General features: G+C 41.2%; 2 protein-coding genes across 4 annotated transcripts; one reads left to right on the top strand and one right to left on the bottom strand.

The window, feature by feature from the left end:
* The first annotated feature begins 31829 nt into the window (after positions 1-31829).
* On the top strand, positions 31830-109422 carry FBXO11 (F-box protein 11). Of its 2 annotated transcripts, none has more exons than XM_065630367.1 (23): positions 31830-32279; positions 68533-68660; positions 68780-68861; positions 75689-75830; positions 77718-77847; positions 78862-78945; positions 79026-79158; positions 84042-84148; positions 84244-84355; positions 89437-89543; positions 89626-89763; positions 101018-101235; positions 101553-101638; positions 101721-101815; positions 102871-102993; positions 103084-103169; positions 103528-103604; positions 103718-103861; positions 104766-104876; positions 106025-106132; positions 107413-107521; positions 107919-108017; positions 108097-109422. In XM_065630367.1, the coding sequence occupies exons 1-23, from the start codon at positions 32174-32176 to the stop codon at positions 108224-108226; spliced, it is 2655 nt and encodes an 884-aa protein (XP_065486439.1). In that variant the 5' UTR covers positions 31830-32173; the 3' UTR covers positions 108227-109422. The 2 variants fall into 2 exon arrangements, with proteins under 2 accessions (XP_065486439.1, XP_065486438.1); XM_065630366.1 differs by having other exon boundaries at positions 75686-75830.
* Positions 109401-124639, bottom strand: MSH6 (mutS homolog 6). 2 transcript variants are annotated; one of them, XM_065630364.1, is made up of 10 exons: positions 124263-124639; positions 122118-122320; positions 119225-119397; positions 115653-118197; positions 114059-114324; positions 113341-113458; positions 111082-111171; positions 110436-110590; positions 110029-110228; positions 109401-109555 (listed from the first exon to the last, which is right to left on the bottom strand). In XM_065630364.1, the coding sequence occupies exons 1-10, from the start codon at positions 124532-124534 to the stop codon at positions 109474-109476; spliced, it is 4104 nt and encodes a 1367-aa protein (XP_065486436.1). In that variant the 5' UTR covers positions 124535-124639; the 3' UTR covers positions 109401-109473. The 2 variants fall into 2 exon arrangements, with proteins under 2 accessions (XP_065486436.1, XP_065486437.1); XM_065630365.1 differs by having other exon boundaries at positions 115653-118194.
* Positions 124640-144179: the final 19540 nt, after the last annotated feature.

The following is a 144179-nucleotide window of genomic DNA, read 5'->3' as shown; positions in this document are numbered from 1 at the left end:
TTCTTTTGGACAAGAGCTTGTAACTCTGCCTTTTGCTATTTCCAGTAGTCCCAAGTCTGCCCAACATTAGATACTAAAATAATTGTTGTCAAACATAGACCTCTGTCTTTTTGGCCCAGTGTCTTCTCTCTAAGGAAAGAAGCTGCTTTTAGTCTCAACATATTGCTATAAGTATCAGTACCGTGATGTCTATTTACCCCACAACCACAAAAGATTTCCTATTTTCAGTGCCTTTTCAAGGTGAGGACCTGCTACTCTTCCTCTTTTATTAATAGGCAAATACGGTGCAGAGAGTGCGTTGAGAACCCGGCTTTGCCAGGGCTTTTAATTGCACTGTTTCAGGCACTTCTGCTTGTGAACATATGGGTGTGTTTCACCAATGCCAAGATTTTCACTCAGTGAGTGTCACTTCCTTTGTGAGCTCCAAGTGTGCAGAGGTTGAAAGGGCATCTTCACTAGTGAAAAATCTCTCCAAAACTTTTATAAATCATTCAAACTTCTGGTTGAAAATGTTTTCTTTCACACACTTCTTGGTGCCAAATACAGGCCCATCTGGAATCATTATTAATTCTGTTGAACTGTTTAATTCCAAGTGGGTTGTTGGTTTTTTTTTTTAAAGAAAGACTTGATTCAGTATTTTATAACCATAATGGGAATGGTGCATTAAGACTCAACAGCTCATTTTTTTATTCCAGGAAATGGCAAGCAACACATCTTGTACTCAATCAGTTACATTAGCAGAGCAATACTGAAAAATCTTGTACAGTGCAGCTAGCCCCAGTTTTAATTCTTCTTATACATTTATTTTCCATACATGCAGAAATTAAAATGCTCTCTGGATGCTTAAGAAAGCTTCTTATACAGTTTGGAGGACTCTTCTGTGCGTGCTTCACTGAGCACATCAAACAGAGAGTTAGAAGAATAGATGCCCAGCCACTGAAATGCCCAAGCAAAGTGCAAAGCAAACTCAGATCAAAATGGTTGTTTCTGGTTCATCATCAGGAATGAACTACTAAATTCAGTTTGCAAGCAATGTCCCATTCACATCTCGAAACATAAAACCACAAAAACCAATTAGTGTTTTTGTGTAAATCCACTTACCTAGCTTATATTTTGCATTAAACGTTGCCTCTAGGATTGGTATGCACATGTTTAAAGGAGGGGAACTGTGAAATCCTGCTGTCATTGATATCAATGACACGATTCCCCTTGACTCAAACTCAGGTCAGCTTGGAACTTCTCTGCACACTTCTCTATCCACAAGTGACGTGGGAGACACTTAGGTTGTACGTTTGGCTCTTCAACAGTTGTGTTGAAGAGCAGTCACACATCTTCACACATATGTGGGCTTGCAAAGCCTATTCAGTGCAGTCAGGCAGGTTGGGGACACGGAATCAGCAGGTGTGGCTGGACAGTGAAGGGCAACTTGTTGATTAAAGCACCGGAAGGTTTTCATCCCTAGAAGCAGGTGATTCATGTTTGGCTACAGAGATCTGTAGGTATGGAACCAGCCAGTTTTTAGAGCGATACAATTATATATTCATAGCCAGACTGTCATGATACAATTTAGTCTCAGCACTCATTTCTTTGGCAAAACTCCCATTCTTTGGATGCCTTTCTGGTGGAATTTACTGTGACATGAAACATATCAAAAATACAGATAAAAGGATTACTTTTCCAAGTGCAAAATTCACTACAAGTCTTCACCATAAACTCACCATAAAATGAGCTGGAAGGGCGCTTTCATGTCTCTGGTCCATACTGCTCAAAATAGGGTCAGCTTTGAAGCAAGATGAGGTGACTCAGGGCCTCACCCAGGTAGCTTTTGAATATATTCAAGCATGGACAGTCTACAGCCTCTCTGAGCACCTGTTGTAGTGACTGATTACCTTCATGGCGAAGCTCTTCTCCTTATATCTAACTGGGATTTATCTTGCTGCAGCTGGTATTCACTGCCCCTTGCTCTTTTGCTGTGCAGCCCCAAGAAGCATCTGGCTCCATCTTCTCTATAACCACTTATTAGGTTGTTGCAGAGAACAATAAGATACACCCTTAGCCACCTCTTCTCCAGGATGAACAATCTTCTCAATCTGTCCTCAATCTCAATCTTCTCAGCCTGTCCTTGTACACCACATGCTCCAGCTTCCTGAGCATCCTGATGGCTACTGCTGCACCTGCTGCAGTATAGAATCATAGAATCACAGAATGGTTTGAGTTGGAAGGGACCTAAAAGATCATCTAGTTCCAACCCCCCTGCCATGGGCAGGGACACCTTCCACTAGACCAGGTTGCTCAAAGCCTCATCCAACCTGACCTTGAACCCTTCTAGGGAGGGGCCAACTTCTCTGGGCAACCTCTTCCAGTGTCTCACCACCTCCAGAGTAAAAATGTCCATGTCCTCCTTGTAGTGGGGAGCCCAAAACTAGCCACAGCCCTGCAGAGTCATGGTCTTACCATCTCTGTGCTGAGTAGGGGAGAGGAATCTCTTCCCCTGAGCTGCTGGTTGCATTCTTGCTAAGACAGCCAGTTATGCCGCTGGCTGCCTTGGCCAAGAGGCCACACTGCTGACTCCTGTTCAATTTGTTGTGTAGCAAGACCCCTGGGCCTTCCCTTCAAAGCTGCTTTCTAGCCAGCTGGACTTCAGGCTGTGCTGTTGCAGTATCACAGAATCACAGAATGTTAGGGGTTGGAAGGGACCTCAAAAGATCATCTAGTCCAATACCCTCCCCGGAGCAGGAACACCCAGATGAGGTTACACAGGAAGGCGTCCAGGCGGGTTTTGAATGTCTCCAGAGAAGGAGACTCCACAACCTCCCTGGGCAGCCTGTTCCAGTGCTCCAGCACCCTCACCGTGAAGAAGTTTCTTCTCATTTTTAAGTGGAACCTCCTGTGTTCCAGTTTGTACCCATTGCCCCTTGTCCTATCATTGGTTGTCACCAAGAAGAGCCTGGCTCCATCCTTGTGACACTCACCCTTTACATATTTATAAACATGAATGAGGTCACCCCTCAGTCTCCTCTTCTCCAAGCTAAAGAGACCCAGCTCCCTCAGCCTTTCCTCATAAGGGAGATGCTCCACTCCCTTAATCATCTTTGTGGCCCTGCGCTGGACTCTCTCCAGCAGTTCCCTGTCCTTCCTGAACTGAGGGGCCCAGCACTGGACACAATATTCCAGATGAGGTCTCACCAGGGCAGAGTAGAGGGAGAGGAGAACCTCTCTCGACCTGCTAACCACCCCCCTTCTAATACACCCCAGGATGCCATTGGCCTTCTTGGCCACAAGGGCCCAGTGCTGGCTCATGGTCATCCTGCTGTCCATCAGGACCCCCAGGTCCCTTTCCCCTACACTGGTCTCTAATAGGTCGTTCCCCAACTTATACTGGAACCTGGGGTTATTCCTGCCCAGATGCAAGACTCTACACTTGCCCTTGTTATATTTCATTAAATTTTCCCCGCCCAACTCTCAAGCCTGCTGAGGTCAAAGTAGGTGCAAGACTTTGCATCTGCCTTTGTTGAAACTCATGAAGCTTCTGCCAACCCATTTCTCCAGCCTGTTGAGATCCTTCTTCAATGCCTTCCCCTTCAGGGTATTGACCGTTCCCCCAATTTTGGGTCATCAGTGACCTTGGTGGAAGTCCATCCTATTCTATTGCCCAGGTTTAATGAAGACATTAAATAGTATCAAACTCAGCAGTGACTCCTGAGGAGAACCACTAGTGGCCACTCACTAGTTCGACTTTGACCTGCTTGCACACTATTCCTTGAGCCCTGTGGTCCAGCCAATTTTCCATTTATCTTGTCATTCTCCTGGTCAGTCCTCGTGTCTCCAGCTCAGCATCCAGGGTACTACTGGAGACTGCCAAAAGCCTTGTTAAAGTCCAGGTAAATGACACCCACTGCTCCCCATTGCCTGCTGAGGTAGCCATTGCCCGCTGGCACTGCCCATTGGCATCTTTGCCCACCACATTGTCCACAGTGGTTGTCACAGAGACCACGTGAAAGGATCCTAATGAAATTGGTTTCCTGGTACAGCTAATACAGCTATGAGGACTTGATGGAATACCAGTGCCAAGAGAAAATGGCAAAATAAATTTTATTTGAAAATATTGCTGCAAAGTCATCATATCCATAGAGAAGAGTTTGATGTATCAGAAATCAGCTTCCCTGGAATATTCCTGGAATTGTTATGGTTCTTTAGGCTTAAGGAAATAATTTTCTTGATTTGGATCACTATGTTAGTAAGTCTGACAAGCCCAAAATAAAGTAAATTTTCACACATCGATCATTAGCACATTTGCCTAAGAAACAGTGTGCAGAATTCATGCAAAATCAACAGCTTATTCAAGTAAATACATATTCATAATTATTCTATGTGAAATATGGCTTTCTGAGTTTATTCAGTGAATACTAACTACATTGCTAAAAAATATACCAAAATAACAGTTCCCCTGTTACTATGGAGAAAGAGAAGAGAAAGTACTCTGCTTGGGGACTAATTGTAAAAGCTTTGGAGTAACGACGAGGTAGTGTGATTCACTCATATACAGTAATAATAATTTAGCAGCCCAAGGTTTTACATTCAAGGTTTTGGAGAAAGAAATGGAAAAAATGGGAAGTAGCTGATGAGTTGGTCTAGAGACATACCGAAGGGTTGTTTTATGGGAGGGACATTTTCCGCCATTCTGAGATACAAGAAGGGAAAGTGTAAATTTCACCTGAAGTGAAACAAACATGAGAATATATCTGGCATTAGCAAATATCATAACCAAACCCTTTCACATCTCCTGCAGCCCAGCTAGCAAGGATACGTCTCCTTGAAGAAATCAGTATGCACACATGTGCACATACACACCTGCAGACACACGGTTGTTTGATTCCTCATCACCGTATTATGATTTTCTTGTAGCAAGGAGAATGCAGTTGCTCCACTTCTTTGACGCATTGCAAGGAACTAGCATTACATGTTTCATTGCCATGGGTGTAGAAAAACTAGACTGCAAGTCACATTGATCAGAGAGCCAATAAGGCGAAGAACACTCCCTGCAAAATGTATCCTGCAAGAGCATTGCCAAGTAGCGATGGCAGCACTGCCAAGCAGCACTGCAGCGAGGCACAGAGAGACTCGATACTGCCTTAAATAAAGGACGGGGCATGCTGCATTTCATAATGCAGCTAAAACCAGTATTTTACACTTTATCACCTTTTTGCCAAAGATTGCTAAGCTCTTTCACAAGTTAATGATGCTCAGGTTCCAAGCACCCGTATGTGGTAGTTTTCCATGTGGCAGAGAGGCTTTTTCATCCCTAATAATGCACTGCACTCATTATTATGCAGTAGAATTTTTGTTTCTGTACACCAGGCCTGGGTTCTTACAAGGAACTGATTATACTTGCCTAAATGGAAATTCTGGTGACAAGATAATTTACAACGCTCTGTTGCATAATCATTGAGGCAAGGTCAGGGAAACCATTGAGGTAGTATAGTCAGGGCAGTTGTAAATAAAACACATCACAAAAGGGTTCACTCTCAGACAGAACAGATGGACATGAAAGAATAGACAAGAAAGAATGTCCAGCATCTTGCCATGGTAAAATCTTATTCCCCTCCCTTGTCTCCGCAGATCCTGTGGCTGGCTAATTCAAGAAGGAGGTGTAACTATCAATCTAATCTCACTTAATCTCAAATTTATCATAATTTCTACACTTTAGAGCCTGGTGAAATGAAACAGCACTACTACAGTTTTCCATTCATCAGCAGGAAGCAAAACAACTCGGGAATTGGGCTAAAAATAATTAGGGAGCAGGATCGGGTGCTGCGCGCATGCATCTGTGTCTGCACATGGGCTTTCAGGCGCATGAGCATTTACTGGAGGTAGCAGCAGTGGCACAGGGGGAGATGAGCACCGCCAGTAATTTTATCTCAACATATGAATGCTTGCAGATGTACTTACAGCATACTTAAAGAGGCAAAAATGCCCAAGAAAACTGTGATCGCATTATGCTATAAACAAAAATCAGCTTTTTATACAAATACAGCCACCAGAATGATACTGTTGGCAGTGCTGCAGGAGCCACATGGGAGATGCTGGAGCAGCCACAGCACATGGGGTGCTCAGCACAGGGCCCTTACCCCAGCGTGCTGTGGGTGCAGAGAAGGGATGCCACCCTTGAGCAGGAAGCTTGACATTCTCTTGGAAGTATTGGCATTATTTCATGTGCATTGCCATTGCTTTGCATTTGTGCAGTAACACCAGAGTTTTTCAGAAAGTATTGGAGCAATTTCTGTACTTTTTCATAGAACCATAGAATCATTTTGGTTGAAAGAGACTCTCAAGATCATCAAGTCCAACCATTAACCTAACACTGCCACTAAAACATGGCCTTAAGAACCTCATCTATGTGTCTTTTAAATGCCTCCAGGGATGGTGACTCAACCACTTCCCTGGGCAACCTGTTTCAATGCCTAACAACTCTTTTCATTAAGAAATGTTTCCTAATTTTTCCAATCTAAACCTCCTATGGCACACCTTGAGGACATTTTTTCTCATCATATCACTTGCTATGTGGCAGAAGAGCCCAACACCCTCCATGCTACAACCTCCTTTCAGGCAGTTGCAGACAGCGATCAGGTCTCCCCTCAGCCTCCTTTTCTCCAGGCTGAACAGCCCCAGTTCCCTCACCGCTCCTCATCAGACTTGTGCTCCAGACCCCTCACCAGCTTCGTTGCCCTTCTCTGAACTCTCTCCAGCACCTCAATGTCTTTCCTGTAGTGAGGGGCCCAAAACTCAACACAGGGTTCAAGGTGGGGCCTCACCAGTGCTGAGTACACTGGGTCGATCACTTCTCTAGTCCTGCTGGCCACACTATTCCTGATACAAGCCAGGATGCCCTTGGCCTTTTTGGCCACCTGGGCACACTGCTGGCTCGTGTTCAGCCGGCTGTCGATCAGCACCCCCAGATCCTTTTCCACCAAGCGGCTTTCCAGCCACTCTTCCCCGTGCCCGTAGTGCTGCCTGGGGTTGTTGTGACCCAAGTGCAGGACCCAGCACGTGGCCTTGTTGAATCTCATACAATTGGCCTCAACCCATTGATCCAGCCGGTCCAGATCCCTCTGTGTGGCCTTCCTACCCTCCAGCAGATCAACACTGCCACCCAACTTGGTGTCATCTGCAAACTTACTGTGGGTGCAACTCGATTCCCTCGTCCAGATCATTGATAAAGAGATTAAACAGAACTGGCCTCAGTACTGCGTCCATGCGGGCACACTGGGAGCCAGGCGCAGGCCTGCTGCCAGGGGCTTTGCTTGGCATGGCATGGATGAAGCTGGTCCACAACCTCCTTCAATGACGGACTGGTCAGACACACAGATATCCTGGATCAGAGCTGTTTTTCAAAATCTGCTCAGAGGAGATCACTGAGAGAAGGAGAATGTACCTGAGGGAAGGCCTAGGATGGAGGATTGACCTCAATAAGGAGCTCTTACCTGAGGAATCAGCTATCCAGCAAAACAATTTCTGAGAAAGATTCCCCAACGTTACTACTAGTCAGCCCAAACATACAATTACTTGCCATGCTCCAGGAAAAGCTTTAACGACCTGGTTTGCAGCTCCTCTAAAAAGTGTATAAAGAATTGATAATGGGCCAAATCCTCGAGCCAGTGTAAATCAATGCTATTTACTTGCCTCTGCTGGAACACACACTCTCTATTTCAGTTAAAGAGCTAACACTCAGTATCTTAATATGCATTTATGTTAATATTTGCACTTTGCAGGGCTAGGTAGATTGGGTGGCTGGCACACATCAGACTAAATGTTACTTCCAAAAGCTTAGGGTCCTAACTGGAAGCTGCCATTCGGGGTGACTAACAAGTGGAACCTCTCTGGAAAAGCTTTCCCACCTCAGGCACCTCCTTGTGATTAATCTTTCACATAGACAACACACATTACTGTTTCAAAAAGCTGAATTTTTAAGGACGGAACACATTAATGAACAGGGGAAAATGTGAACAAATTGGCATCTTCAAGCACTGTGAGACACAGTGGAAGAATACATAGACAGAGTAGCCAGGTCCCTTCTGGGACCGCAGCTGTAGCCCCTCTCTGCAACGTTGCCTCCTAGCAGCGAGACGGGATCCACCCTCAAAATCTGGACTCTGTGCCAGTCACTCCAGGGTGTTATTAAGATGCAGAGCACCATGGCAGAATCCAAATCAACATTTCTTTCCTGCACATTAGGAGTGGGCTTAGGTAGCAGAGGATGACATGAAAAATGAGCAAGCTGCCCAGTAATGATGAGGTTTTGTATCATGCAAGCTTATAAAATAGTCTGGAATAAAGAATGTGTGCATTATTGCCTTTCACACTGTGTCTGATCTTGCACTGCTATACAACTTAAACTACGAGTATCTGGCAGAATCCAAGATCATTTTGCAAAGACTTGTCATACTTCTTCACCAGATCACTCTGTAAGACAAGATGCAGGCGGAGTTGAAATACTTCATATTAGAATGAATATAGATGGTAATCATCATGCTCTTCCACAACACTTTTACTCTAAGGAATCAGTTAATTAACCCTGAACTGAGCAGGCTTGCTGGTCAGGAGTACAGCAGTTGAACTGGCAACACCTTCCCGACCCCTTGCTTCTCAAGGACAAGATTCAGTAACCCTTATTTATGTTAAACATTAGCTTACCCTGTGAGGAGCCTCCAGAAATCAATAGGGATTGCGCTACACGAGTAAGACTGGCAGAGTCTGATACCAGTTATAAACTCAGATTGGCCCTCAGCTGGGTATTCCTCTCTGCTTTTTTCTTCTGTCTTTCCATATTCCTCCTCCCCATGTCTGCACCCAAGAAAATACAGAACCCTCTCCCTTATAGAAAGCATTTGAATGGCTGCTTTTCCTCTTTCTCGTTAATCCAAAAAAGTGTGAGTATTTCTTGTTACAGGAAGGTAATGTTTGACAATACTTGGCAGATTTGAGTGTATTTCTAAAGCTGGAAGCAGCCCAGCCTTTTTGACAAAATGGAAGCAACAATTGTGGCTCTTAAATGTGAAGTGGTTTATTTCTTCTAGAACAAAAAAGTGTGGTAGAAATCACCAGTGAAAGCATTAAGAGAAGCAATCTGGGCTTCAAGAAAAGGAGATTGAAGATCTGCACTTTTTTTCTTTTTTTTTTTTTTTCCACCAAAGAATGTGTGGGAAGAGGTGGATAGAAACAAGGGGATGTATTTTCCATTTGCAGTTCCTTTCCTCAATTTTTTCCAGAAGCAGAACAGACTGTAGTTGGGTAGAAGAACCAAAAGCCTAAAGACACTGGTAAAGAGAAGAATACCTGTGTGATGTAAAAGGGAGGTGCGAAAGAAAAATCCTTCAGCCATTTATTTTGAGACAACTCAAAGTTATTCTACATCTCGCTGCGCAGGGAAACTGTGTCCCCTGAGAGCTGCAGCTTGGGTTTCTATGTCTCCTCTCCGGTCTGGCCTCCCACCTTCTAAAATGTCACTGCCACACAACGCATACAGCAGGCTGCTTGCCCCAGCCCCACTAGAAAAGTACATTTTGCAAGAGGAGCAGGATTTGGGACAGGAAAGCTGGAGGGAGGTGGGGGCAGCTCCCTGCTGGCCTCACAGGGAAGCAACTCAGCTTTCCACCTTTTGGGTTTGCTCAATGCACCGAAGGACTTCTACAACTCCTAGTGAAAGAGTTGTTGGTGTGTTGGAGCCGTTTGTGTGGCAGAAACTGCATTTTTGATCAAAAACATGGTTTTAATGGGATATTTAGAAGCAGGTTACCAAAAAGGAGTAGTCCAAAAAAACCCCAGTGGGATCTCAGGAATGAAATCACGCATAAATCAGCCTTCCAATACTGATGTGCCAGCACAATACATACCAGTGTTTACTGCTACGGAATGACTATTGTTCACTCTGCCTTTTTCAAAGCCCAGTGAAAAATTGTGCTGGAATAAGATGGGAGGCATTGCTACCTTGAAGCTATGTAACTGTCTGTCACTTCGCAACAGCAACTCGTTTCAAGTCTCCATTTCCCCCCAGTCTAGTAGGTACTTTTCTGTACGAAATGGATGCTTTGAGACTTTCTGAGCTTGCTTTTCACATCAGACACTGTCTGACTGCCTGAAACTATTGGATACCTAGCAAGCTGTGGGGGGAAAAAAAAAAAAAGAGCTGTGTCTGGTTGTGGTGGTTTTTTCTGCTCATGTCCTAAAGCCATGTCAGGTTGAAATAAGGTACACTGCATCTCTCCCATCCTCCTTCTTCGACAGGGTCCTGGTTTCCATGGAAAAGAAAACCTGGAGTGTGCACTGAAATGGAATTGCAGCGTGGTCAAAGAGGTCGCTGATATAGCTGGTGAGGGAAGCAGGTCTGCAGGCACCTGCCTGGCTGTAGAGCCAGAGCTGGCAAGTCAGGAGTGTCTTATTCTTTCTGTAGATACAAACAAGAAGCTTTATTGCTTAGTGTAATGTTGCCTCTGGGGCTGGAATTGGATGGCTCCCCAAACTGTTACTTCATTTTGTGCTCCTTTCAAGCTGCTCTTCTGTGCAGAACTTTTTAGAAGGAAATGCCACTGGATTACACAGCTGCCGTCTGCCTGGGCTTTAAATGTGCCAATTTGCATCAGTATGTAGGCAGTGCTGAGAACAGACTGGCAGTGACTGCAGCCTTCCTATGTTACTAGTGGGATCCTACTTGCAAATCTGAAACAATTAAAGGGAAAAGGTGCAGGTAGAACTAGACAGCCAGCTCTGAGCTATTAATACTACCAAAAAATTCCTTATTTTCTTCTGAGAAAAGCATGTGTGAAACACAGTACTCTTAAGGGATGCCCTACAAGACATCAGCATGAAGTGATGGTAATTGATGGAAGAAAAATGAGGTTCACGAAGTAAAAATGTCCCTGTATGTGTAAGTGATCAGGCTGGGAATGCAAATTGTTGAGCACAAGCCTGTCACTAAACACACTGAAAACTTTTAAAAGATAAATGGAAACCGTACCAATGGAAACAGTATCAATGTACTATAAGAAAGCTGATTCCTATCTTTGTTTTGCAGACACAAATAATTTGGATAAGAAGCCAACTGCAGAAATGCTGGTTGAAAGTGAAGCTCCAAAGCTTTGACATTACTTTTTCTGTTAACAGCTAAGCAAGCGTATCGATATGGAAAGCATCACCATGTATAAGAGCATCACTACAAAATCTTCTGATGTTACCTTTACAGTGTGCAAGCAGGTTTTCATCTCTTAGAGAGACCTGCTGTCTTGCTGTTCAGTCTTCGGGTTATGCAAGGACTTTGTGCCTTGGCAGACTCAGAAGAGGAGGCAACGTGAACAGCCTGAAAATTGGCTGTCTGCCTTGACTCTTGTTAAATCAGTTCTGGTGTTAAGAGTCGTCCCTTGGGAACCAGGCAGAGATGTTGGGCAAGGATTCCTAGATGAAGGAACTGCCTTGCATGTTGGCTGCACATCCTCATTTTGCAACTGGTATATATGTGCGAATAAAGCAATTCAAATTTAGAATACCCTCAGACTTCTTTTATGCTCAAAAGGGAGGTATAAGCATCTGCTAGTGCTGGAAAGAGCACACAGATGTTAGAAGTCAAAGCAACAGAACTTCAATTTACTGTCATTTGCCCTTCTTTGTATGAGAGACTTTTAAAGGGTAGAGTTTAGGAAAAACACTGTTTGTACTCAGCGCTTCCTCAGGGAAGGTAATAAACCCTTAAGACGCGTACTTTGATGAACCAAGTTAGTAAAGCAGAAGATTATTTAGTAACCACCATTCTAGAGGTGCCAACCTTTCCCAAATGCTAACATTATTTCCCAGACTTTTCCAAATATTTATACCACCAACATAATGACTGCAATAGTATCTACTCAGGAGTGCCTCACTCCTCGGGGTTATGTGCTTCAATTCATTTGTCACATTTTGAGGAGCTCAGTGTTCAGTGTCACAATCTGAGCCTAAGGTGAAGCACTTAAAAGGCCTTAGCTAGTAAATTAACATCGCTGTTTTCAAATGAGTGTGTGAGAGGACGTAAAAGGCAGACTCTTGAGTTAGCACTTAAAAACTTAAAAGATCATATAGAATTATTTATAGAAACTAATTTGGACAGCTGCTGCTATGATTATCTTGTGGGATTTACTAAGGTCCTGTTTGACATTCAAATAAGTTCTTGTTTCTGGTGGCAAGAAAGAAAGAGAGTGTGTACTTTAAAAAAATTACAGGATTTAGAAATGAAGATGAAAGATTCAGAACTATCTTGTAGTTACTTTCTGCTCCCTCTGCCCTTTCATAAAATGGAAATATTATGACAAGAGGTACAGTGGCTTCTGATGTACTGCACAGAAAGAAATGAAAGTTAATGGGGGAAGCACCAAATTAGACACCTGAAGAGGATTAAAAGACAAATAATATATCGCTTGTCAGCATGCCATTATAGAGCCCAACCTCGTCTTTTTTCAGGTTTCATTAAGCAAATGACTGGATAGAGCTGCTTCTTTCACAGACCTGTGCAGACTACTAAAAAGGCAGGACACGTTCACTCCAGTATTTGCATGCAAATAACATGCAAGGCCTAGAAATTATTCCATGAACAACGGAATTTCCTGTGGATTTGTATTTTACATCTCTCCCTCTCGTCCTAACTGGACATAACTTTTCCATGTAGCCCATTCTGTGAGCGGGACTGAGCAGAGTCCTCCCCTGCTGCTGAGCATCGCCATAGCTGCTTCACAGGCATCTCTGCAGCCAAGGTACAAATGTTCCTTGTACTTACTTTATTAAACACCTAACTAAATTGAGTTTGTATCACATAACGTGCCTGTCTCCCTCCCTGACTCTTGCTGCAGTCATCCCATGATAACATGTAATATCAGCTCAAAGTTTCCACTATAGCTTTAGGGGCACTGAAAACCCACGTGCATTTTGCTCCTCATTTATCATTCAGCAGAACTCAAAGTTAAGGTGCGGACCTTCCTGATGCAAGATCAGATCTTGATGCATCTTGAGCAAATGCTTGCAAGTGTTAAAGATGCCATTAGCCATTCAGGCTTATTCCTCTTGGACTCCCATTTGTTCCCAAATATCCACCAACCATATACAAGAGTATTTCTTCCCATATGTGGGCTGTAGGAGGTAAATACTATGATGATGAAGATAATCTAAAAATATATAAAATCTGAGTCGATTAGGTTAAAATAAATACAGATAAGGATGTGTTGGAAGACAATCCTTTTACTTGAAACTTTTACCTTAGTGTGGCAAGGACTGAGATTTTTGCTCTCTTGGTACATTATAAATCCTGCATTTTTCCCTAGGCAAAAAGATATATTGAGAACAGCATAAGTGGGTGAAAAATATAAGAGCTGGCAGATTGAAGGGTCATGGAAGATGTTCTGCCATTTTTTTTATCAGCTTATTATGTGAATTTTATATTTGGTTTTGTGCTGGTTGTACGCCTGGAAAGATACATTTTATAAATTAAAAACATCAGAAAAACCCAGCATATTGCAAAATATCTTCACCTGTTTTATGTAGGCAAATTCTTCTTAGGAATGGGTTCTCACACTCTGAGCAGTTTTCAAGAAGTTGATTTTGACCTTTAAAACCAATTTTAGTTGTATGGAAGTTTTGAAGCTACACACATTAAAGACTGAGATGCTCAGATATTGTAGTAACTGGACTGACCATTACAATATGTAGTTGTTGGAAACCAGGAGGATTTTCCTCTTTCTTTTCAGTTCATACGGGTTTGTATTGCCTGGTATCTTGCTTTAAAATTTAGCTGGAAATAAAGCTCAGTCAAAAATCACTCTTATCAAAGTGAATTCCAAATGGTTTGGAAGATGGTTTTGTATCCAAGTGCCTCCATTCCCTCAAGCACTCCTTTCTAGAAACAAGATATTGAGTTCTAAGTTAATTAAAAACATTAGACAAGATTCCATTTGGTCTGATTTTCTTTCACAAGACTTTCACTGATCTGCACCTCACAATTTCTGGCACGTCCCCCTAGATAAGCAATATGTCACATCCCTGTTGCCATGCTGCATCTGTGGGACTGAATGTGTAAAACCTTTCAGTTATGCAGGCATGTTCAGCCTGTGCCACTAATTTCTAGTTCTACCTATACGCTCCTGCTTGATTTACCAAAGGCTGCTCCCTTAGGTATCTGCTCGACCTCTGTCTAAATTGGCTCATTGGAAACAGAGTTCTTGGCATACGTATTAGAAAAAGTGAAAGGAAGAGGCAGGAGAGTAGAAGGAAAATGATCAGAGAAATGGCAGAATAAATGTTCTGTACTAGTTAATCTCTGAGAGCTTTCTCCTATCTTGCATTTTGTCACTGTACGCCTCTCAAATGCTTAACTACTCCAAAATTATTTTTTTCCCTGGTTATTTTTACAGGGGCTGTGCAGATCGATCTGGAGGATCTCTATTTTGGATGCCATTAAGAAAGTATTATCTGCTTATTCTGACAGCTGATCTATGACAAGAAATCAGCTGGTATCATTCCTCTGTCTTTCTCTCAGGTTCAGAAGAAAACATTTCACCTGAAATATTCCCATTGCAAATTTCAGAATTTTTCTTTACATCTGACATTATCTCACAAATTATGGCCCTCTGAAAAAAAATCTCAGGGTTGTTTTGAACATCTTTCATTCATCCTACTCTTCAATAAAGATGAAATGCTTATGTCTTCAGCTTTTATGCCTGGAACACATCTGTACGACAGGAGAGTGCAGCTACAGAGGTGCTACAGCAAGGAGGTCAAATGCCCAGAGACGTGTCATGTCATGAAGATGGATTTAGTTTGGTTAAGGCATCCAACACTTCCCTTCTATGTGGGGGTGTTCCTAAAGGAGTATCTTGTACTCACCACTTAGTGGAATGGAAAGCAGCACCAGCAAAAGGGCTGGTGATACAGCCTGGACCTGAGAGAGCTGGAAAGAAAGGCTGGTCGGGGTAAGTTTCTCAATGATCCTTCTGATGCTATATGCTTACAAAAATAAGTAAAGGCAACCTGAATTCCTTGGACAAAATCCCTTGATTTAATGCCTGTTTTCTCTAATGATACTAAACCTTGTTTTGAAACTGATGAGGTTATATAGGGTAAGGGCAGAAACTGGATCCTTAATGAAGGAGATGCTTACAGTTCTCCAGAGGATGACAGGTAATAACACAAATGGAACTTTTGCTCTTTAAACGTGACATTAACAATGCCAAGCTATTCTCCTTTCCGCACTCTATTACAACTGGTTGTGTTTGTTATTAACAGTAACAATTACGGGTAGTACAGTAGTGCCTAGAGATCTTCCCCGAGATCAGTCCTATTGCGCTGGGTGCTTTGCAAACACCTCACAAGGTGGAGCTGGCAGCCTGGCCCTGCCGGGGAACTCAGCTCTAACGAGACAAAGCAATCAAAGGGTAGGAGGAGACCAGAGCGCGGAGAGATGTGAAGGGAATCAGCCAAAGTTCACATCTCAATGTCAGAAGGAAAAGCAGAACGAGGCGCTGGGCTGGATGGTGGCCAGTGCCAGTCTGTGCCAGCAGCCGCCTCTCCAGCTCCGGCTGATTGACGCTCATACTTTGGGGACACTTTTCCAGAGACCCAACACTGACAAGGATGGCTCTTTCAAAACAAAACTTGCACGAAATCCCCAAATTTCTTGCCCATACTTTCATTTTGTGATGCAAATGTTTACTGGCCTCTAATAGGTAGCATAGGTTACCAGGTACCTGGTAAAACATTACTGAGCCATTTGAGGCCATGCTATGCTTAACCAAAATAGCTTTGTCTTTTTTTTTTTTTAGTGGTGAACTTGGCAGTATTGGCTTAATGGTTGGACTCAATGATCTTAAAGGTCTTGTCTAATCAAAATGATTCTATGATTTTTTTGATCTATGCACCCTTGATTCTCTCCTGTTACAGCCAGTTATTTGCCACAAGCAGACAGCTCCAGCTGAAGGCAACAAATGTCCAGTGAGAAATACAAAACCACATTTGATACAAGGAACTACAGTCTGAAGATCAATCTCTCACCCGTAGGGATCGCAAAGACAAATTAAAAGCTCCGCTCAGGTGCAGGAGGCCAGGAGACGGCAGCCGGGCTGGCAACTGGCACATCCTCGCTGCGCAAGGATGGGGAGGTGGAAATTTCGATCAAGGATATGAACGCAAATCGTCGCTGCTACCAAGGGTCACAAAATCTGCAACAGTGAATCAGGGGAGAAAAAACACCGTTTGTGCCTTTTTTTAATCCCTTGAGAGAATTTCAGCTATTTCTTGCTTATAAAATACATGGAAATGAACTTGAACACCCTGGAACAATTTAAAATAGATATATTTCACAGAATCTAAATGCTACAATATTGTTAATCCCTCAAAATGAAAAAAATCGTGAAATTTTAAGAGGAGTCGGTTATTTTTCTGTGGGGTTATTTTTGGCACACTGCACTCATGTTTTCCAACTTCTCAACTACAGATACCAGAACTTTTTTTTTTTTCTTTCTGTAAAGCGGTATTTTAACATTACTAAATTATTGCTGAAGTGGGAAGCTTAGCAAAAACACCAAAATAACATTTAATAAAAATACCAACACTGAGACAAATGCCATTGCTGGTGATGCAGAAAACCTCTAAGCCATTTCATCTGACTAAACAGCACAAGAAACAAAGGCCTCTGAATTGCTAACGAGTTAAGTCGCAAATTGTAGGTTTCACTATTAAATATAATATACTACAAGAAACTTTACCACAAACGGTGAGAGCTGGCATTAATTTGTGCTCGGCTTCCATGGCATAAAGTCCAAGTGCACCCCTGAGAGGGGAAATCCTTGTGCCTGTGGAAAATAACTGTGAACTTTGCCCTGTGGTGAGGCTGACACAGGAAAAAAGAAGTGAGTTGAAAGGATCTGACTGGAAACACAATAGCAGACTTAAAAGGCTCTGATAAATGAAAAGTCATTCCAAGATTAGGGTCTCATTCAAAAAAATAACAAAGACATTTTCTGGTATGTGGCTGAAAATAGATTCCATATGAAAACGCTTAGTAGAGCTTATAAATATTTTTCATTCTCAGCCTTCTTTCAATAAATGCAGCATTTTTAAAAACTAAAATGGTATTTAAAAAACTTCCTGAAATTTAGACACAGAAGCTACCAATTAATGTTTCCATTTTTCAAACTAATAATGCAGTTTAAAGATTTTGATGATGCAAGTCCTTCGTGCTTTTTTTTCCCTTCCATCTGCCTGATCTTGCCCTCACTTCTTGTAAAAATACTACAAGTGAGGAAAAAGAAAACAACTTTCCTTGCCTCGAAACTGAACTGACTTAGAGTCAGTTTATTCAAATGTTCCAGAAGCTCTGTGGAAAGTTTTGAGAAAGCACGAGAAATGTTTACCATTTTCAGACCATCTCTAGTATTCAACGAATCTTTAAATCTTTCTTATCAGGACATACCTAAGAGTTTTGAACTCTGTAAAAGACTGTTGCAAACAGAATATGCTCTCCTATTATATCTATATATATATATAGATATATATATGTATATAAAGTCTGATGGAATGAATCTGAAATGCAATCTTAGAAAGACAAAGCTAATGAAAGAAAACTCTAAGTTTTCTCAGGTTGCCTAACGTCTGTTCATGGTACAGCATATACAAATAAATATAATAAATTCAGTTGTTTAACAACAAAGCCCACCTGGGGGAAAAAAAATCTGTTATTGTATTGATACATTAGATTTTAAAAGCCTTGCAGCACAGGTCTAAACTGCTTGTAAGTACAGGCTTAGCACTACCACGTTTCTTACAGAATACATTAACCTGGGAGCAGAGATGGTCAGAAATGGCACACAGACAATCTCTCATTTCAAGAATCTCAGCCAAAACACAATACCCAGACTCCGTAGAGCAATTTTACTCTAAAAATTCACTCCAGTCCAAATGGGTGAGAGATGTTGCTGTCTAGCTTTAAAACTCCCATATACTTTCCTTCCAGAATAAACTCCAGCTGAAAATTTCCCAGCCTGGGCCATGCTCACACCCTGGAGACAGGAGTGCAGAAGACCATGTAGGAGAGCACCACCTAGTGACTGACACCACAACCATAGGACTGGTGAAAACCACAAGAAGAAGAAAAACAAATGCAAAACTTTTAACAGCAGTGTGCCATGCCCACTTTTTTTTTTTTTTTTTTTTAAATTTTTGTCTCTTTGTCCTTGGAGACATCTCATTTTGACCAAACATTGTTGTAAGTCTAGAGGCAATTTAGTTTAAATTCAAAACATTGGGTTTTGGTAAAACATACCCTCTATGTTTTAAAACAGGCAGGTCTTCTATTACAATTTGCACTTTAAACACCGTAAATAGGCAGTGTAGGAATCTGGGAATGCAAACCACCAAAAACTGCAACCATGACTCAAGTGAATAATCATGAGACATCTGTGGGACTACTTCCAGGAGTAGGAAAAGCAGCATATGTCTCCGAAAGTGCTTAGAGCACTACAGTCCTGCCAATTTTATCATCAATCTTCTATCTGCTGGTTGAAGCCACAGCTTCCAGAGTCAGGTGCTTCCATGTGAATCTGAATTTTAACCTAAAAATGAATTTCTAACTCTGAAGTTCAGAGAAATGCTTGGGAAAGTGTGAGACACAGGAGCCCCCACAAGTAGAAATCACCATGAGTAATAAACTAGCACATTTAAAAAATCTGTTTGAACGCCACTGAGAGAGTGTGGGCATGGGCGTCTGGAGGCAATACTGAGCAAACTCTCTGAACCCCACTCTCGGGTGCAGCAGCTCAGGCCATCCAGACAGAGCAGGACACCCCAAACTCCACACGCTCGCCCTTCTGCTGCCTCCAAACAACCCTGTGAGAGACGTGGGTGAACAGCTCTGCATTGCTTTGGGGAAGAAGGGGGAGGAGAGGGGGGTACTGACAAATCCTATTTATTTGCACCAATCGAATGTGGCAAGTGCAGGTAATTACAGTTGTATTAACTTGTGCAACTTACACCTGCAACGCATCCTCTTTAGCAGCGGCCTAAGCGCATAGACAGCCACACAAGCACCACGTACTCTAGCGCTCCTCTTTGTGCTTCTGTTAAAATATAAACTGCCAAACAAATTTAATTACACGGCTTGTTTCTTCCCATTTCCACAATGATCCCAGGGTTTCTGGGATAGTAGAACAAAGCAACCTGAAGCAGCAAACGTTTCCTCTTCCTTGTCTGAAGTCCAGCAGGTCACAGGGTTGTGATACACTACAGAAAATTTATTTTACTGTGTTTCTGTTGGTGTTTTCACCATCATGTGAATTTTTTGCTGCTGTTCATGTCAGTTTGCATCCTTCAGCTGAAAGTCAGCATAATACCTGGACATCTTCAAGCAAAGGACTTCTGCAAGCTGATGCTCTGTTTAGAGGGTTGCTCTTGTGGAGGAGCAGGCAGGTCTTCCTCCTGGTTGCTTTTGAAAGTGTCTTTCTTCACTGCACTTCCCATCTGCACTCTCTTTTGTTTACCATTAAGGTCAAGTCTGTGTGTTTTTCCCACTCTGCCTGTTGCACTAGTGACACTCCGAAAGTGGGACTTTCTCTGGATGGCAAATGCTTGGTGAATTTTTAAATACCATTATTGATTTCACATTAATTTTCCTTATGAACCAGGAAAAGCTCTTATGCGAGGCTGTAACAGCCAAGAAATATATGACAAGTTGTTTAAAAACTACTGCCTGGAAGCAGTCTGATAGTTCAACTAGTTTATTTTCCTTATTTTGAAGTATATTCTTTAAACATACCATATGTTCACTGATTAGTATTGCACAAAAGCAATGGCATATTACCTTCAGCAGAGGTGACTACCTCTTGGACTTCTACTACTACAGATACGGATATTTTGCCCAAAGCCCTTTTCTTCATTGCCTTCAATAGCAAATGATTAGAACATAACGATTTTCCCTCTGCATCAGCCAACCGTGATTCTGTGTCTTCTGTTTTAGGGCATCGAACCTCCAAGAGGGCAGATTCTTGTAAATAAGCAAACTTCTTGCCTGTTACATCAGTTTATTTCACACCCTGTAAGCCTCCTTTTGGATACAGATTATTGACTGCTCTTTAGTGAATAACTTTTTAGTCATTCTTTGGCCTCAGAAAATTACCTTTGAAATGTTTTATGCAAGAGTATTCATTATGAACAATTAATGTACTGAAAACGTCAGCACCTCAAGAAGGCATTATGTAAAAGATGAGTAAATTTATGTTCATGCATCATTCAAACTTCCTGCCCTTTTCATTCTTCTAAAATGTATGTCTTACATTGTAGTACAGTAGCTTGTATGAATTTGATGACCTGAATGGAATAATGTCAAAACTCCCTTACCGTGTATTTTAGAAAAGTAAAGCAATCAATTAAAAGTTTTCTTTTCTCTACCACTATTTTTATGTAAGACATCTGGCAGCTTGATAGTAATTCAAATTACTTACCCTGGAACATCTTTCTGTGTTTTTTAGTCAGAAAAAATTGGCTCAGAGGGAGCCACAGTCTACACAGAGACATTCATGTAATGTGAGAAAGTCATTTGTATCAACTGGGGGATGAAAGGGTTACTTGTACACTCTTACCTTGATATTTATTGTTTTAAACTATAGAATGATCTGAATTTAAATCTCTTAGACTTTTCCCCTTGGCACGTGGAAGGATCTGATTGTTTCGCTTCATTCAGTAAGGTTTAAGCCTTAGAAAACGACGCATGTTTCACATCACAGTCCGAACACTCCCAGGAGTATTTTAAAGATACTGCCAGCTAATTAAACAAATCCAGGAGCATCAGATTCTAATCTTATTTCCGGTACCATGTGAAGTAACAGCATCGGTCACTTCAGTCGGGTTGCGCTGCTGGAAGGGATGAGGGCACAGGCCACTGGACGTGAGCGGCTGCGGCCACGGGCAGCACGGCCCGGTCCCATCAGGGCACAGCATCGCAAGCAGGACAAGACCAGCAGCGAAGTTCAGTGGCTCCTTGGCAAGAATGTGGTTCCCCCCCAAACCAGAAGCAGCTTCAACTCTGAGCTCTCAAAGTCATCAATCGGCTTCCTTCCCCGTTTTACAACAGCTGCTCTTCCGAGCCACAAGTGCCGTCTTTTTACCTTCGTGGGGAGCGAGGCACAAGAAAACTTGTGTTCATGGCGGAAAGGATTGGGCTTTATTGCTTTATCTTTTTTCTTTGGCTAGAGGCAATTGCTAAGTTTAATACTGAATTAGTAGTAGTACGAATTTTAGACAAAAAGCATTAGATGGCAGACAGATTAGGGATAAATATAATGCCAGTTGTATCTCTCTCATACACTACAATAAGGAAAATACACTTATTGTTCCAGTAATGTCTGTATTTCAATTCAATCATAGTTGGTAGGTCAATTAGAATTGCTCGCTAAGTGTAATACAAATATTTCTTTTTTGAGTGTGCTATAGTAATGGATATTTTTCCCCTTGTATCTCACATTATGAGTGATGAACAGGATGATTCCAATTAAAACCAACCTCAAACATTCCATTCCCCAATCTTCAATTTTTTTTATGTTCCTTCACCAGCTGCTCTCCCACACCTCCAAAAATTTTGACTCATAAATCAGATTGCTAGCTTCTTTCTCCCACACCTCACAGGTTGCATATTGAAACATTACATATACATAGTCCAACATAGTGCCTTGCAACAGAACGTAGTCAGCCGTCAAGATACTCATGCAGGCTGTGGAACCTCCACGATTGTGATAGCTGGACTTCTACTGTCCACCCAAACATGTTCAGAGCTATCCAAAATCGCTCTGCACATTCCACAGCTGAGCACTGCTGGACATTCACTACTGCAACTAATATCATTTTGGAACAGAGTTTATATAAAAGAAATCTGGTTTGATGCTTTTCCTTCTTCTCAGTTGTTTTCTGAATCACATATCACTTAAAAAAAGTGAAGTAAAATGTCCAACTCGAATTTTTGTTGTGAACAAATATTATGCTAGTCCATACTGAAAGTGGTTCACAGAAGTAATGCTATCTACGCAGATGTAAATAAAATAAAAACAAAACAAAACCACAACAACAAAAAAACCCCCACACAACTTGCATCAAAATGTTCCTGGTTTCACCAAGCAGCATTCCAAGACAAAGTCATCCATTTAATCACACACAATAATAAGATCACCAGTTCAATAAAAAAGGAAGACAAACATCAGCTGTTAGGAAATGGAGATTACAAAACAAACAATAAAGGTTGAACATTTATGAACTTCGAGAGCAACAGCTAGTCTACCTATCTCAAACACGCACTTGCAGTGACTGCCAATAACCTGTATACACAAAATTGCATAGTCACATCACTTCTCTTTATCCCATTCCTAACAGGAATTAGACTAGTCTTGTCTTACTCAAGTTTTCCCTCAGTCTTGGCTAACTGAAACTTGAAAATACATTATAATCTTGATTTTCCATTTTCCTCTTCTGCTTTGAAGAAAACCATCAAAACTGAAGCTGAGGAACGAGAAGATGTAAGACTTTCAGTGACTCAGTAAATCTGAGTTTGTAGCACTGGGCATAGACAAGTGAAGGAAAAACAGACTTTATTTAACATATTTAAACCAGTTGTTTTGTAAGCTGTCCTTACAGCAAATATGTATTTATCCACACTATATAAACTTCTTCAAGGCCTAGATCACACTGATGCTCATCACCAACAGTCACCATAGAGGACTTTACAGTGCTATTGATCTAATTTCCACATACATTCTTCTAAATGGATGATCTCTCCTCCATCTCTACTTGTCAGCATAAAACTGATGAGATCCTGAGACATTCGTTACAGGCAACTGAGAGAGAGGAGAGCATTTTCCATATACAGTGGTTATTCTTTATCAGTTAATTTGGCTGAATTCCTGTTTTTATGTCCTTTGCATAATAAAAAGGTCACGTATCTTTTGGTACTTATGTTCACATGCATATCATGTCACATATAGTCAAGACTGGAGAACACACACACCTATAGGGCATATATACCACACACTCTGCTAAGGAAGCAACGCAAGCACTCAGTTCCCTTCAACTGCAAAAATCTTTGAGTCTTCCAGGGATGCAACCTGCCACTCCACCATTCACCTTGGCAAGAATAAACACGCATCATCTCCAGATTAGCTAGTTAGTGGCAAATAAACATTCAAGACCCATTACAAAGATTGTCACCCTGAAAGCAAACCAAATCATTGTTACACACAAAACAACCTTTACTCAAAGTCCTAGAGTCCTGAGATGGACACAGACTAAAGGGCGATGCTTCCACCAGCAACACCATGGTGAAAGGTGTCAAGAATGATATATTCAGAGAAGGTGAGAACTGACCCACTGAGGACAAGAGGACTCAGTTCAGATCTCACCAGAGAAACAGGGTCATTGGGAAGACAAAAAGATCCTAACCAAGCCTTTGACTGATGTGGTAAAGACGGGATAGGAAAACCTTCTGGATCTAGAATAATTTAGGATGACAGCTGAGCAAGGATTCAAACACAGATACCTGCAGCACACTACTCTGAAACTCTGTTATGTTTTGTCAAAGTTATCCTTAACAAAATACTTTCTGCTGTTGATAAGCTGACCCTGCAGAGGTATAGAAATGTTCACAGGTAAAACAGAATACAAAGAGGAGCACAAATGTCCCCACCATGCAGATAACTGGAAAAATATGCAGCACTGGAAAAAATCAGAGGTATTGACCTGCAAGACATTCCTTGCCAACTTATCTGCCACTTTCAGCAGTGGAAGACCAAAGCCCCTTGAGGGCAACAACCAATGTCACCACCATGTGGCAATGAAGAGAAATATACTGCTTAAAATCATTACATAGCTTAATGTCTGTACTCACTGTGCAATCCTAAGTTGGTCATCTTTTAAGCACGTGCCGCCACCTGCTTAACCAGATAGCTTAAACAAGAAACATAACGTGGTGCTTCAGCAGCCGCCCAAAGACATCCTACAGGAGAGCAGCTATGTCTGAGAGCATTCCAGTAAAACGTGTCTCATTAAAAGCGACTTTCACCCGAAGGCCCAGGAATTGCTAAAGGCGTGCTGCCAGGACCACAGTAAGCCACTCTGTGCACACGCTTCCTTCACCACACAGGGGCCATCCTTTCCCAACACTTCTCCGCACTAATGCTTGCACATGTGCCTGAAAAATAGCTGCGCTTTCAGCTGGATTAGTTTTCAGTCGGATTACCTCCTTGACCTGCCTAACTGCGCTGCTGCATAAATGCTGCTTGACAGAACAGGGGACGGGGTAGGGGCAGCAAAGAGATGCCTGTGAAAAACAGGATTGCTTCTTAATGGCAATGATAGTTTAGACCTCAACTGCAAAACACTCTTTAGGACATTCAGAAACCCTTTCTGGAGAAATATCTTTCAGTCACAAGGATAACTAGAGCTTTTCCCCCCACCCATCAGATTAGCCATGATTGAGAGATCCAACTGAGATTGTGAGATGGAGAAAAAGGATGTAGACTCCTCTCTAGCTGCCCAGCCTCAAGAAGGAGCAAACTGGCAATACATACACATATAACATGCTATACCTTTTTTTTTTCTCCTGGGTGGATTCATGGGAATTAATTTCACAACCTTTCTATATTTAAAGAACTCTGTAGAAAAGGATAGAGTTTTGGAGCAAGATATTTAAAATTACATTGGTCTACCAGGCAGTAAAGTGAAAAATCTAGTATTGCTCACATCCTCCCGTTTTAGCATGAAGCACTTGTTCCCACCGCTGAAGAAAATCGGGTTTTTGTAAAGTAAACCAGTCAGATAATACCAATAGCACCCACGCCCACCTGCTCTCGAGATTTGAAGCAAAGGCAATGGTACCACATGTATTCACATGCTGGTGGCAAGACTACAGACACTTCCAGTTTCTTGTCTCCAGAACTGGAAGAGACATTTCTTCTTGCTGCTGACCCTCTGCTGAGGTGTTTGGAGATACCAAAATCCCATTTAACAATCACCCTTTGGATGCTCTACAATGCTGCCAACAGTTTGACACATTGAAAATGAAGACTGGGATTTCCAGTGCTCATTTCAGATTTAGCTGCTCATAATGAAGATGAAGCAGCATCCTTAACTGCTCTTGCCACTCTAGGCCTGTCTTGGATAAGCATCAGGGAGCTCAGAATCTTACTGATAGGATTTTTGGGGGGGAACTATCCTCCAAACCAGCAAAAAGGCATTTTTTTCTTTGGTAGGTCTAAATCTGGAGGCAGGCTCTCATACAACTCCAGCTTCCTGGAATAAAATGATTGATTTTTCCAGTTCATGGTATTGGAGATACTTCTTGTAAACCTTCCTTATTTGAGGCCTGACTCAATTCATCACATTGGAAGATTTGTTCAGGCTGTATCCTCCCCAAAGCAATGTAAACAACATGCGTGTCATATTTGGGGGCAGGAAACCCCAGCTCTGAAGACAGAACTTGTCATACGGACACACTGCTGATGCAACAAGCAAAATAAAAGTAGACTCCAAGAAACAAAAATTGAGTCCAAGACAAACTTGAAACTAGAAACAGCAAGATTTAAGGAAATTCTTAAATCTGAGTCACAACTTGACAGGAGCTGCAAGTATAAAGTGTAGTCTGTGATTTTTTTCTCTGTACACACATTGGAAAAGGAGTAGTGAGAAGCAAACCTTGAAAGAATAACAACCACTGAGTCAAAATATTTCTCAGGACTAGTGCCTAGACAGATCATTCAGGAGAACCATACTATTTGGACAGGTCATACATAAAATAATGTGACTTATACCCCAACATATTTTAATTACTTTTAGCACAGAACTTTTGTATCAGTTCAGACTATCTGAAACATCAAGTCAGTGTAATCCAGAGGACCAAGCTGAGGGACTTCAGTGGAGGGCAGTGGGTGTCACCAGAAAAAACAAGGCTGAAAATGTAGACTTGAATGCTTGAGACAGTTCTACCTTCACATGCGACACACCATGCTCCTCAATACAGATTCCTGTCATTGACTGTAGGCTGGTCCGCACAGTGACATCTCTGCCCCGATGCTACCTTAAAATTGTCATACAGGCTTCATCTCTAGTATAGGCTATTGCTCCTTTCACACTGAGATCCAGAATCCCGATTTGAAGCTGGGATTGAACATATTTTCTCAAAATTTCATTGAGACATGAGTACCTACTGAGCCCATTTCCCACATTCTCCCATATACAGCACATCAAGTTGTACAAGCAGCGTGGTACCTGCTTCTGACTCCCGTGGGCCAATGGTTTGGTCCCTGAGTGACAGACCTGCCAGAGACCAGCACCTGGAGCTCTGTGGGAGCAGCCCCCCTATCCCATGGCTCCCTCCTTGCTCGTGACTCCACCAATATAAAACTGGGTGCTTTTCCTATTAGTTGACATTCCTCGGATGGAAAGAGCTTCACAACCCCTTTCTCCCTCCCCTGAAAACACTTCCCAAAAAAACCCAGAAGGCAGGTAATACATATATTCTCTGCACAGGTATGGCCTCATCTGGAGTAGTGAGTGCTGTTATGGGTGCAACAGGACAAAAAAAGATATTAAGCTACTAGAGAATGTCCAGAAGAGGGCTATGAAGCATGTGAAGGGTTTGGAGAGGAAGCCATACAAGGATCAGCTAAAATCACTTGGTTTGTTCAGCCTGGAGGAGACCTCATGGCAGCTATAGCTTCCTCACAAGGGGAGGGAGGGACACATACCAAACTCTTCTCTTTAGTGACCAATGACAGAACCCAAGGGAATGGCAGGAAGATGTGCCAGGGGAGGTTTAGGTTGGACATGAGGAAAAGGTTCTTCACCCAGAGGGTGCTGGAGCACTGGAACAGGCTCCCCAGGGAGGTGTCACAGCCCCAAGCCCGACAGTGTACAAGAAGAGACTGGACAATGTCCTCAGACACATGGTGCAAACTGTGGGGTTGTCATATGCAGGGACAGGAGTTGGACTCGATGATCCTTGTGGGTCCCTTCCAGCTCAGGACATTCTATAGTTCTATGTACCTATGTGGTTATGAAATTTCTACCAGGACAACTGATAATGCCTTCAGGGTTTTTCTCAGCAGTTACTTTTATTAAAAATAATTAATGAGAACTGAAGTGCCATTCAGTCTTTCAGAGAGCTTTTGTTAGGGCAGAATCAAAATTAACACATTAGATAAAGATACTGCAACAGTCACATGAGTTTATTGGAAACACCACACATCTCCCCACTGCAAGGTCTCTGTTCTTCCTGCAGAAACCAAGTTGGTACAGCAAAAGAAAACATCTCAGCCACATTGACCCAGAAGGCAACTCCCTAAGATCAGCTAACATCAAGCTACATTTCAGTAGATGTGGATTCCAGGTAAATGGAGGGCAGATTTCAGAGCCTTTTTCTGTAAGAGTGGGAGGATTTAAGCTGCATTACACAGGACATAAAACACAACTAAGAAGAACTGACAGATAAAATGCAACAAAATGGCATTAATATTTTTGAGCTGCCAGAGCAAGCAGGTTCAACCAGTTCTAGGTATCGCCATTTCTGAAAGGCTTCCAAGCCTGTAAGAAACAACCTTCTAGGTTTAAAGAATTTCAAGTCAGTAGTCCACACCAGGTTAGTCCAAAATCTTCAATGCAGTATTTTTAGTCCAGGGATATATTAACAGCTTATGAGACAGTTAGAAATAATAGGAAAAAGTGTTATGCTTCTGAAAGCAGTAATATGACACTGTAGAGAAACCCTTAGATAAGGACTCCTGTACCGTAGGTTCTATTCCTGGCCCTGTTAATAACCTGTAAATGCTCTTGGACAAGTCACTTCAGCCCTTTTTGCTTCACTTTCATCTGTAAGGAGAGGGTTAGACATGTGGCTCCTTTGCAAAGCCATTTGAACCAATTAAAAAGCACAATAAAAGCCTGACTTCTTGTATTTCTCCCTGAAATCCACAAGCTGTAGCTAAAGGCCCTGCAGTACGCTTTGTGAAACAAACTGCAACAGTGCTCTCAAAGTATTTCTTGCTCTCTCACAAGTATTAGGAAGCAAAAGCTAGTGAGAATACTGCAATTAAATGGAAAAATGCACAAACCAGTGATTTAGTGGTGTGGTGTTGGTTTTTTTTTCCCTCCCCAATTTGCAGTTTCTGAGCAATTTTTCAATAGAGCTTTAGACCTTTCTATACAAGTTGAAGTCTGTTCTTACTTATCTTTTGGGAAACCCTTACAAGTAATCCACAGATCACCGTTCATTGAAATCTATTATCCTAGACTTCTTTTGATCAACTGTTAAAGCAATACACACATCCTCAGGGCAAGTAAGGATCATAGCTTACCTGAATCTGTCCCATGTTCAAAGCATTTCTAACAGTCTCTAAAGCAAGGCTTTTCAGGTGGCTAGTAGATGCGTACATTATAAGGGACTAGAACAGTGGTGACTCCTGCAGATCACCCTGGCCTGCATCAGCCTTGCTGACTTCAGTCTTACACTGCCCTACACCCATTTCCCAATCCTGCTTATTCTATGGCCTCACCATCCCTAGTTTCTCATCTATTCTCTACTGAGAGTCTAGAAACTGAATACTCAGCTGTTCCATTACCTTGATCAGATCTTCAAGTTGTTTTAACTGTCTTCACTTCAGCACAAGTCAGCTGAATCAAAGTCACTCTTCTGTCTCTCCATATCACCCTCAAGAACAGAATTACCTTCACTACAGCTTGCACTACTTCTCTCTTTGAAACTGTCTCATTAGCTACAAAGCTCTAACTATTCTATGCTAACACATAATTAACAAGTTACTGTTATTATCACTAAGCACTTCGTGGCATCCCTTCCTCCATGCAGAAAGGAAGGTGATATCTTCAAAGTAGCAGCCAACTCTTCATGTACATATGGAGAACCAAATATCATTGACCTTTAAATACATATACATTTGGAATTCAGTGCAGCTTAGAAGTGAAGTCTCAGGCAATGATCTAGCATTGACAACTGTACCCAAATGTCTTATGCTGTAAATGGCCCAGGTAAACTCTTCACCCAGGTCTTATGCCTTTCTGTTCATAATGTGAAGTTGTTCACGGGTCACCAAAAGGTGATTTGTGGCCAACATAACCAGTCTAGCAGGCATTTATATTGTGGACAATTATGCAAAAAAAGTCACAGTACAGTTAGGTTCCACTTTCCATTCCCTCTCTCCCCAATTTAAATAAAAATCTGTCTTGACAAAGGCAAAAATATCTTGCCAGTATAAATTGCACTTACATTCAGAAATGGTTTATTAGCACACCATACAGGACAGCTTAAAGCATCTCCATGGTGGTCAATATAGCAAAGCCTTAATTTTACTTTGGACTTCCAGTGTCACTTTCAACACAGAAAAGTGTTTTTCCTCTTAGAGGCTATACAGTGGCAATACAGTGGCACAGGATAGCTAAGTATAACATTTAAAAAACTGACTTACAAAACTGAAATTACAGTGACCGAGTCCCATTGTCACAAATCAGATAGGACAGATTTAATATCGTTATGATAAGAGATACAGAGTTCCAGTCAAACCTGTTTTGATGAGTTTTCAGGCTTTCTAATGTCTGGCCTTCCAAAGCACAGACAAGAGTATCAGACAAGAGCACTGTAACCTTTTCTCTATTTAGTAACTTCATAAAGTTCGTCCTACTCAGCCTATAGGGTCTCAACATATTTTGGCTAAGTCAGTGAGACTACATATTGGAACTGCTTATACATTTTTCCCCATTTACAGTAAGTTTTGCCAGGCTCCCACAATCACATCCCTAACACAAGTTACCACCTTAAGAAGTCAATTACAAAAAGCATATTTTGGCCAAGACATGATTTGGTTTCCAGCTAGTTCAAGACTTTAAGAAAGTGTAAAGCCTGCTCTGATTTAAGTTTTCAACAAAGTTTTGTTCTAATATCAGAAGCTTTAGATTCTTATGTTTTAGGTGAAAACTAGCCTGTCATCTGTCTTGACCCTTGAACAGGTTTTCAAAGATTTAGACAGGGCTAGAAGTTTGGAGTACACCAATATTGAGCAATTTAAGGTAACCATGTGATGCTAAGAATTCATTTGCTATATGTTGGTGAACAGGCCACAACTAGAACTGTTGAACAGAAATGCAGTTAGACTATTAAAGTACTATACTTCAAAGACTATAGCTTTGTAAAATGTGAAAATCCCTAACCATGAAACAGTAAGTTTGGCACAGTTCTTGCGTATGGTCATTCTTCCCATTCAAAAGTTAAAGCAGTTTCACAATGCTGCTATCAGTAGAAAAAAGTATTTTTAATATATGCACATATAAATAGTGTAGCTCTACTGAATATTTAATACACTAACCTGGTAATTGATATAAAAGAAACAGAGTATGGCCCCAAAAGCAGTGACATTTATTCTCTTTCCCTCTGAAGTTCTTTTCACAAGAGCTTAGCTTTGTTATTTCTTCCCCTACTATTAGGGACTGTAGCAAGAATTATTTTTCTGAGGCACAGAAAACAATACTCCACTGTTTCTCCAATCATTCCTCAAGGTAACAAAATGCCAAGTCTAAGAAATACTCCTTAACAGGTACTATAAGATTTCTCATACATTTTTTCTGTTCTGATATGAACTTTAAAGTACAATTTCACTGTCATTTACTTTAGAAGCAAAAGTACACACATTTTCAAAGCTTATTTAAAGCTGTTGTTTCCTACAGTTATACCTTCACTTGTCAGCTTTGAACAAGCTTCTGCCTAACATGTTTTTAATTACAACCATTTATTTACACTTTATACCAGATAATTCACTTCTGATTTTCAGGCACAGATGTGGGCCCTAGTCCTGCAGACTCCAAGTGCTTGATTTAAGTAGGACTGCACACAAACCCACCTTTGTAGCATTAAAAGCAGACTCCTGAGCAACCCTGCAAAGAGAAGATCTCTTCCTTACTTCTTGGATTTTACCATCCACTTTACTGAGTGACTTCTGAAAAGGAAAAAAGCACAACTAACTTTGATCATTTTTTTTTCTCTCGGCCCACCAGCAGAGCACCAACACAACAAATATAGTAAAGCAGGAGCCACATCCACTGTTTAAACCGCCAGCCCAAGATAAACAGCATATTGGTGCATCAGGAAAAGGTAACACAAGCCCAAGTGTGCACGCTGAGGAACATGTACATTCCCTCAGTGAAAAAGCTGTCACCAACCAGTCAGGAAATGAGACAGTACATGGAAACCGAAAGAAGACGCCACCTCCAGCCCGGGCCGCCCCGCGGCTGAGCCCACACCCGAGGCAGGGTGACCGGGGCCCTCGTTCACACCACCAGGCACTTCCAGCAGACGTTACCTCCTTCCCTCCCGTGGCACACCCGGCCTCAGCAAAGGGCTGCGGGCCCTCGGGCCCCTCACACTCACACCGCGCTCCCACCGGGCTGCCCTCACAGAGCCCGCTCCCGCCACCGCCTGGCCCGCCCGCCTCAGGCCCGGCTCCCGCGCCGTCTCCTCGCGCTACAGCGGCGCCCACCGAGCCTGGGCCTCAGCCCCGCTATGGCCGCTCGCACCGCCCCGCGCAGCCGCCACCACCCGCCTCCCCGGCCCTTATATCCCGCTCCGCCACCCCACCCCGCGCCGAGCCGCTCGCCCGCCCCTCCCCACCCCGCGCCCCATACAAGAGGCGCGGGGATTGGCCGCGCGGCCGCCAGCCGCCTGTGTGGGAGGCGGCGATTGGCGGAGCACGGCCTCCAGCAGCTGCCTCCCCGTGAGTGTGTGTCTCTGGCAGTGTCAATGGCTCCTCCTGCCACGGAGCAGCGACGGGCTTGAGACGAGCAGGACCGCGGGGCTCCTTTAAGAGAGGGATTTTCGGGGGGGTCGGGGAGGGGGCCCGCGGCGCGAACGTCCCCCACAGCCAGCGCTCGGGAGAGGCAGCGGCTGGCGGCTCCTCTGCCTCTCGAGCGAGCCGGCGGCAGCGGCGGCGGGACCCGCGCCTGGAGACCCCCCCTCCTTCCCTGCTGCCCGCTGCTGCGAGGCGGCCGCCCCGGGGCTCCCTCTTTCTCCCTCCTCCCCGACGAGGCATCGGTTGCCGGAGGATTCCCCCCCTCCCCTCCCGCCACCCACACGAGTCGGCAAATGAACTCGGTCCGAGCCGCCAACAGGAGACCCAGGCGAGTGTCCAGGCCGCGCCCGGTGCAGCAGCAGCAAGAGAGGAACAACGCCGCCGCCGCCGGGGATCGGGGTAAGCCGGGCGCCGCCGCGCCGATCGGGGGCCTGCGCGGGGTTCGGCGGCACTGGGCCTCGCCGCGCCCGGCTGGGCACCGGCAGGAAAAGCCCAGGCTGCTTCACCCTTGGCTCCCGCTCAGGCCGCGCTTTGTTTGGCTTGGGCTCTGCCCCGACTCGGGGCCGCTGCCCCGCCGCCGAGCGGGAGGGAGGTGGGGGCTCGGCCCCTTCCCCGGCCGCGCTCCCACGCCCTCTGGGGAGTGGGAAAGCCGATCGGCCCCTCGGAACGGAACGGGTCGAATGGCCCCCGAACCTTCCGCCCCGTCCCCGGGGGCTGCAGGGAGGCGAGCCGCCTGCGCCCGGGGGAGCCGGTGCCTCCCCGCAGGGAGCTGCGGGCTGGGCCCCCGGGCCGGTGGAGGGGAGAGGTGACGCGGGAGAGGTGACGCGGGAGAGCCGCGGGGTGCGGGGGGAGCGCCGCCCGGGCGGCTGCGGGGCGGGGGGGGCGGGGGGGCGCCGGTGCTGGGCAACTTGGCGCCGACACCTTCCCCGCTACCGTCGGCGAAATGGTGTCCGGGGGCGGCGGCCCGGGTCTCGCCGAGCCCCCGCCGCGCAATGTTTGCTGCGCAGTTCGGCGCCCGGGCTTCGGTTACAGCGCCCGGCGGGGGGGCGCGGGCCGTGGCTGATCGGCCATTTATTTACCTCAGCCACACCGCCCCCTTTTCGCCCCGCGGCCCCCCCCGCCGCGGCACCCGGCGGCCCCGAGCCGGCCGCCATGGAGCGGGGGCTGCGGCCCCCCGCGCCTCAGCCCTGCCCGGCGGGTCCGCCCGCGCCGCCGGGGCCGGGGCCTAGCGCAAAAATGTTGACAATTCGGAGCTAATGGGGGAAAGCACCATTGTCTGAGGGGCAGGCGAAGCGGCGAGGTGGGATTATTCCTCCCCTCATGGAGCCCGGAGTGGGGTCGCTGGTGCTGGGGTCCGGGGGGGCGAGGGGGTGGCGGTCCCCCAGCCCTGGCGCTGTCGCCCCGATGGTGGCTCTTGGGGTGCGAGTGTGCGTGTGCTCCGTATGTGCAGGGCTGGCTTTTTTTTTTTTTTTTTTTTTGAGGGCGAGATGGGGGTGGGATTGGAGGAGACATTTTGCATGTCTTATCTGGTGGATTGGATTTTAATTTTTTATGCTTTGGCTGTCACAACTCTGGCATGGTAGAGGAGACTGATCTGTGGTGCAGTTTTAGATGTACAAATGTCTTCTTAAAATAAAAAAAAAGCCTTCATTGTCATCTGAATGTCTTTTGTTTGAGTATCTAGGATATCACATCGAGAACGAGGTATTTTAACTACGGAGATGCATAATGATAAATATTTTAGTGCGTTTTATGCAATCAAAGCATTTTAAGCAAACCAAGTAAAGAAAATTTAATCTGAGGAAGTATTTTTAATTCTTCAATCCTTCCCCCTCCCTCCCCTTCCTTCCCCCGCCCCCCCCCCGCACACATTGGTCAGAGCAAAGAATGTTACCCAGACCAGATTGCTGTGTATATAACTAGAGGATGTGATGTCTTATGCCCAATTATGGGTCTTGTGTAAACCTTCCAAAATCTTCAGTAATTATATAATTAAAATGACTTCTCTGGTATACTGACATTTAAAAACAAAACAAAAAACAAACAAACAACGAAAACCAAGGAAAATAACTTCCTCATCTCAATTACATGCACTGAGGATTTTCATCATGTTCCATATGCAGAATATGGAATTTTTTCAACCCCACGATTTACTTTTTCTTTTAAACAGATGAAAATAGAACTACTAAAAGGCATTCGGAAAGGTGTGCTTATGGATTAAATGCTGTGATTATTCAGTTTTACATTGGACTGCCTGTCTCAAATTGTTCATATGTTATTAATTTGCTAAAGACACAGGCAGAAAGTTTTCCTGTTAAAATATGAGGCTGTGATTTATTTGTATGACTTTATGTGGACCCCTACATTCACCTAGATTTTTATTTTTTTAGATTGTTCATTGCTGTTTACCAGTGAGTGGTGATAGAATTGTAACAAAAACAAGTTCCACAGTTTGCTGAAATTACTGTTCCATGTGGATCACTGCTAGCTTTTTTCTTGCATTTTTGAAGGTCAGTTGTGCTTGGCCCAAAAATGTATCAACAGCATTAGGGCCTTTTGTTATTAGTGTTATATCTACATTTGGAGTGTCTCTGGTGCAGTTCCTGTTCCTGTCTCAGAACTTGCAAGGTCTGATGCACTATTTCGGGAAGCTAATGCCAGTTTTACCTGTGACATTGATCACTTTGTGCAGGGCTGTTACTGTAAAGGATGATGAATAATACTATGAAATTATAAGCTAATATGCTAGGGTTAGACTATGCCATACAAGTCAGTGGGGACTTTTTTCACCTTTATTCCCAAACAATGTAGGTCATCTTAAAAAAGGGTGTACAAGAGAAGCTGTGTAAGTTATTAGGAAAGAGTTTCTATTAAATTTAGATTAAATTTGTTTTTAAAAATTATTGTTGAATAACATGAGTGCAGCTGTGATTAAATTAAAATTATTCTTTGCTATTATTATTTCCATCTTCATATTACAGCACAGTACTTATAAGTACAAATATCATGGAGCAGTGTTGATAGTGTAGCACACTTAATCTTTGGAACTTATTGTTTCATATCATTGAAGTAGATTGCTTAGTAAAATGGGTCTTGAGCTTTATTTATTATTTAATGCTGCATAAGTAGACAGTGTTTTGCAACTGTGTAACAGCTGTTAAATTTTCACCACTGGGTAAAAATCAAGTTATGACTCCTGTTATTAAAATAGATCATGAGGAAAAACTGATTTTATAAAAATCCTCCATCAAAGTTCCCTTGTAAGGGTTTTAAACTCACAAAAAGCTGTGTTTTATACTGTGAAGCAATTCTTACTTCGATGTATTTTAGATATGTAGTATGAATAGATCTAATGAGTGCATGATTATGCTACCTATATTATACATTGATAAACAGTGCTTATATACCTATACTCTGATTAGTGGGGGAGATCATAAATGATTGCAGATAAAATTTTTCTTCCCCAAACTCACTGTGTTGTACAGCCAAAATAAGATGTCATCAGGATATACTTCCCAAGATGTTTTGCCTTATGTTCTGCTGTTCACACCTCCCTCCATCTAAATTAGCCACTCTGGCTACACTATGCTCCTTCTGTTTTACCTTCTCCCTCCTGATCTGTCCCCTGTCACCAGTGGGGTTGCCAGTGGTTTATTCTATGGTTTTGGAATTCTGCATGAAGGATACAGAATAGATGGGTCCTTTCATTTTCTTTAGGACAATGGTCTGCCCAAAAGGAAGTCTAGACTGGGTGATGTCTGTGTTTGAATATTCCCGTGTTTGCTTATAGTGCCTTTTTTTTTTTTTCTTGAGGGCATAGGTTTGGCTATGGTTTTAAGAAGACAAGGTTAAACACTTATTGAAAAAAAAATGTCCAAAATGCAGCTAAAATTGTTGACCTCAGAGCTGTCACACCTGATTTTTTTTTTTCTTTTTTCTGTTCTTTTCAAAATGATAGCTACATTAGTGCATACATGTTTCTTTATAACATCAGCACATTGCTGGGTATGGTACTAATGAAGTTCTGGGCTTTATGTCCAGTATTAAGTGCTGTTAGGGTAGGATCCTGTTTGCTGTTAAGTACCAAATGTGTAGCACCATGGCAGCTGCGTCTGTCACAAACCTGCGCGTTCCTTTTGCGTGGTAGCAGTGTCCATGTGACAAGGCAGTGAGCTGGCTCCGGAGCTGCCTGCACCAAATGCTAACAGCTTTTTTTTTTTCTCCTAGGTTGATTTTTGGCACAAGCACCAGTAGAAGGGAAGGGATAACACTGAGTGCTTGTGGGTGTGGTGGGACTCTGGCAGCTCTGGTGTAGACTGGGTTAAGCTGGGTCAATACTTCTGGAGTTGAGACATATTTAATAAATATAGCCTGTAAACCTACCTTGCAAATTTGCTCACCCCTCCCCCCCCACTGCCCTGGTCTATTTTCCAAAGAAAACAAGACATATGCACACATACAGTCTGTCTGTCACTTGGAAACTTCTGAACTTGTTAGCTCATTTCAAGGAGACTTGACAAAGGGATGTGAAGTTCTTAAGTTTTGTGGAAATCGTTGGCTGGGCAGAGGAAGAAGACAATGAGGGAAAGACATTTATAACTTACCCTCTCTACCCATGCCAAGAAGCAGCAACCAGCTGGCCTGTCAGCACACAAGGTAATTGAATTAAGTCATTTGTCTGTATAGGGGACATGAGGACTTGAAGTACTGGGATAAAGAGTAGGTTAGGCTGTGTAGGACACAGACATGTAGAAACTAAGCTCCAGTTGATTTCTTGCTCACAAAGCCTGAATTCTCTAATGTTGAGATAAGTATCTCAGGAAAGCTAAGGAGTCTTTATTTGGCTGTATTTCAAGTGCATGTGTGTGATTATTTTTTTTTTTAATATGTGCACCAAAGGCCTTATATTGGCGTGTGCTGGGTCATAGCAGTAACTGAATTAAATGACTCTTATTCTGAAGCAAATGCCCAGACTTGCATCAGAATACCTAAATTGGTTTCAGTTTTTGTAGGATCATCCCTTATGGCAAGAAGTCAAGAAGTCAGGCATCAGTTGCTCCAGGTGGAAGAAGTCTAATTCAGGCTTTTCCATATTCCTTAAAAGAGAGTCCTAGGCTGGGAAAAGATGTATTTACATCTGGATATGTAATCCTTGTTTCTGCAATGAAAAGTTTACAAAGCATACCTTACAGATAAAAGTTTAGAATCTATAAATTCGGTACTTCCAACTTCTGTTTCCCAAAGCCTGATTCTGTATCATGAGTACAAAGGAGTGTCTGGGTATGTCTTGATGTCCTCCATGTAGGACAAGTGCTTAAATTCATGCTAAAGCTTTCTATCTGATTTGGAGAGATCAAAAGCAAGTGTATTTGTTCTTGGTATACACAGTAACGTTCATTGCCCATAAGTTTGATCATTCATAACGCTATTAATATCTGTTGTAGTTTTCCAGAAATACCAGTTTTGGTGTTTTTTTTTTTTTTTTTTTTAATTTGGTTTCTGTGTTACAAGAACTTGTAACACAGCCCAATGGTTTAAGTAAAGAGGTAATGAAGTCTCCTACATTGGTCCGTTTGCTGTCTTTCTGCTTTGGGGACAGGTAATGCTCTGTGTCCCCCTCTGGCTCTGGTGCCTCCTGCGAGCATCAGAGTCATGGACTAGACCAAAGCTGTCCAATGTGTCAGGCTGCAGGTGTGCAGGACACTAAGTGTAATAAACATTTTGTGCACTGGATATGGAGGATTTAATAATATATGTATAGAATTAGAGCACTGTGAATGTTTTGTCAGCACAGCAGCTGCCTGGGAACGTCAGGCTCACAGCTTGCTTTCCATCGGCCATTTCTCACCAGCACAGTAAATCTGGTGTGCCTGGCAAGGGCTGGATTTGCAGTGCATGTGCAGGGTGCCTGCTGTGCCTCTGCGTTTGTTGGGCCCAGTAAGGACACTTAACTCTGGACATGCACAGCAGTGTCATCGGGGAGGCCACTGAATCGAGGACAACTCGTTTGGCCCATCCTCTACTCCAAGTTGCTTCTGCGAAGGGAGTGAGTATGCACCAGGTGTGTTGTAACGTGGGTCACCTGTGGCAGCCCTTGAACTTCCTCTTACAGCTCGTGGCTGTGAACTGTTTGGTCTGCTGGGAAGAGGAGGTGTTCTGCTCCTCTAAGAATTTCTAAATTGTGCTGGTTAAATGTATTTAGCCTAACATATTATAATAGAGGTGTAGAAAAAGTAAATCAGAACTGTGCAATGTGTGGACAATAAGGGAAGAAGAGAGGAAAACATGACTGAACTGAGAGAAACTGAGAAAATGAAAGGTTTGTTTAGTTGACTTTGTCCTTACCTAATCCTCTCATGTTTTCTGGTTATTAATTACTTCTGTTTGTTTCTTGCTTATGTGGTGTTTCTCTGTTCAGCACTTGAATAGGAAGAGAGGTGTGCTTGGTGATTTTTATTATTGTTTGTGGTACTAAACTGTAATATCTGAATATAGCCTAGGATTTTAGTCTGAGTCCTTCAGTTATTGATGAAAGAGGGAGAAAGCAAACTAAAAAATACAGTGAAATCACAGAACATCTATCAAAATTCTGCTTTTATTATATGTTGCTACATTCACAAGAGTTCAAGACTTTTTTTAAAAGAGGGGAACAAGATCTAGATGTAGATTCTAGAGTAAAGACACCTTAGAGGAATATCTTATCACTTAAATTGCACTTCTTAATAGAAAGTTTAGTGAACTTTTATTGAGGTGATTAAAATCTCTGAATCTGGAATACTTCTTTAAAGATAACTTGAATAGTGGTTATTGTGGTTCTTCTCAATAACTAAGTTTTGCTGGTTATACTGTACCCATTCTGAAAATGTTGTTCATCCATACCTAGAAGCTGGGAAGACACAGACAATAAATAAACACATGTAAAAAATACTGTCCTTTCAGTAGGCTTTTAGGGACTGTTATACTCTGCTCTGAGATATTTCCTTTAGTTGAATTTTGACACGATAACTAATTTTAAAGCCTGGTTGCTAGAGAAAGGGGTCATTCCATTATTCCTGCTTTTAGCCCTGGGTTCTTATCTGCTGCATTTCGTTGGCATTTGTAGCTCCCTGAACCAGATCACCACGGAAACTAAGCCTCCAAAACACCCTGAATAGTTATCTGCTGCTGTAGCTCTTTGAACTAACTGCAGAGTTTGGTGGGTGTGTAAGGGAAGTGGTTGTCAGGTCTGCAGTTGGGAGTGGGAGGAGGGAAGGGGAGCTGCTGCTCATCCTCGCTGCCAAGGTCAGGTCAATTGAGCTGTCATGTGAGACTGGAGCCTTGCAGCGGCTGGTGATGGTCCTGTCCATTTGAGAGGAGCTGTCGAAATGCTGCCGTGGTTCTGTTCTGCAATACGTGCTATGATACGTACAATGAAACCTACTGTTCGTTGTAACAGAAACCTGCAGTTTCCACTCCATTTCCAGGTTTGTCAGGTCCCTCCTGATCTCATAAATGTGAGAGTTGGGGCACTACTTTGTTCTAGGAGCTCAAACTTACTGCATAGTTGTTTTCTGCCTAGAAATGTTGCTGAGGCTCCTAGGTTTGTTTCTGATAAGTGGCTTTATTTTCTTGACTCTACTTAGTTTATTCAGCAGAAGTGTATAGAAATATTGTTCCAATACATACGGATATTACTAGTATTCTGATATCAAAATAATAGTAGTGTTTATCTTCTTGTGCAACTGGTTCTGTGTTCCAAAAAACTGATTCAGCTCTGTCATGTGAGTGCCAGTCTAGTGTTGATAAAGTATATAAAGTTTTTCCTCAGATTTTCTGTTCTGCTTGGCTTCATTGAGCTTGGTAGATGTTTGGTTTAGGGTTGTTTGTTTGATGGTTTTATTAGTGAAAACTGATTTTTAAAATGAACTAAACCTCTTCTCAAACATTGCTGTCGGGCTGAGAAAATACTGGGGGTGAACAGTAAGAGTACATGTGGGTTGTTCTAGCTGTAGGTCACTGGAGGGATAGTCTTATTATGTTCCAGGGAACTCTTCAGTCCCTAGCTCCTGAACACAGCATAGAGAAAAAACAAGTATTCCTGGGAATGAGGTTGGGAAGCAAAAGCTTGGGTTTTGTCCTGCTGTGAATTGCCATTGCAAGACAAAATTAACGACTACTTGAAATTATTACACTTGTTTTAAATAACTACCGTCCAGACCAGCAGAAGAGCTGAATTTGCAGTCTCATGATGGTCATGCTGTGTGCATACTTTTATACCAAAGGACTGGTTAGTGTGAATAGGTCATGTTACACTATTTCCTTTTGGTAATCCCAGTTTGTAGTGTTTGGAAACAGCCTGTTTGCCTTAAGGGCTCTGATTTGTGGGTTCTTTTCTGTTGCTTGTTTTCAGCTTAGACATCTAGAAGCGAAGGTTGGAGGGTTTAGCCTCTTGCTTTCTGAATAGGGGTGAGTTATATCTCTACAGGCCGTCTAAATTTCAAGCTATCTTTGTATTTGGACAGGTTACCGTAGGATGACAGGTTACCATATGTCAGCTGATCTGTGGTATCTGATTCACAGTAATTGTTCATGTGTATACTCTTAGTCTGTGGCAAATGGAAGGTAATTTGAGTTAGCTTGACCCTCTTTCATTATGCTCTTTCAAGGCACTCCCTTCTCCATGTGGATTGTTAGACCTGCTGGAGTGCCTTGGCTAGAACAATAAGGCAGTTTCTGTCTCCAAGCTAGTTTGGGTGTATCTATACAACAGTAACATGAGGACTTTGCCAGTGTTTCCTGTATTGTTGCTGTTTTGAGACCCTACCTTGTTGAAGGAATGAATACTACAAAGATGCTACCCTGAAAATCAGTCAGATGTTATAATTACCAGGTGTGTTTTTCTTCAGCAAAATTTACAAAAGCTTTACTCCTGCATTTTAAAATATCACAAATAAGTAGTTTGTTTCACAGTGTATTGGTATACTTCTTTCTTGTTTTTAAAGAAGTAGGTTTTACTTTGAGTTCTTTCAGAAGACGCTTGGTGATTGAAATCATCCTAACTGCAATAATGCTTTTGGATGTTCTGATTCAAAGCCCACTGAAATCCTGGGTAGCTGACAGATTCCCATTGACCACAAATGGCACTTGAATTTGATCTGAAATGACATGAAGGGTAAAACAATTGATTTTTCTTTTAAGTGTTTAGTTCTTGTTTGAAATTTGATTTTTGCAATAGTAAATACAAAGCTATGCAGTCTGGTTCATCAGTAATTATTAAAAGTCTAAAATACCACTTAAATACATCTGGAAAAATTCTTTTCAGTTGTCAGATATTGCCACCCTGTCTTGCTGCCTTACTGAATTTCTAAGACTCCTAAAGAGAAACTCAGAACTGTCCCTTGAATCTACCTCATTTCCCCTTCTCCCACAGATGGATCTGGTTACTTAATTACTGCACTAGTGATCCTCTGTGTATATGACAAATAAATAAAGCTTCCTCCGTATTTTTCATTCTTATTTGGCCAATGAGAGCTTTTTAGGAGGTATTGGGTAAGATTTACAGTTCCCAAGCTTCTTGTACTTGGTAAAGGGAGTGGAAAAGTGTGACTTTTTTTTCTTTACTTGGAATTCAGTCTTCTTAAGACATAGGCCTTGGTGCAGACTTGCTGTAGTCCTTTCAGAAACAACAGTTGTGAAGTTTGTCAACATACCTTCAGAAAAAAGCTTTATGCTGCAGAAGCTTAGGAAAATGTCCAATTTGAATCATTTTTCTAAGAGCTGAGGACAAAATGGATGTTTTTTGGCTAAGTAAGCCTTTCCTGGCTATTGGGAAAGTCGGAGACCAGAAAGATGACCCAAATGCTGTTGGGTCATCAGTTTAAATCGTGTATAGTAGCTGTTCAAATTAATGTTTGTTATTTCCGTAAGTTGTTGCTGTCTTTAAGGAGGAATGACAGCAACTTTGTTTAGATGGTTGTTATATTAGTCTTTGGCAAGATGTGACACTTCACCCTTCTCTGAAGTTGGTAAGATCTGTGACCATCTTCTTTTGGCAGAAAGGTTCTGCCCCTTCACCTTCTTCAATAAAAATTTGAAGACCAGTTATTCAAAATAAACCAGAGTTTACTTTAGAATTTCACTTGCTCCATTTTGATCTGTGTTGACTGCAACTGCCCAAGTCAGGATCATGGATCATAGGGTCATAGGAGATAGCAGAGCTCCATCCTTTGACCTTGGATGTCACAAGACTGAAGGTTGCAGTATATGAAAATGGCTAGTGGGTTTTTCATCACAGAAGAACCATTTTATTCAGATCCATTTGGAGTGTCCTCTCTGGCTCCATTTGTAACTCTGTATAAAGCCGTATAGTAATTGAGCCTCTAAGGCGTATGCTTCAGATTGATGTTGAGAGAACTCCTTCAACACAAGTGGTGCAGTCATTTGGCTGACTAAGCACATCAGTGGGGAAGCAGGAGATAAACGATTTGGGCTGCTGTTGCTGTCTGGATGATTAGGAGAAGAATAGGTGTGACAATGGATAATAGCGGAATGACTTCAGATGGCCTTTGATAACGAGTTTAGACCCTTTCATATCTTGCCAAATTTCTTAGGAGCAGCTGCACATCTATCAGCAGCTTGTGATCAATAATCTGCTAATATACTTGACAGTATCAGTACGGATGCTTGCCATTGTTAAATTTTACCTTTCAAAGGTTTAAGGAACTGAAAAAGGCATACCCGAGGTGGTTTAGGGGGTGTCTAATGAAGCTCTGTTTTGATGCAGATGTAGTCACTAAGATAAAGTTGTCATTGTACATATTGATGTGATGCTGGATTTCCCATTTTGTCTAAGTAACATTTGAACATCTGAGCTTGTTAACATTAAAAGTGTTAACAGGAAATAGTGTTTTCTGACAGCTCTGTCTTGTCTAAACCTATTTTTTTTAATGCCAGAGAAGAAGAGGTGAAATTATTCTGATTTTCTGTTATAGACAAAATAACCTTAATATATAATTTTAAAGGAAAATATATTGGTCATGCTGATGTTGGAATAAGCACTTTATATTTTAGGGGCTTCTTGTTCCAGTATAGCTATTAGCTATAGTTTCCATAATTGAGCTGAAAATAGAAAGTGAGTTTAGAGGAAGTGTTAGATTATTTGTACAAATGTGGATGATGTGGGAAAAAGAAGAATGAAAAAATGAAACTTCAACAAAATTTTATTTGAAATTTTCTATATGGCTATTTTGTGGTAGTCCAGTTTAAGATCAGTTGTCACATTCACTTTTTGAATTTTTCAGCCTGTGTTTTTCTGGATAACTCTTTTAAGAAACTAAAACCTTGGGTGTGCACTCTGCGGTGGGTTGCTCTTATACTGATTAATACAGTGCAAGTTATACGTAGTATATGGAAAAATATTAATTTTTAACTTCTCTGTTTGAAAGGCCTACCAAGCATTACCAGCCATCCAGTGATGCTGTCAGAATGGATTCATTACCATATTCTTGGGTAAATCCCAACAGACTGAAATTTTTTTTTTTTTACTTATTTCAGTCGTCTTAAAGAACAAGATCACAAACATGAATATGAACTGCCAACCTTGTGGAGTTTGTGTGTGTGGTTTTTTTGGTGTAAGATCTAGAAATGTTATACAGTTGTGTGAGCTCAAGAATAGTAGCTGAAATGCTGAGCATTCTGAAATCTCCTAGTGAGCAGGGCACTGTGGTGATTTTTTTTTTTTTTTTTTTTTTTTTTTCTTCTTTCCCCAGACTAAATATGCTTTGGGTGTGATGCTAATGTTTCTTCTTTGGCAGCAAGGCTGGACCTCCACCATTCCTCTGGACTACCACTATTAGCAAACAGAGTCTGTTGAAGTAGCACTGTAATGGCTGGGCAAGGCAGAAATTTTCAACTCCTCCTGTCACTTGAGTGGTGGAAATAATTACCACTTTCATAATGAGCAAGTTTAATGAACAGATTTTAAATAGACAAACTGAAGTGGTGTATTTTAGTGTCTTTGTGATGTTTTCATGCAGATGTAGTCACTAAAATTATGTGTATATACTGTGTGTTAAAACATTCACTATGGTTTTTGTTAACATTTGTGTGTACAGTTCTGTCGGCAGAAAGGTTATATTTTTCAGTAATATAAATAGTGAGTATGCATTATATTTGCTGGGAGAACCGCTTGAGGCTGGTTAAGTTTTCTTATGTAAGACACCTGGAATATATATTTTGTCTTTCCCTCGACTTCTTTATTACTGCAGAAGCGGCCAAACGTATTACAGAAAATGAATTTTAATTCCTCTAGTTTGTGAAACAAAAACATGGTTTGAGAAAGGAGCAAAGAGGGATAGATCAGAATAGCAAGATTTGAGAACTTGGTATCCACAAATCCTGCTTGTGTTGGTTTTGTAGGTCAGTTAAAAAACCCCCGAACTTCTCCTTTTGTATTAATGTAGATAAGTGATACATTTCCTCCCAAGGCATGCCTCTTCCTCTCCCCATCAGATACTTTTCACATATGTGGAGATAAAATTCCTAAGTAGCCCTTTCTCCTAACCTAGCTGGCAAAGTCTCCCCACCTAGATAAAATGTCTGTTAGCGAGAGTCTCTGTAAAAGACTTACTGATCTTAGGGTTTAAATTAAATAAGAAATAACTTTTTTCAGTGCCTTTTTTCTTTTAAGAATAGACTCAAATGTATGTGTGCATATTTAACTTTTTTTCTTTAAAATGAGAGGAGTAATTAAGTGTAAGTAATTAAGTTTCCTCTTTCAGTATTTCTAGTATTATAAACGTAATGCAGGGGGTGCAGTGAGGCTAAAGGACAATTTCTAGTCCAGAAGGTTCCCAGCTTACTGATCTCTTTACAGAAATTCTTATTTTTGTATATGCTGAGAACTTACTTGGGAAAGAGCTGCCAAAGCATTCAGTGATATAAAAAGATACTAATCGGTGCACTCAACTTTAATCCTTCTCCTCTGCCTGAAGGTCTTGTGTTGGGGTTGCAGTAAATGTGGGGAAATGTCTCTTATCACCCCCTTTCTGACAGTGATTCTGGTGATGACTTAGAGTAATTTCAGGTACTGGTAAAGGATCCCCGTTGTCTTACTGATTTGGATATATTTGAGGTACTCTTGTGTCTTGCAGGCTTTGTCATGTCTGTAGCTGTCCTTATTGCACACCTGGGATGTAGTGAAGTACCACTGTTGTGACTTTGCTAGTGGGAAATTAAAGTGTGAAGAAATGACATAACTTGCCCAAAGTCACCAGGGAAGTCTGTAGGCACGGTTTCACCATTGGTTTAAGCAGCGTAATTGCAGATGGCCACCAGAAGGGATTTTCTCTGTGGTGCTTTGGTTCTTCCTTCCATTGGTTTTGGTGACAGTGCATGTGCGCAATCACTGGCCACTGTGTGAGGGAGCTGGTGGAAAAAGGTCTGCGTTCTCCTTTCTGGCAGTATTATACTCTTAAATTGGTTTAACTTTATCGCGGAACTACATCTGTGGCAAAGCACAGATTTGAACATGATGCTCTTGGGTTCCGGGTTCCTGTGGTATAGTCTAGTTTAGAACTATACAGTCTCTCTTGGTACAATACCTGTCGTCTGTCTGGATTTACTCTAGCGCTCAGCTTCTCCCAGGATAAAATCTGGTTGAACTGGGAGTTGTTGCTCTCAATTGTCATTTGTCCTGTGCTCCCAGCTGATCTCTGTTCAAGGCAAGGATCAGTGAATGTCTCAAAATATGGTTGTGGTGGTGCTTTAATCTTTCAGGGCAGCATATTAAGGTAAATGGGAATTGCAGTTGGCTGGCTTAATTATGCTGGGCTGAAAACTGGAGCCGCTCTTGAATTGCCACATGAGCTGTGTGGCCATCTGTCATTGGGGCAACAACTTGTATTCTAAGGGGCAGCTGGCAAGGTTGAGGCTTGCTTCAGCTGGCAGGCTTTGTTGGGTGTTTGTGGGTTGGGTTTTTTTTTGGTTGTGTGTTTTTTTGTGTGGGGGTTTTTTTTTTTTTTAATTTTAATTTGCTACTGCGTGTCAGAGCCCTGATTTATGGATAAGGAAGAGAGTAGGGCTTGCCTTAATTGTTTGTGTAATTAACTTAAAAAATCCCAAGAGGAACAGTGGGCATTTCTGTGAGAATAAATTACGTTCGTATAACTTGCGTTCTGTGTCCTTATAGAGTATTTCTTGTGGTTTTGAGACATAACAAGAATGTGACAGTTGTGAAGCGATCGGTGTGCCTGTGGGTGCATTGAACCATACATATGGAACAAGAAAATAATACATTTTTACTAAAATGCACTGTTACATTGTGAAAGCACAAACACTGAAGGAAATGCATTGAGAGTCAACCTACAGAAAGGATCATGTAGAAGATTCAAACACTTGGACTTTGTACCAGTTCTTCAGAAACTTTTACAGCCTTCTGAGTAAGGACATGGGAACTCTCAATGGTATTGATCATATGGACACATTGCTGTGAGCAGACAGATTAAAAAACAGTAATAACATCATTTTATCTGAGGAAGACTATGTAGGTTTATGAAAGGTAATTGTTGGGAAAGCAAGTAGTTGGAGAAAACACTCCAGTTGGCAGTCAAACAATATATGGCTTTTAATTTTAAGTGCTCCGAATATTTTTATCAGAAGAAGGGGTGTTATTCCCTTTCTTTTTGTTTCATTGGTTGATAGTTTTGTGTGTGTGGTTTTTGTGGGGTGTGGTATGTGTGGTTGTGTATGTTGTCTTGTTTTGGTATTGGTTTTTGTTTTGTTTGTTTATTTTCTACCTGAGACCAGGAACGTTGACAGTTTACTGGTTTCAGGAAGTCTCAGGGAGCCCGGGATAGCATTTTACATTGGCTCTTGCAGGAGTCTAGCTGCTATTGTTCATCCTGTACAGCCATCTGATATGTTAGGGACAGAAAACAACATAACTTTAGTAATAGATTCTTAGTTCTCAATCCTAATCTGGTCTGGTGCAGATGATATTCTGCTCTACCTTAAACCCCCTGCTAGCTGCTCTAAAACGACCTTTATAGTGATGATTGATAGTGTCATACATGTACTCTGTCCACTTTTCCCTACTTTTCTAGCACATGCAGTAGACCAGAGGCCGTTAAAGGGAATATGTGCAACATGCACTTACTGACTTTGTGCTGCTGAGAGACACTGGTTTGCTGTCAGAACCTGTCTCACTGTTGTGCCCTTCCAATGTTTAGAAGTAATTGGTAGACCCCCCAGGCTGTTAAGTTTGGAGTCTTACGAACATGCGGTAGGACATGTCTGAAGCATCTCATTGCTTCATGTAGCTCAGAGAACAGGCTGGAATTAAAAATTTCTGTCGAGCTGTACTACTAAATTATGTCATTAGCTAGGTGAAAGCAAATTTTTCATGGGAAACTTTTTTTTTTTTTGCTTTCAGATGTAGTGGAAGCATTTGTCTTAAATAATTGCTTCAGATTTCCAGGAAATTATATTTAGTTCTCTGTACTTTCCAATCTGAAAAATATAGTTGCCTTAAAAAAATATAATGACTTGGAATAAAAAGTTAACAATTGTAAGTACCAGGAAGGGCACTGACAAGCTGTTGTACTCATTTATACTGGCCAGATGAAGTTCAGTGGCACTCTAAAATTACTTGCAGTGTAATTATTTTTGATAAAGGATTTGCCTGATATTGTCTGTATTTTGAGATGTTTAAGTCCATGCCTTAGTTGCCTTGATTTTTGATCTTAGGCACCATGCTTCCTAATAGATATATTAGAGACAGCTTTATGTTTGTAACCATTCTGTTCTGTCTGAGGCTGTCTCATTGCAGCGGGGAGAGGCTGTGGAGTCCTGGTGTGTATATATATATTTTTAAATGATTTTTAGCTTATGTTTTAATACACATCAGTGTCCTGTCTCCAGTGTAATTTGTGGTGATGAGTGGGGAGAATGTGATGTTGGTACTACTCTTTCCTCCACTTCTTTTTATCTCTCCTTTGGGAATCCAGAACTCTTCTGTATTTGCAGTGAGGAACTAGTTTGCAGTAACATTTGGCTTTATAGAAGATGAAAATTCATTTTGAATTGCTCTTTACTCAAGATGTCTGCAGCTCTGTGTTTGTCCACTAAGGGCACCAAACCAGATCTTTTTTTGGCGCTTGTGTCATTGGCAATTTTGTTGTTGTGTTGGTTCTAGAAGTTTTCCCTTTGTATGATTATCTTCCATTCACAATACTGTCACAGCTGAAGGTTTGCAGATCTTCAGCCACAATCCATTACTCTTTCATTAAAAGAAAGCTGCTTTCTCATTTGTTTTCTAAAGAACACAAAAGACATTTTAAAAATGCTTTTTTCTTTTGCCTAAAAATCTAAGCTGATGTAGCCAAACTGGATTTCGTTTTGAAATGCACGTGACTTCTTTTATTTTACTTTAAGTTCGAGGCTTTAGCTCTCAAGTGAGATGTGTGATTAACAATTTTTTTTCAAAACCTGTTACATTATCTCACAGCTCTTCACTTTGTAGGAATATTGACATTTTGGCTAATAGATGGCACCATCTATAGCATAAATGGTTCTTACCCTTGGAATGTAGAAGAGTTCGCTGCAATGAAAGATGGTTTTAGTCTTTCACCTAACTGCTGCTCTTAAAGTCTTGTTAGCATACTACTGTTTTGTGTATGCTTAATTATATGTATTCAACAGTTTACTGCCTGACAGTAAATCTAGTTTGAGCTCTAAATATGACTTTTACTCTCCCAGTCTAGGTTGTTATAAATGTTTAATGTTTAATTTTTCTCATTCTGGTAACTGCATTTGACTAGTGCACTTGATCCAGAAGGTATCTAATATTTTATTGCCATATGCTTTACTTAGTACCAGATGAGAACCCCAATATATATGAATTGCTTCTCTGTATGTTAATTAAAAGTAATAGGTATATATTGCCTAAAGAAGCTGTAGCTTCTTGCCTGTATGCAAGGCCTAGAATTGCTTGCGGGCTGTTTTTCATACATGGTGCCTATGTATGTACTTTTTTTTGTTGTTGTTGGACTGCTATATTGCCCATGTCATATGTTGCTATATATCATACATTAGTATACATATAGCTGTTACCTAGTACCAGCAGAGCTCTTTCTTTGGGGGTAAGAGGGTTGATGTTATGAAGAAGGTATGGATAGCAGTTTCTTCAGCTGAAACTACAGGAGAAGTTACTAGAAAACATAAATTTATAAGTTTGTATTGAGTGATTCCTCTCCTGTCCTGTATTCAGGAGAATTGGAGAGTGTATTGAACAAAGAAAAGTGGTATTTTTTTCTTTGTTATAGAACTTTATTTCTGTAAGGTGTAGAGGTCCAACTTTTTATATTGTTGTTATTATTATAACCTAAACTCAGAGTGGTTACTGTGTTGTAGTGTCCTTCCCCCCCCGCCCCCTCCCCATTTCCACATTCTGTCTGATATTAGCCGTGCACAAGAGTTTAGGTCTCACTTGCTCCTCAGTAGGAGAAGAAATGTCACAGCACTCATATTGGTGATGGATTCCCTTGGCTGCATTGGGTTGCTTACTTGGACGGTGTCTCTCTTATTTCATATTCCCCCACATGCTATTGTATTTGGTTTTGTAGTTGTTATTGTTGTAGCTGTCTTATTTTTCATGTGCTGTATGTGCATACTGAGATAATAAAAAGTAGGAAGATGAGGACATTTGGAAACTCAAAACTTTGACTGCTCTGTGCAAGTGGGACAGATGACTTTTCTGCTGAAAAAACACAGTATCTGTTACCACTCTGAGACTAGTTGGTGACTGCAAGGGAGGGAGAGGTTATAATTTTGCAGTTAAGGATGGTAGGAGTAGAGAATCAAGTGCAGTAAGTGTCCTGACTCAGGGCTGGTGTCTTGTCCTGCAGCCTCTTTTGTTCCTTAGAACTGAATATTTAAATGTAGGAATCTCGACCTCACTTGGAGAAGCTTGCTTCGTGGTCAAAAAGTGGAGGTTACTCAGTGGTTGGGTGAATCCTACTGGGGCACAGAGTTGCAAACACAATTTGATGAAGAGGAAAAGGCAGAGAAGATCTTAGCAGTGTTTTATATTGGTTGGTACTGATGGGTGGGTGAAGGCTAAGTATATCAAGCTTCCACAAGAAGAAATGGAAGGGAGACAAACTTCGAAATGCATGGATGTATTCTGGAGTGTGTTTAATTCTTTGCCTAAATGAAGATAGAAGCAAGTCGTGTTTGAGGGGGTACCATCTACTGGAGAATTGTGCTATGAAGGCTTCATCTTCTTATTTGTGCTTTATTCCTTAAACTTGCTGAAATATTTGGGAATCAGCCTCTGTGGCTGGTCACTTCGTGTACAGATGTATAGGTTTGGAATCTTCCTTTGCTGCCTTCTGTGGCGTTTTCTGCAAGTGAAATTTGTAATCCAAAACACTGAAACATCAGATTTTACAGAAGCTTTGCATTATCTAATCTTGTATGTATTAATAAATTTGTACTGGTACATTATTCAAAGATCAGATGGAAAAATATTTCAGATTTCTAAAACGAAGGACAGGTTTCTTCTCACAGCTTTCTGTTTGGGTATGGGAGGAGAAAGTAAGCAAAAGATGAAAATGTGGAAGAGGTGAGATGGTGGTGGAATTCTTCGATTTTCGTGTTGCAAAAAATGAAGAGTCTTCTGGAAAGGAATTTATGGTTCCTGGTAAATTAATACTAGCCATCCCCTCTTAATAGAGGTAGGAAGTTCTTATAAGAAATACTTGTTCCCAAATTCAAAAACTAGTATATAAGTAGGAACAAAAAAACCAGTAATCAACTAAACCCCAGAAAGCTAACCCAAATTGCATATTTATAGTATCTGGATATAGGATGGATATTGATACATGTAGAGGAAGAAGAGTAAAGATTGCTGTAGAAAATTTTGAGATTAATTTCAGAATGGTGAGATATGGTGCATGCTGAAGGTTAATATTTTAAAGAATTATTCTTAAAATCTCTATTCTGTGTAAAAGTCAGAAAAACTACATGCGAACAAATTACTTCAGTAAATATACCGGCATTTTTAATATATAATGTTTATTTTTTTCTGTCTATAGAATATGTACAGTTTGTTTTGTAAATTAGCCATAGTTTGAGAATAAACATTTCAAGAATTCAATCTGACAGTTGTTTAGAATACATCTTTAGGCAATTTTTGTGGCTATGTTGAGCATGAATGTAACAAAGATGGCTAATACTCCACATGCTCGACCAAAGTACAGGGGGAGATATGGCAAAGCATAATGCACTTGTAAAATATCCTTGATACATATTTGAACATTTAGAATATCCCAGTTTTGCTAGTGGAAAAACAAACAACAGAGATCTAAGGATGCTTTTCTGGATGGAATATAATTAATAGTTGACAAGTATTGTATATTTCAGTTCAGTGGAGGAAAACATCCACTTAATTAGTAGGCTAGATTTAACTGTGCTCGTGACCCATGTGGCATACTTTAAGTTGAGTGCACAAAATGTGTTTTACTTGCTGAAAATGTTTTGAATGCTCATGACTTTAAGAACAGCTCATGAAGGATTATTTTCTTTTGAGTATTTAGAGATACTGAATCTATTTGTGGCTGTGCTTGCACTTCAAATATAACAGACTGGATGAATATAGTTGCATAATGGGTGCTTTTTATGCTTCCAAATGGACAATGTCCCGTATGTTCTGCATATGTACAATTTGAAACTTAGTGCGATCTGTTGTACTGAGGTTGCACTGTACGCTCTCACTATCCTATGGCAGGCATGGGTCTGCCGAGAACGTGGATGTGGCATACTGAACAGCTGTGTAAAAGGTATTGTCATCAGTCTGTAGGTTCTTTGCATGCAAGGTTGCCCTCTAGGAAGACTTAGACACTCTAGAGGGGCTCTCTTTGAGGTAAAGATGCTAGACGGGCAATAAAAACCTCCCGTGTCTAGAAGTGGTGGTTAGTACTGGATTGGAGATGAAGCACTGAAGTTCTCCTGGATCAAAATATGCAGGAAAGGTGAAAGAACAGGAGCAGAATGAAGCAGGCTCTGACTCTTCTCAGTATTTAAGATCCTTTCTTTTTTAATATCTAGTATCTGTATGCACACATGCGTAGCTCTTATTTTGTGACAGAGGTCCTTCACTGAAGACAGAACCTCCTATAAGTCTTCTGAGATATAAAGTGGAATTTTTTTTTTAAAATTCTGGAAATATTTTTATACTTTGAAAACATGTAGAGGTGTCTGTTAGTGGAAAGAAATCTCTATGGTGGTGTCTCAGTTTTGTTTACTTGTTCATTTCTGGTTATAACTGGGCACTTCCAACTACCATAATATTTTCCCATGTAGAAATGTAGATAGTGCAGTGCATCTCTCTGCTACTGGTGTCCGTTGTGCCTATCAACTGGAAATAAAGATCCATTCCATCATACTTCAGGCTCTGGCCTGTTTCTCATCTTACGCTAGTATCAGAAATCCACACAGCACTGGCATGAAATAATTCAATGACTGTTAAGTATTATACTTCAAAGATATGAAGCCTGACATCAAATCAGGCTCCTAGTTTTTCAATCATGGCTTGACTGATGCATCAAAATTTCTTCATGCTCTGTACTCGTTAGTGATCAATGGGCATATGCTCTGACATCTAGAGGGAGAAATACTGTCAGCCAGCTTCTGTACAATGACAGGGCTCTTTGAGGTGTAATCTCTATTTCAAAGTAGCCTGCCTTGTAGCCTTGCTGGCTGGAAGCCTGAGATTTCACAGGGCTTGGGTAATGCCCACTTATCCAGCCCTTGCTTGGGAGCGTAGAGAAGCCATAGGCTGTGCATTTTCCTCACAAGGTTAACTGCTGCCCAAATACCTTTTGGGGGTGCCGTGTTTCAGAAACAAATGTATGCTTGTATGGCATCAAGATACTTTTGCTATCTTTAGAGTGGAGGGAAAAGTGGCCGTTCTATCAAAGTTTCAATTGCACAGTAATGAGCGTGACTCTGTAGTTTGCAAGTTCAGTCAAGAAAAGCACGGGATAAATGTGGTTAATGAAATGGAGGACTTTTGGTACTGAATCAATCTCCTGTGTTAGAACAAGCTAAAATAATTGACATCAAACATTGGAAACTATAGCTTGCTAGATACTCCTTTATTGTCACCATCAGTTTTCAGTGATATTTAAATTCAAAGGAGTTCATAGAAAACACTCATTGTCCCCCTTTTGTATAGCAGTGATGTCTGAAAGAAGCAGCAGTTGAAAGAGTATGAGCAGCAATGTCTTTTAAACCCTCCCTGCCTACTCTTGGAAGACATTAAGTATGTACTCATGAACTGAGTAGAGTATCTCGAGATGGCAGCAGCTGTTCTGAATTGGCTCCATCAGTTTCAAGCAAGTCTTTGAGGGCAGAGTTCTTAAACTATGTGGCCATCATCCCAGGTGGTCAGTGAGGAGAAGAGGTGGCCATAAGCGAGGCAGCAGGGAGAGGGTGATGTGAATGTTGTTCATGTAACTCCCAAACACTGCACAGTTAAGATGCAAGTATAAGCCTGTGTGAAAACAAACTCAACATGATTACTTTTTGTGTCTTGCTTCCCTCTGTTGTAGTCTTGCTTGCAACCATGTCCACAAGCTCTTCAGGGTAAGTCTGGGGTTTTCTGCCCCTGCTTCAAGTGTTTGAAGTGACTAACTTGGCTGTGTCTCCAGGTGCTACTGCAAATTAATAAGCGGAGCAATTGAGTAGTTTACAGGTGTGTCAGATTGGTAAGTTCAGAACAGGTGAAACTATGATAAGATGACTTGATGGAGGAAACTGAAACTAAGATGATGATTACGAAGACTGACAGAAAATAGGGCCAGGAAAATAAATTCAATTTGCTTATGTTATATAACTATCTTAGTGCAGTGTGTAGATTCATTAGTTTGAGAACACAGTTTGTAAGGGAAAGTGTGTGTGGCTGCACTTTTAGCAAATTGACTGTAATTTAGAGTGAAGGTGTAGGAGGTTGAATATATTATTACTCTGGCTTTCTAGCTGGTGTGGTCTTTTCTAGCAGGTGAGTTTTTCAGTGTGTTCAGCCAGCATGTGTTTTAGCAGACTTCAGCTTACAGTTACAAAAATCCCTGAAATCATGAATTGGTACAGTAGTGCTTCTTGGTGTGGGGTTTTTGGGGTGTGTGTGTTTCGGTTTTTTTGTGTGTGTTTTTTTTAAAAAAAAACACATTGAGAGCCTATAACCATAATATGGAAAAAGAATGAATTATCTCTTCTTGTACCAGGAGAATATTCATGGCTTTGTACAAAGATGATCTACAGTAGTAGTGTAGGTATTTCATTGTCGGGAGGAAAGACGATATTTTGAAGATCACCCTTAAGAAGGTGATACTTGTAAGCCAAGGACATCATCCATGCTGGCACAAACAGAAATGGCTGGAAGAGCACGAGATGGGATGGGAAGAGAGCGATGGGAGCAGAGCTGGCTAGGTTGCCTCAGCTGGATGTCTTAAGGAAGATCTGTTGGATGTCTTGGACTTTGTCTTGCTTTCTTTCTCAGCTCTAGTGGTAAGGGATAAATCTTTTCCTATACTTCTGTAATCAAAGCTTTTCTTATAGCCAGGTTTGAGCAGTGTAAACGAGATCACAGGGTCAAGCAGCAGTTTACTTCTGCGTGGCTGTCTTCATGCCTGCCTTCCAGGGTAAACGCAAATACCTCTTTACGTCTTGGAAAAGTCTTTAATATGGGAAGATAGGAGGGAAGCAGCTTGAGTGTCCTGCTTAAAACTTACGCGGGTCAACTTTGACCTCTTCTGTATTTTTTCTGTAGACATAATTAAAGAAATTCCAAGTGATGTTTTGGTCAGTTACTCATCAGCATTCAGTTTTGTAAAAAGAGTTGCTTCTGCTCTAAAATTGTTTTTTTGTTACAAATACCTCATCAGTTGCTATTTGTCATTAAATAAACGTAGTGTGTTTGTAAAGACTTGATGTTTTCCTTACCTGGTCAAGTGTGTAGAAGTACCTATGATATTTTACAACCTAACTCCAGGTCAAAATGCTTGATAATGGTGTTTTTTCCTCTTCAAACCTCTGGAACAGGAAGACGATGAAATGAAACTGAGTCTAACAGTTGGGAAGTAATGAGGTAATGTGTATGTGATGGAAATCTAAGAGAAGAAGGAGTTTCCGTAACTGCAGAACACTTTTTAACAAGTCATATTTTAGTACTTTTAATCAAGTCTTTAAGTTACTGTTTTGATTTAACCTAAAATATTATTCTTATTCCTTCGTAATATGTTTCTTGCTGACAAAATATATTTTGATACAGATTCTTCAATTGCTTAACATAGTAACACTTGTCAGTGTAGAAAATACGCATTTTTATGTAGCTGTGTAAGATATGTAAAGCCGTGTAGTTTTACATGTGTATGGTTAAAAATACTATGATCTGTCTTCCTATCCTAATGTCATAATGTCTGAGATCTTTGGATGCATGGAGTACTCAAGAGTGAAAATGGGCTGAGGGTTTTTGAGATGCTAATATACAACAAATGTGTGTTTTATAACAAAGCATTCCTTGGATAAAAACAGTTGGATTGGAGCATCATTGCACTAGTGAGGCTATGTGATGTGAAATCTAGAGAATAAATACTTAAAGTCTTGGTATGTTGAGCAGGGAGTGGAAGAGTTTTTACCTGACTGATCAGAATACTGGAGTGAAGCAACAGATGAATCATTCTCTGATGTGCCTTCTCCCTTTGCTGACTGTATGGGGAGTCTGGGATTCTAACTTGGGTCATTCTTCAAAAATGGATGGAACAGCCTTTTGAGCTCATCTTTTAACCTGTTAACTTGTTTTAACTCAAATTAGCTGTGTTAGCAAAGCCGTGGGTGCTTTGGAAAGGACTCAGAGTCTAGGGACTCCACAAACTCTCTGGGCAACATGTGGCAGTGCTCAGTCACTCTCACAGTAAAAATGAAGTCTCTTTATGTTCAGGTGGAAACTTTTGTTTTAAATAATATCCTTGCAGTGCTTAAATGCTTTCTCACTTTTTTGTAGAGCTGTAACCTAAGTTTTGCAGTGCTTTGGGCCAAAGAAGTCTTTGTTATTTTAAATAATATTTGTGCAGTTTCTTCTCCAGAAGAGATAATTATCTTGTTTGTAATATCGTGTTCCTTATTAATGTTAATGCTATTTATTCCTGCAACCTTTTAAGGATAATAGTGAGATGACCTAAAAACCACAAGAAATTAATACTATGAAGTGGCAGCTCTTCTCAACCAAGGTATTGCAACTGACCTAGTCTGATGTACTAAGTAAAATTAGTTTGGCTAAATGACAGGTGTTTATCATTTCTGGTGGATGAGCATGTTTTGAACTGTTTCAGGGCTGTACGCCTGTGACTCTTCTCTTATATTTTTGTATATATATCAAAATTGTGTGTAGAATGCCTGGACAGCTATGCATTTGCAAACAGCTGCATTTCTATTCTGTATTTGTTTAACTTTTTGGCAACATTAAGTACGAAAAGGGACAGGATCAAACTGTGTAGGCTTCTTGGGAATATGAGGAGGAGAGGGGGAGTCAGCCCTAGTTGTGGGATGGAGGGGAACCTCCCTGTGAGGCACCTGCCACGGGGAATCTTGACATCTTTCAGTACTCTCTACTCAGTCTCTTTCCTTTTTTTTTTTTTTTTTTTTCTTTTCCTATTCTTTATCTGAAGGAGAGAAAGAAAACAAGAAGAATAGAAACTTGCATTAATTTATCAAAAGTATGCCATTTGGTTTTCTAATAAAAAATCAGGATATAATTAATTTTGTTCTCCTCCAGATGTCCAAGAGCAGTAACTGCTGGACTGGGGTACGTAGGAGATCCTTACTCTACAGGGCAGGGAAGAACAGCGTGTCCTCCATGTGCTGCTGTTTCCTTGAATGTATAGTACAAATCCTTGTTTCTAGCTTTCCTGATGTTTTGTAACACATGTTGGCAATGGAAAACAAGTTATGTTCTTCTAATTTGTATTTATATCATGTATTAATATTGTAAAACTTGGCAGAAAACCTATTTAGTCCTATATCCCAGAGTAGAAGGATTGAGTATGGATAATTGTTCTCTGTTATAGTGATTACTTCCCTTTCTTTCTCAAAGCAGCTCAGGTTTAGGTAGGCTGGTGGCCCTTAGTACTACAGTATTTGGTGTTGATAGCAATTTTTTTCTGGTAGCTTCTAACACATTCAAATTTGAATCAGAATTTACTTACTACACTGGTGTTTTATCATTTGACAGTTTTCTTAATGCATCTTAATAACATATTCTAATATATGGTGGCAAATAAGTAATGAGTAACAAAGCATTTTCTTCCTGCACCCTGATGATGCTTGGCTTTACTCTAGTTCCACATGCTGTTTTCTCACAGTCATTTTCCTGAAGTTAAACAGAGCCACGCTTTCCTGCTCTTGTCAGGCACTTTGGAGTTTGTAATTCAAGTAATAGAATAATAGGAACAGTCATGTTAAGTCTGACTGGGTGCATGCAAACCTTGCCACAGTTAGTCTTGTAAAATTCAGCCTTATTACAAAATACATTAGAAACAACATACTTTTGACTAATCCAATGATAATAAATGTGTGCTCTCTTTTTTTTGTGTGTGTGCGTGTTTCTAGCATAATTGAGTAGCCTTGCTGAAAGTCGGGTTAAAAATAACTATATTCACCAAAGACAGACCCCCATTACAGTATAAAAGAAGAATAATTTGGGGAGATTTAATGATTCTCGCCCTCCCGTCTGTAGTATATTTAGGTTTTCAATATAATGTTGCTGGTTATGCTGTTCATACAATGGCATTTCATGTTTTTTGGGGGGCTGTTTTTTAATTTCAACTGTAACACTTGAAATACTTATGTAAGTGTTGATTGTAGTACTTGCACAGGAGGAGAAAGTAGTGTCTATCTTTAATATCACTGTAATAGTAAATTAAGGGAAATAGCCAAAGGAGGTAGTAGAATTAATATTTTACCTTTTGCAGTTCACACAGTTACCTTTTTCTAGTAACGTGCTGTTGGATATCCAAAACCGTATTATTAGCTCTAAGTGTTCTTTTTACTCCCAACTATCTGTCAAAGTTACAAGGTCCAGCTTTTTGCCTCTGGACCGTTCAGTGTCCCTCAGCTTCTTCCTAGATTATGATTTGGGTAAATTGCCACTGCAGCTGAACACGACTTGGAAACTTGGGTACAGGATGTGTTTGCCCATCTATACCAGTAGGGATTGTTCCAGAAAACTACACTTCATAGTCTGTTGGCTGATGTTGTGTCTGAAGGCTGCGTCAAAGTGTTATCTTGGATCTATAAAAAGTCAAGACTCAAGCTGAGGTTTCCTTGGTGGCCCTGTTTTTCCACAGTTATACTAAATGATATAAAGTGCTTAAGTTGATGGTTCCTGGTTCTTGATTATTAATTTTTTCCTCTTCTAATGTAACATAATAGTAGGATACAGAGTGGGAAGGATGACAGGCAAACCTAGTAAGCTTTAAAGTACTATTAATGTATTTTTTCCTCCTCTTGCTTATTTCTAGGAGTAAATAATACTGACTGTACCCTCCTCCCCCCCAGCACCCAGGGAGAACTGTCTGGCCCTTCATCTTGGTTGCTTTTTTTCCTTAGGTTTTTTGCCACTGCAATACAGATCTGTGACTGCCTTCCGTTGTCATAATAGATGTTTCAGAAACTCTTTTAATTCTCAAGAACCTTAAGAAATTCCTAGTGTAGTATATCAAAACTGCTCCTTGACATAACTAGATTCCAGCTGGGCCAATGTATTGATAGATGCCAGTCACTTCTGATGTAGAGTCCGTACAAGGCAGATGGCTTTGCATGGCAAGTATCTCCAAATCTGCCACTACTCTTAGTAGCATGAGATAACATGGTTTTTCTTTTTTCTGCCTGTGTTACAACAGTGCTCTGCAGATGTGTCTTGTGGCAGAGGAATCTGAGGGAGGCTTTCATTTCCCAAAAATTTGGTGAAATGATTGTGCCCTGAGATTGTTTTACGGGAGTTATGCTTGAATAGTTCCAATAGTCACAGTGAGACTTGTAGCTATGTGGATTATTTCATTGCATAAAAGTTTTCCTGTCCTTTCATGTGGAGCCATGTTTCCCTGTGCAGGGTTTCTCTTAGCTTCACACTCATTCCAGAAAATCTGCAAATGGATCAGTTACGGGCAATAGAAAATGTGAAGTGTAAAATGTATTAAGTGAAGTCTCTGTGTTCTCACTGAATTTACTCATGGCTATACTGTGGGTTTCCCCCCATTTTTTTTTTTTTAAGACAGCATAAACTCAGAGGAAGAATTAAGTGTCATGCTCATTCTTTAGTTCCAGCAGTGCTAAAAGCAGTTACTGCTGCAGGATGAGATTAGGTTGGAAATAATTGCCACCGGAAGTTAATAAAACCAGGAATTTACAAACTTCTGATTAATTCTTTTTGGCGTTTATGGGTATCAATAATATCCAGACTTGCTCTAATTAAAGAATGAAGGCTTTTTCTTTATAGCTCAACTACTCTCTGCTTGTTAGAAATAACCTATCCTCACAAATATCTTGTATTTATTTTACATATGCGAGTTATGGCATTTTTCTCAGAAAAACGTTATCTAGCCTGAGCCAGGCTGTCGGAGAATACAGACATACTGGTTTGCCTTAATGGCCATTCCATAAAACTGATTCATTTAATTGTCCCTGCTGACCCCAACCAGAGTCTACCCTCTGCCCAGTATGTAAGTTTTGTAGGCTGCTGTTCATCTTCTCAGTGTCCGGACGTTTTACAAACAGCATGGTTCAGGGAGGTGAGTTTTCTATTGTGTGTGGGGCTTTTTTTTTGGTGTTTCTTTGTTTTTTGTGTTTTTTGTTGTTTGGGTTTTTTTGTTGTTGTTTGGCTTTGGTTTGTTTTTTGTTTGTTTTGTGTAATGCTGGTGACTGCTTAGTTCAACAATTACTCTGTGTCACCAGAGTGCATGTGTTCTGGTCACTTTGGTGTTGCTGCTGGAGATTCTATAATTTCTTCCCATCTAAGATACCATCTCCTGGTAAGGTTGGCTTTTCATAGGGAGAAAGAAGGAAGGGGTTTGTGTTTGGGGTTTTGGTGTGTGTCTTTTTCTTTTTTCTTCCCCCCCCATCACGGTAGCTGCAAGAGTGTGGTGACAGGGTTGCATTCTTGCCTGTGTTCAGGCACCCTGAAGTACTGCCTGAAATTATAGTGTGGTGTGGTTGATGGGAAACATCTTTCTGGTCAATTCTGATACAGAAAAAAATGGGAGTACTTGAACCTCTTTTGCTGTGTGTTTATTGTTGTTGCTAGCTATGCTTTTCTAATGAGATGAAAGTTGCTGTATTTCAGCCAAACAGGGGGATAACCTTTGAGACTGGTAACTTGACTGCTCTAACAAATGAAGCAATATGACCAGGTAGAAATTTTAATCAAATTTGTCCTAATTGGAAACTTGAGTTAAGAGTCAAAACAGAAAAAAAAAAATCAGACGGTAGTAATCAAGTCTATTTTCTTTATTATCTCTTAGAAATCTATTGAGGAAAGGCTCTTTAGCACTACAGAGGAAAGGCACTGTATATTCTTGAACCTTTAAAATCTACTTGGTCAGCTTTTTCCCTGTAGCGTCAAGGAACCATGCAGGAAGGCCACAGCTTTGGAAGTATTGCTTTATTAATGAGAATGCACCCAAAAAGGGATCCTTGTCCCTTCTCAATGAAAGCTTGTCAGAGCAAAGTAAAGCTGCCTCTTAAGCAGGAAGGGAAATTCTCTTAATAAAATACTTGCAAAGCAGCCACCTGGAGATTTGTTTATTAGTTTGCTAAATGTTATAGATGATGCTGTAGTACATTTATCATCAGTTTGGGAAAACAGTATAATTTAAAAAAATACCAAAGGAAAAAATCTGTCTTCGTACTCTTTTGTTGGTATATTGTTTGAAACCTGCTAGCACTGATAATTAGATAGAGCTCCTTGTTTTAAGAAAGAGTTTTCCTTCACTCTTTAAAATGAATTATCTAACAAGTAGCCCAAGCAGTAGGCATTCGCGCAGTTATTCTGTATGTTTAATAAAAATGCACGTGTTAATGTATTTTTTTTCTTAATTCAGTCCTGGTGTTAAATACCTTTTCTGAGGAGGTGGTTGTGGAAAGAAAATAGAATTTTTCATCAAATCCTGGTTATCATTTTCTGTTCCTGGCTTCTGAAAAGGAAAATATTCTTCATAGTACTTGGAGAGCTTTTTAACTAGTGTTCACACGTGGTTTTTGTGCTGGATAGTTTTAGACTATGAACTCCCTAGTGAACAAGATTCAGAGATGTGAGCAACTGTTTGTGGCTGTTGATAACTTTTAAAGAAGAATAGTTGGGGACAAGTTTTGGGCTTGCAGGCAGTTTCTTTCCCAGTTGTCTCCTTTCTGTCTGCTTTGTGCCAGCTCTAAGAACTCACATTTCTGCCTGTATTAAGTATGCAGTATTTTGAGGGTGCTGCTTGACCTAAGAGACCTTTGAGGGGGTGTTTTTTCTCTTGTTTGATTTGAGTAACTTATGTAAGAAGGATTTTTGTAGTGGGCTTCACAATGAGCTGATGAGGAGAAAAAATCAGATTCTTAGATAAAAGTTAATTTCTGTTAAATCCTAAGAGTAACACAAAAAATAATCTGAGCCTTAAGAAACTCTATGTAGATATAAGTAGTAGTTGCTTTTCTGCTTGTAGAAAATATATTTAGATGTCTTTTAAAAACTAACATGAGCTTTTGAGCAAATAGAGATAGAGATGAGCATCTGATCTATTCTTATTCTTTTTAGGCCATCATGACTGCACGACCTATTTCCAAAGAGTAAGAAGCTGTCTCATTAGAGTATCAATGTTTAAAAGCTTAGGATGTAAACTCCAAAAAGGTGGGGGGTGGTGTGGTGTGTGGTTTTTATTTTGCTCTGTGCGAGTACCAAGACTTTTAGCTTGAAACATAAACTATTTTTTTTACTCTCTCAATTTAAGAAATAATTTCCATACAGGAAAAATTCCAAGTATTCCACATACTTTTTGTTTATCAAACTGTTTCAAATTTCAGTAAGCTTGCATATTGTTATGTATCTTTGGTTTCTTATCAGTAAGAAATGATATGTATATTTAAAATAGAAGTCAGTAATGGTTATTGTGTCTAGTTGTTGCTTCCCAGAAGGCAGAATCTCTTTATTCCATATGGTGCTCAGTAAGTCTGATCTTTCTGTAGTCTTTAGGAAAGCGTACATTTTTAATGTCAGGTCTGTCCCGTTTCCAAACTGAAAGCCTGCTGCTCTGAGTGGAGATCTGTCTTTGAATCTTTCTGGCTGGGTCTCTTCCAGTTCCAAACAGCACTGACTCCTGTCAGAGATTAGTCCTTCTCATTGACCTGTGCCATCAGAACCTTACAAAAATACCTCCTCTTAGATTTTTATCTCTGTGAGTCAAGCTGCTTTGGATATTGCTTGGAAAATACTGCAGGGTTTTATTTCCATAATGATGAGTAAAATATATTACAGTATTTATTAAAGTCTCTTTGTGTTAGTAGTAGATGAGTTTGCAGCTACTTCTTATTCTAGTATCAATTTTTTTAACATTAAACATAGAATGAAGGGAATTGCTGTATACATGCCTCTTGTTTCTGTTTGTTTGTTTCGAAGTCCCCTTTGGAGAAGTGGAATTTGACAGTGAAATACTACCAAAATGCTCTTGTCTTTAGGACGTGTTGTATCTGGACTCAGTGAACTGTGTGCCATTTTTCTCAGTTTTTGAGTTGTTTGGTTTTGTGTGATAGGGGTCTTTTTGGTGGTGTGGTGTGTGTTGTGTGGGGGTTTTTTTTTTTGGGGTGTGTGTGTGGTGGTGGTGGGTATTCATAGCTAGTGGCTTTCACAGAGATATTCAGATAGCTCTCAAAGGAAAATGGTGTCCATTTCAAAAGCAGCCTGCCATTCATTATTTAAACTAACCCTGAAATGCTGCTCTGAATCAATGAGAGAGCCTCTACTGGGGTGAGAAAACGTAGCTCTGAGGTAGGAAGTAGAATGTATCATTTCTATACTCTGAAGTAGAATATATCATTTCTATACTTGGTATCTTTCAGATTTTGGTACTGTATCTGCTTCTGAGTGTTAGACACTTGTCCGGAGGGTTTGCAAGGACATAGGATGAGTGTCAGTCACACTGTTGATACTTACATTTATTTAACAGCTCATTCCCAGGGATTTTGCCTTTTAAAGCAAAATGGGTGGGTGTGTTCTAGCTTTTTGGTTTGACAATTTGTTACTGAAATGGTCATGGTTTTGCAGTTATTGTACCTGCAAATACAGAACTCCTGCCTTGTATTTCTGTTCTACAAGTTATTTTGCTTTTATAGCTATCTCTCTTGTGTGTACCTTCCTTTTCTGCTACCTGAAGCTTGTGTTGTCTTTTCTTTTCCGTGGTGATTCTAAACTAATCCAGCAGTGCAGTAGTTGGAGCTGTCATGTCACAGGCTGGCAATGTGCCTTATCCATGTTTTGCCAGATGTTAGGCAAGATTCACTCTACCCAAAGCAACAGAGCTTTATCAGTTCACATTTTAGTTGCATTTCTCAGATTTTCTTCTAATTTTGAAGATGGACAGTGGGATTTTTTTTTTGTCTTAATAGTTTTATTTCATTCCAAAATTGCACCAGTTCTACTTAAGATACTCAATGATGAACTCCTGTTACTGTTGAAATTAGTTTCATAGACAAGATGAATTATCACTTCATTCAAATAGCTTCAGTGTGGGTTAACTTTATTTTTTAGAAGTGTTCTTCTAGGACCTACTTGCAAGTTTTTTTTAAAAAAGTTTTTGTCAGCCTTACTGTCTTCACAACAGTTGTAAATATTAAAGACAAATTCTGGAAATATTATCTGAACATGTAGACATGAAACTACATGCACATGTGTTTCTAATGAAGATGGTACGGACATGATAAACTTTATCTAGAAGTGATTAGTGTATTTTTTAAAAATAAACTACAATCTGTGTATGAAATAAAAAAGTTAATTGGGTACTCTTTAACGTACATACTTCGATAGCATTTGTGGAAATGCAAGATAGGCTTGTTTATAGCAGTTGATAGAGTGGCAGATAGATTTTATTTTTCTTCCTCTTCTGGAAGTGTTTGTGCTTACTGGTGGTCTTAACTTTGCGAGAGGTAAAGCTTGTAGTTTTATGGTTCAGTTGTCATAAGCCATTTTCAGCTATCAGATTGAGGTGCTTTTTTAAGTTAAACTTAGATTTTGACCTGTCAGTGTCGCTAAGGTTTTTAATTTTCAGTAAACATTCTTTTTGAAATAATTTTATCTTAACATGTAACTGGTGTAAAATATTCAGGTAAGTGTTTATTTGAGAGCGGACTCAATTTAATATCTTAAAGACTGAAAGTGTATTGACTTGGTTAAAACCATGATATCATCTGGCAGTCATTTCAGCAGGTGTTTCTATGAGAGTATTAATATTACACAGACACTCCCCCAAATTTGTTTGACTTTTATGCTTGTACCATTAACAAGTGTTATTAAATGCCTTTTATGTTATTAGATGCAGTAACTGATGCTGTTAAGCCTTAAAATAGGTTTTTAAAAAATAATTTGGAGGCACCGAGGTTCTGTGTTTTAAAATATTTTTCTGTTTTAAAGCAGGCACGTGTCTGTTACATGAGTGTTTTTTTAGAGGAAGATTTTCAAAAAACAGCTCAAAAAACAGTTCTCAGTCTGTATCACGGGTGTTGTCATGTTGATTGCTTCGGGAAGGGTAACATGAGTCTTCAGGAAATACTGTTTTCTGAGAAGCGTTTACCTGAAAGCTGGCACTATAGCTGGTTTAGTCCATTGAGAGCTAAATGGAGCATTTGGAAGGCTGAAAACAAGCACCGAGGCTACTTCTCTAACGGATCGCACTTGACAGCAACTACACAGGCTACTTTGGGAAAATAGTATCAGTTGTTATTGTTCCTGAAATGTCAGAAACCCAGGGAGCAGCTGGCCAGCCCCTCAGAAGTGTGGCAGAACTGCCGGTGAGAAGGAAGCAACGTGGCTCGCCGGCCTCTGGTTACACTAGAGCCAGCAAATTACCTGTGCGCAGTTGGCAGGTTGGTGGCAAGGCCACGCTGGAGGCTCTTGGTTCCTGAAGCCCCCTCTGCGAGCTGCTCTCACGGTCCGTGAGCCGCTGTCGTGATGCGTTCCCCATGCACCGGTGCCTCCGGGCTGGCATTGCTCAGCAGTGCCCTGGGCACCTTCTGCTTCCCATGTGCTGCGTGGGTTCCTGCTTTCCCCTGGTGCCCTTCTCTCATCTTCCTTGCCGCTCGGATGGAAAAAAGGAAGATTTTTAATTCGTCTGATACCTGCTGTGAATCTGAGTGAATACATACATATCCCTTAGTGTCATCTGTGCTGGAAAAGTGATCTTTGAGCAGGACTCCTGCCATCCTCCTAGATCCACTGCAAGAAAGTGAATGCATTTATTTTCTGCTTAGTTAGTCCTTCAGCGTTTCAGCCAAACTGACCTTTACTTCCATTTTCCCCCACAGGCTTCTGCCTTCTCTTTCCAGCAGTAATATGTTTTATCCTTAGTGGCCTCCATGGGTTTACATCTAAGGACCTGATTGGGGTTTGTCTCTGCCCTTTTCATTGCCTACCACGGGATCAAAATTCTGTGCTTTGATTTTTTTTTTTTTTTCCTTTTTCCTCTAGTTTTCTTTGCTTATTATGCTTTTGCTGTGTTCCGTGTGGCAATTTTGAACTATAGTACTGACCAGAACAGGGGCAAAAAAACCCCCCTGCCATTGTGGCGGTCATTTTGGGTCTTCAGTGCAGAATAGGTGAACAGGCTTAAGGCAAGACACTCAAAATCCCTGAGTAGCATGTTTCTGGGGGATATTAGCAACAGAAATCATAATTACTGTATCAGACCTTAAAGAGAAATAAGGGGTGCTGAGTAGTTACGTGCTGCAGTGTGTTTTGCTATGAGAGCGCGGCTGCTGGTGCCTGAGCCCCTCCTGGCAGGGCCACCTCAGACCTGCCGCTCCTGTCCTGCTCTGCCATGCGAGGGAAGGCTGGGAACACCCACAGCAGCTTCTCTCTTCCACCTGCTGATACCTTGTTGAGTTGGTAGGGTATTTTTGATCGGAGTTTGAAAGAAACAGGTAAAACTAGGTGACTGAATTGTGATCGTGCAATGGGTCTGCTCTGGGGTCTGTAACCTCCTGCAGGCATGTGATGCCGGTGCTGGGCTGGATGCTGCTTCACAGGGAAATGCACTGAAGTTAGTCTGTCCGTGTCTTTGAGGTTTTTTTGTGTAATGCATAAATACTTACTGTTTACAGGTAGAGAAGTGCTCAGATGCTGGTGAGATGTGTCATGCAAGTAGCAGGCAGAGAGGGGAGAGTGAGAATCACAGAATGTCAGGGATTGGAAGGAATCTTGAAAGCTCATCTAGTCCAATCCCCCCGCTGGAGCAGGAACACCCAGATGAGGTTACACAGGAAGGTGTCCAGGTGGGTTTTGAATGTCTGCAGAGAAGGAGACTCCACAACCCCCCTGGGCAGCCTGTTCCAGTGCTCTGGCACCCTCACCATGAAGTTTCTTCTCAAATTTAAGTGGAACCTCTTGTGTTCCAGTTTGTACCCATTACCCCTTGTCCTATCCTTGGTTATCACCGAGAAGAGCCTGGCTCCATCCTCCTCACACTCACTTTTTACATATTTATGAACATGAATGAGGTCACCCCTCAGTCTCCTCTTCTCCAAGCTAAAGAGCCCCAGCTCCCTCAGCCTTTCCTCATAAGGGAGATGCTCCACTCCCTTCATCATCTTTGTGGCCCTGCGCTGGACTCTCTCCAGCAGTTCCCTGTCCTTCCTGAACTGAGGGGCCCAGCACTGGACACAATATTCCAGATGTGGTGGGGTAGCTTCTAGCTGAAGTTAGAGAGGTTGCACTGTTTTTTTTTGATAGCAGTTTCACGGTTCACTCCTGTCCTCAAAAACTGGTGCTGCTGCTGCAAAAAGGATGATGGTTCTTCCCAGTCGTGTGGTCTTTGACCCCTCGTTGTGGCTGGGCTGGGCTGGGCTGGCTGCTGTGCTAGCTACCGGCTCTGCATGGAGGTGTGTCTTGCAGGGTTAGTCTGCAGGTGCATTAGCCAGCCGATTAGGCTCTCCTGATTGCCCTGGGCTGTGTGAGGTTGCACACATTCCTCCAGCTAACTTCATCTTTTTACCAGTTCTGTCCTCTACTTAGATGGCCTGGCAGTGTTGTGATCTGTTGATGATACATGGCAATGTTTGCAATTTTTAAGTATCTGCTAAGGTAGAGGAAAAATTGGAACCAGAGAAGAGCAGGATGGCACTGAACTAGCTTTTTCTTCAGAATTTTATTGGTTAGCTGTCACTGATATAGCAGCTTGTGCTATGATGACATGCATAATCCTATATAAATGCAATGTTTTGTAATTCATGTCAGGAAAAAACCAAAACCACTCTTAAGAAAAATCAAGACATTAAGATCTTGAAATGTAAGGAGATCTTCAGAACTTTAAAAATTGCTTTTCTTTGTATTTTGAACAGGCTAGTTTAATATTTGAAGGGTAGTTTGCATTTTTTTGGCATTGGCCTTTCTTCACCCTAATATATTCAGGAAAACTGCTTACTCTACAGTATTGCTTTTCTGGCTATCACTTTTACATCATGTTTTACTCAGTTGAAAAGTGAAAAAGCAGTTAAAATGAAAAGGAAGTACAAAATTCGCTTCTCACAGTTAAGCATCTGTGAAAGTATACCTTTTTACATAAGGGGAGCTGGGCTTTATTTTCTAGATGGTTTTTATTCTGGATTTTTTAAAATTCTTGTGTCGTGCTAGTTGTAGGGCATGCAGTGATACGTAGATATTCCTTGCTTGTTTTGAGCATGTTCCAGAAATATATGAATATGGAAAATTGAAACTGAAATCAGTTTTTGAATTAAAACCTTTAAAAATTATACTCCTCACGCTTACTGCATTTTTTTTTAAGAGCAGGGAGAGAATATACTCTTTTCTAAGTATGACGTAGGCAAACAGAATAGGTATTTAAAGTTACCTCCATTTTGCAGAAAGATTTGTATGCTGGTCTGGGCTATTCCTGAAGTGTTTTGGGAAAATTGTGCCTTGAGTTTTGTACTAAATGCCATGTTTACTAAAGGGCTTCTTGATAACATCTGGTTAATAATTGAAACTTCAGTGTTCATCATCATGCTGATAGCATTAGGTGAAAAATCTGAAGTAATAAGGTGTTGGAGTTAGCACAGTGAATTAGGTGCTTGCAGAGAAACTGAAAGCCTTAGACGTGTGTGGTGTGTTTTGTGGGTGTTTTTGGGTTTTTTTAAGCAGCTTTCGGTATAGCTGCTGCGTACATACAGAGAACCTAAGTTAATTCATGTGTACTTTCTCATGTAATTTTATGTATTGCTAGGTATATTCTGATTTTTCACTGAAAGTTCAGTGTACTCTAGCACTTCTTCCCCAGCCTCCTGACTGAATGTATTTATCTGAAAATTTGTGTAGCATTTTTGTGGTATAAAACCAAACTACAGTTCTAATTAGGAAATTTCCTTTTTTTCTTGGCAGATGATGATGTACCTGCAGATATGGTTGCAGAAGAGTCAGGTCCTGGTGCACAAAATAGTCCATACCAACTTCGCAGAAAAACTCTTCTTCCTAAAAGAACAGCTTGCCCTACAAAGAGCAGTATGGAGGTAACTTTCATTTGTTTGTTTTTAATTGTAAAATAAATCTTACTGTTTCAAGAATAGGAGGCTAATTCATTTCATAAGTTACCTAATGACTGAACTAATTCTTATTTATTTCATTAAAGGGTGCCTCTACTTCAGCTACTGAAAACTTTGGTCACCGAGCTAAACGTGCTAGAGTATCTGGAAAATCCCAGGATTTATCAGGTAATAACTTTCTACAAAAAAGAAGGTGGGGAGAAGAGGTGGAGAGATTTTGACTTCACACACAACCCCACACACTACCCCCAAGCTCGTTTTTTCTGTCTGTTCTCCTACTAAGAAACAATAGTTAAAAACAACTACAAACTTGTTCTGAACTTCAAAATTGGAAGCATGATTTTAATCTGACTTTTAGAATCTGGTTCTTTAATTTGCCTGCTTCACTGCAGCATGTTCATTTGGGTGGGTTTTTTTTGTTTGTTTGGGGTTTTTTGTGTGTGGGGGGGGTTTTTTTGTTTGTTTTGTTTGGTTGGTTTGGTTTGTTCTCCTCAAAGTGCTATGTAGTTGTATCCAAGCTACTGTTAGCAGCAGTCATGCTGCAGTGGTGCAGCACTCTGACTAGGCTTATTTACCATTTCTCATATTGATGTATCGTTCCAGTTTATGTTTAGAGGTGGTTTTGGTATGCTGTTATAGCACTTTGTCAGGGAGAGAGGGAGAGAGTTTGTGTGTGTGTGTTCAGAAACAAAACCCACATGTGTACCTACATAAATATGTACATCTATTTCACACACATATACAGTATATGTACATTATATAATAAACACATACATGCAATACATGTGTAATATAATAATTATATACACATTATATATATAATGTGTGTCTTTATTTGTGTATATATATGCCTGTGTGCACATACACACGCATATATAGGTGCACGTATCCTGGTTGTTCTTTTCTCTATGTCACTTTTCAGTCCCTCTGCTTCTACCCCTTTCTGTCTCGTGACACGCTCTCTAGTTCCAGGAGATCTGCTGTCACTGTTCCCTGCAAAATCAACACCAGTGCTTGCCAACTCCCATTTATGTGGTTTCTGTTGCTTGTGTCTTTTTTTTCTTCAGTCCATGTCCCCCTTAACATTGTGAATTAAAACTGAGCAGCTGGCATAAGACTTTTCGTCCATTTTCGTTGTTTCTGTTGAAGTCTACTCTTTGTTTGCTCATCTTCTCCATAGGGTGGATTTTATCTTTCAAGTGCTCTGTCTCTTTCCCCCTCAGTTTTATTCTCTGTCCTCCACCACTTGCACACCCCCTGCCTTTGATTAGCTCTTAATTTCAGCAGCTGTTTGAGAATCAGCTAACCTCAGATTTATATCCTAGCCAGAACCAGCTGAACATAAACCTGTGTCATTCTACTTCCAGTTTCATTTCCTGATTTGATATCTGAAGCCTCGTGCAAAGTCGTTTTGTCATAGACTCAGTTTCTCTTGCCAGTTCCTAGTTTTTCTTCAAGGTCATTCACTTTTAGTGTGTTCTTTGTTACACTTTTACTCACCTCTTTTGCTTTAGTGAAGGTATCTACCGAGTCCTGTGGTACGAATTACTGTATGAACAACAGTAATTTCCAAAGGAATTCTCCACACTTTCACTGTGCATTCCTTTTGTTACATTCTTGTGCCCATGTGGGGAAAGTATGGGGATTGTGGAAGCTTCTCCAGCATGGAATTACCAGAGGAATTGTAAACAATGATTTTTATAATTGTAGTCTTTAAGATTGTATTCAAACCAGTCGCAGTCTTAACAAGGGAGTGTCCTTCTCAACTCATTTTCTGTTAATATCTTTTCCAGTATGGATGATGGTTATTTTTAGTTTCCCCATTGAGTTTTTGAAATATTCCTCTAAATTATACAAGTATTGATTGCAGTGAGATTTCTTTTTCTTCCTGGTTTTTGCTGGCATAGATAATGATAGCCCTTCTCACCGACTTGTAACCATGAGACTTTCTGGAATGTCATCAGTGGAGACAGTATATTGTCATCTGGAACATATAGCTGTTTATTTTAGAACTGTGGATGACTAGAAACACAGGAAAATGTCTTGGGGGAGGACCATTCCTCCTTGTATGGGCTCTGATTTGAGGAAAATTTGGTGGAGATGAAAGGAGAAATGCCAGTCAATTAGAGCTTCAACTGGAGCGCAGCCAGTAGTTGGAAAAACAGAAGACTATTCCTTATTTTAATACTTAGTTCAGAATTAGTGTTGCTGAGAGAGAGTTGCTATTTGAAATTGTAAGGGGAAAAAAATATCAGTCTCAGATACTATCAAACAGAACATGTCAGAATTTTGGAATATTGACACTTTTTTCCTGTTATTTGCAACCCTTTCCACCGGTGGTCTCCACAATGGACAATGAGTTGTTCAATCCTGAGACAAAAAAGGTTAATGAATATACAAGAATCTTGATGAGAAAGCAACACATTAGAGAAAATATGTAAATAATTTTTCACTTAAACCCTTCAGTGGAATGCAAAAAATGAAGAAACCAAAAATTTGCATAAGAAAAAGGTATGATGGAGCTGTGTTGCTTACATCACAAATAACTCGAACCTACGAATTCAGCATTTAACATCTGTAGAAAACATTTACAGCTTTTAGATTTTATTAGTCCAAATGTTTGTATTATATGCTGATAAAATATTTCTTGATTTACAGAAATATTTAAATTCAATATATTTCCTTACATTACCTTAACTGTAAATGTGTGCTGCTGCTTATTGGGATATTCATTCTTCAGTACCACTTGTCTACTCACATCATTTAATCCAGGGTTTTAATCATTTGACAGTCTTCCTTTTTGTTTATTACTGTGTAGGTTTTCTCCTCCCTTGCTTTAAGATTACTACATTTGCATAACCGTTTTATAGTGGGAAGTTCTTGCTCATTTTTAACCATCTTTGGAAGCCTTCAGTTCAGAGACAAGCGATTTCTTTCTTTGACTGAACTATGGAGTTGCAGTAGATACTGAGACTGTAGGTTGCTGGATCACTTGTTGATCATTCTGTACACTGGATACATGTACTGCTCATAGTTCACAGAATTTACTGCCTTTTAAAATTTTTGTCTTTTCCTATTGATTTTTTGTAAGATATTTTTCCAAGAACACTGCGTGCTATGTTTTCTGACATATTTCTACTACTCAGCAAGAAAGTATTTTTACTAAGTTCCTCCTTACAGAACAAAAGCTATTTGTCTATATCTTCTCCACTAAAATGGACAAAAAAGGTATCCATACAAGACATAATTTACAGTTTGGGATTCATGGGATGGCATTCTTGGGCTTTGTACAAGGAAGGAAGTTCACTTTCAGGCAGCTTTCCCTGCCCTTTGTGTTCATATTACAATGATCGTTTAGCACATAGAAACTAGTAAAGTTGAAACTGAATTATCTTCACCCATATCCTGTGGAAACAGAATGACTTAACCAGCTGTGTTTCTAGTTTTCAGTTGTCTAGTAAGTTAACACTTTATTAAAATTATAAGTAGTTCAACTGTCAACTTATGCTAGGGGAAAGATAAAGATTGGTGATGACCTCTTGCATTTTATTTTTATTCTTGTCTATTTTTAACACTAATTTGGAAAATTCTATCAATTTTTTTCATAAGAGAATGTTTTTTACTTAACCTTCACTTTTTCAATAGGTGTAAAACTGTTGGGAGTAGCAGCACACAAATGTTTCTGGTTTGCCAGAGAAGCCTTTTAAACTGTTTCAGCTTGTTTTTGTAAACTGGGAAGAACAACATATTGAATGTATCCTTGCTCTGACAGATTACTAAAAGATACCCGAAATGTGAAGTGTGAATTTCTAAAACAAAACCATGGAGTTCTCTCTTGGACCCAGAGATATTGAAGTCTGCACGTTAAGAAGTGAATTAGCTTTTTCAAATTATACTGGAAAATTCCACCTAGTAACCACTGAATCAGTGGAGAAATCTTAAATCAACGCCTTCTTCTTAATTGAGCAGAAGGGCAATTTAAATTAAATCTCTCACTTCACTTCTACAGGATTATGGATAAAAGTGGGGGGGATAGCAAACATCTGTAAAATCATCTTAATCTTACAAGTAGTGTCTAAGTTTCCAAGTAAGTATAACTTGAAAAATGGAGGATGGGAGAAGGAAGGGAGTTTTATTGTGGTGCTTTTTTTTTTTTTTTTTTTTTTAAATTGCAAGAAGTTTTTTTTAAATTGGTCCCTGCCTCTTGCATTAAGGAAATGCGCCTGGATTTGAATTTTCATTTTGAGATGGGGCCTAGGGAAGAAAATCAGAGCGTGAACTGTTGAGCAATGGGAGGCCTTATGCTGATGAACTTCCCTCTTCAATAAAATATTAGTCAAGGTCCTAACATACATAAAGGAAGAAAAAATTCTGCAGGTTGTTTAGGGAAGTAACTGATTGTCTTGGGAATAAGATCAAATTGTATGCCTCAGGGATTGTGTGTTAAAAGGAGAAGACAGGTCATAGAAGGCTTGTGAGAATTTACTGCCTTGCGTTCACAACGTGGCATTTCAGCTTGGAAGGCAGTAGAAGACTATATCTCTGCATTTAACTGGAAAGCTACCAGAAAAAGATGAATTCAAAAGCAGCATCCAATTAACCTGTGATACATTTCAAGGGTAATTAGGACTGTAGAACTAATTGCTACTGCCTGGCTGACATACAGGAAGAGCCACCTTTATCTCCAGTGGAAAAGGACCTTTTTAAAAAACAGCACTGATGGTGCGTGTAACATTTTCTGGTGATGCCCAGCCGTGCTCACCTTATGGACTACTGGTATATGCTCCTCAGGCTTTGCGGTCCCCAAAGGCCTCTTGAGCATAAGGCCTTTCCAGACTTTTTCCTTGCTTTTTACCAGATCTCCTAATTTACTGGCTTCAGCCTGGCTTGCAAGGTTTTGTGGTTTTGGGTGTGTGGGGGTTTTTTTGTTTGTTTGTATGGTTTTTGTGGGGGTTTTTTGGGGGGTGGGTTTGTTTTGTTTATGTTTTAGCTTGTTTTGGTTTTGTGTTGTGGGTTCTTGTTGTTGGTTAGTTGTGTTTTTTGGTTAGGTTTGGTTTTTTTCAATAATTTCTTAATCTGGCATTAATAATGCTGCTTCTGAAATGAACTGTCTTGCCCAGCTTCTGGACTTTCATTCCGGTCTCCTTCCTTGTGCCCATGCTCACATTTCTGTACCTTGCAAAGAACTACAAGGAACTGATCCATTAAAAAAAATAGTTTAGAGGAGGATCAGTAAAGTTGAGGAAAAAAATTCTCACCTGTTCTGTACATGATCAGTGCTGTCAACCTAAAGGATAGTTTGGGAGCAAATAGCTATGGGCATGTGGAATGGTGAGACTTGTAGCTTTTGTACAGCATGGATTTTTGTTGGAATAAAGTGGCAAGTAGCTATAATTTATGACTTATCTGTGTTACTCTTAAAAGCAACCATCAGTTGTATAAATGCCCTCCTGGCATTTTAGAGGAAATCAGCATTTGTGAATCACCAAGGTGACATTCATACAGTGGTGTAACAAGGAACAGGTTCAGGGAAAGTCACTGCAAAGTCAGTAATATTTCAGAATTTCTGCTAACCGGTCTGACCACAGATAGAAGTATGACACCCTGGAAAAACGGCTTTAATCAGTTCTCTCATAGTACACAGGTTCTGGTGATGCAGTTTGTAGACCACAGTTTTTAGCATCTTTGTAAAAGCCACAGTTCTCCACTTCTCTCTTTTAGCTGGAAATAACGTAGTTATTTGTGCTGCTTTGCCCAGGTAAGGCTTCTGGCTTTTTTTTTTTTAAGTGTGGAAACTATTTTTCAGAATGTTATTCCCTCAAATTTAGTAGTTCATCTTTCTGAGGGTCTCTTCAGTAGTCTTCCTGTAATAGCCAAAATCACGATCCTATTGCTCCCTAGGTTCGTATGTTCCAGGAAAAAATGAATAATGCAAGGGGCATTGCATGGATGTAATTGTGTTGTGAATGCAGCAGGAGCTTTTAATGCCTTGCATATACAAATCCTCTAAACTTGGAAGCTATTCTCTATGGTTCTGCCTGAGAAAGGATCCTAAAGACAATAACCAAGCAAGCGAGCTGTGCAAACAGAACTCCTGTGGGTGAGGATACCTGCCGCAGAGGGGGCTCGTGAGAGCACAAACTGCAGATGGGGTTTCCCAAATCAACTGTCACGTGTAGAGTGCTCACAGGCGCCAGAGCAGGGGTTTGACCAAGTGCATTCACATCTCCACACAGCAATGGGATTGTCTCTTTCTCCAACCTCTCTCAAGAAATATGACATCTGGCAAGGCTAACACTTCTTCTGGCTTAGATTTTTTCATTTTAAAAGAAAGAGTCTAAATGGGAGTAAGTGGAAGGAGGAGACTTTGGAATTGCTGCTGGCTACTGGTTTCCTGCATCCCAGACATCCTTTTTCCTAATGTGTTCATTGTGGGAGAACAAGGAAGTTTTACTAGTAGTTTTTCCAGGCAGTGACAACACAAATTCTTTTGTTTGAAAACATTTGCAGAGATTGACTTTGGGACTGGATTATTATTATTATTATTATGAGGGTTAATTGCACCACAATGAAGCTAATAGCAGTGTGGAGCCAGTATATCTGGAACATGTGCAGTAGCCTACTTAATATCTGCAATTGTAAATTGTATGTATATTGATTCCTCCAACAAAAGAGAGGTGAACTAAAAAGTTTGAAAGAAGGCTTCAAGTCTGTAGCTTCTACCTGATTCCAGAGTCAACCATTTATCACTTTTTTTCTTTTATATTTAGATGAAATGTACTTAAAAAAAGCCCAAATAAAACAAATGAACGAAACCAAACAAAGCAAAAAAAGAAAAACAACCAAAAAAACCACCAAACCAACCAAACCTGCTCTGAGCTCATTGGTGTTTTAAATGGGAATCTTTCAAGTGACAAGCTGATGATCTATTTCGGTCACAATTCGGGCTGGTTGAGTATGTCAATAATCTGATATAGATTACTGTTTAATAGCAGCACCTGCAGAACAATATCTTCAGGAGAAGTTGCCAGATGAAGTGGTTCTGAAGATCTTTTCCTACCTGCTGGAGCAGGATCTCTGTAGAGCAGCTTGTGTGTGTAAACGCTTCAGTGAACTGGCTAATGATCCAATTTTGTGGTAAGTGAAAAGCTATTCCTTGTTATCATGAGAAATATTAGATGTGCTGCACAAGATGCCAGTACAATAGAAAAACTGAGGTGGTAGTTGCCATTAGTTGAATTAAAACCAATTGTATTTTAGTATGTGTGGTTTATTTAAGCATTATTTGTTACTTACGAATCCCTGATTATATCTGTTAAATAGTAAAACTTTTGATTCTGTAGTAGTAGAGATACTAGTGAAATAATTGCTAGTTGAAAAATCAATGAGGTACTCCTTCAGTAGCCATTCCTTTCCTTTTCCCCCTCTTTAACCTTTTTCATGCTTCTTTGGGGATTGTGTTCCTTTATGCAAAAGAAGAAACACGTTTCTTAATGTTAAATGCAAATTTTGTCTAATGTTACTAACAGGTTTGGTTTTTTGGTTGGTTTGGCTTGATTTTTATTTGTTTTGTTTAATGGTTGGATACTGAGGGTGTTTTCCCCCATGTGAATCCACCCTACCCAGGGTTATTGAGAGCTTGGATAAATGAGATCTAAATTTGCATTATTTTATAAAGGAAGAAATAACACGTGTTTCTTAGGCTGTTTGGTTTGTTTGTTTTGTGTTTGTTTTCTTTTTCTTTTTCTTTTTCTTTTTAAATATTAAGACACAAAGAAAGTGAGTATAACATGACAAAAGTATGTTTTTCTCCTGTCCTAAAGGCAGTTTTGGGAATGTCTTACCAGATGAATTGCAGCAACTGAGATTCGTAGAATCATAGGATCATTTTGGTTGGAGTAGACCCTCAAGATCATCAAGTCCAACCATAACCTAACTTTAGCACTAAACCATGTCCCTAAGAACCTTGTCTAAGTGCCTTTTCAACACCTTCAGGGATGGTGACTCCACCACTTCCCTGGGCAGCCTGTTCCAGTGCCCGACACCCCTTTCCGTGAGGAAGTTTGTCCTAATACCCAATCTGAACCTCCCCTGGCACAACTCGAGGCCATTTTCTCTTCTCCTATCACTTGCTACTTGGGAGAAGAGACCAATCCCCTCCATGCTACAGCCTCCTTTCAGGTAGTTGCAGACAGCGATCAGGTCTCCCCTCAGCCTCCTTTTCTCCAGGCTGAACAGCCCCAGTTCCCTCAGCCGCTCCTCATCAGACTTGTGCTCCAGACCCCTCACTAGCTTCATCGCCTCCTCTGCACTCTCTCTAATATTTCGATGTCCTTCTTATGGTGAGGGGCCCAAAACTGAACACAGGGTTCAAGGTGAGGCCTCACCAGTGCCGAGATTCAGTGGCATCTTGTAAGTCTGGACTTAATATCAGCAGGCTCAGACACTGCAATTATTTGTATTCTGACACTAATCAAAAGAATCCAATTGTTGTGTGGTTCATGTGCTATTTTCTTCTTTTTAAGGCACTGTAATCTGTCCACTGAGTAACTCTTTTTGAAATACGGTACATAATTTGTTCTCTGAATGCATTTTTCAGCCTTTTTTTGGCAAGGTGGGGAAGAGCTGGTGGGACACTTTGTCTTAAGTTTTGTTATTCTTGTGCCACTAGCTTTCCAAAGTGTTAAGGCAATGCTGTAGTTAATGTAGAATTAGACTTTGATTCCACAAACAGTGTAACTAGAAGCTTGAATTTCTTTGTGGAAGTTACATGTTGAGAACGCTTTTGCTTGGATCGTGAAACGCATGTCAAAATTTTTCTTAGAAAAACACAGAAGTCAGTCCAACAGAAAAATTGTTTTGGAACTGTTTTAAAGTGGTTGGTACTGATCTCGGTCAAATTTACCGTCACAGACTGGCAAATACTGTTGGAAAAACCCCAGTTTTCAACATTTGGTGTGTTACATTAAAATGGAGGAATAATCAGAAATACATTAATTTTATTTTCTACTTGACACTGCTCAGGAAAAGATTGTATATGGAAGTATTTGAGTACACTCGTCCAATGATGCATCCTGAACCTGGTAAATTTTATCAGATTAATCCAGAAGAATATGAACATCCAAATCCCTGGAAAGAAAGCTTTCAGCAACTGGTAACAGTATTATTCATTTATATTCCAATTTAAAGATGGTTTATAACAGTAAAAACCTCAACTTCTGAAATGTGGCTGACAGTAGTAATTTTGGGTTTAGACTTTAAATAAGATGACGGGACTGAGGAGGTGGGGAGAGATCTCTGCGTTGTGTTACGCAACAGAGGGGTATCTGAAGTTATGTCCTGTTTTGGGATGCGCCTTAGGCAGACACATCATGGGAAAGAGGAGTGCTTGAGCGTCTGGCTCTTTTATCTTGGGCTTTCCTGATGTTTTTTGCATCACTGAAATTCTGTGAAAGAGATGGTCATGGCCTGTGACTCACAAATAAACTTGAAATATATTGTTTTCGTCATATATTATTAAGGTAGTGTGCATGTCGGTTGTCAGATTCATATGCATATTCCTCTAGTAAACCAAACAGTGTATTGATATCACCATTTCAGCTGATGTGACTGGAGCTAAAGAAGTGATTGAACCTCTAATACAAAGCATCAAAGGTATTCTAAGAATGGCTGGGCACGATATTTGAAAAACAAAAGTAAGAGAAATAAATATCGAGGCTGGTGTTTTATACAAGGCTGTGTGTAATTGGTTGATGAAATTCTGAAGCTTATTGAGGACAAATACTTTCACAGTACTCACATGTGAAGGTATAGGGTTCTGTTTTCCTCACCATATAAATGCAGTTTGTTTTGTGGCAAGCTGCTAGAAAATCAAAAGGTGGAAATAAGAACATCTGTTGTGGAGTGTATAAGGTATATGAGGGTTTTCAGTCAGTTTAGAGGCTTCTGGCTGTAGGTGAGCCTCTTGGTTTAGCTGATCACTCTCTTAGCCTCAGATGTTTTTTGGTGTTGCCATTTCAAATTGGGTGCCTCGTATGGGAGATCAGAATATGATCCTTAGTTCCTGGAACAAACCAATATCAGCAAATGGCTTGTTAATTTTTTTTGTGTGTGTGCTTTCAGATCCACGTATCTGGAAGCTTATCATAAACTATTTTCCTTGTTTCAGTACAAAGGAGCACATGTCAAGCCAGGTTTTGCTGAACACTTCTACAGTAATCCTGCAAGATATAAAGGAAGAGAAAATATGTTGGTATGTTTCTAAAGCAGTTCTTCAGGATATATATAAATCTGCATGATTATTTCTCTCTAAACTTGTCCCTTTTCTTCTAGTATTACGATACCATTGAGGACGCTCTTGGTGGAGTTCAAGAAGCTCATTTTGATGGACTTATCTTTGTTCACTCTGGTATATATACTGATGAATGGATATATATAGAATCTCCAATCACCATGATCGGTGCAGGTATTTAAACTGAGAGCATCTTTGTCTCAAAGTATGACTTGTGTTAATTACTACCTTAATTACAAAGATATTCTGGTGTACTAAATATTCAGTATAAATGCCCATCTTTCTTCAGCAGCCTATTAAGTCAGTGTTTTCTGTACAAGTGTCACTAACTAAAAAGCAGCTGATGCTTCAAACTGAAGTACCATTGTCTGCTTTGTTAGTTCTTGGAATAACTTATTTATCTTTTTATTTTGTTAGGAGAAAAAAATCAAATTTGTCGGAAAGCATATTCAATTATAGGACTGCAGTTGAAATTTTCAGGTGGTTCTTATGAAATTTGTTTATATATAACCTATCTCCAGAGTAGAATCCAGCAGTGGGAGCAAGCCCAAATTAGTATCTGTCCCATTTTTGTCAGCGTTGTAATTCCATCTTGAGGAAGTAAATGAGAGCATCCAGCAGAAAGATTCTGAGACTGGAGGTTCTTTCTCTGTTTGTCTCCCAGCTGTTCCTCTAAAGGAGAACCTTTATGGAGAAGAAAATAAGAAAATAAGACTTTCAGAATAGGAAAGTTTTAGGAAGTTGATATAAAGTAATACACCTGGCTGCAAATTGTGGTGCTTGTGGAGCTGTTAGCTTTTCCTGTCCCCACTGTGAGCACGCTAATCCCCTGTAGCAGGAGAGAATGGGAAGAATTTAGCCTGTGTTAATGTCTGGTAGAGATCTCGGGCCTCTTGCTCCTGCGGTGACCCAGAAGTGAACTGCCTGCTTCCTGTTTTTGCTGAGATACTGCCTGTCTGGGCTGGTGGTGGGTTTTGCTTGGTTTTTGAAAGAATTCCCTCTTTTCAGGTATCTCTTTGTTCTGTGTACCAACTGTTCTGTTCTTGAGTGATGACCCTATTCTGGCACTTCTGCCTGGGTTTTGCAGCCTTGGCAGTGAGAATGGTTTTGACCAATGCAGTCACGTTGTTCCAGTGTTAGCCTTAAAACTTGTCCCTGCAGATCTGCAAGATGCAGCTGTGTTGGTATGTTAGTTTGTCGGTTCATGACTACATTTCTGAAGCTGACATCCTGAGCATCCCCACTTAACAGCGCTTTGGTTTGTGTTGTGGAGAGGTTTTGGAGCACAAGCTGGATTCCTTTTGGATGAGACCGAGAGTCATGTTCCTGGAATACTCTTACTGCACTATAGTCGTTGGTGTGTGTTCAGTCTGAGGGACCAGGCTAGGACTAGTCCAAAATCAGTCTCTTCTATGCTCCCTGTCCTGCGATATACATGGTGTGGATCTCTGATCCTCAGCACTGTTTCACTCTGTTGTACCACTCATGTTTTGCTGCAGTGCCTGCTAATGCAGACATGGCTTTAGACAAATAAAATACCCCCAAGTTCTGTTTCAGATAGATGGCAGTGAAAAGGCCAGTACATATTCATAAAGTGTTTAAAATCTAGAAGAAGCTGGATCAGCACTGTCCTAAGTTTCATGAAATGACAGCTTCAAAAATCTGGTTAAACTCTTACATGTTCTCTGACTCCTTTTAAGTTTTGAAAATCCCTCTGCTTTCCCTTCTACTGGAATTAACCTAAGTTACCCAGAAAAACAGTTAACTATAGTTCTTTAAATGCAAGGGATCTGCATTGTGTATTTTTGTAACAAAATAGCTGTCTTGGGGAACAAAAGCTCTGAGAAGAATCCAGAAATGCTAGATGTATTTATATTTTGGTTTCTGGCACTGCCGTCTCTTCACTTCCTCAGACTTTCTCCACTGAATGGTCAGTGACATTGTAGAGAGTCAATTTTCATTTGTCTGGAAAAGAAAACAAATTAAAGTGAACCACTAAGCCTTGGAGAACTACCTCTTCTCTGCTCAGTCTGGCATGCTTTTCAAAATGGCAGGATTAAGGCAGCACCAAATCTCTCTGCAATTCTACTCAAATTTCTTTAATAGTTTCTTCTGCTGACTTCTGAAGTAGCACAGCATTATTAGAAATGCAGCTTTACATACCTCGAGCTTTCATGAAGCTTCTGCTTTCTCATAGGAGCAAAATATTCTTACATCATAATATCTGGCATTCTAGGTTGGTTCTGTTTCATTTGGGGTTTTTAAAATTTGTTTCCTTAAATCTAGGGGAAGGAGTCAGGTTCAGAAGGAAGCCTTGGGAGGAGGTATTATTAGTACTGTGGCTTATCTGAAATGTCAAGTAAGAAGCAAGAGTAGACTTTCTGTAGGGAGATGGATGCATCTGTTTCAGTGGACAGAAATACCTATGAATTTCTTAAAATAATTCCATTTTCCAGGGTTGAGGAGGGGGTATCAGATTACTACAGGAACGCGAGCCTTCCACAGAGAGAGCTCTTCTCATTCAGGACATGAATTCTCTCATCTTAATGGCTGAGTTTCAGCAGGTAGATCAGGACACACGTCTGTACGAGAATCTTCACTAAATATGTTGGAGTTTCTTTATTTTAGGAGATACAGTTTTCATTTTTTCCCTTTATTTTCTGCTTAAATAATGTGCAAGTAAGTGAAAAAAGGATTATCAAAGGATTTTCCAATGAAGGAAAAAAATCAGTAAAAAAAAATTTGTAATTTTAAGGGTAGAAAAACTGGGTATATTTTACTTTTGAGTGCAAGAGAACTTTAACATGTCTGAACTCTTCCTTAAATAACAATTCTGTGTCTTTGAATTGAAAATGATATTTAAGACTAGTCTAGAGCTGTGTTCTTAGCAGATTTTAAAGACTGCAAGATCTAAAAGGACCTCTGCATTTTTTTGCCTGATACGATTGAACCAGGGTCACAATTATTTCCTGCAGAATCTAGTTATTTTTCTATTAATGTACTGAAAAGTGAAATTGTTCTATTCCTTTTGAGGAATAAAAGAATTCTGAAGCAACGTCCAGATAACTTTTAATTCTTTAGGCATACCCTTATTGTAGACTTTCTGTCAAATTATTTCTAAATGGTCTCATCCTGGTCCTTAAACTGAGCATGAATTCATGTCCTGTGGAACGTGACTCCTTTAGACTTCAGCAAATTCATGAGTTCTTGAGGGCTATGGTTTGCTTGATTACAAAACCAGTGGCCCTTTTTTGTTTCTTATACTGGTTTCTCTCTTCTAAAGTGGTTTAAGCCAAAAGTGGAGTGGATGTTGCAGAGAATTTCATTGATGCATTTAGAATGAAAACAATGCTTGAGCAAGTTCCCTTCCCTCTACAGCCTTTTCCTAGGGGGGATCTAAGTGCAGTGGTCTTACTAATTGACATGTTCCATAATGGGCATTCTGGGACCTCCCAGACTTGGAGACCTATAAAGTAACTCCTGTGCCAAGAAGAAGGAGATATCTGTAGAGAACATCATCCAAATCACGGCAAACACCTCCAAGCACGGTTCCACAAAACTCTCCACTGTGTTTGATAGTGTTTCAGAGCATCCACTGTGAAGTGGTTTTTTTTTCCTTGTCTCCCAAAGAGGAGAACACAATTCTGATATTAATTTATGGCTCTTTTATTTCCTGTTAAGGGCTCGATTTATTTTCTGGTTTTGGCTCGCCTGCAATCCTGTGGTGCTGTTTTTTTTCTCAGATGCCGAAGTGTGAGTGCCAGTGCATTTGCACCATGGCGAAAAACAGTTGATTATATAGAAATGTTACCAGGCCACAGAAAAATACTTCTTATGTCCTCATCATAGCCTCTTTTAGTTATTATCTAGTACTGAGTTGATAGTGGTATGAAGAAGAGCTAGACTACCTTAAAATATTTGCAGCTCTGCAGTAATGAAAGCAGAGATCTGGCTTTTAGATAGTCAGAACAAGCTGGATAATAGTGTAAATCTTTCTTCGTTCTGCCTGGCACCTTTCTACGTGAGTGACAAAGAACAGGACATACCGCTTGTCTGTACTGGTGTCAAAAGACAACAGAAAAAGATCTGCTCCTGAGAAATCCTGTGTGTAGGCTCTTCAATAAAATACAGAATTTAGGGCAAATATCTGGTCACGTTTGTGTGTCTGGAGTTGGGAATGGTTTGAAATTGCTGTCAGGTAAGCTAAGCTATCTGCTATAGTACGTGAAACTTCCGTATTTACATTTCATGTATTGAGGAAGGCCTCTTCTGGCTTGCGTATTTGAAATGCGGTTTTGAATCAAACTGTCTTGCTTGCGAATGAGTATTGTTGAATTTCTACCCGTGTAAGCCTGTTGCTAACTTGTGCTCCCTCTGCTGGCTGTTGCCAGGCTGATGTAAACATCTCCTTCCCTCGGACTAAGGATGAAGAATAGAGCAGAGCCTTGCTTGTAACACGGGAAATCAAACTGCAGATTATGAGAACTTGCAAATGAACCATTTTGAAACCTTCTGTACATACTTTCAGAAGGATAGTTCAATCCAATCTTAAAGTATTTTCTTCTGAAGAATAATGAGGACATCAGTTCAAAACTATGAGTCTTATATTTGAGAAGTGTGGGGAGGTTGCTTGTGGGTCATGAGCAGATTACTAAGTAGTTGTTTAAATTGGTTTGAATTAGGGATGGAATTTATGTATTTACCTTTAATAAAAGGGTTTAGAATACCAAAATAAATTGTACTTAGTAACAGAATTACGGTGCCTCTAGACTGGAATCTGTATTTAAACTGTTCATTCAGTTTGTAATAAGTAGTAGTCAAAAACTAGCTCTGTACCAGTCAAGATTTTCCTCATGGTACTAGGTATTCAATTGGTGCAAGATCGGCTTAGTTAAAGACTAGTTTCTTTGTCTGTTTTAAGATTTTTCTGACACAAGGACTATGTATGAAGAAGAGTGTTCATTTTCCTTTGTTACTTTCAAGATAATTCTGTAAGTCTTTTGAGGATTTTTTTTCAGCGGTGTAAACTAAAGACTTACTAAATGTCTTCTTTACAGCACCTGGAAAAGTAGCAGATAAAGTTATAATAGAAAACACTAGAGATTCCACCTTCGTTTTTATGGAGGGTTCTGAAGATGCCTATGTTGGATATATGACAATCAGGGTAAGAAACTCAAACTTGAGCAGAGCTTTTAATCTCATTTTAATGCCTAAGCAATTAAATAAATACTGCATTTCTGTGTTGTCTTCCTTTTTCAGTTCAACCCTGATGACAAATCTGCTCAGCACCACAATGCACACCACTGCTTAGAGATTACCGTGAACTGCAGTCCAATTATAGATCACTGTATTATTCGAAGTACTTGTACGGGTTAGTGGGCTTTTTATTGTTTGAAATTAACACTGTTTAAAGCTACTAAACTAACTGGGATACATGGAAGCAGCACACAAATTTATTATCACTATTGACTCCATTTCTTATTTTGATGCAGGTGTTTAATACAAGTCTGCAAGCCTTATTGCTTTGAATTGGCATTATTACAGTGACATCTTTGTCCAAGGCCCTTGTGATAATGTATACTTGGTCTTCTAGTTGAATCAGTTTGGACTTTCTGGGCTGTTAGTTTAAAACTTGAAAAGTGACAGTTTATATAAACTTAGCTGGTTTTGGTCCACATAGTTGTAGCTGGCAGGAGAGTGTATTTGAAGGGGGCACACATGGGACTTTTACATTAGGTTCATTACAAGATGCAGTGTTGGGATTGATGACATTGAAAGAGTCATGAGCTGTAACTGCTAAGCTAAGTTCACTTTCCTGTCAAGAGTGGAGTGATTTGACATACTCGAAGTATGAATTCTTAGCTATACAGGCAGAAGAAATGCATAGTGTGGAAAGTTAGACTCATTTCACCATCAGAAATAAGGAGCAAATTATACTGCCTGGTTTGGGAAACATTGGTAGCCTGGATTCTGGAAAGAAAGGGTCAGAGGCAGTGGAAGTGAGAACCTGGATGGCAGTTCGGTTGTTGGCAGGAAGACGTGGCAGCTCACAGGCACAAGACATGGCGAGTTTAATGTGTCTGAACACAAGCAGATGAAATGGAGTTGGTGTGCCAGAAAAGAGGTGCTGGAGAATTAAGGTATTGAGCCTTTGCGTGGAAATGGCAATATGAACTTCATGTACCTAAGTTCAGCTAGTGAAACAGAAAGGATCTTCACAGCAGGCTGTGCATAAAGGTTGCTCAGCGCGATATAAAGGTCTTCAACTAGACAAACTACACTTTTCTGGTATGAACTGTGAAGGAGGGAATTCTGCAGGGAACTGTAATAAGAACAGTGGAAGGATTCCTTGTCTGTGCCTTGTAGAGGAAGATCTGCTCCTTCTCAGAGGTGTCAGAATATAAAACACAACTTCACTTTTGGTCAAGGCAGCTCTACGCTTCACATCACCATCTGTTTTATTGGAGACATATCAGCTAATGTGTGGAAGTGTTAAAAATGAAAAAAAGAGGAACAAAGGGACAGTTAGCTGCTCTCAGTATCTAGACTTCTTTGTTTAATGCTAAATACGGAGACGCAAGTAAATGAAGAAAATTTGTTCTTGAAGTTTCTATTATACCAATATATTACCAATATTGGGGACAGTGATAACAACTGAGAGGAGTTAGATTTGTTTCTTGGACCATGTTCAGCTTAGTTTTAAAAGCAGTTTGAAGGGCTGCATGGCTTCATATTGAAACATGCTTGTAGATAAGTTAGTAGGTCCTGATGTTTTGGTGAAAGTTGTTTATTAAAATTAAGCTTTGATAACTTTTTTCATTATTACTTTTCATTATGAAAGACTATTTCTGATGATTTGGTACTTTTGCCCTTTAAATACTCTGGATTTCTGCGTTTTTGCTGCATTGTATTGTTGCTTCTCTTTCTCCAAAGTTAAAATTTCTGATCTATTTTGGAGGCTGTGTGTAGGCTGTACTATCATCACTTATTGATTATTAATTTTTATTGACTTTTTAAATCCTACTAAACCTTGCTGTAACCTCAGGAAATCCTGAGTGTGTGTAAAAAGGGAAGAAGAGTGGCAGTCTGCCAGAAAAGGCATTTACTGTTTCCAAGTCAATGACATCTCTGAAATATTGTTCCATAAAGCATTCAAAATCTCTTTCCTAGCACATGCTTGATACCCTTTCTTTAGAACTCCTAATTGCATTAAAGCATATTTCTACATTATGTCATATGTAAAGTTCTTAATGTATATAATATGTAAAGATGGGAGCTATGTAAGTGCTAGTGATTTAAGCTGGAAGTCTCCTGCTGCCAATCCAAAGCATCTTTGAAATATTTTAAAATAAAGTTTAAATGGTAAGATTCTGAGTCTAGAGCTTCTATTGCATACATTGTAGAGGAAATCTGTATTAGTCTGCACCTTGACAGATGAAACAGTAAGTGCGTTGGAAATGTGCCTTTAAGTATTGCATAAGTGCATGCAAGCGTTATATTCTGAGTAAACAAAATAAAGCCGAAACCAGTAATACATGTGCTTGGTACTCTAAAATGACCAATTTCACACAATCAATAATGAAGGCCAGTGAAGTGAGTCAGAATAAAGATGACTTTCCTTTAAATAAGCAAAATGTGATACAGTTATGCTTTTAGAACACCACACTGGGATCCCAAAAATCCGTAGTTCCTTAGTGTCACTGGAAGTGGTAGAGGAAAGGGGAGTGGAGGCAGTTATGAAATATAAGAAATGAGAAACTATTAGCAATTAATATAAATAGAAAACTAGGAACCATAGGAAACTGTGGGAAACCCTCCCCCTCCCCTCACAAAAATACAAACACCCCAATAAATACCAGCACCACCCTGCAAGAGAACTTGAAAAACAAGACAAGATATAACATCTGTCTAGAAAAGACAGTGCTTGTGTCTGAACTTGGGGAACAAAAGGAGTTTCAGCAGTGATGCTGATCCATCATAGATATGGAAGAATTTGAATGGCAAAGTGTTGTGTAATTTTTGTTCCATATTTAATGAGAATAGGCAGGAATGATAAATGTGCTCATACCCTAGAGGGATAATGAAATACGTTCCATTCCTGACAGTAACCATGGATGAGGTTAAACAGCTGTAAAAATAGACATTCTAAAATCATGCAGGAGTTTAAAAAGAACTGGCCGAGAAATCTTCTGGGCTCCTATTATGTATCAACAGTAACTTGAAACCTGTTCGAGATGGTGTATGGCCCTGGGGAGGGGGGTGGTAGGGGAGAGAGTAAGCAGGATGAAGTGTGGCAAGTAGTACTGGTTATTGATCCTGGGTAGATCAATGAGGTGGTAAATGTGGGGGTTTGGTCAATTAGGAATTTAAAATTTAGGATTGAAGCAAATTAGTGTGTATTTACAGAAAGTTAAAACGGTTGCATCACACCGTTAGCATTTTTTATTACTACTTTTGACTAAAAGAAGGTAGCGGTGCCAATATAAATACACAGATTCTTGAAAAATATTTGACTTCAACCTACAGTGCCTTAAAACATTAGAATTTTACAGAATTACCAGAGCACACATAGATGAAAAATAACTTGTAAGGTAATTGTAAACAGCTTTTTTGTGGCTGTTTCAAAGATGACTTCTTGACTTTAAGCCACTTTATCAATGATTTGCAGAAAAAAAAAATGCATATTAATGAAACTTGTGGATGAGGGTATTATCAGCAAACAGGAGGATGGGTTGTTCTGCTCTTTTTGGAAGGTGGGCTCAAGTAATACTCATGGTAGTGTGAACAGGTATGAAGTTATACACACAACTCACTTTTGTTCCTATTTTAAGTGATAAACCTATCTCCTGGGAGGCTGGATTTCTAGGGGAGGCTTAGTCACTGTGGGTAAACATCTAAACATGAGAGGCCTTGTGTAGTCGAATGGCCAAAAGAACTAATGCGATCCTTAGTTATACTTGTGGGAATATTGAGCAGAAGTAGAGAGGCTGTATTACACCTCTGCTTCCTCCTGCTCCAGAATAAAGTACTCCTTCCTCATGTCCATAGCAACGTGTTGGAAATATAGAAACAGTTCAATTAAAAGTCATGAAAGAGCAGAAAAATTCAGTTGTAACGGAAAAACATACTGACCGCAACTTGTTACTTTATCAAAAGGAGACTGAAGGAGTAAATTGCTTGCACTGATTATGTGCATGCGTTGGGTATGGCATACGCCGGTATGAAGAGAACCAGTAACTGGGTGCTAAAGCTGGAGATGTTCAGCTGAGAAATTAAAGTGTAAATTAACAGGGTGACAACTCTGTAACCAGCTAACAAGCTGTGTGGTGGTTTCTCACTTGTTGGAGATATTCAAATTAAAATTAAATGTGTTTCTAAAAGATATGTGCTGAAGTTCCTGCTACTAGAATTGAAGCAAGAATTCATTCAGGGAATTATTATAGCCTGTATTATTCATAAGGTCAGACTAGACAATTAAAATAATTTCTTTAGGATTAAAAAAGAAAAGCTCTGTAAATGAGTCTATGAATTTTTAAAGTATAGTCTTTGTGGTACTATGCTAGAAGGTAATATGAAAGCTTACTAACAGAGCGTGTACTGGCTTGCTGCTTTAGTGACATTTGATTGCAGGGAAGGTGTGTGCTACGAAGGGCAGATACCCTGAGGTGGGGTCTCGCCCTCTGAAATCACCGTGAATCTGCCATTGATTTGTAGCGGCCACAGAATCTCATGTTTTTGTTCTTCCTGGACTTCAGGGAATGGAGCTGGTCTGATGAGGTCCTGAGCATGTTTGAGTCCCAGCTGCCTGAAAAGTGTTTGTGTTTTGGGGCAATGGTATGGGAGCTGAAATCACCCGAGGAGCCAGAGCACAGAGCTTTGTAACGCAGTTGGGAGCAGACCTGTTGGTTCCTGATGTGGAGTTCTGTACTCGAGATTGTGCTGCTGGTCTCCTGCTCATCTTTAGTTAGACAGTGTGTCTTTGTCTGCCATGAAGTTACTATTTGTTCGGACTCTTCAAAGTACTGGGTTATGAAAGTTTAAAGGCAAGTAAAATAAAGCAGTAATTAGCATAGAATTTTGTTATATTTCAATTGGTTTTTGTCTGTTGTGGACAGTCAGTGTGCAGTGGACCTAACATAGGAAAGCAAATGAGTGAGAACTTTCAGAAGCATGAATTATTATATAAACTGTTGTCTATTCTGGCAATCACATGCAGCTGCGTAACCTTGGCATAGTGTTTTTTTAAAGCAACTCCTGTCTTGATATTTTTTTTATCTGCAAAATGGTGGCGTTAGTCTTTTTCTGCCTGTGGCTTGCAGTGGGCTGGCACTGTGAGCTCTGAATTTTTTTTTAAATATCAGTTCACGCTAACTTTTCTTGCAAGAGCACTGCCAGACTATTTATAAATACACGATGCTTTGAAGCTATGGTAACTGTACTGTTTTCTTCCAGTTGGTTCTGCAGTATGTGTTAGTGGCCAGGGAGCTTGTCCTACTATTAAACACTGTAACATCAGCGACTGTGAAAACGTTGGACTTTATATTACAGACCATGCACAGGTATTTTTTTAAATATCAATTTCTTTGATAAAAATATTTACTGTTCTTTATTACCATCTTAATTTACATTTTTATTTCCCAGGGAATATATGAGGACAATGAGATCTCCAATAATGCATTAGCAGGGATTTGGGTTAAAAACCATGGAAATCCCATTATCAGACGGAATCACATTCACCATGGACGTGATGTTGGCGTTTTCACTTTTGACCATGGCATGGTAATGTATATATTTTCTTTTGAAGAAAGCAATAAAGGTGTTGCATAGTTAAAGTTTTCAAATTTTGCCCGTCATCGAAGAAATGTCTAAAAAAATAAATGTTTTTATGCGTGAACAGATATTTTAAAATATGCCCACTGTTCTTCTCTTGCCCTTCAGTGGGCAACTTCACTTTAAAGACAATTTTAGCTGAAAGAGGTTTAAGCAAGCTTTTTCAAGTTGATTGGCAGCCTGTTACATTGAATTATGTTGCAGTGACAAAATACATCTTGAAATAGGATGTAAATGGTAGGCTTACAGTTACACTATTGCTTCATTCTTTTTCCTTTGAAACAGAACAAAAAATAAGGTGCTGGAAGATTTAAGAATTAAATAAAAATCTCTGAAGATTTAATCAGTCTTATTTTAATGTTAAATATCTGAAATGGGGTATGTCCATCTTCTCTGGGAGGAGGACTTTTCTAGCATGCAGTCGTGTAATTTTAACACAGAATTTCATTGCAGAATTTAGGCCTTCTTTCACAAAACTGTTTGTTTCTGTGGCATGAAGGTGATAACTTCATATAAAGTAGTGAGTAATGAGCATGCATAGTCCTTGAGGTAAACAGGGTGGATTTTTGCCACTGAAATAAAAAAATGATTATTTGGTGATTTGTTTTAGCAAAATATTCTGCATGTCTTCCAAGCAGTGCCACATCACTGTTTTTCCTGCTTGAGTGGCAAAGTCCCAATTCCCCTCACCCAGATGGCAAAAGGAAGAGTGTTCTTCTAGTCGCTCTTAAAATTACACACAAAAAAGAAGTACAAAATGTGATCTGAGTATGGTTAACTAAATGTCAAACTAAGAGGTGCTGAAGTTAATACTGCTTACTGCCTGATCAATGTGATGTTCAAAATCCAAAATGATTTCTGGTTCCTTCTTGCCTTCACAGGGTATCACAGAACTTGATTATTTTGTTGGAGCTGTTGAATACTGCAGGGCGTGTGTTGCCTATGACTTTGGTCACATGGAATAACAAGCTATATAGTCACTTGCTTTGGGGGTTGCATTTTTAGAGGTGCTGTAGATAATAGGAACCTTTTCTCTGGTGCTGTGCTGCTGCTGTAATGCAAACCCGGCTGGAATGGGCTTGGTTTCAGAAGGCTGCTGAAGAATGAGGTCAGCCAGCCCAGTGCACATGTTATGTGCTGTGGATACCAGTGCATATTCCCCTCCATACATTTTTGTTCTAGCCTTACTGCCTGACACACCTCTGGCCTAGCTATGGGTAAAGATATGCTGGGGCTATTCTGTGGCAAGAATACCGTAATTAGACCTGGTGTGTTTTATCCACAGACGTTTGTAAGTAAATGTCTTTTATCACCTAAGTAGTAGTTTTGCTGGTAGATCTTTGAGAAAGGTAAATAATGCTTGCAAAAAATACTTTTAAAAAGGTAGGCATTAAACACTAAGGGCTTTGACTAGCTGAGACAGATGACTGAGTCCCAAGTCACACTTTTCCAGACATAGCTTGGGTGTAGACTGGACCTCTGTTTTCTCATTTCAGTTGTCTCACGTTATCTTCCGACCTTTGAATCCACTGTTTCTTCCGTATCCCTCATGTATTTTATCTTGCCATCACCACCGCCATCCCAGGTTTAATATGTTCAGAGATCTAGCTACAGTAGAAATCAATTTAAATTACTCATTCAATGCTTGCTACAAGGAACCTATAGTCCAACATTTTAAAGGAGTCGTATTCCTAAATAAAATGTTTATTAATTCAGATACTAAATTGCTTTAGCTTTCCTACTGAACTTCTACATGAGGATTTTCTACGCTGTATGTGATGTGTTGGGGGACTGTTGGCTGGGTCTCAGATGCCTGAATAAAATAATAATGTCTCATAATAAGACATTTCCTTGGGGAAATAAATTTCCATAATTTTGATGAATGATTAATGCAGTTATAGCTAATGTATAATGTAGCAAGCTTTCAGGAAAAAAAAATCCATGTTTTGTCATGGGTAAGAGGAAGAAGAGAAGCAGCTAGTTTTGAAGACCTGTATTTTGATCCCTGACTGCGTGTTTTTAGGCTCACTGAATTCTGGATCTTGTTTCCCTTTTTCTAGGATGCCTTCTTTCCCTTTCTAGTTATTGTTCTATTGCTTTAGTTCTAACGCCAGTGATGAGTGCTGGTAGCCTGGAACCAGCATTACCAGAAGATCCACTGTGGACAGAAATGAGTGAGGCCTTTCTCCTTCCCAGCCCAGGTGCAGGGAGCTGTGGGGTCAGACAGCACCGCAGCACTGGTTGCACCTGTTTCATTTGCAGTTTCTTGGTCTTAGTGGGTGCTAAACAGGTCATGGAGTGCTGTGATTTTTTTGCTGCTGGAATAAAACCTTCCTGCCATTGGAAAGTCAAATGTGGTGGCGTTCTGATCTGTTAGGTGCCTCTTCTCCACTCTTAGTTACATCCTAAGGAGTGTATTTGTTCTGTGTTGGCCAAGATTATACCAGCCCAGAAGAATGCTCTTCCAGCAGTTTTCTGACAAATCTCCTTACGTCGTTTTATATTCTCTAGAGATGTAGTTGTTTGGCCATTTTGCAAAGAATGGTGACAAACTTTAAGATGTTATGTCCTTGTTTTATATTATCTGTTTAGACACTGCCACTGCCTCATTTCACAGAATCACAGAATGTTAGGGATGGGAAGGGACCTCGAAAGATCATCTAGTCCAATCCCCCCGCCAGAGCAGGAACACCCAGATGAGGTTACACAGGAAGGCATCCAGGTGGGTTTTGAATGTCTGCAGAGAAGGAGAATCCACAACCTCCCTGGGCAGCCCGTTCCAGTGCTCTGGCACCCTCACTGAGGAGAAGTTTCTTCTCAAATTTAAATGGAACCTCTTGTGTTCCAGCTTGAACTCATTGCCCCTTGTCCTATCATTGGTTGTCACTGAGAAGAGCCTGGCTCCATCCTCGTGACACCCACCCTTTTTACATATTTATAAACATGAATGAGGTCACCCCTCAGTCTCCTCTTCTCCAAGCTAAAGAGCCCCAGCTCCCTCAGCCTTTCCTCATAAGGGAGATGCTCCACTCCCTTAATCATCTTTGTGGCCCTGCGCTGGACTCTCTCCAGCAGTTCCCTGTCCTTCCTGGACTGAGGGGCCCAGCACTGGACACAATATTCCAGATGCGGTGTCACCAGGGCAGAGTAGAGGGGGAGGAGAACCTCTCTCGACCTACTAACCACCCCCCTTCTAATACACCCCAGGATGCCATTGGCCTTCCTGGCCACAAGGGCACAGTGCTGGCTCATGGTCATCCTGCTGTCCACCAGGACCCCCAGGTCCCTTTCCCCTACACTGCTCTCTAATAGGTCATTCCCCAACTTATGCTGGAACCTGGGGTTGTTCCTACCCAGATGCAAGACTCTACACTTGCCCTTGTTATATTTCATTACATTTTTCCCTGCCCAACTCTCCAGCCTGTCCAGATCTCGCTGGATGGCAGCACAGCCCTCTGGCGTGTCAGCCACTCCTCCCAGCTTGGTGTCATCAGCAAACTTGCTGATAGTACACTCAATTCCCTCATCCAAGTCATTGATGAATATATTGAATAATACTGGTCCCAGTACTGACCCTTGAGGCACTCCACTAGATACAGGCCTCCAACCAGACTCTGCCCCATTGACCATGACTCTCTCGTTTCTTTCCTTCAGCCAGTTTGCAGTCCACCTCACTACCCGATTGTCCAGTCCACACTTCCTCAGTTTTGCCGTGAGGATGCTGTGGGAGACGGTGTCAAATGCTTTACTGAAGTCAAGGTAGACCACATCCACCGCTCTGCCATCACCTATCCACCTCGTTATGTCTTCATAAAAGGCTATGAGGTTGGTCAAGCATGACTTCCCCTTGGTGAAGCCATGTTGACTGTCCCTGATGACCCTCTTATCCTTGATATGTCTTAAGATGGCCCCAAGGATAAGGCGTTCCATCACTTTCCCAGGGATGGAGGTGAGGCTGACCGGTCTATAGTTGCCTGGGTCCTCCTTCTTGCCCTTTTTGAAGACCGGAGTGACATTTGCTTTCCTCCAGTCCTCAGGCACCTCTCCTGTTTCCCAAGACTTGGCAAAGATGATGGAGAGTGGCCTAGCAATGACTTCAGCCAGCTCCCTCAGCACCCGCAGGTGCATCCCGTCTGGACCCATGGATTTATGGATGTCCAGATTGCTGAACTGGTCCCTAACCCAGTCCTCATCAACTAAGGCAAACTCCTCTGTTGCCCAGCCTTCCTCTGGGGCCTCAGGGGTACGGGGCTCCTCAGGACAGCCTCTGGCAGAGTAGACAGAGACAAAGAAGGCATTCAGTAATTCTGCCTTCTCTGTATCTTCTGTCACCAGGGCACCCACCACATTCATCAGTGGGCCTACATTGCCTCTGGTGTTAGTTTTGTCTGCCATGTATTTGAAGAAACTCTTTCTGTTGTCCTTAACCCCTCTTGCCAGGTTTAACTCTAAGGAGGCCTTAGCTTTCCTAGTTGCCTCCCTACATCCTCTGACAACAGCCTTATATTCTTCCCAAGTGGCCAGCCCCTCCTTCCGTGATTTGTAAACTCTTCTCTTCCACTTGAGCTTGCCCAGCAGTTCCCTGTTTAACCACGCAGGTCTCCTGGCTCCCTTCCTTGACTTCCTACGTGTCGGGATGCTCTGATCTTGAGCTTGGTAAGCAGTCCCTGAATGTTAACCAACTATCTTGGGCCCCTTTACCTTCCAGCAGCCTTGCCCATGGGATTTCCCCCAGCAATTGTTTGAAAAGGCCAAAGTTTGCCCTGCTGAAGTCCAGGGTTGCAATTTTCTTTGGTATTCTGTTCCTGTCACACGAGATCCTGAACTCCACCATTTCATGGTCGCTGCAACCAAGGCAGCCCTCAACCTGTATTAACATATTGCATAAGCACTCCCAATCTGCTTCAGTGGATGCATATATCCATACATTCCTCCAAGACTTAAACAGGCTCAGAAACATGTAATGAAGTGATCTGAGCTGCAGAAAAGCTGGTAAAGAAGTGCTTCGATAACTCCTGGAGGAGAGATGTCTGTGGGCTTGAGGGTTAATTGGAAATTGTGGCTAAGAGCTGCTGCTTGTTTAAGTACTGGAGTATAAATATTAAATATATGAGTATTGAAATACTAACAAAAAAACCCCAGACTGAATTCTTGATATACTTGATATATTTTAAATGAATTTGATCTGTTTTCTTACTGGTGGAATGCCTGTTCCAATGCTTCGATCAGTGTGATATTACAAGCAAAATGAAAGACAAATAAATTTTTATTTTCTGTTTAAAGGAAACTCCAGCACATTGAAGAGAACATGTGAATAATGTTTATCTCAGCTGCAAATATTATTAAAATGTTTCTTACTCATAAACTCCTTTGAAAGACTTTTCCCCTTCCATCTCGAAGTCTGCTTTTGGCAGCATCCTCTGTTCAGTATCATGCCAGTAATAGAGTTGATGAAATGACATCATTGGCAGTATTCACATACTCTTCCAGTGACACAAATCCTACGTACCGAAACAAATTAATGTGTTTTCTTTGTTCACTTCTCTCATTTCCCTTCTGTTATTTTTGGGGATGTGTTGTCTGGTTGGTTGGGGTTTTTTTCTCATCACTTATGACTGTGAAGTGGGATAAGTACATTCCAGTGCTGAATTCCAACCCTACATGTTCTTTTCCCGTGGGCTTCTGTGCTGGAGTGCTGGCTCTGAAAGGTTCAAGAGTGCTTTGTTTTTCAGTTTCATGCTCTCAGAAAGTTCTTTGTGTTTTGATACTTGTAGAAACATAAACTCTTACTTCTGAACTGGCAATATTCTGACATTTACCATAGTGTTTATGCCAAATGTTTGATAAGCAGGCATTAAAAACACGGCATGGCATTGGCAGCCCTCATGCCTTACGCTGACCGCTCTCGTTGGTTGCCTGAGATGTTACCAGACATTCGTCATAAATTGTATTTAGTAGTTGTATGCAAACTACAGTTCTGATTTACTGTAAGAATAAGCATAATTTTACAGTTTAAAGCTGAAATCTAGCGATAAGTCTTCATTTTCGTTGCTCCCAAATAAGAAATGTAGCACAATTGCTTATTTTTTCCTTTTGATGAAAGAAAATTATAGTAGCATGTGTCTCAGTTGGGTGATGGTGGCTAGTTGGCAGCTCAGTCTTTTGAATACTACAAATCAGATAATTTTCAAGAAGTGTGTATATACAGTCCAAAAAATAGAAATGAAGCTTATTCCAGTTTTTATACAAGACAACATAAAAACCTCAGTTGGCCTTCTGCTGCAATAGCAATTTTTTCCTTTGCGCTAAAAAGTGTTTTGCATCTTGAATGTGGTTTTCTTTACGTTGCATTTTGATTCTTATAAAGTCCAAGAACTCTCAAATAAAGACTATTCCAGGCTTTGGTAGGCAAATTTTTATACACATAATTTTTTATGCTGTCAGACACACTTATTATTATTATTTAATTAAGTTGGTACAGAGGCAGATACTCTTTAGCAGTTAATTTCTTTATATCTTGGTCTCCTCTTTTTCTTGCCCTGCTAGGAATACAAATGTCAATATTTAGGAAGTATTAAAGCTTGCACAACTCTCTCTCTCCATATATATTTTTTTTTCTTTTTTTAATATGTGTGTTGTTCAAAGAATATGTGAAATATCTCTGCATTTCTGTAATGTTGTGATCTTTGAGACTGAGAAAGGAAAGAAGCCCTTTTAGAAATACATGGAAAAAAATTCCTCTGAGAAGAGAAGTAGTGAACAAGATCCCATCAGTTACAAATTTTAACCCTAATCTGTTTCTAAACAGTATTTGATATTTGTTAGACTAGATGAAATGAAGAAAGAAGAAAAAAACAAAAAACCAAAACAACCTAAAAACACAAAGTCAAACTGAATTAGTCTTGATGTCTTAAGAAGTCCTCAGAGCTTGTCCAGCTGTGCAGAAACCCTTCTTTGTTGTGGCATCAGTTTTTTCTGTACACAAAGTAGCGTGTGGAAACACCAACACTACCGTTGCTGTGGTGTTTGTTCACGTTTGCTGTCTCTGTTCAGATCTCAACAGGCTGCAGCGTGTGTTCTTGCCCGCACTTACTGGAACTGTCACCTTGTGCCCACAGCTAACGCTTTGCCTGGTACTTCAGATAAATTTGGTGTACAGAGCTGCTTTTTAGTATTTAGGATATTTCAAGCAGAAGGCTACTGCTAGGGTATTTAGAGCCTCCTTAGTATTTTTGTGCGAGATTGTAATATTTTTTCCATGCACATCCCCTATTCCTTCTTCCTTCTTAATCACAGCGAGCTCTTTTTCTTACTAAGTAGTCTCAGCACTCCCGGATGCTGCATCCTCCAGGATAGTTGATGAATTACAACCAGAAACCATCAAAAAACGCAAGTAAAATACCCAGCATGTTTGAAAATCGTTCTTAGAAGGAGGTGGAGGCAATATAACAAAATTCCTCTGTGCGGAGGAGGAATATTTGACCTTCCTGACCTTAGTAGTTGCCTGACAGAGTCTCCATGAAGGATCTGGTCTGACAGAGCTTGAGAGCTGCAGGCTGGGCAGGTTGTCCGTGCTGTTAGACACAAGCGTTAAGAAAGGAACAGGCTGTTTCTGATGGTGTTACTGGTTATACCTGGAGGAGGCAGTAACCTTTGGGTGTGCAAACACTATTAGTGGGCCTGATGGATAATAGATTATTTAACTCTATACTTAGAAACACAGTTTCTTTGTTATTTCCTTGTTAACAAAATATTTGTTAACTTTCCAAGAAGAAAACGTTGTCTGAACCCATATGTGATTTGCTGGATCCGTAAGTTCCTCACTAAAAAAAAAATTACATAGTTCAAAGGAACAGCAATGGCTTTTGAAGGGGAGCAGCTGTGGTGACTGGAGAAGATACCAAGGATTGCCTGGGGGTATCTTAAAGACAGATAAGTTCAGCCCTTCTCCCTGTGGGGCTGAATTTGGGCCAAAGAAGTTGGTTTCAACAGAGAATGGTGTAGGAAATAGTCAGTCTGGGAAATAAGGTGGCTGCTCGGGGCTGTGGAAGGGCACATCTTTCTGACAAGCAACAGTTCTGTTGGTTTAACTGAATTCAGTTTAATAATTACAGCGTCTCAACCAAGTGCAGAAGTAGACTGGGTTTAACTGCATCAGCTCAAAGTCAGCAGTTCAGCTTAAGCCGTCTCTGCTCGAGGTGGACTGGACTTTTTAATGCAGTTTCTCTTCATGAATATTGCACGTTATAGGATCTTTCCTAGCAGATGACCTTGACTTTCTGACCCAGCAGTCAGCCTTATAAAGGAATCCGAGATGTGGAATATTTGTTTTTCTTCTCTTCCTTTTGAGGAGCACTTTCTTCAGAGAGGCTGACAACAAATTCTCAGTTTCTTCTGGATCAGTGGGCCTACTTTTTTCAAGAAGGTAGAAGAGCAGTCATTTTGAAGGCTTCGTTTTCTGCTTTTGGAAGAAATGACACTTGTACCCTGCCATCAAGTGATGTTATGGGATTCTAGGACATAGTGGGCAGAGTACAATTAATCTCTAGGTACCTCTTCTGTTCCTCTCTGGAGTTGCATATTGTGAATATACATTGGGACAACAAGCAGAAGTGAAGGAGGCTTCTCTTTCACTTCATTTCCAAGCAAGTTTTAAAGTTGGACAGTATATGGTATTGTTTTCAAGAATTAAAAGTATTTGTGCCAAAACTTCCTTACTGCTGAATAACGGTGCTTGCTGAAGCTCACAAAGATACTGCTGACCACATGATAAGGGCTCTGCTGGTTTGCAGCTTCTACAATGGCATCCGAAAGGGCTGTGATGAAGCACATCTGAAATACTTGTTTTCCTTTGCCATATTTCTGTAGTTGTAATGTGTGGAGATACCAGACCATGTATAATAGTATTTTAATTCAAATTATGTATTCCTTTAAGAGGATTAGGCTTTACTTTGTACCAAATTGTCGTCTTACATAAGTTTCTCTTATGGCCTCATTTTAAGTGAAGATGAGGAAAAAGTGTTTCCTTGTAGGATAAGAAGTCCTGAAGACTGCCTGTTGGCATGAAGGTGTATTTCTGAGGAGATCTCCCTTACATTCCCATGTCTGCTGGTGTGTAGCTTCCTCGAGATCTCTGGAAACATCTTAGCTTACTCTGAAGAAGGCTAATCCAAAATACTTGCAATATATTCTGAATATTTACAAAAGTAGTCTTTTTTTCCATTTGACTCTTCTGGTTTTCACCCAAAGGGGCCTGGGGAGCCAGGCTGTGTGCGCTGATCGCTTTTTTGGAGAATGTTTAATCAATGCAGTGCTTTTCCTGGCTGCGATCTTGATTTCCTTATTGAACTGGAGATATTGTTTGCATTTTTGTAATTGAAGTGTTTCAAGTCCCTTAGCAATTCACAGCACATAAGTAACACAACAGTGAAACAGAGTGCTTTCTATCTAGCTTGGCAATAGCTTGAGTAATTTCCATGCAGTAGGTAGTAGAAACTCCAGGACTGACGTACTCTTGGTAGTAGGTCTTGTTGAGTGCAAACACTGGAACCCAGTTACACTGAGCAGTAGGAGGAATTGTGCTTTCTGCAGTAAAACAAGTCTCATGATGAGCGAGACTAAGTAACTACCTTAGGTGGCTGCAGAAAAAAACAGCGTTTGGATGAGGTGCCTTTGAGGGTGACAAAGATGAGTGAAAGTTTAGCCCCTTTCCTTTTTGGCCAAATGTTTTACCTGTGTGTATATATATATATATATATATATATATATATATATATATATACACACACACACACACACACACACACACCTGTATCAGTTCATTAAACAGTCTTTTGCATGACAAGCACTGATGCTGCTGAAACTATAGCTGGAATCATATAGATTGTTTACACTATAGAAGGCTTTGCAGAGTACAGAGAGAGATCCAGGTGAAAAGGAAGAACCAAGATTGGTTCATATTATCTTTCAGCGGTGCATTTGTGGACATAAGGGGCAGTGCAATTTTGGTGGTTTGTCAGCAGCAGAGTCCTGCTCTCAGTGTCATGTGCTCTGTTTTCAGTCTTCCCTTCTGCAGCTGGAGATATTCGGGGTTAGAACTTTCCAAGAGCCTTGCATTCAAGCTTTCCACGAAGTAAAACACATCACTTGGTGATTGTCTTCCATCTCCAATAAGAGATGCATCCTCTCAGTTGTTTGGTTTCTGTTCTTCTAGTTGGGCTAAATAGGCATATAATGCCATTAAAGTTCACCTCAAAGAATTAGGCTGAATTTTAGTATCAAAACGTTCTAAAACTCTGTCAGAAAAATGCTCTGCAAGGACTGGTGCAGTTCCTTTGCATGGCCCTCAAATGAACTGGATCAGATAAATCATTGGGCAGAAAACAACCCTTTTGCCAGATGAATCTTCAGGTGGATCAGTTCTTCGTGCTCCTACCCAAGCGCTTGTTGGCGTAACAGAAGGAGCATGCCTGGGAGGGGTTTGCTGTTTGTTTGTTTGTTTTTCCTCCATAGCTATGCTATTTATAAAGCATTTGTTTAAATACGGTTTTATTGTAGGCCTGCTATTACTATTGCAGTGCCTAAATGGAAGTGTACCTCATTTTAAAAAAAGGTGAGGGGGGAAAAAAAGTTTACCACTTGGCTGCTCAGACCAGTCCAGCCCTGGAAAAATTACTAGTCTCCCACATCTTTATGTCAATATGTATTTATTTTGACTAGTTATTCCCAAGAAATATAGGACATTTCTTCCTAAATAAATCATATTCTTACCAAATATATGTGGTTCTGGATCTGAAAATAAGTAGCTAGTCTTCTCCATAGCCCTGTCCTTTTTCTGTTGGACCTGTGGGCTTTATGGCGTTTGAAAGGGGTCTGATCCTTAGGAGCTGCTAAGGAAACCTGATATTCAGTCCACTTCGAGGAGCTCTATCCAGAGCTGCCTTTTTTCTTTTTTTATATTCCATGGGTAGTAATAAATAGCAATGCAAACACAGTGTCTTTGAAAATATTTTATTTGGAGAGGGGAAAAAAATTATATAGCATCAGTAGCTGTTTTAATTAGCTACATAAGTTCTTCTATATTGTCAATTTTGTTACTGTTTCCTTTTAAATGAGGTTTCTATTTAGAGGGGAGGGAAGGTAGGGAATAACCTTCACTTTAAAAAGAACTTTTACAGTAAACTGCATATTTTTATGTCTTAAGGGTTATTTCGAAAGCTGCAACATACATAGAAACAGGATAGCAGGTTTTGAAGTGAAAGCATATGCCAATCCTACGGTAGTTCGGTGTGAAATCCATCACGGCCAGACTGGAGGAATCTATGTTCATGAAAAAGGAAGAGGACAATTCATAGAGAACAAAATCTATGCAAACAATTTTGCAGGTGTTTGGATTACCTCAAACAGTGACCCAACAATAAGGTATCATTTTCCTCATAGATATTTTATTACTTAGAAGAAGAGATTTGATGGGGATGGGAAAAGTGCAATTTTATTTCATTTTTTTATAATGAACTGTAAATGCTCCTGTCTATGTAAAAATGAAATTGCTGTCTGTGTTCCGTTGAACTGCATTTTTAATTTGCCTGTATACTTGGAAGTATGTATTTCTCAAAGCGACAGAACATAAATTCTTTATTTTAAATCTGAATATGGTACAGTCCTAGACACTACATAAATGGATAGGATTGCACAGTGTATTATAATCATTTCGTAATGTGGATGCTTTTGTTTCTTAGGGGCAATGCAATTTTTAATGGGAATCAAGGTGGTGTTTATATCTTTGGTGATGGAAGAGGCCTTATTGAAGGAAATGACATTTATGGTAAGCTAATTTGCTTATTGCACCTTGAATTCAGAGTAAAAATGAGTATGTAAGTTGTATTAAATAACGTTTTTGTTAACAGGTAATGCATTAGCAGGAATACAGATTCGAACAAACAGCTGTCCCATAGTTCGACACAACAAGATTCATGATGGTCAACATGGTGGAATTTATGTGGTAAGTATTACCTTACAAACAGGCACACAAACTTATTTTCATATAAAGGTTGGAAAAGGCCACTCTATGTAAAATATTTGATTGTACTTAAAATGACTGCATTTCTTATGTTATAAGCTAAGTTAATTGTTATAGACTGAAGCTGGTGCTGATATTTAAAAGATGAAGTCTCTTAGGAATGTCACTAAATTATTTCTGTTACAGAGTGAAAAATGTCAAATGGGATAGAAGATAGAATTTCACCATTTCTTGGATAAAAGCTTTTTAAAGGCTTATTTTTCATAGTAGTTTGTCATTATTTTTTTAAAAAGTTAGAAATTTGTTCAGCTTTTTTGGAGTGTGATGTGTTTACCACTTAAATCAGAATTTTTTTTTTTTTGCTTCCAGGATGATATACATTGCAATTGCTGTACAGTCGTGTATTGTAAAAGTGAGGAATAAAGCGCAGTTTCCAGCATGTGCAAGGGCTCTGCTAATTGAACTGAAAGAGCTGACAGGTTCCCTTAACCAACATTAGATTTTGAGAAATATTTGCGTATCTTTCTGCCAAAATTCACCTAAGGTTCAGCTAACGCTGCGAGCGTGCAGCTTCATCAGTTCATTCTGTAAATCTAACCAGAACAGCTTACCCTGACCAAGAACCCTGTTGCTTTATTTTTAAGCACAAACACGTGGTAAAGAGAGTTAGTGAAGGGGCGTGCCAGGTTTTTGTCAGTCCGGCAGACAGGGTTGGGTGCCACAGCTCTCACCTGCTTGCCTGGCACTGGGGAGGTGCCTCTGCCACCAACAGCCGGCAGAGATGTGCAAATACTGCTGCAGAGCCTCGCAATATAGTGATTTACATGCAGACCGGTCCTTCGTTTCATGGCAAACATTCAAAATCATGATGTATTGTTATTAAAACAAACAACACCTCTGAAAGTATTTACTCAAATAGAAAAAAAATTACTTTGCTACAGTAAAGAAGCCGTTTTGGGGAGGGCTGGATGTACAGCCAGAAAAACAGTATTGGCAGTTAGCAGGTTTTCTCAACTCTTAAATTGTCTTGTATTTAGCATGAAAAGGGACAAGGTGTGATTGAGGAAAATGAAGTTTACAGCAATACTTTGGCTGGAGTCTGGGTGACAACAGGGAGCACTCCAGTCTTGAGGAGAAACAGAATACACAGTGGGAAACAGGTGAGTTTTGCTCTGTGGTTACAAGGGGGCCATAAGGAAGGAAGTTTTTCTGTGGTTTTGGAACTAATAATTTAATTCTTCATGCATTAGGTCGGAGTTTATTTTTACGACAATGGACATGGTGTGTTAGAAGACAATGACATCTATAATCACATGTACTCGGGGGTTCAGATAAGGTAAAATGTATTCTGATTTTATGTCAAAACAGACATAGCTGCTTTTGTACTCTTTTGTGTCTCTCTTGTTTTCATTTTATTTCTAAAAATAACTTTTTTTTGAAATCCAGTATGTCTGAATATCCTCTGCTTCAACTTAGAAGGAAGGCATTACTAATGCAGCCTGGATAGTGACTGGAATTTGTGGTCCTTGAAGTCTGTAAAGCTAAAATCTGTTTGCATGTGTGGAAATAACTGTATTTTAGTAAGAGTTTCAAGCAATGAGGTCTATTGGGCACTTCAGTAGAGGTGTTTTAAATGTTTGGCCTTGGGAGATAGTAAACTTTTAAATAACTTATTTGCTTACGTTTCTCTCTAGAACTGGAAGCAACCCCAAAATTAGACGCAACAAGATCTGGGGTGGTCAGAATGGTGGTATTCTTGTTTATAATTCTGGTAGGTTTGTTTTTTTCACGTTTATCCAGAATTGTTTATGTTCTGCAACATTATCTTTTCCCATTTATTATCCTTTTTGATTTTATTTTTTTCCACCCTTCCTTCAATTTTAGGGCTTGGATTTATAGAAGACAATGAAATTTTTGATAATGCAATGGCTGGTGTATGGATTAAAACAGACAGTAATCCTACACTAAGAAGAAATAAAATCCATGATGGAAGAGATGGAGGCATCTGTATATTTAATGGGGGAAGAGGTAGTTTTTTCCCTTACTGGCATATACTGAATATTCTGGATAAGGGTTTAACTTCAGATTAAGCAGTATGCTTTTCAGAATGCTCTTTAGAAACCTAGGTCTTGTCTTTTGAAGTAATAAAATAGTTATAACAAACACACAGTGATGCTTTTTAGCCTTAATACATCAGTAATGCTGAACTCTGTGGGAGGCAGAGAGGTAATTAATCTCATCCAAGACTGTTAGATTGCTGCTTAGGACAGTCCATTTATCCCATCTGCTTTTGTAAGCTTTGCCTTTGGACTGAAAGACGGTATTGAATTCAATTCGTATAGCCAAAATTGTGCATCTGAACAGTTCAGGTTCTGCCAGTGTCAAAGATTTTGGGGGAAAAAAAAGACAGGTCTTTAAGGAATCTTTTGTACACTTGTAAATTTAGAAGGAGTCTTCCTCTGAAGTCCCAACTGTTACATGTCCTGATATCAGCTTCTAGTATTTTGCAGATAATCACTTGCTGGAAATGAGCTTTAAGTTAAGCATTTTAAAGTAATCCTGTCTCGCAGAAACAAAAATGCAAGTTAAGCTTTTCTTTGGCAGGCTGCTTGTTTTAGAAGATGAGAACAGATGTTAGAAAAATTGAAGAAAAGGTTGGAAAATGGAAAGTCTTAGTGTTTCCTCAAAAATAAAACTTGAGGTTTCTGTAATGGTACCTACAATCCCAAATTCTATTCTGTATACTGAAAAAATACGCTTAAGTGATTACACACTGAGAATGACTTTAAACTTCAGTGATATCGGTGGGTGTTTGCTGAATTAAGGGAATTAGCAGGATGACGATACATGAGATCTTTTGAAAACATTTAACAGAACAGGTACAGGCAAGGAAATGTTAACAAAGTGACATGTTATGTTTGGTCTGTCTTAGGTCTTCTGGAAGAGAATGATATCTTCAGGAATGCTCAAGCCGGTGTTCTTATCAGCACCAACAGCCACCCTGTGCTAAGGAAAAATCGAATATTTGATGGATTTGCTGCAGGTTTGTGTTGCTTAAATCAAATTTTGAAGTGTTAGAGCTTAGAGTAAGCTCTTCACAAAGCTAACTCTGAGTTTCTTTACCCCACAGTATTTAGACATTTTAACAGAGATTGGGATATCCCTCAGTGTATTCTAGAAGTCATTTAAGAATTCAGAACTGTAGCCAGAATCTTTACAGCAGTCTCTGGAATTACTAACATGTTGAGAAACAACACATATTCTGCCTTCTCATTTTTCTCTGAAATACTTTTAAATTATTTTATTTTAGAAGTAATTGATAAAGCTGTCTAGGACATATTTATAGTCGATATGCTGGATGCTAGTTTGAATATTTTATCAGTGCTTCACAACCTAGAAAACAGAGCAGATACGCTTAGAGAGATTTGGATTGCATCTCAAGTTAAACTTTCTCACTCCACAAATTCGAAAAATTATTAAGACGAGCATTTCTTATTCCAAAAGAGATAAAGAAAGTTTAATCGTAATTTTTGTGCAATTTACTGTTTAATGATCGCAGTTCCATCCAACTTGCATTCCATTCCATTTCAACTAAACTTGCATTCTTGAGTTTTCTCCCGTCTTTCTTTCAGAAGAAGCAAGTTTTCTGAGAAGAGCCTCTAAAGGTGTTGTTTCAGTGTGGTGGGGGGGAAGGATAGGTTGCTGTCAAGAGCAGTCCTGGACAAATGACTTGGAAGACACAGGTTACTGATAAAAGTTAAAATTTAAAGAAATGGATTTTAGGTGCCCATCTTGAGAAATTTTTTAAAAAGATATTGTAAAAAGGGTAAGGTATGTGCACAAGAACTTTGAAATATACATAAAGATGACACCTTTAAGCACTCAAAGATCATATTCCCCTTGAAAATACATGATCATAGTACTGGTTTATTATCAGATAAACCAGTAGTATATTGTTACTGCCAGAAGCCATGCATGCCAGCTGTAGCTCTTTGAAAGGATTCCACAGAAGTATTTGGACTTCAGTTTTATAGCAAATTACAGTGCAGTTTCTAGCTATATAATTTTCCTTTTTTTCTCCTGAGTTTATGATAGTTTAAAAAAATAAACTATAGTTCATGAGAAAGGTACAATTGCACAATCACTAAGGCCCTCTCTCCCCTCTCTCCCGTTTTTTCTTTCCCAATAAAGGTATTGAAATAACAAATCATGCAACTGCAACATTAGAAGGCAATCAGATTTTCAACAACCGCTTTGGAGGTTTATTTCTAGCATCTGGTGTCAATGTCACGATGAAAGGTGAGCCGGAGCCCTTATTGGTTGTGTTTGTTCACTTTACATTTTTTTATTTGATGCTGCTTTTTGGGTTTATCATACCACTTTTTTACATTTTTGGCTCAGATTTGCTACCACCTTAAGCTGAGTTGTAACTAAGAGTTTCAGCTGAAGGCTAAGCTATTTTACTTTTTTTTTAAAGCCACAAACTTTCAAAGGTAACTTCAGGTTTTCCTGTCGTATTTAAACTCTGTTACTAGTAGCTCTTTTGTCTCAGAATTTTTCCTGAACTGGTTACTGGTCTTTGGCCCATCTTGAATTCCAATTCTAAGTTAGTATAATGGAAAGTCTTTTGCCACATATCTGAAAACAAGTGTCCAGTAAAGAAACATGCCTCACTTCGCTTTTAGGATGTAAAAGCATGAATATCCACAATCCCACTTTTTCAGAAAATAGGAATGGTTTAGATGCATGAAATGCCCATGGGTAGTGAGGGAGTGTGCATGAAACAAGATCCTCTTGGAGGAGGTTGGAGTGATGGTTTTGAATGCCAGACAGCTCCGGCAGGTTATCGTAGAAGAAAAAGGTTTGGTTTGCAGAGGTTTCGGCTGCAATTGTTTGCCTTTACCTGGACAGTTCTTTACACCACTGCTCCTGCGTCAGTCTGTGCTGCGATGCTACTGGGTGCAGACAAAACCAGTTTGAGGTGCGCTTTGGGACTTGACAGAAGATCCAGTAGCCGAATAGCAAGAGAGGGTTATCAAATTTGCTGTGGCTTGGACACATCTTTTAAACGCTGGAGGGGGTCAGACCTAATTCCCACTTCTGTTGTTGTGGAAGGTGCCTTATTCTTAAACTCCCCGGGAAGAAGAGACAGACTTTTCTGCTTTCGAAGGGGTGTGTAAAAGTCCTCAGGGTAGGCAAGAGGCTTTCAAACATTTGAGTTTCGGACTTCTCAAAAGAAAATGTAAGTCCAAGAGACAGGCTTGTTTCTCTAACCATCTATTCAAAAACCAGTTCACAAGGAGTATTTAAATGTTGATCGGGTATTTTATGCACATGCAAAGAGGAACAGTGTCACTGGTCTGAGTGCACTGCACTGTCTGGGCATCTGCCTTGTCCTGTGGCATTGAGGATTTGATATGCCGAAATGCCAAAACTAAAATGCAGGCATAGAACTGTTCCTAATAGGTTTAGCTCTTAAAAAGCTGGGGGGAGGGCTCTCTGCTTTACCACCTCAAGAAATAAAAAGTCACTGATCCAGGCGTGATTAGTTCTTGGCTTTTTTTTCCCCCCCCCAACAGATAACAAAATAATGAACAATCAAGATGCCATAGAAAAAGCTGTCAGTAGAGGCCAGTGTTTATACAAGATATCCAGTTACACCAGCTATCCGATGCATGACTTCTACAGGTAACAGGTTATTTTCTGTCACCTACAGCAGTGTTTTCAAATAAACACAATTTCTCTTTTTAGCAAGACCCCTAAAACAATTGCCCTATGTCTGTTAACGCACAAATGTGTGCTCTTCCTCAGCTGCAAGAGAAGGGATTAAACAAGTTCCCATTGTCTGGAATTTATGGTGGGTTTGAAGAAAACCTATTGTTACTGTGAGCCTGAGGTATTACACAGCAGCACTGCTTTTTTTTGAAACAAGCAACGAAAGTATGCTGTGAAATCCTAGTCCATGTAAAATTATCAAGTTCTAGTGTTTTGCACACATCCTTCCTTTGGTGTTCTTTTTCCCCCACGCCTTCCCCAAGCACTTTACTCAGTTTTTGATTCGTGCCTAATGTGATTTTTACCTCAGGTGTCACACCTGTAACACCACAGACCGCAATGCCATATGCGTGAACTGCATCAAGAAGTGCCATCAAGGACATGACGTAGAATTCATTAGACATGATAGGTACGTTTCAAACGAGTATGTTGAGTGGTTTTGACAACACAAGTAAAGCAGAAACTAAAGAGCTTATCTTTCCTCCTAGGTTTTTCTGTGACTGTGGTGCTGGAACACTGTCTAACCCCTGTACGCTTGCTGGAGAACCTACACATGATACAGATACACTATATGACTCTGCTCCACCTATAGAATCTAATACATTGCAGCACAACTGAATTCCTTTCAGAAAGAAAGTCCTGCCATTCTAATATCATAACTGTTAAAACTTTTTTTTTGGAGGAAGTTATACTTGCCCATTTCTGCAGAAAGAGACTGTATTAAAGCGGATGTGTGAGGTGTTGACACTATGGAGCTCAACCTACCAAAAAAGAAAGTGGCAATATGTTGACTCAGGATACCAGAACTGGGCGTTTTAGCATTACTGTGTAAACAAAGACTTTGAAGGGACAGAAGTGAAGAAAAATAAGCTGCAATTTTGTACAGATACCAACTTCTGAAAGCTGGTGTTTTTACAAGTAGCATTGAAACGCAGTCCAATTTGCAGTAGTACTATTCTGTAGACGAGCAGCATTCTTTGTTGCTGCCTTTATGGACATGGGTACCAATTGCTTTTGTAACATGGTAAAAAATGTGAGCTAGCACTTCTGCATTTCTTTTGATTTTTTTTTTTAACATTTATTCAGATTGAGAAATATGATTTTAATGCTTTAATCTCATGTAGTTTGTTTCTAATTTCAAGCAAAAAAATCTTATTGTACTTGAATGTGTCCTGTTTTGTTAGCACACCTAGACTTGCTGTAACTGTACTCATGTCCCAGTATGTACGTTCTTTCTATGAAAGAGAAAACACTAATCTTAAATTATATCCAGCAATTTTTCTGGTGTCCTCTGAAGTTAGAATAATCTCCTTCCCTGCCCCAGCAATAGTCTGTACTCAAACCACCCTAACAAAAAAAAGCGAGTGTTTTAATGAGACTTCCTAGACTCTAATGCACTATAAAACAAAGTACCCATGTAACTAAGTTTTGTGAATGAAATTTTACTATGTTTTAAAGTACACAGTAGAAAGTCTCCTCAAAACAGTCTTGTACTTTACTCTGTTCATAGTTTTTTTTGAACAGTCTGGACATTACTTATGTAACCTGCTGGAAATCACAGCAATTTCCTGCTCTAATGAAGCTGAGACAAGTATATATACAGCCCTATACAGTTTCATAGCTTTTTTCCATTTATGTGTATTGGTGACAGTGGGTAATCAACAGCCTGAAAGTGTATGCATGTACCATAACATCTAGACTTAATATATTGTGGAGTACTCAATAACCATTATGTAGAGGGTAGGTAAGAATTAAAGGGTTTAATTTCCTAGGAAAGACAATGGAAAAATGGTCATTTTTAAAAAATAAAGTTTATTAGATCATAACGTTGTCTGATACCACCTTTTTGAGAAACACTTGCGTTCTTAAAGATGGTTGATCATAGCAGTGAGTTTCTTAATAGCATTTGCATCGCTTGCTGCACCATCCACCACCTGGCACAGATACCTGAGGGAAATAGCGAAGTCAGCAGAGCCCAACCTTCCTGTGCTTGCACAGCTTCAGAAGACACATGGTACAGAAGCTGCCAGGAGCTGTCACTGCCTGATGAGGCAGCAGCCAGGGCCTCCAGTATGACTGCAACACCCTCCAGTGCCCCCCAGCAGCGTTGGGCTTCTTTGCACGTTCCCCCTGCTTGGCTCAGCCAGCCTAGCACCTCTCTACAAATTAAGCTCTCAGCACTAGAGCCTAGCGCAGTGACCCAAGGCTTAAAATACCACCTTAGTCATCAAACCTGCCATCTTGGAGTCAGGCTTTAGTACTCCTCTCCCTCACTGCTTGTGAGGTATATTTGATAGTCACAAAAATAGTTTGAGCTTCCCCCTCTGCTGTGAGACTATGAGCAAAAGCCACTGCCCAAATTTTAAAATGGATGCCTGGTGAGCAATGCACAAGTCAAAAATGGAAAACCAAGGCCTTACCTAAATAGTCTCAGTGAAATGGTCGTTTTTTCGAACTCTTTTGCTTTTCTGTGCCCCTTCTGAATAACCTCCTCTGGAATATCAGCAAGCCTTGCTGCATTGAAGCCATAGCTCTTTGGACATGCTCCTTCAATAAACTTATACAGGAACGTAATTGTTTCCTGGCTGGGATCTTCACTCTCGTTTTCAACCATACAGGCCTAGAAAGCATAAGTTACAAGTTAGTCTGTAAGTAAGCAGTACATACCCTAATAAATGCATCAAGAAACATCACATCCTTTTCTCAGGATGCTTCTGTGACTGGGCAGCAGAGCGCAGAAAAGCACGCACAGCAGGAGCTCCGCCAGCCACAAGGACAAATCCTATACGTTACCACCCGCAAGCTGTGCATTACAGCTTATACACACCATGTGTCCCAGCCGCACGGCCCCGTTGTGCGAATAATCCTCCACCAGTGAGTGGTAGTGTGTGGAGAACAGAGTCCGGCACCGGATTCGCTCCGCGAGTTCTTTCACAACTGCACTCGCTATAGCCGTTCCATCAAAAGTAGCTGTGCCTCTGCCTGGAGGAGAAATTGGGAAGCAAAAGACAAATGCAATGCGTTGCTTGCCGTGTATCAATGTGGATTGTTTGTTTTTCTCCCTATGTGGAAGATTGACACACAGCAGTGAGGAACCAGAGCCACCAGCCCCAGGGCAAAGTGACCTCAATATTTGCCCTCTAACAATCACACTTCTGCACTGCAGGGAAAAACAAAACAAAAACACCCCACAAAACCACACATTTCTGCTCTCTTGGGACTTGCTACTGGTGTGCTGCAAGCAATTATGCAAAGGACAGCAGGAAAACTCTGCTAGACATAGGCTATTAATGATTAGGGATGGGGTGGGTATGGTATTAGTTGCCAGGGCACCTAAAAAGTACATGGTTTAGAGCAGGAGTGTCAAACTCGTTTTCACTGGGGGCCACATCAGCCTCACGGTTGCCTTCAAAGGGCCGAATGTAATTTTAGGACTGTATAAATTTCCATCTATTACAAAACAGGCTCATTACCCAGTTCATCCACAAGAACAAGGGAGTGCTCTGTTGCATGCTGGAGAATGCTGGATGTCTCACTCAACTCAACAAAGAAGGTACTTTCACCTTTAAAAGAAAAAAGAGCCATGAAGCATTAGTCGAAGATCTGTAAAGCACAACCAAACCTCTCCATTTAATCTGCACTCGGGCCTCAGTCAAGCTAAAATGAAGCTTGACAGGAAACTAACGAACAAAAATATAAAGTTGCTTTACAGCATGGAAGTGGTGAGGTTCTGTTTGCTAGAAAAAGCACGGTTTGGTTGCTTAAGAGTACAGGCATGGGCACAAGTATAACTGAGTAAATAATCTCTAGGCCACCTTATGTGTCTGCTTTTAATAGCACTGGTCAGATGTGCCTGCTGGACAAAACCAGGGGCACAAAGGGTACAAGATGGGGAGAAATCTTTTGCCCTGTCTCACTCTTAAATGCAGGTGAGGGCAGGCCTGAGGTGTGTCGCTTTTCTGTATGAAAAAGAAAATATTTTAAAAAACTAAGACACTGGACTTAATGGTTTGGCTGTTGATGTCATAAAGTCATTAATTATTCAGATAATTAAGGCTGTATTCATATGTACTCGATTTAAGTATAATGAAATATACTGCTGATGAGGACTGAACATCTTACAGGCGTTCCAGCAACCCAGATAATACAAGGCCTGAAATTTAGACCTGAAATTGTTTTTTAGCAGCTTACAAGCAGAAGTACACAATTATTCAGACCCTTGCACATGATAAACCAACACGTATGAAGTCCAGATTTACTAGGTCTTTGTAGGGTTCATTCCAAATAATCACATGCAGCAGCAATGAATGTAATTTCAGATCAGACAAGTATTTACTACCTGTACTCATGCTGCACGGGCACTGCTGTGTTCTAACAAGTTTTTTCAACATGAACTATTAAGCAGTGTCCAGCAAACCTGATTTTCTGCATTTATTTAAAGATATTTCCAGGACTGAATAACTTTTCAACAATGCCTAGGAATAACCATTTATATTCACTTGAGAAAATAAACCTCTATCATAGGCAATTTAAAAATATTACTTAAAATTTACTTCACAAAAGTCCTGTTGACATCCATTACAAAATTCCTGCCATGGAACAACTTTCACTGTGTTTTCATTTCTACACAGTGTGGAAACTAAGGTATCAAGAGAACATATTTCAAAGCCAGTTCTGCTGTGCAGCATTCAGCCCCATGATATGAAATGTTAAAACATTCGTGCAGATATTTGGAAAAGAACAACTCTCAGTTGATAGAAAAAATAAAACCTGGACATGCTACCTTTTTCTAGACCGCCTCTCTCCTGCAGAAAAGGGAGGTTTTATTTCTACCGTAAGCACTTAAGTGCTCTTCCATTCTTAAGACTTTTGTACTTAAACTAAATGGAAAATAGCTGGGCAAAGAAAGCCTTAATGAAATTCTCTAGCTGCAAAGAAAAGCCTTCATTTGGGGAAGTGTAAATATTTTTTTAAATTAAGAACTCAGGATGATTCATTTCCAAATTCCTTCTGTGCAACAAATTCAGTAGACTTAATTCCTTTCATATTCACTGACCCACATTTTCCAGCAGAAAGATAACAAAAAATTGGTACCCTCCCTAAATGAGTTGTGATACTACTCTTATTACCACAAAAAAATACTTTGTTTTTCTAGTCTCATGATGCTTTGCCTACCGTGACAGGCAGGCTTTCCCATTTCAGGTGTGTCATCATCCACTTCTGTTTTCCTCTCCACGGAAGAAATAAAATACTGCAAAAATTCAACTACTGCTTCCAAGGAGGAAACCTGCCCCTCTGAAGAAATCGGATTTCAGACAGGAGGCAGGTGTTCCGGTTGAAACAAGGGAGCTCTGGTCCTTGCGAGAAGGTACAAGAACAACTCCTCTGCAACAGCCACCGGTGTCCTGTTCCAGAACACTTGCAAGAAGATACACAATCAACTGTACAATATCCAAAAAGATATTCCTCGGGCTTGCATCCAGCTGGAGGGCAGGCTTTTAATGTTAAAATTCATTAAAAAGTGATCCTATGTGTCCGTCAAAAATAGTGGAGTACAAGCATATCAAACAAACCAAGCATATCCTGTTTGAACAACGAGAGACAACAAATTACTTGCCCAGCTCTCCCTGAAAAATCAGCAGACTGTCCCTCTCTGACTTGCCACTCAAAGCAAGAAAAGAAACTCCCTCAGTGGCAAAAGCGCTTTGGACAGCTGGATTTCAGAAACTCACCTGACATAATTCTGTCTGAGGCGCCAAGCCTGGTAAATACTCTGTCAATCGGTGTAAGCCTGCAGACTTCAGCAGGTACGTAGCATCCCAGTTGAGCCATTATAACCAGTAGACCAGCCTGCGGAACAAACATTAAAAACATTTTAATTTTTACTACGTGCTTGGAGCTTCAGTTCCACACACAGAACGAGGGAATGGAACTTTATTTCCCCTAAAACAAAGACTAGAGTACATAAAGCTTCCTACTGTTTTAGCAGCTCCAGGCTGCAGCATCATAGTCTCAAGTAGGACTGACCTAGAAAGCTTCAAAACACCAGTTATCACAGCAAACTCCCTCTTGCTTTCCCAGTTGTTGCTGATCGCTATTTTTATCTTGTTCAACCTGTAGAAGCATCTTTTCCCAGATGATGCTACGTCCTGGATAAGGCCACTTGGGAAAGATAAGAGATACTCTACCACTTTTTCCCAACTATCTCTCATAAGAGAAATACAACCTATTCCTCACTAAAATAAGTGAAAGTAGAAAGTCTCCTATCCAGGCATGGGCATTTTCCAGCAGATTATATTTTGTCTTTACAGCGTAGTTGCTGTACTGTGCTGCACACCCTGAAGGCCACTGCTGGGACCTGCTTTAACATTTACAAACAGTCATGCAATTCCTGTGTGCGAAACGCAGAGGTGCTCTGGAACATTTGATCTTATATAGATGGTCAATCACCTGTCTCATGAGTGTAGATTTGCCACCCATATTCGGGCCAGTTACTAGCACACAGGAAGCTTCACTACCGCTGTCTTCATCTTTGCTGCCTATCACGATGTCATTAGGAATAAAATCGTCCCCAAAGAAAGTTTTTGTAATGCACGGATGGCGTGAATTTTTAAGTTCCAGGAAGGGAGGAGCACTATCCACGGGCAGTAGAATTACAGGTCGGCACAGTGGTCCATCACCATCTTGACTGTAGTTAGCAAGGGACATCAAGACATCTATAAGATTAAGAGAAACTCCAGTAAGTGACGCTTTCACCTTTTTGTATCCATTCACTAGAATGCATTTACTCATCGAACAGCATTTTTGTAAACACAATTTTCTACTTCCATTCCATTTTCCTGTCAAAGAAACCACCCAAGTAGTACTCCCCAAGAACAAATAAAAGGTGCGGATATTCACAATGTCTTTCTTCATTCCTTCCAGATTTCTACTGATGTCAGATTAAAAATCCTCCTCTCTAGTCTTTAAAGTCTTTAAAATCTGCATCATTTCACTCCAAAAGCTATTTTTTAATGTACATGTATAAAATACTTTATTGCATTTTTTAAAAAAAAAATTTGGAACAAGAGGAAATCAGCTTTTCTGACAGTGAATGACTTTGTTAAGAATCGTAACACTGCTTGAAAGTTGCCGGAATAAATTTATCTAAATATTCAAATTTTGTTGGCCTAGCAGAAAGCAGCAGCACTCCCTCCCTCAATTAGCCTCGCTCTAAGGATCTAAAAGCTGATTACCTACAAAATGAGACCACGTTATGCGATTTTAGAGCCTTTATGTATGCGTGTTACAGCTGAGCCCTCTCAGCTGACATTAGGGTGGTGTGGCTCACGTAAATGCTTCCCAGCTCAGTCGGAAAATCCATTCCCAGACAACACTCGCTGCCCGCCCGTCCTCCCTTTTCTGCCCCGCTGGCATTCAGAGAGCGCTCTCATTTGTCCCCGGAACAAAGACATCCCAGAGCACCTCGTGCTAGGAGAAAATTCACAGAACCAGAGTACGCCGCTCCTGAGAAGGGAATAAAGGGACTGTTCTACCACCCCAGAAATTTAAGGAAGATTTGGGGAAGTCCTCCTACTAGATTACTTCCTTCAATGCAGTGAAAATGATCACTTCTTTTGTTTTTAAAGGCTGCTGAGAAAGCACCCTGCTCAGGTGGAAAGGAGATGACTAGCAGGTTAGATTTTTATACCTCCGCCTGCATCACTGCCTTCATTTAATAAAAAGCTGCTAAACTTTACGTGAGAATCCTAGAGGCAGTGAGACCCCCCAGGCCATGCTGAACTGTGGGCAATGCTCAGCTGCACACCTACGCATCACACAGCAGGAATGAAGAAACAGCTTGCAAACATCAAGACCCAGCAACTCTTCTGCCATTTACCGACAGGAAGGAAACAAGTGATCACTGTTAATTATCAACGCTGCTATCACAATTGGAGTTTTTAAACTACAAAATAAGAGCTCGCAACGAGCCTTTTTTGCTTATCCAGATGAGATTTCATCATTTGCTATGCAAGAGTATGTCAAAAAGAAGAAAACCTCTCACCTAACACAGCAATGCATTCCACAGCTGTCTGCCAGTCTTTGCTGTTTTGGTCAAAGTTGTAAAACAAGCGCCTCATACAGTCTTTCAGCGCTGCGTCTCTGCGCTCCTCAGCGTTCACCATTGCAGCCAGCATCTTCTCGATCTCCTTGGTCCAGTAACGTTTATATCCCTTCCTGCTTGACTTCAACTCGTATTCCTCAGGCAGATTACGTGATATTACGCTTTCCGGTATTTCCATTTGGTATCTGTTTTTGCCTGCCCCCCAGTACAGCACGGATTTGAATCCAAGCAGTTTGCGCTGCTTATCCAGGTACTTGTGAAGATCTTCCTCAACAGCTTTAATATCCTGTAGTGCTTTATCATAATCAGGGTCAAAACCTGCCTTTGGAGTAATCACTCCTGTCTTTCGAGCCTGGTTATGATCAAAAGCAGTATCCCATCTTTTAAGCTCTGCACTCAAATCTGGGAAGCGGCCATCCAGGTTTTTGGCTTTGCGGGTGACCAGCTGCTTGAGGACTTTAGATTTGAAGTCACTGGCAATTTCTTCCATGACATCGACAATTTCATTCATTACTTTAAACCCCTCCAGTGCAGACAAAAAGTCAGCAATTTTTTTTTTGCTGTATTTGATTTCTTCGTAAAAGATGGCCCTGCTGTCAGGATGGTTCTGACTTTTAAGTGGCGATCCAATACTATGAATTTTGCTGAGCAGCCTTTCAAGGTCAGGAAGTTTCTTCAGGTGCTCATTAACTTCAGACATTTTATGTGGCACTGCCAGAAGGTCCTCAACAGCATCTAAACGATCGTTGATGGATTTAGGGTTACAAAGCGGAGCGCAGAGCCACTGTTTCAGCAGTCGCTTCCCAAATGGCGTACAACACGAGTCGATCCTTTCCAATAAAGTACCTTCTGTGGTTCCGTTGGTCCCGTTCTGCAGGACTTCCAAGTTCATCAGGGTGACTCCATCCAGCACCATCCGCTGGTCAGTTTTGACAAAGAAACTACGTGAACTTACGGTTTTTGCAGCATCGATATCCACGGGGACATACTCCTCGAAGTTTGCCAGCGATAACAGCTCCTGATCGATCAGACATTTTTTGAGATAGAAGACACATCCGCCAAGAGCCGACAAAGCTAATTCACTGTTTTCACCAGGAGTTAATCCCAGCGAGTCACTCTCCGAAGTCAGAGATTTGATGACAGAGGGCAGAGAACATCCATTTTCAGAGTTCTGTTTCTCCTTGAAATATTCTTCTTCAAGAAGGACCTTTAGTGTTTTAGATGCATTCCAGAACTGGGAACCAGAGATCAGCCCTTCCTGAAAGCAGGAAACAAGCGAGCCCTTCAGTATCTTCTGTGTGTCCACAGACAGGTTCCCCTTCTCATACAGCACCTGCACAGGAGTGTAATGTGCTACTAACGTCCTAAACCTCGAGCAGTGCCGGTCATCTGAGAACTGGCCGACATGAAACTTCCCCACTGACGTGTCAACAAAGCAGACCCCATAAACACGCTGTCCAGAGGACTCTTCTTTTTCCTTAATGCACAGAAGGTATTTGCTATGGTTCTCAGAGGGATCACAGTCCAGAATGCTGTAAGTCTGAGTTCCTTTGGTGATGATTCTGCATATTTCTCGGCGTACAACCTTGTCAAATTTTGTCGGGTGGGCCATTGACTTGCAGCGCGCTTCCATCATTTCGGGAGTTTCCGTTTGCTCAACACGGGCTACCTTGTAGCCTTTCTGCACTAGAACATCAGAGAACCTGCCAAACGCAGTTTCTGGAAAACCTGAATGAGCCCAAGTACCTTTCATGAAGATCAGGCCCAACTCATTTACGCCAATGACTGCATCCATATGATACAACTCATAGAACTTTCCAACTTTGTAGCAAATCACAGCATCGAAGTTTTGGCTTTTCAGCTGCCACCACCTGCGCATTCCTGGTGTACACTTGTTGAGATAATCCTCAGGAACATACAGAGTACATGGGTCATAAGCGGGGTCATTCTGCCGTCTCCTGTGCGCATCCTTCTTTTTCCCTTCCTGCAGCCACTCGAGCTTTTCGTGTTCCCACACGGCAAAGCCACTGCTGCCCCCACTGCAAGCATTTGCTTGAGATTCAAAACTTTCAGGCGCTGCAAATGATGTCAGCTTAGACTTGGCTTCTAAAGAAACTGGTGCTGCTCTGTTGAGCGTTTCAGAACGTTCGTTTTCTAAGCTACTCCTTTTAGCAGGCTTGTTCATCTCTCTTCTCTTTCGTTTAGAAGGGACTTTCACGGGACTTTCTGCAACACTCTCTTCATCTGTCTCTGTGTCAGTAGATTCATTTTCATCCACCCCACTACTAGCTTCCTCACTGCTTGCTGCTTCTTTCACATCAGGCTTGAACTCCACGTCAGAGCCATCGTGATCACTGTCGGAATCCAACACTCTCCTTCTTTTGGCTTTTATGGCACTTTCCCTGTTCATGACTCGCTTATTGCTCTTCACGTCCTCTTCGCTATTGCAGTCATCGCTGTTGCCTGATGCACTTTCACTCATCTGCTGGAAAGAGAAATAATTTTACCTTTAGAAAATTCTGGCTACAAAATAAAGTATCGCTGCCACAAAAAGAAGTGCAAAAATGTGCAATAATGCAGTAGCTGTTCTGCTTCAAGCAAGAGACAGCACAGCCGCCGCCAATTCTGTTTACTTTCAAATACTTTTTTCTGGATAATGAACTGCTACCAGCCAGTGGCATAATTAATCCTCTTTGTATTCTTTACAGCCTCATTCATTACTTTGCATAAGGGATGCGGATGAACCAAACGCTTAAACTAGACAAAAGGAATATGGTATATGAAATTCAGCACAAAAGAGAAACGCCTCCATAAGCTCTGTGCTGTAATTTTTTTTCCTGCTGACCTATGTCAGAAATGTGACTGCGTTTTGCAGCCTTTTTAGTACTAGCCTATGTGAGTTTTGCCCCCTGCCCCCTCCCTCTTTTAGTTACCCCCCACAACAGGTCAGTGTTAACAGTACGAGAATTTGTATTTTAGTGCTGCTCTACAAGATGAGAGCAGGCTCCAAAAATCCAATTTAACACCTTAAGACAGACACTCAGAAAGTTAGAAATTTCTACATTACAACAAATGAAAACTCCAGATTAAGAACCAGGGGGAACTTGGAATACGAAAAGCAGATAGAGAAGATAAAAAGATGCACCAGAAAAAAGAGAGTACTTTATTGAGTAAGTGGGTCACCTGAGCTAATCAGGAGTAATCAATGAAGAGATGGTATATATATTAGAGAAATTAAGTAACTTCTGAGATCAGTCCTTACTATACAGAACACCAGAGAAACTAGACTTGCCTTTCCAACTAGAAAAAGTGAGAGACCAGTGTATGACCGGACAACACAGAAGCAGTACAAAAAAAAGACACAGGGATACATATGCATGCACGATTAAAGAGCAGATAAGCTGTGATGACTGTACCAGAGAACTGCAGGATATTCCATGCTTATCAGCAAGAGAGAGCTTCTAAATTCTAGCACTATTTCTGAAAATGACAGCAAGTAAGAAAAATTTTACCTCCACTTCTTCCTCCTCCTCCTCAGTGTCTGATGGTTCATTGCATACTGCCAGTTCAAGCCGCTTAGTCTTATCTTTACTCATTGCATCATCTGCTAGTACCATGGCTTTTTTGATTTCAGGCTTTGTGCTATAAAACATACCTCCCTTCAGCGTCTCCCCATCTGATGAACCTGTAAAACCACAAATAACTGGTCAGAAACTGAAGTTAGTCTAGTATTTCGCCAGTCCTTTAGTTAGTGTTCATACTTCACTTTTAAATGTATTCAGACATCTAGTATAATTACCTAACATTCTGTGTTGTTACCAGTTATTCCCACCACATCTTAAATATAGCAACCCATCACTCATTCTGCCTGATAAACTACCCCAAGAGAAAGTCTCAACATTCACAAATTAAATGCCTACCTAGGAAATGAACACTTGAAGAATTGCTTCTATTTCTGTAACTCATTACCACATCTGAATACTCCTAAGCTAAACTCTAAACACCCTCACACAAACTATAGTCACTACGGAAAAGCAACACTTTATACTAGCCGCGCAGCAGACCTGAGACCACTTGGCTATTTTAGCATCGACAGGTAAGTTCAACCATACAGTTATCTTCAAGTTATGAGGATGAGTCATCTGTGACATAAATCTCTTGGCTAAAGCTCTGCTGGCCACTCACACTGCTCCTGTAAGTACAGCACAGCCTCCACACCCAGCACCGATTAGCTGGTCATCAATCATGCTGGCAATTTACCCTGACACCGCAAGGTATCAAGCAAAGCCCACTATAAATAACCTCACCATTCCCTCATCCTCTTTCGTATCCGTTGAGCACTGCAGTTCCTCCTTCCACTACCTGTAAACCAAGACGAAAATCAAAGCCAACCAACCTACAGACTGATTTCTAGAAAGGACCACCAAAAGTGCTGAGATCCACCTTAATGCCATGCTTAAAAAGTAAATAGAATCATATCTTCAGCTTGGGGAAAGAAAGCAGGGGGAGATAAGAGTACGCTATAGATGGGGAAGGGCAATCCCTTTTTCTGCTCTTGGAAGTTTAGCTGTCTGCATGCTACAGCACGATCTGCTTGACAGGTCCTTACACCTGCTCCTGTGAATCCCATCCCAACTGAACCTCCAGCTCCAAGTCAGCAGTAGACAAAAGGCAGACGACTTGTGGGCGGACAACCACCTCAAAAACAAGCCCAACAGAATTCCTCCTCACATTCATTGCCCCGAGCCTGCAGTAGCAGAGCACAGAGTTACAAGTAGCTGCTCCCACAGCACAAGCGCAACACATTAACAAATCAGATCTCCACCCTAGTTTCTCGAATGCGGTGAGAAAATCTAAAAATATTTTGCATTTGATGTTGACAATTCAACAGTGGAAGGAGAAAAATCTCATCACATAATTTAACCGCGTACTCAAGTGTGCAACACATGCATATTCACTTAACCAACTGGTATGTGGCACTCCACTTGCATGCTCACTGCTAGAGCCCCGCACTCACTATACTTACTCAGCTAAAAATAACACAATGTAAGAAGCTTCTCCATCACCCAAAGACTCCAGCATTCTTATCTTGTATACAAAGATGCTTTTTGTCTGAATTTAAAAGCAAATAATGTATTTTAAATATTTTTACTCTGTTCTAAATTAACCACATTCCTTGTTTCTGTGCTTAAACATTTTAGATACTTGTTATTTTTTTGCAATTTTCTTTAGTAAACAAATCGATTCTCCTTACCTGTATTTCCCTCTAAGTGCAACTGCAAGCTGCTAAAATATACTTGATTCTTTTAAAATACCTTCAGGAAAGATACATATAAACCATATAAACTTGCATTAAATTATCCTAACATTTATGGTAATAACATTATCCTTTTAATTTAAAATTAACTGGCTTAAGGCAGCAAACTAAAGTATAAATAAGTATATAAATAAATAAAGTATAAATAAGCCAAAACAAGATAACTACATGATCACGAGATGGAACTCAGACTTGTAAAAGGGAAGAAACTGTTTAAATTCAGTTGTTTCACTGACATCATAAGCAAATCCTACAGTGTATCAAAAATACCATATTAGAACCAAAATACTTGTTTGTCTAACAAGACAGCTTTCAGCAACACGATTTAGACTTGACAGTGTACAGACAATGATTTACAGTTTTCAGCAACAGTGACATTATACAACAAGTGGAAACCAGATCATAACTATTAGTAAATTGAGATACATTATGCAAAATGTTCTTTCAATGCTTGATCACACTTGATTTTCTTTAGTTAGCCAAGTCATTTCTTCAAGATGACAAACACAAACCCCGCTCTGTAACTATGAGCGCTACCCTAACAAGAGCTCTAAATGCTCAAATAATACATTTTATTAACCAAAATGTACCACATTGTTTAAAAGAAATAACGCCACAGGAGAATTCATTTTAGTTATCTAATATCCTGTGCCAAGTCTCTTGATTCTGGACAAACCGCAGTTCCTAAATACCTGCTTAAAACCTGGGTTTGACATTCCTAATATTTTAAAGATATCAGGGCTAAAAATTGAAATAGTGGATTTATGTTTTAGATATTTTTATATTGATGAGAGAAATAAAGGAAAAAACTCTAAAGCATAAGCAAGCTTTAGGTTTATGTGCTAATCTAATGAACAAGGCGGCTTAGTATTTTATGTTTAAAGAACTGCATAACCACAAACACACCTGTAACCCTCAAAAACATGTTTTCTCTAACTCACAAAGTACAAAACATGCTTCCTCACTCAATGCTAGTCTTTGTTTTGCTGCTTTGTCACTATGGAGAATAGCATACCCTATACTCCGTGCCTATTTTACCAAAACAAGTTGCACATTTCCATTTCAAAGTTTTACTGACATTCTCTTACCTTTATATGGCCTCAGATATTTAATACTGACCCAGCCCCTGGTAGGGCTGTCATCAAAAAACTGTACGTGGACACGAGTGGATTTCCCTTTTCCTCTGATGATTGTTCTTTCAGTCGGATGGTTGTAAATGAGACATGGCCACCAAGGATAACCTTCCATCTTGGCCCAGACCAGGTCACCAGGTGAATACTCACAGGAGACACTGCAAAGCCAACAGGTGAGTAATTTAAGGAACTTGGAACATTTAGAACAGCTCTCTTCATAAGCATAACTGCTCCCTGCTTCTGTGCAGCTTGCCCTCTGAAGGAAGGCTCCTAGGTGGAGCATCCTGGGTTATACAGTCCTCCTCTACCACCATCAATACTTCTCTTAAACAATGTTTAATCCAAGTTCTACTGGATCCCCACAGAGTTTTATAGTCACAGAAGACTGGCTGAGGTTGGAAGGGAGCTCTGGAGTTCATCTTGTCCCAGCCTCCAGCAGGGCCACCTAGATCCAGGTATAACCAGATTCTTAGTTGATTTCTTAAAGGAGGGGGAGAGAGTAACTGGGTCCAACCAGATGGTAACTAAAAGATCACAGACCACATATTGTAAGTACTTGAGGTGCCGGAGAGAGTTCAGAGAAGGGCAACGAAGCTGGTGAGGGGCCTGGAGCACAAGTGTGATGAGGAGCAGTGAGGGAACTGGGGCTGTTCAGCCTGGAGAAAAGCAGGCTGAGGGGAGACCTGATCGCTGTCTGCAACTACCTGAAAAGGAGGTTGTAGCGTGGAGGGTGTTGGGCTCTTCTCCCAAATAGCAAGTCACAGGATGAGAGGAAATGGCCTCAACTTGTGCCAGAGGAGGTTCAGATTGGATATTAGGACAAACTCAGTTCAAGAAGGACAGGGAGCTGCTGGAGAGAGTCCAGCGCAGGGCAACAAAGATGAAGGGAGTGGAGCATCTCCCTTATGAGGAAAGGCTGAGGGAGCTGGGGCTCTTGAGCTTGGAGGAGACTGAGGGGTGACCTCATTCATGTTTATAAATATGTAAAGGGTGAGTGTCACAAGGATGGAGCCAGGCTCTTCTCGGTGACAACCAGTGATAGGACAAGGGGCAATGGGTTCAAGCTGGAACACAAGAGGTTCCATTTAAATTTGAGAAGAAACTTCTTCTCAGTGAGGGTGCCAGAGCACTGGAACAGGCTGCCCAGGGGGGTTGTGGAGTCTCCTTCTCTGGAGACATTCAAAACCCGCCTGGACACCTTCCTGTGTAACCTCATCTGGGTGTTCCTGCTCCAGCAGGGGGATTGGACTGGATGATCTTTTGAGGTCCCTTCCAATCCCTGACATTCTGTGATTCTGTGAACTTCTTCACAGAAAGGGTTGTCAGGTATTGGAACAGGCTGCCCAGGGAAGTGATTGAATCACCATGCCTGGAGGTGTTTAAAGGACACATAGATGAGGTTCTTAGGGACGTGGCTTAGAGCCAGAGTTAGGTTATAGTTGGACTCAATGACCTTGAGGGTCTCTTCCAACCACAATGATTAAGAATTGTCAACCTAAATAACTAAAGCAAGTTTCCCTGTACAGACTAATTCTCAACGTTGCACCTAAAGGAAAAGGGTCAGACTGCAAAAAACCCCTAAAGCTACACAAAATAAATTAAAAAATAAATCCTCTGTCTCCACTGTAACGCACCTGATGCAGCTTTCACTTGCTGTCCCCTTCTCCCCCAAGGTTTCAGCCCAGCCGCCCCCACACTCTGCACCCCCGCGGGCTGCGGCCAAACCACCGCCCGCACCCGCTCCGCCGAGGGTTCAAACGCCGACCCCCAGGACACAGAACACGAAGGGGCAGTTCGGGGTCTCAGAACGGGAAAAACCAAAGCTCAGCCCCCGCGTCGCCCGTGCCGGCGCTACCCCGGTGGGGGCTCAGGCCGCCGCCCCCGCCCCGCGGCGGCCAGCAGCGCGGGGCTCGCCGCGCCCCGCCCCCGCGCCGGGCAGGCCGCTGACACCCGGGCCGGGCCGGGCCGGCACCGGCGCCCGCGGGTCCCGCGGGTCCCGCCGCAGCCGCCGCCGCCGCGCCCGCCCCGCCCCCTCCGCGCGGCCCGCGCGCCGCCGCTCCCGCCCCGCCCCCCGCGGCCTCGCCTCCCCCGGCCCGTCACCTGCGGGCCTGGCCGGCCGCGCCGGCCCGCCCGCCCTCCGCCGCCGCCTCCGTGCGCCGGGCCGCGGCTCTGCCCGGCGCGCCGCCGCTCGATGTGCCGTTGCTCGCCGGGCCGGGGGGGCTGGTGGCGGCGTCGCGGCCGTTCTGCTCCCCCGAAGCGCGGCGGCGGGTCCCCGCGCCGGCCTGCGGCGGGGCGGGTGCCGCTGCCGCCGCCCGTGGCGGTGGCGGGGAGGCCTTGGTGAAGAAGCGGTGCAGGGTGCTCTGGCGCGACATGGCCACGGCGGGAAGCGCGGCCCGCCGCCAGCGCGCGCCAAACCCGCCCCAGCTCGCCCCGCCCCGGGGCGTGGCCACGCCCGCGGCCCCGCCCCCAGCGCGCGCGGGGGCGTCAGCGGCGCGTGGGGCCGTGCCGGGGCCGCCCGGGCGGCGCGGAGCCGGGCCCCGGAGGTTCCCCCCAAGCCCTCCCTGCCGGGGCCTCCGTGTTTCCCCGCCCTCCCTCCCCCCCGCTGCCGGCAGAGGGCCCGGGGCGCCTCGGGGCCTGCTGGGCTGCGGCCTCCCGCAGCTCGCAGCGGGGGCTGTCCGCACGGCTGCAGCCCGTTGAGCCCCGCTCCGTGCCCGCGGTGGGGCCGCGGCGGTTGTTACGGTTAGCGTCGAGATGGGATGAGCTGGGGCCATCCCGCAAAAACACCCTCGGGGAAGGAGGAGCTGCGGCACCTGCGCTGAACCGCTTGGGGCCTGTGCGGCGCGGGGCGGGAGCGGCGCTGGGGCCGCTGGGGCAGCACAGGCACAGTACGCTAGGAAGGGCTTTCATGACACGGTCGTCACTTTCTCTCTAGTAAAATACATAATTGCACTTGTTTTTCTTCCAGTCTCAGCAATGTAGGTTGTAGAATAATTAAAATATGAAAGCCTGGAATTGTTTGATAGGAGGCTATAAAAGATGGCATTACTGAAAACATTATAAACAGTTCTTCCCCCTTTTTTCGAATATCCTCTTTCCAACAGAAAACCATAGGGAATTAACTTGCTGTAGTGCAGACTTTACACTAAAATAACGGGATCTCTTCCTCTGCGCTTCTTACCTGTTGTTTTTTTTTTTTTCATAGTCACAGGTGAGGCTATATCCTTTAAAACAATTTTATATGCATTAGAATACAATCCATTTCATGGTTCTTCACTGTTGTGTTAGAGTTAGGCTAGGTTAGTTGGACTCGATCGTGAGGGTCTCTTCCAAGCGAAATGATTCTATGATTTTATCAGCATAAATTCGAAGAAAAATTACTTACTGTCACCAGATGTCTGTTAGCACAACTTTTTCTTTCACTAAAATTGCCGTTTAATATTGCAAGCCAAAACCTCTCCTACCGTACAGCACAATTGTAGCCAAAAATGGCCCAGGCGCGCACCCACCGCGAGTAGAAAAGTGGAACTGCAAGGTAGGGGTTTGGCCACCAGAGGTCACGCAAACCCAAACGATACTGAAAGATTTAAAAGCATGTTCATTCCAAAATAATTGTTTCCGTTTAATTCCAAGGCATAATTTCCGTTTAATTTATCGTCTATTGCTTTCATAACTATCTGGTGTGTCCCCAGGTGCACACACCTCAAACTGAAGTAGAAAACCAGTTGCATGTAGTTAGCTGAGAAAAGTCTGGGGGATTCGCACAGAATCACAGAATGTCAGGGATTGGAAGGGACCTCAAAAGATCATCCAGTCCAATCCCCCCGCCGGAGCAGGAACACCTAGGTGAGGTTACACAGGAAGGCGTCCAGGCGGGTTTTGAATGTCTCCAGAGAAGGAGAATCCACAACCTCCCTGGGCAGCCTGTTCCAGTGTCTGTCACCCTCACCGTGAAGAAGTTTCTTCTCAAATTTAAATGGAACCTCCTGTGTTCCAGTTTGCACCCATTGCACCTTGTCCTATTCCAATGCACGTGGACTGTGAAGCGCTTGGGAGTGGAACACGCTGCAGGGTAACCCCCTCGGCAGGTATTGCTATTCCTATCAAAAACATGCTCCAGGACTGGTTCCTGCACAAATGCTTGGATAGCACTTTTTTGTCCACTGTTTGCAGGAAATAGGCAACTGTATTTAAATTAGTAACTGTCTGAACAATTACATTCTGACCATCCATCTGGCAAATAGAAGCAGAGAGATGGGCTGAGGCAGGGAGGGGAAAATGCTTGAAAGCAGGCCCAGTCTTTAAAGATGAAACCTGTTTTGAGCAGACTCTCGGTAGATCCTGGTAGCTTCTCCCTGGGGGTGGCTGTTGTCAGTTCATCTTAGGAATGGAGATGACAGAAAAACACGAAGGGTCATCTGAATTTGGTGGCCTCCTGAGCCAACATGGTATGAACACCACAGAAGTCACTGTGGTGTTGGAGTCGGCTTTGGTAACCCTGGGCTTTCTCCAGGCTGGCAGGAGCGCGTGGGTCAGTCCTGGTGACTCTGCTGGAAGAGGGGCATGTTAATTATTTGGCATAACAGTGGAGGTCTCCAGAAGAGACTATGGTCCTTGGAATTTATGGACCACATGATCCAGAAGCTGGGGTGAGAGGCCTGGAGTGTGCACCTGTGAGAAGATTAATGCTTTGGTTTGCAGCTTTTTAATTTGTCCCATGCAGTGATACCAGTTCTCCAGGTCTGTGGTGTCCCCATATCTGGGTCTGGGCATTCCTGTATGGTGATGGCCGCTTAAGAAATGCCACATTGGAAACATACCTAAGTCTGTATTTTAGAGTTTGGATCCAATGTCAGGCACCCTCCCCAGGGTGGGGTAGCTCTGCACTTTGATATACACAAAAATTTAGTTGTTAAATTTTGCAATACTGCATTATTGTACTTGCCCTTTTCTCTGGTGGGATCAGGCTGGAGGAAGCGAAGATCACAACAGCATTCATTAGACAGCCTTTTATTATGCTGTTATTAATAGCAAGGGACTCATCGAAGGCTGCGTTCACTTATTCCCTTTTTCCCCTCACACAGTTCACAAACGTGCGCTAATAGGTACCCGAGTGGAGCAAGAGTTGGGAGACCAACCCCAGCTCTTTACTTAAAAGCAGAGGCAAGTATTCATGTGCCAGGGGCTTTGAGGTGAGTGTTCAGTAAGCCCTCCAGATAATTTGTTTCATCGCATGTATGTGTGTGTGCGTGTGTATTTTATGTATTTAGATAGATAGATAGGTAGATAGACAGATAATCTTGTAGTTTTGCATATAGAGCGTTCTTGGATGTAGCCTGGGTTATATGACCCATGGTTAATGCTGATGGATTTGGACAGATTCAGCAGAGTCTCAGTGTTCAGAGTTTATCAGTTTTTGTGAATTCAGCAGGACTGCTAGTCTCTGGATTTTATCAGTTCTTGGCAGACTTTCACATGCTCCTGCTTGGCACATGCTTTCCCCCTCTTCAGCCTCCTGTTTTCTGGTACCTATTTCTCCATCCACACACGTGGCTGTAGAGCCACTCACACAAACTCACAGAGAGGGCTTTTATGACATGGTCTTCACTTTCTGTCGAGTAAAATATATAATTCTACTTATTTTTCTTCCAGTCTCAGCAATGTAGGTTATAGAATAATTAAAATATGAAAGCCTGGAATTGTTTGATAGGAGGCTATAAAAGATGACATTACTGAAAACATTATAAACAGTTCTGTTCTTCCCCCTTTTTTCGAATATCCTCTTTCGAACAGGAAGCCATAGGGAATTGCTAAGTTGCTGTAGTGCAGACTTTACACTAAGCTCAGCTGAATACCAAAAAGTGCTGTATTTATCTTAATTATTTTCCTCCCTCTCCCCCTGCCAATGAATACGCAAATACTCCCACATTGCCTTCAACTGTGCTTTTTAGCTCCCTAAGTGGTTCTGAACAATTTCCATTCTAGGAACATTGGAAATGGCAAGGGTTTGACTCTTTTTGAGATAATATATCAACATTTTCGAAACTGAAACAACTTTGGATAAACCTAGATTATTCAGTACCATCTCTACAGCTGATACAGAGAAGTATGAGGAACTGTTAATGGTCGAGCAGGATCCAAGAGTTAGCTTGCAATGCAGTGACTCTGCTATGCCTAGGCTTTCCTCTAGAGTTTGGAATTAATAATTTCTATCTTGTTAGACACTGGAATAAGGAAAATGCTAACCAGGTAATTTTGAGTTCATTTTGGAAAACTGAAATAATGTACGATACCTAGAAAAATAGCCACAACAGAAAAGCAAAGTACACTTGAGGGCAGGTGCCTGCTTGTTTATCTTCTGTAGTGTTTGCTATCTCTGATATATTCTGTGGAAGAAACATTCAACAGGAAGGAAGCGTCATTCCCCAGGCGAGGGATGTTGTTCTTGAACTTGCCAGGTATAGCCAAGAGCAAACTGGTGAGGCTTAGGGAGCAGCAGGAACAAGGCTGCTCCTGCCATGGGCACTGCCCTCACTGACCAGGGTGCAGACCCGCAGCATCTGAATTGTAGAATCCTAGAGTCACACGCGGTTTGCATTGGAAGGGACCTTTAAAGATCATCTAGGCCAACCCCCCTGTCTTGGGCAGGGACATCTTCCACTATGTCAGGTTGCTCAAATCCCCATCTAGCCTTGCACACTTCCAGTGATGGGGCATCCACAACTACCCAGGGCAATCTGTTCCAGTGTCTCACCACCATCACAGTAAAACATTTATTCCTTATGTCCAAACTAAATATACCCTCTGTCAGTTTAAAATTGTTGCCCCGTGTCTTGTCACTACAGGCCCTCGTAAAAAGTCTCTCTCCGTCTTATAAGCTCATTTTATATACTGAAAGGCTGCAGTAAGGCCTCCCTGGAACCTTCTCCAGGCTGAACAACCCCAGCTCTCTCTGACTGTCCCCATAGCAGAGCTGTTCCAGCTCTCTGACCATTTTCATGCCCCTCCTCTGGCCCCTCTCCAACAGGTCTGTGTCTTTCCTGTACTGAGGGCTCCAGAGCTGGATGCAGGACTCCAGGTGGGGTCTCACAAGAGTAGGGGGACAGAATGACTTCCCTTGGCCTGCTGGCCACATTTCTTTTGATGCAGCCCAGGATACAGTTGGCTTTTGTGGCTGCAAGCGCACATTGCCGGGTCATGTCCAATTCTTCATCCACCAGTACCCCCAAGTCCTTCTCTGCAGGACTGCTCTCAATCCTTCCTCCAGTCTGTATTGAGACTGGGGGTTGCCCTGACCCTGGTGCAGGATGTTGCACTTTGCCTTCATGAGGTTTGCATGGGCCCACCTCTCAAGTGTGTCAAAGTCCCTCTGGATGGCATCCCTTCCCTCCAGCGTGTCGACAGCCTTGGTATCATTGCCAAACTTGCACTCAATCCACTGTCTATGTCATTGTTGAAGATTGTAGAATCATAGAATTGTTTTGACCTTTAAGGTCATGGAGTCCAACCATTAACCTAATGCTGTCAAGTCCACCTCAAAACCATGTCCGTAAGAATCCCATCTTTACCACCATCCCTGGAGGTGCTTAAAAGACATATAGATTAGGTCCTTAGGAACGTGGTTTAGTGCTAGAGTTAGGTTATGGTTGGACTCGATGATCCTGCGTGTCTCTTCCAGCTGAAATGATTCTATGATTCTATATGTCTTTTAAACACCTCCGGGAATGGTCACTGAACCACTTCCCTTGGCACCCTGTTCCACACCTGACAACCCTCTCCGTGGAGAATTTCCTCATTTCCTAACACCCAATCTAAACCTCCCCTGCTGCGCTTGAGGCCATTTCTTCTCATCCTATCACTTGCTACTTGTGAGAAGAGCCCAACACCCTCCACGCTACAACCTCCTTTCAGGTGGTTGCAGACAGTGATCAGGTCTCCCCTCAGCCTCCTTTTCTCCAGGCTGAACAGCCCCAGTTCCCTCACCGCTCCTCATCACACTTGTGCTCCAGGCCCCTCACCAGCTTCATTGCCCTTCTCTGAACTCTCTCTAGGATTTCGATGTCCTTCTTATGGTGAGGGGCCTAAAACTGAACACAGGATTCAAGGTGCAGCCTCACCAGTGCCCAGCACAGGGGAACGATCGCTGCCCTGCTCCCAGCAGAGACTCCTGAGGGACATCGCTCTTACTGGTTTCCACTTGGGCATTGAATTGTGCGAGCAGAGCAGGGCACTGAGAACCACAACAGCCCCAGGCCAGGCGAGGGAGTGGGTCAGATCCCGGGGGGGAGCTGGGGAGCAGGGCTGCAGGCAGGCACACCCGAAACCAGCATCACTCAGGCAGGGGCTGGGTGCCCAGGGCAAACAAATTAACGAGAACAGACTTTTGGAAGCTCTTCAGGTGAGATTTGCTAAACCATTAGCAAAAGGGCTATATCTACGTTAGTTAATGTGGAGAGCAGTGTAGGAAATTTTACTTTGGTGGGTGTTTGACATGCAAAGTATGTGCGCTACACCTCTTTATGTGTCTTCTGATCAAAGTAACAAATTCGTCTTCCAGAGCTAAGAGAAGGGCTCTTAAAGTGAGGGGAAAAAAACCCCCAAAACAAACAAACCAACCAAACCCAAACCAATGAAACAAACAAAAAAACCCCCACTAACCTGGCTATCATAGGTAGGATTTTTTCATTTTGAACAAAACTGTAGAATTTTCTCATTCCAATATTCTGCAGTTGTCCCACTGGGACAAATGTAACAACTTTCACTTTTCCCCTTTAGTATAAACACATTTTCTGATAACTTTTTAATAACTTTTATTTTTTGTCTCAGGACTTGACTATGGAGGGTGATTGAGTCTTAAATGTTTTTTATAGGGCTGCTGCAAATACCCAGTAATTCTATCAAAACCAACTGAAATAACTCTGGCATGCAAACAGCCTAATGGAGAGTGGAAAGAAGAATCTACTGGTTCATTTTATTAATATTTGTCCTTTCTCTGAGGCTCTGAGGTTGACTTGAACTTGTTTTATACCCATAGAGGCGAGATGATCAGAAGTAACATTAAAGCAGCGCTAAGTGCTTTATAGGCCTTACCTTCGTGACAAAGGGTGCCAGGCCAGCCTTAGATTGTGAGGTGGAACAATTTACAGAAGTAGTTTTGTCATGCTAATATAGACAGGGCTGAAGACGATGTTGACGTTGCTCAGAAATTCCCCCAAAGGAGAATTTAAGCTTGAGATGTCTCTGTATTGTTAACGCTGTAAAGAAGGTATATGACCATGACAAAATGTTAATGAGTACTGAGGTACTTCTGACCTAAATATAATTGATCTGGTAGGCTGGTAAGAACTGGATATCCTAATATACTAATTTTGTGCAGGCTTAGAAAAATGAATATGTAAGGGCGTTGTAAATGCATGTTTAAAGAGCATTTTTTTTCTCCAGGGCTAAGTTTACTACTTTTCAATTTCCACCTCGGCATCCAGCATACTTAAAGGGCTAAGCAAGAATATCAAAATAAGTCAAAGACTGCTATTTATTCAGTAGCTCATTGTTCGGTAGTTAGGTTGAGAAACCACCTTTATTTTAGTAACGAAAGAGAGTTCATTTCCTCTTTGCTTTTTTTTTTATGTCTGCAGACATGCAGCTTCCTTTTTCCATCTTTAGAAGAGCTTGTATAGCAGCAAGAAATGAAGCAAGAAATGCATGTATATTTAGGCTCCCTTTTATTACACAGTCTATGACTAAAACCTTTTAACTATTTTCCTTACATGACAAAGCAGCAGAAAGAAGAGATGAAACTGCAAGATTTCTGAATAAATGGTGTTTTAGAGTATTTTGTTTACACTGTGCCTTCTTTTAGATGCAGGTCTAAAGTGAGATGAGAGCTGCTGGAATGGCATGTAGCAGAACTACCAAAAACAAGTGTTCAAAAATCATAAGAAAAGTCTAAGCATAAGCTGTGAAATTGATTTACAACCAAAACCACAGACAGACTGCATCTCCATTTCAGATGTTTCTCATGTATAGATCTGTGCATAATAATAGAATGTCCTAAAAAACAGGGGAAAAAAAAAAGGCAGTAAACAAATGAAAAACGGGCCAGGGCTGAAGATGATCAAACTCTTCTCCATGGTTCCATCCTGCTCCCACAGAGCAGGAACATTCATCTGCTGATTTCGCTGGGTTCAAGATGCTCCTGCTTTTTGAAAGTGTAGTAGCCACCCACAGTTATCCTGCTTCCTACCTTCTGTTTTATTGTGCTTCTATTAATAGTGTGAACGCTTGTGGGTTTTTAATGATGCAGTTTAAAAATTTCAATTTGCAAAGAAAATAATAACTCATAAATCCAGAAAAAACAAACAAACAAGCAAACAAAACCCCTGTAATCAAACAGTCTGTCCTGCATAGCACGGGGAAATGTATTTCCCTGACTCAGTCCCTGTTTAAATCAGATAATCTCTTGTGGAAAACAAATAGTTTTGATTTAGAGGTTTGCAAAGACAGATCATGTCAATGGTCTGTTAATTAAGTACCATGAGATATTTGCAGCTGTCGAGGCAGGGAACATATATTTGAGCTGGATGGATAGGGTTAAACAAGTTCTAGTTCTTTTTCCCAGCACCAAATTAGCAAACTGGTGTTGCAAAGAGAAAAAAATTGTATTTTGTATCACTGATGTTCTCTTACTTCAGGGCTATCACCTGTCAGCATTGATGATGGGTGAGAGAGGCAAAGGGAAAACAGCCTGCTGATGAAGAAGAAGTACGGTCACTGCTTGGAGAATTAAATGTTTCAATTCTGCATCCCTGCCAGATACTGCTCAGAGAGCCAAAGGAAGATTAGTTCCTACTAATTAGCATGCGGGGAAAAAAAAAAAAAAAAAAAAAGAGACTTCTTGATTTTCTTCTTCAATCTATAGCTTTGTTCCTTATGGGAAGCTAATCTCCTGCCAAGTGACATTGGCACTAAATCTGGGAAATGTCTTCCAAAAGTTGTTTCTCTGCTGAAGGTGCAGATGGGGACAAGGATGAGGTGGCATGGGGCGAGGTGGTGTTCTGCTATGACACGATACTTTGAGCTTCACACTGGATATATATGCTAATATATAGTGTTGCTGCTACTGAGCCCTGTCCACGCCGGATCCACCCCTTGGCTCAGCTGACAGCTGGTTTTCATAGCCAGAGAGATGTAGATCAACTATGAACCTTTGCTGAATGAGTATGCTTTTACTGGGAAATAATAACCAATCAGATTACTGGGAATTAATAGCTTATTAGAACTGCCACTCCTAGCCCTGTTTTGCAGACTTCTTAATACAGACACTCTGGGAAGTCTCTTTCCTGAAGTTTCTGTTTTGTTAGCAGCTTTATGTGGATTTATTTTTGAAGTATGCATACACTGAGTTTGTGACAGTCAACAGTTTATTGACTGAAGTGAGTCTAGAAATTAATTTTCCCCATAATGGCCAGCTTAATGCTTGTAAAGTAGCACACAGGGCAAGAGGTGTGAAGGACTCCGAAGGTGAATGCAAATTAACAAGACTTAGTTTTCATAAAAATCACTGCCTGTCCCCTTGTGACTGCACCAGACAGCTGGTTCAATACGCATCTCTCTAACTCAGTAGTTCACTATAAGATGCTTCAGTTTTAGAAAACTGCTTTTTTCATGTAGCTTGGTTTTCACTGTCACTGCAACTGAGATGGCAGTAATGACCTCTCCTTAAACTTGGGTACACAACTTGTGAGGTAGAGCAGGGATCACTCCCTGGGATGGGTGGTGGATTATTCACCTGGGGAAACATGGAGGTTGAGAGCTCTTGATGGAGTTACCAGGGCTCTCATCCCACGCATCCCCGTGGTGGCAAAGCCTCTCTGTGCCATGCTGTTCCCCTTCCCATACCTGGCAGTGGCTTTGTGTGTCACCTCACTTGCCCCTCTCCATACCATTTTTGCCATCCCTTACAAGCTTAGGGCCCTCTCCTTGGTTTTCTCCTTTATTTGATATGTGTACCGCATCTCTCCTCACATGCTGGGGACACAAGGGTTCCCATTCTTTCATTTTTCCTGAAAGCCTTCCTTTTTTCTACAGGCATCTCCAATCCCTGCCAAGAGCTCCGCTTGGTGCTGTTTTTCTTTTCTTTCTCTTTGAGAAGGAAACCATGCAGGGTGCTAATATTATATGTTCCACCAAGCTGCTGTTCAAAACTGACATACGTCAGGGCAATGTTATGCTGTAAGGTGTTGATCTGTAGGCAGTTATCAATCTGTCCTCATTCCCCTCCTAGTTTTTACAAAGTTTTGCCCACCATAACTGAACAGAAACAGCAGCAAACCCTGCAGGCAAATACCACCACATTTGAATATCAAGGCCAGTTCATTATTTTTTTATACTGCTTTAAAGTCAGGGCAAAATATTGTCAAAGCCTAAAATAATGCAACCAGTACTGGTCTTCTAATGGGTACCTAATAGTTATCATTTAAATCAATTGCTGGTATAATTGTTTTGGTACAGAGTTTATTTGCTGGTAAATTATATTATAACCTGCAATCAGTTTGTTAATCTCCTATTGTAGTTGTTAGAAGAAAATAGAAGTACATTAAATGTATCTGGATGGCATGCTATTTCATGATACAATATGGCCATTAAGCAGGCAGGGAACCAGGGAGGCAAGGAGTGATATAGGGACAATTTGTGTACAGTACAGACTTATTAGATGTATTTGTGCAGCTGGCATCCACACCTTGGAGAGGCAGGAGATTTAAAACTAAATGCATTTCAGGTAAGGACAAAGGTCTGTCTTCACAAATTGGACACAGTGCCAAACACACTATTCTTTCCATAGGTCAGGCTCTAAAAAAATATTTCCTTTCTCAAGCAATTTTCTATTTTAATTAAAAAATCCCTGAGATTTATTGATATCTAAAATAGGCTACTATATAAAAATGTCCTTCTTCACCCCTTCCTTTAATTGCCTGCTAAAGCTAACAATTCAGTCACGATCCAGAGACAACTGCATTGTCATGGAACCACACAGTGGGACTTCATGCAACTCTGCTGGTCTGCACTGAGCAAGAACGTTATTTGAAGCTTCATTTTTAGGATCGCTGCAGTATTTTCTTCGCTGCTTTCCTGTGGAGAAGTTGGAAGAGATGCATGTGAGGCTTTTTGCCAGGACAAGAGCAGGTTGCCTGCTAGATGGAATTATGGCAAGGACGTGCAGGCAGCCCTCACGTGCTCATCACTGACACTGAGACTGACATGCAGTCACCCCCATCGTGTCATCCAGAGCACACGCAGGCTGGCCATAGCTGGTGCCCCTCCCCAAATACTGGATGACCCTGGTGCTACTCATCCAAGAGCTTCCTACGTTGCCTATGGGCTTCCCACATTGCTCTGCAGAACCAAGTTAAACTAACCCTTTTCAGAACATTGATGGGTGTTTAAAAATTATGTACACCACCTATATTCATTTTACATGTAACAACAGTGTCAAAAACATACAAAGTAAATAGTTCAGATTTTAAAGGGACACTGAAAAAGTGCATGGTTTTAGAGGTTTTTGCCAAATTGTAGTGGGAAAATTATCCATCTCTTAACAGAACTGCTGTAGCCATGAACAATAAGTATCTGGCCTATGTGACCTTATAACCTGTGAACTGTGATTTTCATCAGAAATGTGAGTTCATGTGCCTGTGCCAGACAGAAAATATCTATATTGCTCATTCTGTAGGCACTGGCATTTTCACAAATTTGACATTGAACAGTTGAGAGGTTAGACTAGTTGCACGGCAAGTCTGCTATCAGTGCTGCCCGAACTTCAGAAATCAAAGCTTCTAGCTGTGACATTCATTCATGCATAATTTAAGGTATAATCTCTGTCACTAAATTTGACTTTTCCTCAGGGTTACCGGGAGACAAGGTCTCATTTTACACAGTACCTTTTCATTACTGTTTTTTTGTTTCACATTTAATGGTCTTCTATTTGACAGGTTATCTTTTCTTCTTAGTTTCAGAAAGGTAACTTCAGCAGGAAGACTCCCACATCTTTGCTTGACTTGTCTGTTACTGTGTGTCTTGAATATCCTGCATTCATAGTAATACAGTGTAGTTTTTGTACTAACAGAAGTACACCTAAATAATTTTCACTTGTCTTGGAGCATCTGCTGTCTCCTCCTACATTCTTCCTTAAATCTTAACACAGGGTCTCTTAAAGAAAATGCTGCTTCATCTCACCCAGTTGGTGCACTTTTTAAACACATTTATTTTTCTGTGAATGGAAAAGGCACTTCATTAATTTGAAACACCTTTGTCTTGGAAAAATTACTAAATAGCTGAAATATAGTTTGTTAATTTTCTGGGTAAAGTTCCTGCTCACTGTCTTTTCTCCCCCCTGCCGCAGGCGGTGGCTTACTTACCTCTCAGCCAGTTACAGCTGAGCAGCATCGCAATGGGGATCATAATTTTAGAAGAAACTCTCGGAAACAGATGGCCCCATATTTTTTTGGTGGGGACTGCTGAACTCCTTTAGTATCTAATTTAAGTAAAATCTGTGAGCTGACAGCAGGATAGGACTTATGCTATATTGCCAGCTTCAGGCATTAAAAAAATAACAAGTTTTTAAAATGTAATGAACTTTTAAATTCGCCTTGTGATTTTACAAGCTCCAAGTGGTCTAATTTTCAAATATTTCTCTGGAAGGATGAAAGCTAAGAACCTGTCTTCCTTTCAAATAAAAACTTGAATTCTCATGTCATCCTGGGGATTTGGAAACTGGGTTTTCACAAAAGGTATCATGTGTTGTGAATTTCATGGAAAAAAACCTGCTGTTTGCAACTGTGCGGCTGACGGTATGGAACAGGGCAGTTCTGCACCGTCACTAGAGTGTATCTAGTTCGTGTGCCCATAGGTATGCACATGCACATAGACACATGGCGCTAAATTCAGAGAGCTCCTTCCCGAGGTGATCATCTTTCCAGTAGTGTATGAGGGGTAAGTCTCTTTTCATGGCCTGTCCACTGAGAAGGAGAAAGTACTTGTTAGCTGGTAGGGAGAGGCTCAGGGGGTAGCTGTACATCTTGTCATGCACCGAGCTGGAGTGATTGAAACCGGCACAATCGCAGCTGATTTTGAAACCAACACAATTCACCAAATTTAGATTCAAAAGAAAATCTGCCAAGCTGTATTTTGTCGGTGTTTCCAAATATTCCGTCTTCCTCCTCCCTTTTCAGGTTTGTGCAGATGTGGGAGCTGCGTTCTGTCAAGTAGTTTGTCCTGCTAGATCATGGAAATCCACCTTTACATGATTCGTAGACCTTGAATAGAGGACTCTAAGGTCTTGAAATCCCAGATGGTCATTGCGCCATCAATGCCGGTGGTGCAGAATTTACGACAATCTCGTTTGTCTATCTCATAAATAGACACTTGGGTTATACTGTTTTGGTGCAGTGTCTCCAGGGTAGTGTTACGATCTTCTGTAGTGGCTCTTTTATCCATGTTTCAGAAGCGTTCCTTAGCAGAAATATTGCGCTGGATGCTCTGTTTTGGAATGTCTAGTTTGGAAATGAAGGTCAACAAGCCACGGTCATCACAGTTAAAGAGCATTGGGCAGCAGTCATGGCCAGCTGCCACCACGCTATTCTCAGAGACAAATGACACACTCAGGAGTGGGAGGAACTCTGTTTTCAGCTGTGAAACCATCACATTTTTTGAGGCATTACCTTTCACATCTGCTTCAGATTGCCCCAATTAATCCCACTGCAAAGCTAGACTTGAGCTCAAATCACAGGTGTTCACTGATGTTGCAAAGATATGAAGGAATAACACACAGCATTGCTCTGCTGCTGAGAGACCAGGTGGTGACCTCCTGCACAAGCACCACAGTCATCACAGGAGTCTGCAAAGTAGACGTAGATTTACATCTTGATTTCCAATAAGTGTGGTTAGAATAACCGCACATTGCCAGTCAACCATTTTCCACATCAGTGCTAAATGTAGTCAGAGAATCACACAATCACAGAATCACAGAATGTCAGGGATTGGAAGGGACCTCGAAAGATCACCCAGTCCAATCCCCCCGCCGGAGCAGGAACACCCAGATGAGGTTACACAGGAAGGCGTCCAGGCGGGTTTGAATGTCTCCAGAGAAGGAGACTCCACAACCTCCCTGGGCAGCCTGTTCCAGTGCTCTGGCACCCTCACCGTGAAGAAGTTTCTTCTCATATTTAAGTGGAACCTCCTGTGTTCCAGTTTGCACCCATTGCCCCTTGTCCTATCACTGGTTGTCACTGAGAAGAGCCTGGCTCCATCCTCCTGACACTCACCCTTTATATGTTTATAAACATTAATGAGGTCATAGCCTAGTCTAGTCATAGACTAGTTCCCTGTCCTCAGTAATTTGTTTCTACTTGATTGATTGGGACCAGACCAGCTTTGTGTAGCACAGAGGTGACAGGCCACGCTGTTGTCACACCACCCTGAGGCAGGGCACACAGATGACACAGATCTGCACCCTGGTCCCCAGCATACTGCCTCTGGGGGGTGTGTGGGTGGCGGAAGATGGTTAACGCTTAGTTTTCATGATGTCGGTGAACTGCAATCACTGCAGCATCAAGACACTGACCCAGTTTCTTTTTGGGCTGCCAGTGCATTTTTCTCCACTTTAAGGATTTTGTGACAACGGTCCCTGCTATTGTCAGAAAAAAACCACAACTCCTTTCCAAGTAGTTTGCCTTGTAAAGAAATAGTGAGACAAAGAAAATTAAAAAGGGAAAATAAGCCCAAACTACTAAGGGGACAAAAAAAGCAAAAGGAGAGAACAAGGATCAGGACATAGGGGAGAAAAAGAGAAGTACCTGAAAAAGGAGAAGGGTAATCAGTGGAAGCAGGAGGAAAAGGAATCTTCAGAGACATGAGACAGTACCTGGAGCCCTTCTGGAGGAACACGCCACCTCCTGAAGGCACCTCCCTGCTTTAAAAGGAGCTACAAGGCTCCAACTCCACTTTTAGTGGAGTGTTCTGTCTTTCTGCCAGCTCTACTATCTGAAATGGGGTATATCTTCGTGATTTACTCTAGAGAACTGTAAAGCTGTTTCTTAGTGAGCCAAATTTATTAATGTAATCTTTGGGGTTGGTTGGTTTGTCTCTGTTTAAAACAACTTTTTCTTTTTTCTCATGGCCAAGCCAAAGAACCCTGGCAGGCACCAGAAACACCTTCTAGGATGCTGCAGTAGAGGGAGCCACATCATCGCCATCCATAAGTGATAAAGTACATTGCACTTGCCTCGTTCCTCTGAGAACACGTCAGCCAAGTGAACTCTCACTTGCTTGGGTAGGAAATGATTACAGAAACATGTACTGAACGCTCAGGCCTCCTCCATGACTATGAAGTATTTAACTTGTACAAAATCAGACCTGCCCCAGTAAGAAACGTAATGAAAGAGGATACACAGAATCCTTCCCAAAAGGGTTTATTCTGTTAGACGGTTGTGGGCCACTTTGCCTCAGCTAACAGGTTAGATACATTTCACAATTACGTTCCAGCAACTTTATGTTTACCTGCTAATGCCTGTCTGCAGCAGTGACCAAAGCTCTGAAGAAAAAGGAATAATTGCAAGAGTACACAATGTGATTTACAGTGTTTTCATGATATTTCTGCTAATCTCTTATCTTCCTGTAATATGATATTCTGCTTGTTAGGACACTAGATACCTCCATGTGCTTCATGCAGTAAGATATATTGAAAGAAATAGCCTAATAACAAAAACAATTCCTAACCCCAGATGCCAAAGTTTTACCATCACCACCGGGCATTATTGTCTTTCAATGCAATTGTGACAGGTCAATACAATATTATTTGTAGCATTGTTACAAAAGACAGAGCAAACAAAGTTTAACATAGTGAGGGGCTGAATCTTGACCTGATTGGACTTTCAGGAAAAAAAGGTAATTAAAAAAAAAAAAAGTTCAAAATGTAGACTTCTAAAGGCATTGAAAGATCAAATGATACAAACGGAAGGGTCAAATGGTGCTTTCTTATATCTGTATGTACCTGTTTCTTAGAGGGCTCCTGCCCACTCATGGAAATATGGTCAGGCTTACATGTCACTCGCATGTTTTATAATTGTACTTGAAGTAGTTTTACTAGAGTTTGGTTTTATTGCCTGGAAATAAGTATCTTTTAAAAGCAGGCTGCAGAATGTTGTGGCTTCAAGACTCTGCATCGATTCAGGTTTTGTAACCTTTGGAGTAATTCGTAAAATTGAACAATGTTCTAATACAGGAAAATTCCGATTTTACATAGTGTTGTAAAGAAATAAGCAGCTGGGACTGTCCCTGTTATAGCTGGTAGGACTTTAAAGTGCTGCCAGTAAGTACAGTCACTTGCAGGTTCTTAAGAAATGTATTTCATTATTGCCATGCTGAAATTTTTTTTTCCTGCTTACACATTTTGACACCCTTAACTTTTTGTTCGCACTTTGCATAGTGTTATTGCTCTTGGTGAAAGGCAAGCCAGTTCATACCTGTACAGTTCAACATATCTCCAAAATTCTGCATGGTAAATGAGAGCTCCCCTAGCAACGACAAAAATCTTTTAACTGTATTTTTATTAAGTAAAAGTTAAATGATTATTCATTTTTAATTGTAGAGCAAGGTAACTGGAAAAAATTAAGCTAGAAGAAATTCTGCCTGATTGATAAATGATATTCCCAATGCATACACAGTATTAAATTCTGAAGAGTATATCACTGACATGTAGAAGCCCCTGAGTCATACGGTTAGGTCACTAAGTACCTGCATGTTTCTTTTGAAAGTGTGATTCATAAACAGTTTATCATTATTTCATACCAGATTTACACCCTGTGCAAACCCCCCATCTGACCGGCTTTTTTGGCCTGCGTGTTGACAATAACCTTTTGTGGCTTGGACACCTAAGAGCTTGTAAGTAAAAATTATCAAAAGATGGATGTAATACAGGGCATATCCAGAGGTGACACCCTAGGCCTTTTCAAATGTAAGGAGAGGAAAAAAGGTATGGCACAAAGCAATTCTACCCGTAAGAGGACTGAGATCTAAAAGAGAATTACCACAAATTACCAAGTTAGATTCTAGTTTCATTCAGTTTAATAGTATGGAAACAACGTAAGTGATATGTCAGTAAGGGTGTGAGACAAGCAGTTTGAAATTCTGATTTTATGCAGTTTAGAGAGGAAGAAGTGTGAATTATTCTCAAACTAGACTTCTCTGTGCATTGATTACAGCATTCTACTTTGATGTTCAGTCAAGTAATAGATCACATGATACCGTAGTACATATCATTTTGTTTACAATCGCAAATAGAGAGATTTGTATATAAAGTTAGCTGAATTTTTCCATACAAAAAATTCAGTTGCTGACAATGCAAATAAACTGGGAGTCCTTGCAAATTCGCACCAAAATTTGACCAGTAAGCTTCAGCCAACAAATACAGAAAACCCCTGAAAAAGGAAACAGTTTGTTTTAATATAATATTTTGTAATGAAGTGTGCCACATTTTCATTTTAAAATAAGGTTTTATTTCAAAAATGAGTTAACTATTTAAGAAGGCGTGAAAGTATATTAAAATCTAATGAAGGAAGAATATTGGATTTCAAAACTATTTAGTTTGACCTAGCAATCATTGTTACATTGTATTTGGATCAGGATGAAACCCCAGCCTTTTCTCAGGTTGACCTTAAACACTTAGCTTTTGAAAAAACATGTATTTGTTCAGCTTCTTTATTTAAATGAAGAATATGTTTCTTTCTTCAAATTTCATTTTAGAAAATGCTCTGAGCTACTGATATACCAAATGCAGCTTGAATTAGGCTCTGTCACTTACCTTCTTCTAGATACAGATACATCATATGGGAGAGGAACCTGGACTGTTCCTTGCGCAATGCAATTGAGGAATAAAAGCATACGACTTAAAGGTGCTTTTAATTCTGAACCCAAACAATAAGTGTGCTTAGTTCTTGTGTGGTAACTCCCTATGTTGATGATTTACAAGGACAAGGAGGATTTTGTGAATTAGAGGAAAGATTGCTAGTGGACATGCTATGCTTGGATTTTGAAAAAGCCTTTGACAAGGATCCTCATGAAAAACTAAGAAATTACATTTCCATGGGACTGCGGAAAGGTCCTTTTATGGTCTGAAACCGATTGCAGGATAGGAAGCAAAAGGAAAGGCGAAACTGTTGCTTTTCAGAGTGGAGAAGGGTCAAGAGCAACATCTCTCAGGTTCTGGATGCAACACTGGTTTTGTTCAACATCTTCACCAGTGACCTGGAGAGGGCAGCAGACAGCAAAATCCCCAAGATATGGAGATTAACAATCAAACGATGCACTGATCAAGGGGAACTGAATGAGGGGGTCAAAATCGTGGTAGACATGCTCCAGTGCAGATAAAAAGTGTAGCTGGTATATCTAAGTCACGCTCACATGATATGGAGCTCAAAACAGGCAATGAGAGCACTCGGGAAAGGGCTCCTGCTGCCATCGCTGGCAGGTCACCGAAATCGCTGGCTCGGTGCACAGCAGCAGCTGGAAAAGCAGCAGAACACCATCAGGGCACCACCAGAAATGGTCCTGGCCACCAAACAGATGGTGTCTCGGGGTCACTGTGAAGGACTGCAGCAAAACCACAGCTTGGTCCTTGAGTGCAAGCAGATGTAGGCCTGTGCACCTCAGCGTGGGCACAGAGGAGATAGACATGGCAATCAAATTTTCAAAGGATGGAGCTCTTCTCTTGTGCAGAAAGACCAAAAAGGCTGAGACTGTTTGGTGTGGAGAGGAGAAGGTGGAACGGGACATGATGGAGGTTTACGAAGTCACAGTAAACTGGATGGGGAACCGTTGTTCATCATGTCTTGCAATGTGAGAGCTGAGGGCCGCTCAATGAAACTAGTAGGAGATGGATTTAAAAGAGATGAAATAATATGTACTGCTCTACATAGCAAGGTCTGAGCTTCTGGAACTTGCTGCCCTAGGACCTTGTGGTTCTGTCGCTCTCAGCAAGCACAAAAAAGGCACAGACAAACTGTCTTCAGCTCCATCAGCTGACAGTAAGGGGACATAACCTTCCAGCATCCCCAGTCCAACAGCTGTGGGTACTCAGGAAGTTAGTGGGGAATGTGCTGCCAAAAGCGGCTGGGGGAAGGTGCTCTCCATACCCAGCCTCTCCTACTGCTAGTGCTGGGGACAGAACACTGGGTCTGGAACGTCCCAGCAGTTAGACGCATCAGAGCATGGGCTGGTCAATGCCAACGGTACTAAAAGCAGCTCAGTAGAGCTGCCACTTCAGCGCAGGGTGGGTTTGGTACCAGGCTAAGCAGTTTTACAGGTAGGGAGTAGAGCAGGTAATTGCTGCCTTCACAGGGCTCCCACATGGGAGCTGGGCACAGTCTGAAGTTTTGCCATGAGAACAAGCTTTTTACTGAGATTGTGTGTGAAAGTCATGGAATGACAGTGAGTAGATTGATCATGTTCATTTTCGCTATAAAGGGTGAATCTTTCAGTCCCTTCTCAGAAGTCTCAGAGACAGTGGTGGTCCCTTCTGCGGTGCTTTTTTAAATACAGAATAAACTGGGAATTAGGAACAACACACTCCTGTCGGAGTCATCAGCCCTGTCCAAATGGTAGCTCAAAGCTGTATTGTACATGAAAGACTCATGGCTCTGGAAGCCAATTTGAAAAGTACTGATTCTGTAATAAATAACAATGAGTAACTCTGGTGGAAAGGGATTGGGCTGGCACAAGACACCTCCCTTCTTGGTGTAAAAGCCATCCCACAATGTCAGGTGCTTGGATTGCCTATGGGGTGCCAATACTGCCAGCAGGAGATAAAAGCAAGTATGCACTGAGGGCAAAATAATACGGAAAACTAAGTCTTTATGTGAGTAAGACATCCAAAGCTAACCCACAAGCCTGTAGAAAAAAGGACAAAAAATACTAGGGTTTATGATGAGAAATACATATCAAAGGCTTAGAGATCTATTATGCCTCGCT

The sequence above is a fragment of the Caloenas nicobarica genome, chromosome 3 (assembly GCF_036013445.1).
Source record: "Caloenas nicobarica isolate bCalNic1 chromosome 3, bCalNic1.hap1, whole genome shotgun sequence".
Classification (NCBI taxonomy): Eukaryota; Metazoa; Chordata; class Aves; order Columbiformes; family Columbidae; genus Caloenas; species Caloenas nicobarica.
The sequence above is the reverse complement of the archived record's forward strand: the minus strand, read 5'-3'. Positions and strand labels throughout refer to the sequence as shown.

Bases quoted from the DNA above. Each gene is read 5' to 3' on its own strand.
- FBXO11 (XM_065630366.1), top strand. From the start codon at position 32,174: ATGAACTCGGTCCGAGCCGCCAACAGGAGACCCAGGCGAGTGTCCAGG. The intron at 101,639-101,720 runs GTAAGCTAATTT...TTTTGTTAACAG, and splicing joins TGAAGGAAATGACATTTATG to GTAATGCATTAGCAGGAATA. The intron at 108,018-108,096 runs GTACGTTTCAAA...CTTTCCTCCTAG, and splicing joins GAATTCATTAGACATGATAG to GTTTTTCTGTGACTGTGGTG.
- MSH6 (XM_065630364.1), bottom strand. From the start codon at position 124,534: ATGTCGCGCCAGAGCACCCTGCACCGCTTCTTCACCAAGGCCTCCCCG. The intron at 113,459-114,058 runs GTGATTGACCAT...TTTGTTCCGCAG, and splicing joins AATCTACACTCATGAGACAG to GCTGGTCTACTGGTTATAAT. The intron at 110,229-110,435 runs GTGTGTATAAGC...TATGCTTTCTAG, and splicing joins CCGTGCGGCTGGGACACATG to GCCTGTATGGTTGAAAACGA.